General features: G+C 46.0%; 3 protein-coding genes across 9 annotated transcripts; 2 read left to right on the top strand and 1 right to left on the bottom strand.

The window, feature by feature from the left end:
- The first annotated feature begins 96,217 nt into the window (after nt 1-96,217).
- On the top strand, nt 96,218-104,651 carry LOC123156141 (putative 1-phosphatidylinositol-3-phosphate 5-kinase FAB1D). Of its 4 annotated transcripts, none has more exons than XM_044574317.1 (12): nt 96,218-96,482; nt 97,272-97,413; nt 97,933-98,640; nt 98,733-98,877; nt 98,975-99,322; nt 100,163-101,101; nt 101,230-101,552; nt 101,697-101,823; nt 101,907-102,071; nt 102,171-103,586; nt 103,671-103,931; nt 104,016-104,651. In XM_044574317.1, the coding sequence occupies exons 2-12, from the start codon at nt 97,388-97,390 to the stop codon at nt 104,370-104,372; spliced, it is 4,815 nt and encodes a 1,604-aa protein (XP_044430252.1). In that variant the 5' UTR covers nt 96,218-96,482; nt 97,272-97,387; the 3' UTR covers nt 104,373-104,651. The 4 variants fall into 4 exon arrangements, with proteins under 4 accessions (XP_044430252.1, XP_044430249.1, XP_044430250.1 ...); XM_044574314.1 differs by having other exon boundaries at nt 101,227-101,552; XM_044574315.1 differs by lacking the exon at nt 96,218-96,482 and adding an exon at nt 96,798-96,894 and having other exon boundaries at nt 101,227-101,552.
- A 340-nt stretch (nt 104,652-104,991) lies between these two features.
- LOC123156142 (uncharacterized) lies at nt 104,992-112,767 on the top strand. The gene is made up of 7 exons (XM_044574318.1): nt 104,992-107,362; nt 107,454-108,169; nt 108,981-110,575; nt 110,665-110,966; nt 111,049-111,760; nt 111,844-111,924; nt 112,013-112,767. The coding sequence occupies exons 2-7, from the start codon at nt 108,124-108,126 to the stop codon at nt 112,586-112,588; spliced, it is 3,312 nt and encodes a 1,103-aa protein (XP_044430253.1). The 5' UTR covers nt 104,992-107,362; nt 107,454-108,123; the 3' UTR covers nt 112,589-112,767.
- A 583-nt stretch (nt 112,768-113,350) lies between these two features.
- On the bottom strand, nt 113,351-116,758 carry LOC123160608 (uncharacterized). Of its 4 annotated transcripts, none has more exons than XM_044578419.1 (5): nt 116,098-116,758; nt 114,252-115,984; nt 114,050-114,157; nt 113,876-113,965; nt 113,351-113,770 (listed from the first exon to the last, which is right to left on the bottom strand). In XM_044578419.1, exons 1-2 carry the CDS (start codon nt 116,524-116,526, stop codon nt 115,385-115,387), a joined length of 1,029 nt encoding a protein of 342 aa, XP_044434354.1. In that variant the 5' UTR covers nt 116,527-116,758; the 3' UTR covers nt 113,351-113,770; nt 113,876-113,965; nt 114,050-114,157; nt 114,252-115,384. The 4 variants fall into 4 exon arrangements, with proteins under 4 accessions (XP_044434354.1, XP_044434355.1, XP_044434353.1 ...); XM_044578420.1 differs by having other exon boundaries at nt 113,876-113,959; XM_044578418.1 differs by having other exon boundaries at nt 113,876-113,951.
- Nucleotides 116,759-144,179: the final 27,421 nt, after the last annotated feature.

Raw genomic sequence — 144,179 nt, 5'->3', positions numbered from 1 at the left:
CGTTCTCATTAAAGGGTGATGCTAAGACTTGGTATAATTCTCTTGCTCCTGGTTGTGTGCGTAGTCCCCAGGATATGATTTATTACTTCTCTGCTAAATATTTCCCTGCTCATAAGAAACAAGCTGCCTTGCAGGGAATATATAATTTTGTGCAAATCAAAGAAGAGAGTCTCCCACAAGCTTGGGGGAGTCTTATCCGGTTACTCAATGCTTTCATGATCATCCTCTTAAGAAAAATGAAATACTTGATATCTTTTATAATGGACTAACCGATGCTTCCAAGGACTACTTGGATAGTTGTGCTGGTTGTGTTTTCAGGGAAAGAACAGTCGACGAAGCTGAAATATTATTGAATAATATGTTGACTAATGAAAATAATTGGACTCTTCCCGAGCCAGTTCCTGAAGTAATTCCTGAACCAATTGAGCCAACTCATGAGCCTATTCCTAAACCCACTCCAAAGAAGAGAGGTGTTTTATTTCTCAGTCCTGAAGATATGCAAGAGGCAAAGAAATCAATGAAAGAAAAAGGTATTAAAGTTGAAGATGTTAAGAATTTACCACCTATTGAAGAAATACATGGTCTTAATTTACTGCCTGAAGAACCACATTGTCTTGATAACCTGACACAGGTAGTAAAGGTAAATTCTCTCTATAGATATGATAAAGTTGAAATACCCTCTACTAAATTTCATAGCCCATGCTTAGACGAATTTGATGACTTTATGGATAGACAAGAAAGTTTTAATGCTTATGTTGGTAGACAGTTAAAGAATAATGCTTTCGAGATAGGACGTGTAGGTGATAATCTGGCTAGAGTTAAAGATGAACTTCACCGTGTTAGCAAATATGCTTCTATGGTTGCTACTCAAGCTGAGCAAGTACTCAAAGCTCAAAATGATCTGCTTGATGAATTGAATAATAAAAATGACTTTGCTGTTAGAGTGGCTACTAGAACTGGTAGAATGACTCAGGAACCTTTGTATCCTGAAGGCCACCCTAAGAGAATTGAGAAGGATTCTTAGAGAAATAATTTAGAAGCACCTAGTTCTTCTAAGAAGAAGAAAAAGACACTACAAAAAAAACACTTCCGTGATGATACGTGTTTGTCACAGTAGGTCGCGTTTTTTTCATGCATGTACATCCATGACAAATTTATGACAGAATCAAGATAGTCATACCTGTGCTGTCGTAGAAGTGTTCCATGACATTACCAAAATTATCATCACGGAAGTGTCCACTTCCATGACGATAAATCGCGCGTCACAGAAGTGCTTTCGTCAAGGGTGACCGACACGTGGCATCCACCGTAACGGAACGCCGTTAAGCTATCGGGTCGGGTTTTGGATCCGATAACCCGTTAACAGCCCCGACCAATGGGGATTTTCCACATGTAAAATCGTCATTGGCTGGAGGAAACACGTGTCGGCTCATTGTTGGGACAGATGTCATCCACTCATTGGACAGAAGGCGCCTATGATACGTCAACACGTGGCCCGGCCTAACAGAGGCCCATTCCTGTGAAAAGGCCGGCCCGTTTGACTTGGTCAAAAGGTGACGGGCCGGCCCATGGAAAGCCTGTTAACGGCCTGTTCGCATATAGCCCATTTATAGCCCGCTGACCCAAGGCCCGTTACGCCCTACCCAAATTAGGCCTAGTAGCGTCATCTGGACCATCCAATATGATTCCAGCCCGTTTTCACTTCTGGCCAATGTATGGCCCATGACGTCTTTCGGCCCATATGAGGCCCTATGTAACTCTTGGCCTATTAACGGCCCGTGGTGAAACTGGCCCGCAACTTACAGTGTATCACTTTACACCCATTAACGGCCCGTGGTGAAACTGGCCCGCAATGAATAGTGTATCACTTTAGACCCATTAACGGCCCGTGGTGAAACTGGCCCGTAATGAACAGTGTATCACTTTATACCCATTAATGGCCCGTTATTCAGTTGGGTCGTTTCCAGCCCATGTTATATTTCAGCCTTCTCAGAGCCCATTTATTCTTGGGCTCATTTCGAGCATTCGTTTACTTACGGCCCGTTACTGTAATTTTCTGCTTGTGGGCCAAATTCAGCCCGTGGTTACAGTTGGCCCATTTGTGGTCCGTTAATACATTGGGCCGTTTTCATAGCGTCATCAAATACAGCCTATCAACGATGGCCCATTATGGTCGGCCCATGAATGGACGATTCCAACTCTAGCCCGTTTACGGCCATAATGCGGCCTGTTAATGGCCCATGTTTGGCCAATCGATCATACGGCCCGTATAAGGCCCATTGATGATAGGGCCAGTAGAAGGCCCAATGTTTCTACGGTCCGTAGAAAGCCTACTGTTTCTACGGCCTGTAGAAGGCCCACTGTTTCTGTGGCCCGTAGGAGGCCCAGTGTCACTACAGTAAATATTAGCCCATGGTTATTGTGGCCTAGTTTTAAAAAATAGGTTATTGCAGCCACTAGCAAACCGCGGAAAAAGAACTGCATTGACTACAAGCAAACAAATAAACAAGACAACAAGGAAATAAATAAGCAAGCAACTTATGCTAGGATATCATGGCTATTACACATATTACATCCACTGGGCATCAAAGTTCACCACTAGTGTAAATATAGGGAACACAACAGCATATAAATGCCGCAGCAAAACAAGTCCAGAACTGAAACCACTTCAGAAGAGTTCAAGAAACAATATCCTGGGTACCCATAATGCTGGCAAGATGCTTAGCAAGCTTATTAACTTTCTCTTGTTTGGCGCTTAAATCCTGCAGCGCTTGCTGTTGCACAAGAAAGTACGCATCTGAATTCTACAAGGACTTCCTCAGTCCTTCGGCTTCTTGCCGCAGCACAGATGACTGATGCCTTTCAGCTTGTAGCTGATACTGAAGAAGCCGAAGTGATTCAGGCAGCGAGTTCGAAGAGCTTGTGCCAGCGGTACTGGCCAGTAACTCGAACACTACATCAACGCAGGACTGTGGGGTTTTCTCACTGTCTACAAGATCGTTTTATCACCTTTCTTGGAGACCAATAGGGTTGTCTCACTATCTTGAACCTTATCTGCATTACTTTCTCTACCATTGCATAGTGGGGTGCTCTTCTCCAATATTCTATTTGCATACTACAAGAGAAACAAGCAGACACATCACAGGTTTAGCTTGTAGTATACCAAACTCATTTTGGTAAACCGGTTCAGTAGTAAGGTGGACAGGATAACAGCATGAAACAAACATATATCTATGTACTATGGTCACTGTATTGTCCATATCATTCTAGTTTATGTTCCCTAATCAAGATAGAGACACAGTTCAACTCATATATTTTTAAGACACACAGCATAGACAGAATATAAGTGTGAGAAACTACACAACATTGGCAGCACTTGTAATGTGCATCACATGAGAACATAACTGTTTATACAACTTAAACTGAAATCAACATAGAGCAAGAAGTTAGAACAGCAATCCAGTTAAAGAAATAGGTTTAAAACATACCTGTTGCGCCATTGGAGTTTCAATTGGATCCTTCAAATTCGAAAGTAGTTGGTATGAGTAAATACAGTGATGCAACAGCAAAGGAGTATGGACCATAGCTACGGAATCTGACCTGAGAACAGTTGCTCTTCTGCTTTAAACGTGGAGTTTGGGTTAGCTGTGGTGGTCTTCGTGCTTTGGGCACTGCAGTAGCTTTACAAACTGCTCGTGTGGGGGTACTCTGTGGTGGACATGGTGCTTTGTCAACTATAAGTGGGTTACTATCCGCTGGGGTTGCGGTTAGATGGGTTGTAGCTGGTTCTCTGCCCAACGGTGTAAGTGTGCAATCTGGAAGAGTCTCGATTATGTGTGGTGGGGCTAGTTTGTGGGCCAGTACAACCATGGTTCTATCTGCATCGACGGGTAGCACTGTCTTTTGTGAAGAACGGGTTTTTGCTCCCTTAGATACTGCCATCACCCCCTCCAATTCAAATGGCTGATAAACAAGAAAAGAAATTGAACGTACAGACATTGTATGATAGACAGATGTGGTAATTCACATATATGTTGTCTAACCAAACAGGACAGCATGACACAATTTCACATATATGATGCCTAACTAAACAGGATAGCATGACACAGTTTCAGATATATGATGGATAACTTAACAGGATATAATGGCATAATTCAACATATGATGAGTACCTAAACAGGATGACATGACAAAACTATATGATGTCTTTCTAAAATAGGTTGGGATGAAATAATTCACATACATGTTGTCTAAGTATACAGGATGGCATGATATAATTGACATAATTGATTCATATACTAAGCAGCTGGCACTCGCATGTATGATCTCTAAACTAAGCAGATAGAATTCAATATTGTGCATATGATGTCTAAACTAAGCAATGCAAGACACCATATGCATCATATGAGAAATATAAACATTGCAACTTAGAGCATACACCTCAGGTGGGATATAGGACTGGTCATCTGTCTCTGAATCCTCCTCTGAGGAGCTCCCTGTAACCATCGAGATATATGCTTCAACAGGTACCATTGCCTGCTCTGAAGACCTTGTTTTCACTCCAGATTTTTCCATAACCGGCTCAAATGGCTGATACACATGAAGAGTAGTTCAATATACACAGATTGTCGACAAATGGAATACGTAATGAAAAAAAGATGGCATGAGATAATTCACATATATGATGCCTGGCTCCATGGCGGTGCATAATTCACATATATGATAACTGGCTGAAAAACATGGCATTGCATAATTCACATATCTGATATAGAAAGCAAACAGGAGGCATTCACACAAAGCATGTCTAATCTAAGCAGATGGCATGGCAATGCAAGACACCATATGCATGATATGAGCAATATAACCCAGCCAAGTTAGAGCATGCACCTCGGGGGGGGGGGGATACGACTGGTCATCTCTCTCTGAATCCTCCTCTGAGGAGCTATCTGTAACCAGCAAGAAATCTGCATCGACAGGTAGCACTGACTGCTCAGAAGACCTTGTTTTCACTCCAGATTTTCCCATGACCGACTCAAATGGCTGATGCACAGGAAGAGTAGATGAATGTATAAACATTGCTGACAAATGGAACACATTATGGAAAAAAATATGGCACGATACAATTCACATATACGATGACTGGCTAAACAGGATGGCATTGCATGATTCACGTATATGATGCCTGGCTAAAGAAGATGGCATTGCATAATTCCCATATACTCCCTCCGTTCCTAAATATTTGTCTTTTTAGAGATTTCAAATGGACTACCACATACGGATGTATATAGACATATTTTAGAGTGTAGATTCACTCATTTTGTTCCGTATGTAGTCACTTGTTGAAATCTCTAAAAAGACAAATATTTAGGAATGGTGGGAGTATGATATAGAAACCAAACAGGTGGCATTCACACAAAGCAAATCTAAACTAAGCTGATGACATATAAGATGTATAATGTAAGCAATGCAAGGCGCCATATGCATGATATGACCAACATCAGCATGCCAGGTTAGAGCAAACACCTCAGGTGGTAAACAGGCATGGTCGGCTCCTTCTGAATCTCCATCTGAACAGTTATCTTCCTCTGGAATACAATCTGGAAATGCAGGAGAGGGGGGGGCACTTCGCCCACCATGGAGCAGCGTCTGCATGACATTATATTCGCACGCAACGGTCTTCTCTTTTTCTCTACATGTTCAGTACGATTGTGTACAATATCTGACATGCATAATAAAAAAATAGTTAGATTTTGTAAGGCCTAAGGGGTGCATGCAAAAATCAAGACTGATGGTAGCAAACGAGTGGATGGATCCAAAACTAATGATAGCAGGTAGATTATAGCTTCAGTTTAAAAAGATAGACAATGGATCATCTATTGTTTGTTGCCCACCCAACATGAACCACATAGAAGACCCCAGATGAACCAGATAGTAGACAGATACTATTCGTTGCTGGCTCGATATGAGACCCATGGGCAATTCAAAACTCAAGATTGAACGATAAAGTAGCAGGTAATAATAACCGATGTATAACGTAAGCAAACACGAAAGACTGCGACCTCTCTTCCGGAACTGTCTAGTCCTCAGGTTCATCTGCTCAGTCGATGATGGTAATGCAGTTGGCGTGGCTGCCGGCAACGGGGAAGATGATCTGAGGCGGCGAAAGAAAGTCTGCAGGGGGGATCTCTGCTGCAGTGAACGCTTCTGTCGATGGTGCACCTCAGGTGGGGTGGATGACGGCACGGCAGGAGCAGGACATAACACACAGAGTTTTCTTTGACGCCAATCTGAAAATGAAGTAAATCTGTAAGGGCTCCTTAGAATTGGAGGATTCTATAAACGCAGGGACAGGAAAAACACAGGAATAGGATAGGAATGCACGTGCAAAACAGAGCATTTGGAAACATAGGATTTCAGTCAACCTGGGTGTTTGGCTCACATGAATTGGAAGAACAGAGGAATGGAGAAACAAAGTGATGCGACGAGTGTACAACCTCTTTGGCATAGCCTTGTGGACCTCAGCATCATTGGGTTGGACGTGGAGGATGGTGATGATGCTGGTGTGACTGTCGGAGGCGGGGAAGAAGATCCGAGGCCTCTGGAAACGGCGCCGAGGGTACTGCTCCGCTGTGATGGACGGTTCCGTCGTTGGAGCAGCTCCGCTAAGGTGTACGGCGACGAGGCTGAAGCATGACAAGACAGACAACTTTAATCTGAAGTGGGACCCTAATATCATCTGCAATAGATGATGTAAAATACATCACCAAAAAGTGCTATATGTAAAACGCATCAGCCGCGCCACGGCCGCTCCGACAGATGTTGTAAGTACTATTGACTCTGAACTTAACTGAAGAAAATGAAGTTCACAGTCGAAACTGAATTTTACTGTCGAAACTGATTGAACTAGTAATAGAGTATTGCAATAGATGATTAGGGCGTTCGAGCACTAGTAGCAGAGAAGAAGTGATCTAAATCAGCAAACGCTCGAGCAGGGAACGCACTAGCAGAGAGCAAGTCGTGCAGTAGCACCGCGAGCGAGTGCTAAAGCAGCAACTCATGTAGCTGCCGGAGATCGTGCAGCAGCAGCAGCAGCGCAAGCGAGAGCAAGAGCAGAGTAGCAGCACGAACGAAAGCAGGAGCAGAGCAGCAGCGCGACCGACAGCAAGAACAGAGTCGCAACGCGAGTGAGAGCCGGAGCAGCTGCAGCTAGTGCCGTTGTGGAAGTCACCACTGAGGAAGCAACGACATGGGGGAGAGACGACATGGATGATGTGGCCAGCGACGGCGCCGTCGATGGAGACGCCATGTCTGCTCCGTATCAAGCACCGACAGCCCCGTGAGATCGAATAAAAGATAAAATGCAGCGGTGAGTGCAGAACCTCCTTGGTGGTGCCAAGTTGGCCTCGGCTTCATCGGAGGAATTGGTGAGGGTGTTGCGGTTCCGGTGGGGCAGGTCAAGACGGTGCTGTGGGGATTGAGGTGGCGCGATAGACGAGGTGAACATCGGGGTAGCTCCTTGGAGGTGGAGGACGGGGCGGCTGATCCAGCGAGACGACAAGATCGACAACGGATCCTCATCCGGTGCAGTGGATGAGGGACGGCGAGCTGTTGCGGTGGACGACGTAGTCGGGGAAGAGTCTCCAGCTGGGCGGCGGTTGGGAGGCCGACGGAGGAGCATGGGGTTTCACAGGTTTTGGCGGCCTCAGTGTATGAATGGGGGGGCGAAGGGGGAGCGGGGAGCCAAGCTTAGGGACGCGCTTGTCCGAAATATAGGGTAAGTTACCAGTATACCCCCACCGGTTTTGACACCGCGACGTGGAGCTTCATTTCCGGCTGAGGGGTAGAAGGGGGATTTCACATGTCTGGGCTGCGGGAGCGATTTCGGATGAGGAGGGAGTTCTCGCGCGCGTACAAATTTTGGGATAACAAGGCGCGACGCAGGTTGAAGAAGCGGGAGTTTCAAAGCAGGTGAGACAAAAGATACTCGAGCTTGAAAATTTCGGGATAACAAGGTGCGGATTCCTTGTTCGGCAGAACAAACTTAACGTGTAAAAAAATCATACAAGACACAAGAGAGTCATGTCCCCTTTACTATATTGCTATAGATGCCATTGAAAAAACTACAAGAAAAATGTAAAAAAATCGGGAGAACATGATTACCCTGCACAGTACCAAATCGATTCGCACTTCCCTCAACAACAACAAAAAACAAATCAATTCCCACCAAAGAAAGAGTAATGTCCCTTTTTATATGATTACAGATGCCATGATCTCGAATTTCAATTTTTGAATCCACGTTATGTTGAATTCGAATATATCATTAGGTGACCTTGCGGTTTATAATTGATGTAGTCATACATTTTGATCTTCCATCATATATGAACATTTTACTCCACCATGTGAACATATATATTGTCGTCTACCATATGGACTAAATTTGAATCAATTTTCCTTATTTGAATACGATTGTTGTCAAGTTATACAATAATTTAAATATTATCTTGATAACAAAAAGACATGCATATAGCAGTAATCATATTTCACTATGAACTACATGTACCATACGCTCTCCAATTCAAATATCTGTATCCATTTTATGTTGAATTCAAATCATAGTACATTATTGGTCTAGGTAGCGAGATGTTCGGGATAATCTAAACCCTGTTTTCATACGTATAATTTTTGGCTGAATTGGGACAAGTTTTGGTATAAGCCTCTTGCAAAACCGGAGATTCTCTCAACAAGCCTCGTGGTTCCGAGAGGGAACGTGTCACCTTTGTGTGCGAAACGATATACGCTGCCTCCCCCTGATTTTATTTACAGAGGCAACATAGAACTATATGAGTGCCCTGTTAAATTTTGGAATTATTTCGGGTTCATTTGGCCTTTTTATACATTAATTGAGTTTCTGGACTTTTAATGTGCATAATCTAAATATGAATTGCATGCACATGCTCCGGTGCACCAAAGTGGGTTGAAAAATCACATGTGTGTCCTTGGTTGAATTTCTAGGTCCCATGGAAGAAATGAGAATGAAATTCAAACATCTGGGCGTCATGACTCTGCCGAGAACATCGAGAAACTTAGATTTTAAATTCATGTAATGAAACTTGGCATGGTGTCATGTCATGGCACTAACATGTTGTGGTAAAAAATTGGGCCGATTTGGAAGCTCGTGGTTCTAAGAGGGAACGTGCCCCCCCCCCCGCCCTTGAGTTTCTTAACAAAGGCAACATAGAACTACATTAGTGCCATGTTAAATTTTGGAATTATTCCGGGTTCGTTTGTCGTTTTTATACATTAATTGAGTTTCTGGTCATTTAATGTGCATAAGTCAAATTTGAACTACAAGCACATGCTCTCGTGCACCAAAGTTGGTTGAAAAATCACATTTGTGTCCTCGGGTGAATTTCTAGGTCCCATGCAAGAAATGAGAATAAAATTAAAACATCTGGGCATCGTGGCTCGGCCGAGAACATTGAGAAACTTGGTTTTAAAATTCTTGTAAATCCAAAACACGTCTGAAAATCATGAAACTTGGTATGGATGTCATGTCATGGTACTACCATGTTGTGGTAAAAAAATGGCCGAATAGGAACAGATTTTGGTATAAGCTTCTTGCAAACCGAAGCTTCTCTCAAGAAGGCTCGTGGTTCTGAGAGGGAACGTGTCACCTTTGAGTGCGAAACGATATACGTTGTCCCCCTTGAGTTTATTTACAAAGGCAACATAGAACTACATGAGTGCCCTGTTAAATTTTGGAATTATTCCGGCTTCGTTTGGCCTTATTTACACATTAATTGAGTTTTTGGTCATTTAATGTGCATAATTCAAATTTGAACTACAAGCACGTGCTCCCGTGCACCAAAGTTGGTTGAAAATCACATTTGTGTCCTCGGGTGAATTTCTACTCCCATGCAAAAAATGAGAATAAGATTCAAACATCTGGGCATCGTGGCTCGGTCAAGAACATTGAGAAACTTGGTTTTAAAATCATGAAACTTGGCATGGTGTCATGTCATGGTAGTACCATGCCGTGGTAAAAAAATTGGCCGAATAGGAACAAATTTTGGTATAAGCTTCTTGCAAATCGGAGCTTCTCTCAAGAAGGCTCGTGGTTCTGGGAGGGAACGTGTCACCTTTGTGTGCATAATTCAAATTTGAAATACAAGCACATGTTCCAGTGCACCAAAGTTGGTTGAAAAATCACATGTGTGTCCTCGGGTAAATTTCTAGGTTCCATGCAAGAAATGGGAATGAAATTCAAAATTCTGGGCGTCGTGGCTGGGTTGGAAACATTGAGAAACTTAGTTTTTTAATTCCTGTAAATCCAAAACACGCATGAAAATAATGAAACTTGGCTTGGTGCCATGACATGGCACCAACATGCTGTGGTAAATTTGCAGTCCGATTTGCGAAGGCGCACACATTAACAATCAACAAAGTCATTTTGGAACAAGTGCTGTCACGTTACAATCGGAAACACAAGTATTATTGAAACCGTGGGCGTTCTACTTACTATACCATTTACGTGCCGCCACGTGTCCCCATTTTTTATTAGCTAGGAGGCGCCGTGCTGGGTAGCTATTTGAGTATTAGAGGCGTGCGATCAGACCCCTGCGCGTGCTTATCGGGAGGAGAGCCCTTTGACCTCCATCTGCTGTCCACCTCTCTCCCAAGGTCTCCATTAATGGCGCCCGAGCCTCTGTTTAATGGCGTGGCTATGTCTCACTCGACTGAGATTTAAGAGAGAAAAAAGAAAATCTAATAGCACAGATCTTGATGTAAGATCCGACGGACCTATATAGCATCTACTACGACTTAGAGCAAGACTGATGAATATATAAGGATGATTTTTTTTTATCAAAGAAGGGCTTGCCCCTTCCGATTTTCATTACTGAAAACCACCACAATTCACAAGAAGTTCAGCACAACTCCAGCCTAACACGAAGGACTAAAAGCTATTCCCTCCGTCTCATAATGTAAGACGTTTTTTGACACTGACGCTTTTTGACACTAGTAACTGACGCTTTTTGACACTAGTAGAGTGTCAAAAAACGTCTTACATTATGAGACGGAGGGAGTACCAGATTTAAATCGTAACATCCCAAGAGGCCAACAAAGGCCAAACATCCGCGCTAGAACCCAACATTTCACAACCGACGACACAATCCACATCCTAAACCGATTATTACATCAAAATAAACCAGGAAACTGAAGGAAGCCCATCAGCAACTAGAAGAACAGCAACGCCAGGGTCGCCACAACAAGAGTTTTCTCCATTCCAGCCTTGCAACATTGATCTTCCACAGAAATATAAGGACGATTAAATGTCTTACATAATTAGAAAGATAATTAAAAAGCCACATGCGGCTATGCCTGAAATACACATGGGCAAAAGAAGAAGGAAGACAAGGATCTGGCTCACTGATCTCTACTTTCTTGATGCGTTGCTGCAGGTCGCGGGAACTAGTCTTTGCAGCGAGCGGCGATGAGCTCCTTCGTGTCCTCAAGACGCTGCTTGAGAACATCCACGGATTCCTCCACCAGCCTTTGGCGCTTGTTGCGGAGCATGTCATTCTCGTCGATAAGTTTCTTGACGATGACGCCGGTCCTCTTCAACAAGGCACTAGTCACCTCCTGCTGGTCTGCACTTCGGACGATCTTCTCCCTCAGCAGGTTGCGCTCGGCCCGGAGCCTCTCATTGCCCTCCCTTAGTTGTCGGATGACACCGGTAGCCTGTTCAAATGAGGCTTGCACGTTGTTCTGCAACCTCGCCAAGCCGGAGATCTGATCCATCTGGCTATGGACGATCGCATGCATGCGCCTGTAACAGTCGTCGCCTGCCCGCGAGAAATTTTCCCAGGCTGCCACGGCGCGGCAGGACATCTCTGCTGCATTCATGGCGCAGTGGGACATCTCTGCTGCTTCCGCAGCACGGCCGGACCAGTCTGCTGCATCAATGGCGCGGTGGGACCTCTATGCTGCTACTTCCGCGCGGCGGGACATGTCGGCTGCTCTCGCAGCGAGGCGGGATATCTCTCATGCTTCCGCTTCCATGCTCGCCTCTCCCTGGTGGCAATCTCTCGAACCAGAACTCACGCTAGCCATGGCAGACGCAAGGGAAGGATGTTGAATGACTTGTTTGTTTTTGTGGATGAGGAGTTGAGGAGGAATGTGCAGTCATCTTGGCATACTAGTATTTATAACCGAGTACTAATACACTCCTAAGTGGGAAACCGTTTAGGTTGTGATCGGTGTGAACAGGTTTGGAATTCAATATAGCGTGGTACTAATACGCTCCTAAGTGGGAAACCGTTTAGGTTGTGATCAGTTTGAACAGGTCTGCAATATAGTGTGGAGTAATTTGGAATGTGACGAGGCGCAAGCTCAAAATTTATAAATACCTGCGTGGCGAGCTCTAGGCTAGTCCTTTTTTCAGACGCATTAAACCTATCTCTCGGGACTTCTCGCACGCACCATCGTGCCACCCACAAAAACTTGTACTCTGAGTTTAGTAGTACGTTATACAGGAAGAGAAGAGGTGCACGCACGCACTCGTCCTCTCACACACGCGTCTGTTTTTTCTCGAAAAGGAGGATGATGACCCCCGGCCTCTGCATCTGGGAGTCACACACGTATCTGTAGCTACGAATTGTAGTGTTCTCAACCATCCGATTGGCTCTATCATGGATGTACCTAAATACTAAAACATGTCTAGATACATCTATATTTTGACAAATGGAAGGCATGTATTGTGGAACGGAGGGAGTGCTTGTCATCAAAATGGATAAAAAGGGACGTATCTAGAACTAAAATACGTCTACATACATCTCCTTTTATCCATTTTGATGACAAGTAGTACTTCTTACCCAAAGGAACTTTATATCCAACAGACACAAAATATCCGTTCGACTGTTGGAAATTACTGATTTGATGTCGAAGTAATTGCTGCATCGCCACCAAAACCCACCATTTCTTATGCTAAAGTAGACCAAGGTAATCCCTATATTAGCATATTACTAAGATAAACAGAAGGCATTGTCGAAACATTTAGGACGTGAGCTTGTCAATCTGAATGTGGAGGGACACAAGCTTAGCCCCGACCAGCAGCTTGGGTGGAACTGTCAAGAAGGTCAGCTCCTGCACGTCGATGTCGTCGGGATCCTTGTTGCTTGTCACCTCCATTTCCACCTCGACGGCGTCGGTCGTGCCTTTGGGCTCCCCCGGCGGGCCATTCACCCACAGCTTGGACCAGTAGTGCGGCAGTGGGGACGCCCCCGCTCTGATGCAGACGACCGACAAGGCGATAGGCGCGCCGATGTCGAGCACGCCGCCGACCAAGAAAAACGCGCGGCGGTCCTCCTCCGCGAATAGCAAGACCCGCGGCTCCAATAGTGGCACTTGCAGCTAGAGCACCTTGCCGTACTGGATCCTGTGCACGGGCATGGGATGCGCATTGCTGATGTGGTGGTAGAGCACCGGCGGCGGGCCTTCGTAGCCGCAGACGGGCATGGGGCATTTGCAGGGCATGAGCGGACACACGCTCTGGTGATCAGTGAGCTTGCGGTAAGTGACGTAGAGCCCACAGCCTTCGTGCGGGCACTCCACCCTCAGCAACGAAACGACGGCTTCCACCGCCATGTTCCGCACGTCGAAGCCACCGCCGCGCTCGCACTTCTGGCACTGCCACTGGTTCCCGGGGCGCTCGACGCGGCAGTCCACGCAGGCCAGGTGCCCTCCCTTGCACTGCAGAAATCAATCGAACAGCACATCAATCAAGAAACCTGCACCTTGCTCAATCAGCCGAATGGACGAGGTGTATTCGAACCTCATACACTGGAGGCATCAAGGGGCGGAGGCACAAGGGGCAGTGGAGCACGGTGAGGTCCATCGAGACCTTAGTGAGCTCCCTCGTCGGTTCCTGTTCCGTCTGCATGATCTCGCCCTCCTCGTGCACAACCATCTCTCGCTTGGGCCGGGGCATTACAAAGCTTTACCGTCACATATTTTATACTCTGCGCATAACTGTCCTCCTGCATACCAAGGAAGGCAGTAGTTTGAGTTTTCTGGACAAATTTGCCCCTGCGCATGAGTAAGCTGCATAAATATCGACAGTAAATGCGCATGCAATGGTTGGCTGGTCCTCCTTCCTTTTCGCTTGAGTTGGCTTCCCCAGGCGGTCAAGCCGCATCCGGCGCTGCACGCGTTTGCCTGTAGCCATTTTCTGCTTTGGAAACTGGCGCGATTAATGGGGGCAGAACTAAGACTAGCCACAATGGTGAGTAACATACACTAGTAACATACACATATCCCTAGACTATGTTACTACCTTCATAGTGGGTAGTAACATAAGTATGGTAACATGCAAAGCTTCATTTATTAGGTTATAGACTCATATTGCATTGGGACATGTGATGTTACAGTAACTAGCTAAGTTACTATAACTACCTCTCTCCTCATTAACTCACTGCCACATAAGCAAATTTGCTGAGTTGGACTCGATGTTACTGCTGAAGTTACTTCCACTGTGGCTAGTCTAATCGAGCGGGGGCACAGATGGAAACCAACGCGGACGCGTAGACTAATCTGAGAAAAACAAGAAAAAGTTATACGCAAAGTAAAAGGAATCGGAGGGAGTACTACTTCAAGGTGCATTAAATCAACACATGCAAGTATCAAAAGGAGAGTCACGGCATGCATGCATGCGTTGTAATTAATGCATCGGTAACCCTAAATTATTGAAATATATCGAGTGCAGTGCTTTGATGTGTCGCGTCAACTCGTACATCAACGAGAAGTTTGATTATCCTCTCCCTCGCGGACTTAACTGCACCTGCCTTTGGCTGTATGACAGGTTGGCCACACACCTGTCGGGCCCACCTGTCATACACGCAAAGACAGGAGCGTCCCTCCCTCGCCCATGAGCGTGGTGGCTGGCAAGACTAGGAGAAGCTTTCGCTACACGCTCTCCCTCCCGCACGCGGTGGACATGCAGCAGTTCAATCGGTGTCAGATGGCCAGAAGCGTACTGTAGTACTCCTCCAGTGCAGTAGTACACCATCATTGTTCGACTTCCCGAAGAGGCGAAGAGCCAAGCGCAGCCCGGACGCTCGCGTGGCAGTTTCATGTGTAGAGTAGTCTAGATAGCGTGTACCGTGCCTGTAAGCTTAAAATCGTTGGGGTCGGCTCCATGCTATGTGGCCGTCTCGAAGTTTTTTTTAAATTAAAATAGTCTTCTGGCCCTACCTGTCACCCTGGTGATTGTAGTTTGCACGCTCATCTGGTCAAGACAGGAATATATATATTTTAATTTGTTTTTTTTCGAAAAGGGGGGACTCCCCGGCCTCTGCATCAGAATGATGCATACGGCCACATATATTTTAATTTGTGGTGGGTAAATGTTAGAGGTTGCAGCAAATATATTGTACACTGCGGGTCTTTCAGCCAAGTTTAGAGGCAAGCATGTGGGGCCAGTGCTATGATGTGTCGCGTCAACTCGTAGAACGAGGAGAAGCTTGATTTTACTACACGCCTTCTCCCTCGCCCATGCGCGCTGTTGCTCGCAAATGAGGACAGGCTTTTGCTTAGTAGTACTTCTACAACAAGCTATCCGTCCCGCTCGCGGTGGACGGACATGCAGCAGTGGATTCGACACTGTAGAAGCAGTAGTAGTAACATCATTGTTCGTCTTCTCGAAGAGGCGAAGAGCCAAGCGCAAACCGAACGTTGCAGTTGCGAACATTGGAGCACGCATATAGCCAGGCTCTTGCATGAGACAAAATTGCTATGTGAGCCCACTATTGTATTAGTACGTACAACTACTTGCTAGTATAGCCCTGTAAACCAGAAAGGAGTATTTGCCCTTCTAGAGATTTCAACAAGTGACTAGACTACACCGAGACGGAGTACATATGGAGCAAAATGAGTGAATCTGCACCGTAAATAAATACGTACTAGTTCTATCGTTTTCCTCTCCGAGGTGCACAATATTGAGTATACTGACTAGTCTCTTTTTGACACGCATTTACGTTTTTTTGACACAGTACAGACGCAAGCGCTCATATACACGTGCATACACTCACCCCTATGAACGCACACACGCACGACACTAAGTATCATCTTGAAATTTACGAAGTCACCATAGGCACCTCGTCGTCGACGGGTCCATAGGTGCTAGAATGCCAAGGAGGAAGAGGGTAGCGGTTCCCGAGACGTTGAACGGTCAATGATGCATCCTCAATTACATGCAGAGGGAATTAATTGGAGAAGGAGACTAGAGCCAGCACGATGTGAATGCAATAGAGTTTGGACTCTCATATAATAAAGGCGCCCCACCACTCCAATCCATCTACTCCCAAGTATCTGCGCAACACTTCTCACTCCAATCCAAGACCAAGTGACCAGAAGCCACAAGCACCTTGGAGGCGATGGACGCGAGCGGCAGTCGGCTGTGCCAAATCATCCAAGGCGCCGGCCTGCGGCCCCGCACCGTGCAGCGTTTCCAGACGGTGCTGGCGACCGCAGGCATCGTAGCCCTCGCCGACGCCGGCTTCGCCTCTCGCATGGACGACATGATGGTCAACTCCATCCGCAAGTTCACCGTTGTCAAGAAGCGCGCGGACGACCTTGCCGTACTGCTCCAGCCCGCGCGCCCAGGCTCCTCATTGCCTGCCACCCTCATCGGCCTAGATGGTGACGAACTCTTTCAAGCCCTGGTGGCCCTGCAGGTGCCGGAGGTCGCGACGAAGAATGTGCACCTCGAGGCCGCGCTCGCCGCGCAGCGCCTCGCCATGCAAGAAACCGTCGACCTGCACATCCACGTCTACGAGGAAATCGTCTACATAGGCCACTACAAGGCAAGCGAGGACAGAAAGACGTTGGCCTTCTTCCAGCGGCTGGAATCTTTGGACGCCATTGTTCAGAAGCACGTCGACCTGGCCACGAAAGCCGCTGCTACTTAGGCGCCGTTCGGTGGGCCGGCGCCCTGAGTCGAGGAGGTGGACGTCGTCGATGGATGCATCTCTTCTTCTTGCCTCCTGTAACCAGCACTGCATCGCCTCGTGGCCTTAATGTTTTATTAGTATAGTACTCCCTCCGTTCCCAAATATAAGTCTTTCTAAAGATTCCAGCAAGTAAATAAATGCATGTCGACGAATTCTGGCTATATGTGCATATTTATATCTAGCTATTGTACTTGTTGGCTATAAACTTGACTATATGTGACATGGCAACATCATATAGCCAGCAGCTGGCTATATTATTAACCATGCTCTTAGAGAGTAGAAGAGAGAAACGAGGGAGGAGGGCTAGCTGTAGCACGGACGCTGTTGTCAGATGGGACTCGTGTTTATAGAATAGGAGTACTGAGCACTCGTGCCTCTTTTTTTTGAGGGAAAAATTAGTCGTATGTCTAGTACCACTAGTTGGGTGCGTGCGACCTATAGCTGTCATCACTTTAGGTCTACTTTTCGAACCGCGGCTACGCTTCACAGTACATATTTTTCACGCATTTATCCTCCTATATGTACTCCTAGGCTATTTCCACGTGCTCCCATTCGCCGACATGTGGGACATAGAGCATCTGGGTCGTAGTGCATGCACGACTCGGAGCATATGCCGGGGTACTTTACATTTCAGACCTCACGAATTACATGCAAACCCCCCGCAGAAGAATAAATAAATCAATGAATTACTACATGAAACCGGATTATTTTCGTGGAAACCGGAGCACGTTCATTAAATTTTGGACATAACACGTTTATAAAAAATGACCGGACCTAAACCAGTCTAAGGGCCTCTTTGATTTTTCCCGAAAAAAGGGCCTCTTTGATTCGCAGGATACTGAAAACACAGGAATGGGGAAAGTATGATGGCGATGAACCGAGACGAGGAGAACTCTAACTCAGTTAGAGGTTAGAGTTAGATTCTAACCCTGAACTAACTCTAAACCAAAGAGGTGTATGGATGGCAGGGTTAGATTGACAATAAATGCTCTATCTCAATCATTTGACTACTTTGGACCCTATTTTTAGTCAGACTAAAATAAGTCCCTTGGATCCAAGCACCCTCTTGGTGTGGCCGGCTCTTCTGTGGCCTCCTCCCGCTCACAATTGACATAAACGAACCATCTATACAATCAAGCATGCAAAACATGATAATTTTTACTTTGTCCATACAAATGAGATATCCCACTTAAACATACAAGTCGTCAATCAAGCTTCACAAAATAAAAAAACACTTCATGAAACAAAGAATGAGCTAACTCATCACGGAAGTTGTTCACGATAGGGAGGGAGCCCGGAGCCCCTCACGCACCGAGGGAGGAGCTCGCCATCGTCGCTCTGGAGGAAGGCTCTGTAGAGCCCAAGCCCCGGGAACCCCTCCGACGCCGGCCCTTGCGAGTTGAGGTCGACACCGGCATGGGTAGCAGGGCCGCTTGCCGCCGACTGGGAACTTAATCTTTGGGCCTCTATAAATAATGCAAGCCTGTAACTAAAATACCTAGAAAGGTGAACTGAATCTTTGGGCCTCTAGAAATAATGCAAGCCTGAAACTGAAATACCTAGAAAGGTGAACTGAATCTTTGGGCCTCTAGAAATAATGCAAGCCTGAAACTTAAATACCTAGAAAGGTGAACTGAATCTTTGGGCCTCTAGAAATAATGCAAGCCTGAAACTGAAATACCTAGAAAGGTGAACTGAATCTTTGGGCCTCTAGAAATAATGCAAGCCTGAAAATGAAATACCTAGAAAGGTGAACTGAATCTTTGGGCCTCTAGAAATAATGCAAGCCTGAAACTCAAATACCTAGAAAGGTGAACTGAATCTTTGGGCCTCTAGAAACAATGCAAGCCTGAAATTGAAATACCAAGAAAGGTGAACTGAATCTTTGGGCCTCTACAAATAATGCAAGCCTGAAATTGAAATACCTAGAAAGGTGACCTGAATCTTTGGGCCTCTAGAAAGATTTATTACCTCCTCAAGCAGCATCAAACAATTCCATGCGTGCACCACAAATCTATAGCAAGTTTGATCAGGATCTACTTTTCCAAATCAGAATTAGCGCTAGAGCAAGCAAGATCAATGATATGGCCGTGAGACAGAGAAGGAACGAACAAACTCACCCCTCTCGCGACCTCCCTGGTAGATGCGCCGCCGCCGCGCACGACAGAGGGAGAAAAACGACTGGTGAAGGGGGAGCGGGGCGACCTTCGAAGGTCGGAGGGAGAGGGCGGCCGGAGTAGGGCGGCGGAGGCCGGAAGGAGAGGGCGGCCGGAGGAGAGAGAGGGCGAGCGCGCTTGGGCGGGCGGCCCTATGGGGAACAGAGAGGAGTCGTGCGAGAGGGGGGGAGCGATCTGGTGCGGGCAGGTGAGATTTTTTTAGGGGAGCGATCTGGTGCGGGCAGGTGAGATTTTTTTAGTTCTCTTTTAGTGGGCCCAGGATAACTAACCCAATTAGAACCTCTCCACCGGGCTAGTTTTTTTAGCTGGGTTAGAGCAAACTAGCTCAAACTAACCCCTCTTGTTTCGATAATTTGAGGCTATTTCAACCCAAACTAGCTCTAACTCAGGGATCCAAACAAAGAGGAGTGTTACTGTACATGCTACAGTGTGGACCGTAGCACATTGTTTTTTATGGCCATATCACCACATTATTGTTTTCTACTGCTGGTTCACTGGGCTACCGTGGTTCGCACGGCTGGTTCACTGGGCTGCCGTGGTTCGCACTCCTCCGACCTGAGTAGTACTCCCTCCGTTCCTAAATATAAGTCTTCGTAGATATTTCACTGTGGACCACATACGGATGTATATAGATGCATTTTATGTGTAGATTCACTCATTTTTCTCCGTATGTGGTCCATAGTGAAATCTCTCCAAAGACTTATATTTAGGAACGGAGGGAGTAGTATAGTACTAGTATATACCGCATCATTCTTTGCTCCTTCTTACTACTCCGACATGTGGGAGAGCCAGCATCCGGGTCGACGTGTCATGCACCAGATTAGAGCGCGGAACGGAAGGGGGGCATCACCCCGGTCGGAGCGCCAGTAATTCATGACTATAGTGAGTGGTCATATCACAAGTCTTTCCAGCAGTAACGCGCCGTCAAATCGCACAGCCCCACTCGCTCACCCTCCTCGCCTCTCTGTCAAACCGCCTACCCGAAAACTGCCGCGCGTACTGCCCGGGAAAAGCCCCGCCCTCAACTTTTAACTACGCGAAAATAGTTCGAGCTTGTTCGTTCTATATAAATACAGTACTTACTGTATGTTTATTCACCCGTGGGGTTGTTCAATGAATGGAGGGGCGGGGAGCACAAGTGAACAATACTACCTCTGTCCGGGTTTATTGGTCCCCATTGTATTTCGTGCCAAATTTTGACCATAGATTAAACTAAGAAAATGTTCACGCATGTCACCAAACATTATATTTTTCAAAACTATGTTCAAATACGAATCCAATGAGATAATTTTTCTTGACATGCATTAACATTTTGTTAGTTAAATCTTTAGTCAAAATTTGGCACAAACTATAAAAGGGACCTATAAACCAGGACGGAGGTAGTACTGTAGTAGTAGTAAGTAGGAGTCGTAGAGTAGTCACCTTAAATAGAGAGTTTCTTTTCTTTAATGCCACGTACACAAATTGAAACGCTTGTTGTGGAGAGAAAAAAGATAATTACTCCACTATATATGGACGCAGGGGCCTGAGCGCTCGCTTTACTAGGGTTGCTCTCTTCATTCTCTCATCCTCTCCAGATATAAACAAGACAGCGGTAGCAACATTTTCTCTCTGCTCACCGCTGGTCATAGATCCGGCTGGATCCCTTCGGCCGGTGTGTGTAGAGGACTAAAAGTGCATCATTCACGCGGTCATCACCGCCGAGGGAGGAAACCCACAGCTGCCGGAGGGGCCCGATCCTCTGCCCATGCCGTTCTCTCTCACACAGCGCCGGCTCGGGAGGTCCTCCGACCCTTCTTCCTCCCTGCCGTATTGTCCGCATATCCGACCTGCCGCCGCCGACATCCTGGCGACCCTCAGGTATAAGTTCTTCGAAAGCGGCCTTGCTCTACTGCCCCAGCTCCCCACATGTCTGCATGTGCATCTTTTTCTACTCCCATCGGCTCTTCCAAAGCCACCTAAATTTTTAGGATTATTAGAGGTAAAGCTACTTCATGCATTTGAATCTAGGGCTTTGTTCAAACAACGAAGAAAGGGGGGAAAGTTGTAGCATGAATCTAGGACTTGATTCAAAGAGGAAATAATATGGTGAAAGTAGTAGAGACCGGATACCCAACCGGTCTCTTGGTTGAAAAGGGAAATAATGGGAAAACGCAGTACAAACTGGATAAGGAACAGATCTATTATTGGTTGAAAAAAGGATAGAAAGTGGCGGCTGGTGGACAAGTCAACAGAGTATGTCCAGGATTAGATTTGCTGCCATCACATAGTAAAAGGTCTCCAGGATTAGATTTGCTGCCCTCACATAGTAAAAGGTCTCAGGATTAGATTTGCTGCCCTCGCATAGTAAAAGGTCTCAGGATTAGATTTGCTGCCCTCACATAGTAAAAGGTCGCAGGATTAGATTTGCTGCCCTCACATAGTAAAAGGCCTCCAGGATTAGATTTGCTTCCCTCACCTAGTAAAAGGTCTCCAGGATTAGGTTTGCTGCCCTCACATAGCGTGAACAAGCTCGGCATCACCACTTTATGCCTCCTTGTAGGTACATTGTGCTGATGCGTCCACTGTCGCATGTCCTTATACCAACCTTTTGCTGTTTTTTTTGCGGGTAAACCAACCTTTTGTTGTAAGGGCGCATGTAAAATGAAGCGATCACACTGTTACCTTAGGGACATGTCTAACCAGTGTTATTGTTAATCTAATGTCTCCAGTGATAAGATGCAATTAAACTGTGTTACAAATGGCACTCATGCTGTTTTCCCCAGTATGATAAGTAAGTTGCTCCTTTACGCTGTTGAGTGTCCTGGTGTCCCCATGGTCCCATGCCCTTAAACCAACTCTTTAGCTGCTGTTGATTTACTGTGTCTGGTAAACAAGCAATGCCACCATTAAAGTAATCCCATATCTGAGGAATCTCATTGTTGATCGTAATGCTTCTGGTAACATGAAGCATTGCTGATGTTTTAAAATTTCTACTGTCCTTGCGTGATTGCCATGAACATAATTAAGATGCTTCTTTTCATTTTGTATATGTTTCGTATATTCTTATTGACCAGCAACTGTTTACTTTCTATCATTTTGTGCAGATAGGGATATCCATTTCACCTTGTTGCTATTGTGACCTTTTGGTGAACTGCACAAAACACTTTTTTTGGAATGAGTGTCTTGTGCAGTTCAACTAAAATGTCACGTGGGCGACATCTCTCAATTTTGGTGGAACTGCACAAAATGGTTAAACTAATGTGAAATCATGCTCTGTTGTCTCCTTGTTTGTGCTATGCAAACATGTTGTGCAAACAGGAATACTCTACTACAGATGTTGTGACGGTCAAGAGCAACATCTCTCAATTTTGGTGGAACTGCACAAAATGGTTGAACTAAAGTGAAATCATGCTCTCATGTCTCCTTGTTTGTGCTATGCAAACATGCTGTGCAAACAGGAATACTCTACTACAGATGTTGTGACGGTCAAGAGCATTCGCCAAGTTCTTCGATTGTATGACATGGCTAGCCAAGATGGATTTAATACCGATATTCACTTTATCAAAAGGCTCTAATGGGTTGGTTCTGAATCTTGCAAGCTGGGAATCAGTGAGATGTGTAGGCATCTTTGTTGTACTTATTATTTGAATCTTATTTGTTGGTTCTGAATCTTGCAAGCTGGGAATCAATGAGACGTGTAGGCATCTTTGTTGTACTTATTATTTGGATCTTATTTGTTGGTTCTGAATCTTGCAAGCTGGGAATCAATGAGATGTGTAGGCATCTTTGTTGTACTTATTATTTGGATCTTATTTGTTGGTTCTGAATCTTGCAAGCTGGGAAACACGGCATGATGATGCAGAGGACAGCAACCATAACAAACAATTCAAACTTGGTAGTATTATCTTTGTGAAAGTGCGACAAATGTGCTGATCGTGTGCGTCCTGAGAATAATAATTCTAATTGTTGTGCATGTTGATCCCGTGGCACTGATAGAATGAGCCAATGCATTGCTTGTTTTAAGTATAAATTTCTATTAAAGCTAATTAAATTTAAGTAAAGTGACCACTAACTCCTGTTATTACAGTAGCAATACAGACCCGCTCGTGAACCGACGTGTGGTCGGAGTAGGTTTCTTAATGGAGGCGTTTGAATGTGTCGGATTTCGGGTTCCGGTAGACCCTCTAGGTTCGAACTCTGGGGTGCACGCGGAGATCTAGCCTTCTACTGCCTGCTCCTCGCCGCCTCGCTAGGATCTAAGCAATCAAAGGAACAACACAAGAGACACAGAGTTTATACTGGTTCAGGCCACCATTGTGGTGTAATACCCTACTCCAGTGTGTGGTGTGGTGGATTGCATCTTGGGCTGATGATGAACAATACAAGGGAGAAAAGCCTCGCGAGGGTCTGTCCTTGGCTGGTGCGACGAACTGCTAGGGGGAGTTCAGTCGCTCTCTCTACTGGTTTCCTGGTGAGGATTCCCTTGTGCCTATCTTGTGGTGGCTAGTCCTTTTTATAGGCAAAGGCCCTGGGCCTCTTCCCAAATATTGAGCAGGAAGGGCGCCAACAACTGGCCATTTGAAGGGGAACATCTAGTACACTTATCCTGACTAAAGTTGGTCCTCGCCTGCCAAAGGCTCTGGTGGTGACGCCGGCTTGGGCTCCACGATGACCTCCATCCTGTCGTTCTGCTGGTCTTGGTCTTGTTGCACCAGAATGGATGCCTTTGCTTGATGCTCCCACCTGCGCTTGCTCCCTTTGCACCAAAGAGGAAAGAAGGACGCTACACGGGCCGGCACCCGCCTGGCGCCCTTGGTCGTCATGGGCACCTCGTGAGGTACCCCGCCTTGATCTCTCCGCCTCCTCGCGAGCCAGCCTGACGAGGCCGTGCCTGAGGAAGCCTCCTGTCATCCGCCCCGCGAGGCTTGGCCCCTCGCGAGGGTCTTGAGCTCGTGCTGATGAAGGTGGGCCATGCTGGGCTGCCCCTTGAGCCACGCCAAAGGCCGCAGGCAGGCAAGTCTGGGGACTCCCGTTCCCAGAACGCCGACAGTAGCCCCCAGGCCCAAGGCGCGCCCGGACTTGGCTGAGCAGAGAGGCGAAGGGGCAAGTGCAAAGCGCCGCGGGCCCTAACAGCCTGCGGCCTCGGGCTCCGCGTGGCGGTTGATTGGACATGGGTGGCCCTGCTTCCCCATGTCTCCTTATTTTGCGCCCAGCTAGGCGGGCCCGTGGTTGCACACAGTCTTTCCTCTTTTCGCCGCTCGACCGTCTCCTGCTCTTCCTTCCCTCGAGCTCCAGTATCTACTTCCAAACCAATCTCGAATCCCCCCTCTTCCCGTCGCCATGGCTCCAACGAAGAAGGGAAAAGGGAAGAAACCGGTGCCTCCGCCTCGCTCGCCGTCGCCGGTGGCCTACGCCATTGATCGATCGATCATACTCAACCGAGAAGGTTTGGGCAAGGTCAGCTCTGCTCTAGCCACCATCTTCAACGAGTGTGGGAGGACGACAGCATGGCCCGTATCCCGCTTCTCCATCGACAGGGTGGTCACCGAGGTCCGGTACTTTGCCGACGCCCTATGGGCGGGATTGGTTCCCCCCTTCTCCGATTTCTTCAACGCTGTGCTTTCCCATTACCAGATCCATATGATGCATTTGGGTCCTGAATCCATTACTCTTCTAGCCGTCTTCGCCTTTGTTTGTGAGGCGATGATGTGCATCCCTCCTTCGGTTGCCTTGCTGCGCCACTTCTTCTCTCTGCGCCTCGTCGATCCCACCCAATGCTCAGGGTGTGTGAGCTTCATTGCCACACCAGAAACAGTGGCTTCAGGGATTGATTTCAGCCTTCCTCCGTCCGTGCCCAAGTTCCGTGAGCGGTGGCTGTACGTGGATGTTGGGGTGCCCAGCCCCCTGCTCTCGGAGCCAAAGGCGCCCGCTGTCCCCAATTCAGGCTGGGGCCAGGAGACGCTCACGAGCCCCCGGCTCATCTTCGTCTGGCACCGCTTCGCGTTCTTGAGGGCGCTTGGTGTGACGGCGCCTAAGGTGGTGAAGGAGTTCCTGCTATGCCGCATTGCTCGTCTCCAGCGCCACTCCTGCCGGATGTGGTCCTTCAGCGGGCATGAAGATCGCATGAGGCTTCAGGAGGAGGACCCGACGCCCGAAGCACTGAGGAAGGTGCTCTTGGTCTTTACTGGGGACCCTTCCCCCGGCAGTGTCCGGCATGGGGGGCCTTTGTTGTACCTTTGCTCGAACAGGGGCGACTTCGTGAAGCAGATGCCCAGCTTTGACGAATGGGGGCTGCGCCCCGCCGGTCTCAGGGGTCCTCGCGAGAACCCAGTGATGGTGACTGCCCTCCCAGTTTCCCACGATGGTCCTTCCTCGAGTGGCAGAGCAGGGAGGCATGGGCCGCCGGAGGCTGAGGGGGCCCCCGCTGGAGTGACGACGCCAGGCGGCACTCCTGAGGGGGCAGCTCCTGAGGCCCGTACTACTGCGGCTGGAGGTGCTGAGCCGCTGCCCACAGTGCCTGTGGTTGAGGCCCCTGGGGCCCCAGCTTCCCTTCTTGGTGAGGCGACCAGCGGCATGCATCGGGACGATGCACCAGACGCTGGGAATCTTGACGCTTCTTCCTCGTCGCAGGCTGACCCCTGCGCTCAACTCCTGGGTCGCTTCTGTGTGGACTTCGAGGCTCTCCGGAGGAAAAGGGAGGCCTCGGGCGATGATTACCCTTACCGCTTGCTGAAGCGCCAGAAGTACTTTGCCATTGATGAGTAAGCCTTCCCCTTTCCCAGCTCCTGATCCTCTCATTGCTTTGGCTGATCCTTGCTCTGCAGGTCCCTTCCCGCCGAGCTTGCGGAGATGGCTGAGGAGCCATCCCCCCAGGCTCCGCCCTCTCCATCGCCTTCGAGTGCTCCGAGTTCCAGCAGAGCCCTCTCGGTGAGGCCGGTCGGAGAGGTGAGCCATCCTGTGGTGCATCGCGGCCCTGCGCGCCTCGTGACCTTCCTTCGCGAGCCTCCTCGGGGCATAGCCATCCTACCCTGGGCCTCGAGTCTGATCATGGATGACGATTGGCTGAGTCGGCCTTGCGCTCTTCACTTGGGGAGGGGCCGGCTCCTAAACGGGCTTCTAGCGAGGCGTGCCCGGCCATCACGAGGGTGCCAGCCCCCAGCCCCCTGCCTAGAGGGGGAGTGCTGATTCGTGGCCCCCGGCGCTTACTTGGGGCGGATGATAACGCTGAAGACGTGCTCGAGCGCGCCCGGAGGTGTCGAGTCCTTCGCCAAGGGTTTCTCCGGAGGGCGGCCGACGCGGTGCGCCAGCTTGGTGAAGAGCTTGACGATGAAGACGCGTGCCTTGAGGCTGAGGGCTTGCGCCTAGCTGAAGAGAGGCGCAAGATGGAGGCGGCCGACACCCTTGCACGCCACCAGCGTGACCTCGACAACGAGGAGGCCGAGGCGTTGCTGGCGGCCTCTCGGGAGGCCCGTTCCCGATCCGTCGAGGAGGCCCGAGAGGCTGACCGATGGCACGAGGCGTCGGAGGAGCGGGCACGGGAACTCATGGCCCGGTGCCACTCCCTGGAGCAGCAAGTGGAGCTGCAGGAGACGACCCTTGCATCAATGAAGGTGGCTTCAGTCGACCAGGCAGAGCTCCTGAGGCGTGAGGAGGCACTGATGCTGGAAGCTGCTGAGCGCGCACATGATCTTGAACGTCTGGAGACAAGAGAGCGCTTGGTGACACAGGAGGAGGATGACGTTGCTGCGCGCGTGGCCCGAGCCATAGCGGAGATTGATCGCGGGGTGGCGATGGCCCGCTTGGACCTTGAGCGCGAGTTTGAGGAGAGGCTGGGGTTGATCCAGGTCGAGGCTGAAGGCAGGACCGCCGCCCTGAGGGAGAAGCTGGAGGAAGCGGCGCGGCGGGTCGACGCTTCCCGGGCTGCCCTTGACGTAGCACAGGAGGAGCTGACTACCTCCCGTGCCGAGGCGCTTCTTCTCCGCCAACGGGTGGACGAGGCTGAGGCCGTTGCGCGGCAGAACGAGGACGAGATACTCCAGCGGCGGATTCTGGAGCACGAGCACGGCCCCATGCTCGCCGGGCTTCGGGAGAGAGCCAACACGGCCTTGGGTAACATCTGCGAGGTGGCTGTTGCCCAGCCCCACACAGTCAACTATGCTGGCAATCTTCAGTTCTTCACCAATGTGGTGACTCAGCTGGAGGTGCGCTCGGTCGGAGCCAACAGGCTGGTGGAGGAGAGGAGCCGCGCCCTGCTCGGGCGCGCCTTCTCTCGTGTCTTCAGCCACCTTCAGAACATGTTCCCCAACTTCGACTTTGACGCCGCCATCGCCCCAGTACCCCAGGCCGTCCGGGGCGACCTGGCGTGCTGGGTGGAAGACAATGTGGATGCCCTTGTGAGGGCCTTCGCTTCTGATAATGACAACGCGGTTGTGGCTGCTGATGAAGGTGATGTGGTGAACGGCCCTGGCGCCGCTGCCAGCGATGCGGAGGGCGATGGCGAGGCCAGCGACGCCAGCGACGATTCAGGAGGCGCCCCTGAGGATGCATTGTGGGATTTATCCGACTGACCGCATGTTGTCCCTGCTTCCTTACCCTGCGCAAACAGAGTTCGGGCCTTGCCCTGAAGGTTGTAAGAGCATTTTGGGAGGGGGTGCCCCTCATGTAAAAACCCATGTTCAGCATAACAGTATATGCAATATCACTCGTACGCCTCCGCCAAGCGGCTGATTTCGTGACGAGCTGGTTGGCTGGTTTACCTTTGACCCGCGTGGGCCTCAAGTCAACCTGCAAAGGGCTGTGGTGCCTCGAGCGTCTTCTGAACGAGCCCATAAAACCTGTAATGAAAACCTCCGGAGAGGGCGCAGCAGCGGCAGCCTGGGTTGCACGCAAGCTAGGCCTGGCCCGGCTTGCGATGGGCTCGTGAGGGGAGGCAGCTGAGGCGAAGTGGTAACCAAAACGCGAGAGATTGCTCGAACGAGACTAAACACCCCTTCCCCAAACACACGCAAATCCTTGAGCTCAAATTCAACTTAAATTCAATGGGGGAAAACGGCAACCAAGGGGGAAAAGCAACGAAAGCAGAAAAAAGGCCGCGCCCGGCACCTAGTTAGTCTTGGACGTCTTCTCACCAGCGCGGAGTTAAGTGTTGCCACTGGGCGTGGGAGGGAGCCCCAGGGCCTGAGGCCGGCACCCCTGAGACTCCGGGGCGTGTACAGCCCCACTCATTATTACATGAGAGTGTCATGAGGCGGCGAGCTTCACAGGCACTGGGCCTTCTTCATAGGTACCGGCCTTGCTTCATATCGCCAGACGAGGGCCCCGCCTTGTGCCACACTCTAGTGCCACCGACGACGACCGGAAACCAGGACGACGCCGATGGGGTAGAGTGGTCGCCAGCGGTTCCCCCGACGACCACAGGTCCTCTGCCGGGGGCAGGCTCTAGGGCACCTCCCCAGCAGAGGGCCTACCTCCTGAGGACGCCTTGCTCCGAATGCCGCGATGGTGATGTTGGATCTTGGCCCCTCTCCTGCAGCCCCCGACGCCCTCCTCCTGAGGAGTAGGAAGCTGCGGGAGTGGGGCAGCCGCCCGTTGTCGTGACCTGCACCTCCTGCGATCCATGGTTGGCGTATGCCTGCTCCTGAGGAATTAGTGGTACCTGATACTCGTTGTTTCCAGCGTAGCCAACGGGGCCTCCTCGGGGCTCCTGGAAGAGTTCGGCTTCTGGCATCTCGTCCCCCTAGCTTGGGCTGAGGAGCGAGCCTTGTTCGTCCTCATGTGTGCTCCCTTGGTCCATCATGTACTCTTCTGGGGTCGCCACCCCAAAGGCCGTGCCATAGCGCTCTGCGTGCCATGCAGTCCTGCTTGATGTGCCTGCCTGGGGGTGATAGCGCTGCGGCCCATCGGGGCCGCGGATTGTGGTGAGTCCTTCTTCGATGGCCGGGGGTAGAGGCAGCGCCGCTGCTAGCCCGGGGCTGACGGCCTAGCCGGCATTGGGGTGGTCTTGGAGTCCGCTCGGGGCCGCACGGGAGTGCATGGAGCCCCCGTGCGGTCCACCCTGTACTTGAGGTGGGAGTTGGGTGCAGAAGGGGGGAGCCCCCGAGGCAGCGAAGCCCAGGAGCTCTACCACCCGCTCTAGCAGCACGTCGCCACCGCCTTCCAGCAGCCTGCACTGCAGCAGCTCTTGGGCCACGGTGAGCGCGGCCCTCGAGTTTGCCTACTCCCGTCGGGTGTACGGTGTTGTCGCCATGGCGTGGTGGGAGGCCCTCGCCGCCGACCGTGCATGCCGCGTCGTGAGAGCTGTTGCTGCCTGTCTGCGCCGCTCGCGGCCTGCAGCACCCTGCGGACCGCGAGCTGCCCGGGGCGTGGGGTTGCCCGGAGCAAGCGGTTCTGCATGGGCGGGCCAGGCCGCCCAGGGATCGGGGTTGCCTGCCTGGTCGCCGGACATGACGATGACGATGCGACGGGACGCAAAACGGCAGAAGGTGGATTCCAGCGCACGCCTACCTGGCGCGCCAAATGTCGGATTTTGGGTTCTGGCAGACCCTCTAGGTTCGAACTCTGGGGTGCGCGCGGAGATCTAGCCTTCTACTGCCTCCTCCTCGCCGCCTCGCTAGGATCTAACCAATCAAAGGAACAACACAAGAGACACAGAGTTTATAATGGTTCAGGCCACCATTATGGTGTAATACCCTACTCCAGTGTGTGGTGTGGTGGATTGCCTCTTGGGCTGATGATGAACAATACAAGGGAGAACAGCCTCATGAGGGTCTGTCCTTGGCTGGTGCGACGAACTGCTGGGGGGAGTTCAGTTGCTCTCTCTACTGGTTTCCTGGTGAGGATTCCCTTGTGCCTATCTTGTGGTGGCTAGTCCTTTTTATAGGCAAAGGCCCTGGGCCTCTTCCCAAATATTGAGCGGGAAGGGCGCCAACAACTGGCCATTTTGAAGGGGAAGATCTAGTACACTTATCCTGACTAAAGTTGGTCCTCGCCTGCCAAAGGCTCTGGTGGTGACGTCGGCTTGGGCTCCACGATGACCTCCATCCTGCCGTTCTACTGGTCTTGGTCTTGTTGCACCAGAATGGATGCCTTTGCTTGATGCTCCCACCTGCGCTTGCTCCCTTTGCACCAAAGAGGAAAAAAGGACACTGCGTGGGCCGGCGCCCCGCCTGGCGCCCTTGGTCATCATGGCTTGCGTCATGGGCACCTCGTGAGGTACCCCGCCTTGATCTCTCCGCCTCCTCGCGAGCCATCCTGACGAGGCCGTGCCTGAGGAAGCCTCCTGTCATCCGCCCCGCGAGGCTTGGCCCCTCGCGAGGGTCTTGAGCTCATGCTGATGAAGGTGGGCCATGCTGGGCCGCCCCTTGAGCCACGCCGCAGGCCGTAGGTAGGCAAGTCTGGGGACCCCCGTTCCCAGAACACCGACAGAATACGCCGAGGGTGCATCTTCTGCCGGGCATGCAGTGGACGAGGAAGGGGTAGTAACTATTGTCGCCTGTACACACTCAGCTTAATGTTGAATCCAGTTCCCCAAGAGCTGGAAAATGAACTGCTGTCGCCGCCTACACACTCGTTCACTCGAAGAGACTCCAATGGCGATCCGAGGGGTGAGCCTGCTGGATATGGACTTCAGCAAGGAGTTAGTTCGCCATTCAGTCCTATGGCTGCACCAAGTTGAATGTGATGTACACCAACGATATGGACTCGGTGAAGCTCTGCCTCGCCTCAGTCCTATGGCTGCACCAGGTTCTAGAGCATTCGCCCGTTTCATCGGCAGCGCCGACTGCACCTTCACTACGGTGGAGAAAAGGAAGAACGCAACGATTCGGCCATCTGGTGCAACAAGCTTGTCGACATCCAGAAGCAATACAAGATTATCAGCAACGGGCAGGAGAAGGACTCCGTGGTTGACCTCGCTGAGACCATCATCGACCCCTGATACGCCAACATGAAAGAAGATGACCTGAACACGTGGGAGGTACCTCTGAATCTAGCGTACATAACCTACGCAGCCAAGGACGCATACGCATGCTACGACATGTATAGGCAGATCTTGGACATGACGGTGTGTCTGCTTCCCGTAACTGACGAGTACACGGACAGCCGTAGCGTCATGATCAAGCGTGCCAGGAAGGTCTAGATGTTGTACTTTATCTGTTTATAAGCACCTTTATCATCTGAGTGTTTCATGCATTAGCCTATGTGTCGTAATTATCTGTTTTGTCCGAAATATTTCTTTTAAGAACCCATTAACCTGATTGCTTTTTTAGTGGCTATTTGCTAATGTATGTAAACTAGTTCACTTGTCCGTAAAAAAAACTAGTTCACTCGGCTGCCGTGCTTTGAATCTCCTTCCTCCCAGTAGGTCTCTGAATTTTCTCCCACTTTCTTTTTCGATGTAAACTGAGTTTTCTCCCAGTACTTTCCCCTAGAACCAACTCAACTGTCCCACGTCTAGCCTAAAAAATAATAATACCCCACGTACTAGTAACTCATCAAATTAAAATGATATTTTATTTCATAAGTTGAAAGTTCTTACAAAATAATAATAATAATTGTTTATATATAGCTTGCCAAGTTAACTCCTAGTGATTGCGTATATAAAAAGCTTGCAAAGATTTTACTGACGTGCAATCATGTGTTTATGTTTTTATAACATTTCTCCGTCTAACCCAACATGATATTTTCACCCAGCCCAGCAAGTCCGCGGATTTCGAGAAAAATGCAAATGGGATTTAAATGGGCTGCATAGATGCTACATCATTATTTCACCCAGCCCACCAAATGGACTAAAAAACAAATGGACTGGCTGACATGTGGGCCAGTAGTTCGAAGCCTAAGAAGGCGTTGGATTTACATCCAACGGCCGACATTCTTCTTCAATCTCCCATCTTCTTCCCCCAGCGCTACCGGAACCGCCTGCTCCAGCCTTCGGCATCCAGCGGTGTTGTTTTGTGCTCCTCAGCGAAACGCTACCCCGCCGACGGCCAGGCCATCCCTCCACTCCGCACCTCCTGTTATTCTCTGCCGAGTGTAGGCCCACCCCGCACCCGGACCAGTCAAGTTTCCCACTCCTCTCCGTCTGCGACTCCACTGCCGCGTCTTCCCCATCTCCGGGTCGTTCCAGTCTGGGGCCTTGCCGTCGTCCACCGCCTCGGTGCGCTCGGCGCGGCGTGGTCAACATACGAGAGTGATCGGAAGAGGACTGTACATGGAGAACCTGATGGTTGGGACCCACGAGGTCCATGGTCGCACGCAAGGAAAGTTCCTCCTTATTACGCACTGTACATGCACTATACGTGGGAAGGGCTTCTGTATTTCACGAAAAAAAAACGTCCCCCGCTGACAGGTCGGACCCACCAGCTATATCTTCACACGCAAGGAAGTGTCTCCTTATTACGCACCAAAAAATGAATACCCCCTGCTAGCTGGGACCCACCATAGTGGGTGGCTGACTTGTGGGCCTACTAAGTTGACGAGGATGGAGGGTGAAAGCACAAGTGCTCCCTAGGTGGTTTTGGTAACTAATGTCAACATATCTCTTGTTGGACTAACACTTGTATCTAGTATGTTTCAGATAAGTTCAACATTGGAGTGGCATGGACTAAAGGATGTGGGAACTCCTTCAAGATGCTAAGGATGAAGGATTGGCTAAAGCTTCAAGCTCAAGACTCTTCATTTTACATTTTAGTGATCCAAGATCACATTGAGTCTATAGGAAAAGCCAATACTATCAAGAAGGGATGCGGTGTTGCTTAATGAGTTTCTTGCTCCACGGTGCTTAGTGATATGCTCCAAAACCCTCAACTACTTTCCCACTTCCACACATATGTCCTACACCTAAAGTCAAACTCGGCCATACTGATTCTTTCTATCCGGCGCCACTGAGTTCAGATGACATAGCCACTGCCACAAACCCTAGGCAAATCGGTCTCACCGATAGGGATCTCGGTCTCACCGAGATGGGATTGTAATCTCTCTGTGTATGTCCATTATCAAATCGATCTCACCAAGTTTGAGCAATCGGTACTACCGAGATTGCAATGCAAACTTCCTGGTTGACTCATTACCAAAATAGGTCCCATCGAGTTTGAGTAATCGGTCCAACCGAGTTTGCCTGACCAACTCTCTGGTTAGCTAATTACCAAAATCGGTCTCACCAAGTTTGTGTAATCGGTCTCATCGAGATTACATTATGCCCTAACCCTAATCATATCGGTCCTACTGAGTTGCATTTCGGTCCCACCGAAAATCCTAACGGTCACTAAATTTGCTGAATCGGTCCGACCGAGTTTTTCAATTCGGTCCCACCAAGATTGGTAAATTGTGTGTAACGGTTAGACTTTGTGTGGAGGATATATATACCCCTCCACCTCCTCTTCATTCGTGGAGAGAGCCATCAGAACAAACCTACACTTCCAACATCCTATTTCTGAGAGAGAACTACCTACTCATGTGTTGAGGCCAAGATATTCCATTCCTACCATATGAAACTTGATCTCTAACCTTCCCCAAGTTGCTTTCCACTCAAATCTTCTTTCCACCGGATCCAAATCCTATGAGAGAGAGTTGAGTGTTGGGGAGACTATCATTTGAAGCACAAGAGCAAGGAGTTCATCATCAATGCACCATTTGTTACTTCTTGGAGAGTGGTGTCTCCTAGATTGGCTAGGTGTCACTTGGGAGCCTCCGACAAGATTGTGGAGTTGAACCAAGGAGTTTGTAAGGGCAAGGAGATCGCCTACTTCGTGAAGATCTACCGCTAGTGAGGCAAGTCCTTCGTGGGCGACGGCCATGGTGGGATAGACAAGGTTGCTTCTTCGTGGACCCTTCGTGGGTGGAGCCCTCCGTGGACTCGCGCAACCGTTACCCTTCGTGGGTTGAAGTCTCCATCAACGTGGATGTACGATAGCACCACCTATCGGAACCACGCCAAAAACATCCGTGTCTCCAATTGCGTTTGAATCCTCCAAAACCCTTCCCTTTACATTCTTGCAAGTTGCATGCTTTACTTTCCGCTGCTCATATACTCTTTGCATGCTTGCTTGCTATATGTTGTGAATGTTAAACTTGTGCCTAAACTCCACTTAAACTTAAAGAAGTTAAAAACTGCAACTTTGGTACTTAGTGTCTAATCACCCCCCCTCTAGACACCTCTTCTCAAGGTCCTACAAGTGGTATCAGAGCATTGGTCTCCATTGCCTTGGTTTAATCACCATTGGAGGAAGATGGATGAGTCTACTTTGGGGAGTCTTAGACATAGAGTGCCTATTCTTGATGGAGAGTATTTTCATGAGTGGAAAAATGAGATGCTTGTAATTTTCAATCAATATCATTTGAACAAGTATATTGTTAGCCCTTGTGCACCTCATGTTGATCCTATGCATCCTACTCTTGATGGGTCAATTGACATGGTTAGGAATCTTAGAACTGCCGAACTTATTATTAGAGGATTGCCTAGAAACTTGATTGGATGTTTGCGTACTCTTGAGTGTGCCTACACTATATGGAAATTTCTTGAGGAACGATTTCCAAATTATTCCTTGAAAAATCTAGATGAAATTCTCCATAAGTCTATTGCCTTGAGTAAGATGAATACTAGTGATCCTATGTTTGGTGATCGTCTATTTGAACTTACAAACCTTATGCGTGCCAAAGGAGATGTTGGAATTATTAGTCATATTATTTTTGAAGCTATAAGAATTCATAAGCAAGACCATTGTCAAGCTCACTCTAACGAATCACCCACTCTAGGATTTGATCCACCACATGATGATGTTGAACATGGATACTATGATGAGGATGATGATAGTGACTTCGATCTTGATGATGCAATGAGACATTTTGGTCTTATGGCAAATCTTCGGGGATATATGTCAGGAGGAAAGGAATGGGTTCTTGATAGTGGATGTACCGATCACATGACCGGAGACAAAGACATGTTTCGTGAGCTTGCTGAAAATGATGGTCCTCAAAAGTATGTCACTTTCGGTGACAACTCAAAGGGTAAGGTGGTTGGCCTCGGTAAGGTGGCCATATCACATGATAGCTCCATACAAAATGTTATGCTCGTTGAATCTCTTGGATACAACTTACTTTCAGTATCTAGACTTGCTGATTTCGGTTTCAATGTCCTATTTACTGAAGTAGATTGCCAAGTGTTTCGTCGAGACAATCATAAAATGGTCTTTACCGGTATACGTAGAGGTGATCTATACATTGTTGATTTCACTAAAAAGGCTCAACCTAAAACTTGCTTCATTGCTAAATCCTCAAAAGGTTGGTTATGGCATAGACGACTAGGTCATGTTGGCATGAGAAACCTTGACAAGCTTATTAAAGGGAATCATATCCTTGGTGTTAACGATGTCATATTTGATAAGGATAGACTTTGCAGTGCTTGTCAAGCAGGTAAACAGGTTGGAGGAAGGCATCCCGTGAAGAACATCATGACCACAAGGAGGCCACTCGAGCTACTTCACATGGATCTCTTTGGTCCCAACTCTTACAAGAGTCTCGGTGGAAATTCTTTTGGTCTAGTTATAGTTGATGATTTTTCAAGATTTACGTGGGTGTTCTTTCTCGATGATAAATCGCAGGTCCAAAAGATCTTCAAAAACTTCGCTAGGAAGGCCCAAAATCAATTTGAAGTGAAGATCAAGAAGGTTCGCAGCGACAACGGAACGGAGTTCAAGAACGCAAATGTGGACACCTTTCTTGACGAAGAAGGGATTTCACACGAGTTCTCGGCTACGTACACACCTCAACAAAATGGAGTTGTTGAGAGGAAGAACCGGACGCTCATCGAAATGGCGAGAACGATGCTTGATGAGTACAAGACGCCGAAGCACTTTTGGGCAGAAGCGGTTGAGACAGCTTGTCATGCAACAAATCGCTTGTATCTTCACAAGCTACTCGGCAAGACGGCATACGAGCTCCTCACCGGTAACAAACCCCAAGTTGGATACTTTCGAGTATTCGGCTCAAAGTGCTACATTCTTGATAAGCATCGTCGTTCTAAATTTGCTCCTAAGTCTCATGAAGGTTTCCTACTAGGTTATGGCTCAAACTCTCACACTTACCGTGTCTACAACAATTTCACCCGAAAGGTTGAAGAGACGGTAGATGTGAAGTTTGATGAATCTAACGGCTCGCAAGTAGAGCAATTGCCAATTGATGTAGGAGACAAAGATCCTTCGGAAGCAATCCAAGACTTGTCTATTGGCAAGGTCCGTCCAACGGAGGTGAAGGAGAGTACCTCGTCCGTCCAAGTGGAAGCTTCTACTTCACGACAAGGTGAACCAAGAGTTGATACGGAAGCATCCACAAGTGGGACACACCAAGATGAAGAAAACGAGGAAGTGCATCAAGATGAACGTCAACAACCTCCTTCTCCACCACGACAAGAGAACGACAACGCCAACAATGAAGAAGGCCAAGAAGAAGAACAAGATGAAGAAGAAGTTCAACCAAGATCCAAGCAAAAGCTTTCACGAGTTCGAGCAAGAATTGCTAAAGACCATCCCGTCGAGCAAATCTACAATGATATTCAAACCGGGAGAATCACTCGCTCTAAAACTCGTTTAGCTAACTTTTGTGAAAACTATTCTTTCATCTCTAGCATTGAACCTATGAAGGTCGAAGAAGCATTGGAAGATCCGGATTGGATAAATGCTATGCATGAAGAGCTACACAACTTTGAGAGGAACCAAGTTTGGACATTGGTTGAGAAGCCCGACAACAACCACAACATCATCGGTACCAAATGGGTGTTTCGCAACAAGCAAGATGAAGATGGACAAGTAGTTCGCAACAAAGCACGTCTCGTCGCCCAAGGCTACACACAAGTCGAAGGTATGGACTATGGTGAGACTTATGCTCCCGTTGCTAGACTTGAGTCCATTCGCATCTTACTTGCCTATGCTAATCACCATGATATCACCTTGTACCAAATGGACATTAAAAGTGCTTTTCTAAATGGTGAAATAGAGGAGGAAGTTTATGTTAAGCAACCTCCCGGCTTTGTCAATCCTAAGAAACCCAATCATGTTTACAAACTTCACAAAGCTCTTTATGGTCTTAAACAAGCTCCTAGAGCGTGGTATAAATGCTTGACCAAGTTCCTTATTGAAAAAGGCTTTGAAATTGGGAAAATTGATTCTACTCTTTTTACTAAAAGGGTTAATGGAGAACTATTTGTGTGCCAAATTTATGTTGATGATATTATATTTGGTTCAACTAACCCTCATTTTAGTGAAAAGTTTGGGAAGCTAATGTCGGAGAAGTTTGAGATGTCTATGATGAGTGAACTCAAATTCTTTCTTGGGTTGCAAATCAAGCAAACTAAGGAAGGTACTTTTGTTTCTCAAACGAAGTACACCAAGGACTTATTCAAGAAGTTCAATATGCAAGAATGCAAAGGTATGACTACACCCATGCCTACTAGTGGACATCTTGACTTAACCAAAGATGGTGAACCGGTTGATCAAAAGGTTTATCGCTCTATGATTGGTTCATTGTTATATCTATGTGCTTCACGTCCCGATATTATGCTAAGTGTGTGCATGTGTGCACGATATCAAGCTGCTCCTAAAGAATGTCATCTTAAGGCCGTGAAAAGGATAGTGAGATACTTAATCCATACACCAAATTTTGGCATTTGGTATCCTAAGAGGGCCTCTTTCGATCTTGTTGGCTACTCCGACTCGGACTATGCCGGAGACAAGGTTGATAGAAAGTCCACTTCGGGTACTTGTCAATTTCTTGGTAGATCTCTTGTGTCTTGGTCCTCCAAGAAACAAAACTCGGTATCCTTATCCACCGCCGAAGCGGAATACATTGCCGCTGGTTCATGTTGTGCTCAATTACTTTGGATGACCCAAACTCTTAAAGATTATGGGATATATGTGAAACATGTTCCATTGCTTTGTGACAATGAAAGTGCTATCAAAATTGGTCATAATCCTGTGCAACATTCTCGAACTAAGCATATTGAAGTTCGTCATCATTTCATTCGAGATCATGTTGCTAAGGGTGACATTGATCTTAAGCATGTTCGCACCGAAAAGCAATTAGCGGATATATTCACTAAACCTCTTGATGAGAAAGTGTTTTGCAGGTTAAGAGGAGAATTGAACATCATTGATGCTTCAAACTTGGAGTAGAAACTCCATTGGATACATGCAAGACATGAGCTTATGACTAATCCTTGATATCTCTCTTATGATGAAAATCTTATGTCTTGGATATATTTGTATCTTGCATGTTATCTAACCCATGTAGGTACTTGGATGAATCTAATTCCATGAGGTTGTAACCTACTCATATCTTGAGCAATCTCTACATCACCAAGTCTCTACACAAAGGTGGTTGAAGCCAAGGAAGCACGAAACCATTCAAACATATCCTTTGACAAATTCTATGTTGAGCTTCATGATTGTCATTTTTGGATACACAAGTGCTCTTCCTTGCAAGAACTAACCCATGTAGGTAGATGGACTCAAATTCCAAGTGGTGCTCCCAACTCTTGATGAGCTACATCAACCTTGAGCAAGCCACACAAGTTCAACTACATGGACATCACCACCAACCAAGGTATGTTATTCCATCTTAGAGAAGCTTTACTCCAAGTCATGAGCTAAAGCAACTCGACAAGATGTGAATACATCAAGATGCTTAAACGAAAAATGGCAACCCCATTTTGAGCTTAAACGATGAGTATGACCTATGATCAAGTGATCTCACTTGACTCCTAAGTCAATATACTCTAACATAGGTGACTTTGTCGCCGACCATCTCTAGATGAAGTTCTCTTGTGTTCTTTTCTGTGTTTTTGCATTTGTCTCATGCATATTTGTTTCCCCTTTCAAAAAAAACTTCATCTAGATTTCTTTCTGTTTGCTCTGCATTTTCTGCATCCAATTCATTGCATATCTTTCAGTAAATTCCTTGCAAATCTTTGTGAGATCTTATTAGTCTAGTGAGCTGAGGTGACAAGTGTTTTCTCTGCGATGAACTCGGTTACACCGATTTGTTATTTTCGGTCCAACCGAACCCTTTCGGTACAACCGAAGCATACCACTCGGTGCCACCGATTTCACAAACAGGAAAAACAGCTTGCCACTTATTCTGTGTTTCTTCTGATCCAGCTCCACTCAATGAATCTTGTCCTCTACAAGCATCACATTTTTATCATTGCCTTGTGCTGTGACTCAAGGACCAAACCCATTCGACAGATTCCAGAAAACCCTTCTTGGAAATTGATGTCAAAGGGGGAGAGAGAGAGATCACATCAAAGCTCATCATTTAGAGAGAGATCACATCAGAAAGAGTATATCACCTCCTCAGGGGGAGAGAGAGATCTCCAGGGGGAGAGAATACTCAAGTAGAAAGTATTTCTCAAGGATCCCAGATGCTTGGTGTTCAAGAGGAGAGATGCCACATGTCTTCTTGAGGGGAAAGACATGTTCATATGTGTTTATTTGCATTAGATTGCATTAGCTCTGTTCATTTATATCTTTCAGCTCTAATTTTCTGTTCCCTATCTTCTCCCAATATCCCATGCTAGATTCAGGGGGAGCAAGACATCTAAGGGAAGAAATCATTTAAATTCATTGCATATCTTTACTCTTGGGGACATGTCTAATCAAATGTGGTACTTAGTACTCACTCTCTACATGTCATCCCAGTCTTGGTATTCTTGTGGTTTCTTCTGTTTTCTCTGGCTAGTAGATGTATTTGTGTTATCTAACCTTGTTCACACAGGTTCATTCCAAAGATTTACAAGACTACAAGGTAAGTATATGCATCACAATCATGTGTATGAGGAATTCTTGCTGATGTACATACTGTTTGCAAGAAGGACTCATGGGCATGAAGGTATTTCCTTTAATACTTTTTGCTCTGATGCATATGGCCAAGATACATGTAACACATTGCCTGCTCTATCATGGTTATGCTCTCACATGCTTCTATATTCCATATTCACATGATTGCATACATGTAGGGGGAGCCTATGCTTGTTACATGTCTTTCCAAAGCTTTACTTGCTATTCTTTATATCTTTATCTAAAGCTTTGATGTATGTTGTCATCAATTACCAAAAAGGGGGAGATTGAAAGCACAAGTGCTCCCTAGGTGGTTTTGGTAATTAATGTCAACATATCTCTTGTTGGACTAACACTTTTATCTAGTATGTTTCAGATAAGTTCAACATTGGAGTGGCATGGACTAAAGGATGTGGGAACTCCTTCAAGATGCTAAGGACAAAGGATTGGCTCAAGCTTCAAGCTCAAGACTCTTCATTTTACATTTTAGTGATCCAAGATCACATTGAGTCTATAGGAAAAGCCAATACTATCAAGGAGGGATGAGGTGTTGCTTAATGAGTTCTTGCTCCACAGTGCTTAGTGATATGCTCCAAAACCCTCAACTACTTTCCCACTTCCACACATATGTCCTAAACCTAAAGTCAAACTCGGCCCACTGATTCTTTCTATCCGGCGCCACCGAGTTCAGATGTCTTAGCCACTGCCACAAACCCTAGGCAAATCGGTCTCACCGATAGGGATCTCGGTCTCACCGAGATGGGATTGTAATCTCTCTGTGTATGTCCATTATCAAAATCGGTCTCACCGAGTTTGAGCAATCGGTACTACCGAGATTACAATGCAAACTTCCTGGTTGACTCATTACCAAAATCGGTCCCACCGAGTTTGAGTAATCGGTCCAACCGAGTTTGCCTGACCAACTCTCTGGTTAGCTAATTACCAAAATCGGTCTCACCGAGTTTGTGTAATCGGTCTCACCGAGATTACGTTATGCCCTAACCCTAACCATATCGGTCCTACCGAGTTGCATTTCGGTCCCACCGAAAATCCTAACGGTCACTAATTTGCTAAATCGGTCCGACCGAGTTTTTCAATTCGGTCCCACCGAGTTTGGTAAATTGTGTGTAACGGTTAGATTTTGTGTGGAGGCTATATATACCCCTCCACCTCCTCTTCATTCATGGAGAGAGCCATCAGAACAAACCTACACTTCCAGCATCCTATTTCTGAGAGAGAACTACCTACTCATGTGTTGAGGCCAAGATATTCCATTCCTACCATATGAATCTTGATCTCTAGCCTTCCCCAAGTTGCTTTCCACTCAAATCTTCTTTCCACCAGATCCAAATCCTATGAGAGAGAGTTGAGTGTTGGGGAGACTATCATTTGAAGCACAAGAGCAAGGAGTTCATCATCAACGCACCATTTGTTACTTCTTGGAGAGTGGTGTCTCCTAGATTGGCTAGGTGTCACTTGGGAGCCTCCGACAAGATTGTGGAGTTGAACCAAGGAGTTTGTAAGGGCAAGGAGATCGCCTACTTCTTGAAGATCTACCGCTAGTGAGGCAAGTCCTTCGTGGGCGACAGCCATGGTGGGATAGACAAGGTTGCTTCTTCGTGGACCCTTCGTGGGTGGAGCCCTCCGTGGACTCGCGCAACCGTTACCCTTCGTGGGTTGAAGTCTCCATCAACGTGGATGTACGATAGCACCACCTATCGGAACCACGCCAAAAACATCCGTGTCTCCAATTGCGTTTGAATCTTCCAAAACCCTTCCCTTTACATTCTTGCAAGTTGCATGCTTTACTTTCCACTGCTCATATACTCTTTGCATGCTTGCTTGCTATATGTTGTGAATGTTAAACTTGTGCCTAAACTCCACTTAAACTTAAAAAGGTTAAAAACTGCTACTTTGGTACTTAGTGTCTAATCACTCCCCCCCTCTAGACACCTCTTCTCAAGATCCTACAGAGGGCTTTGTCAACTTAGTCAATATGAACGATTCTAGCTCCAGTGACCGTACGATGTCCATCCAACGGCCATAGTGCTTCTTCAACCTATGGTCTTCTTGCTCCAGCCGCCCAAAGCAGCGCCAGTCATGCCGCGTGCTCCTGCCTCTCGTGGCCGGCTGTGATGCCGCGGAGGCCTCACCGCCCCCTACTACTCCCACCGCTGGCCCAGGGTATCCCTCTACTCACCCACACCCCCTGTTATTCTGCGGCAACAGCAGCCTCACGCCGCAGCCGAACCAATGAACCCTGGTACTCCTCTCCACATGGGCATCCACTGCCGTGTCTTCCCCGGCTCCTCGTCATCCCCTTCCTAGGCCTCGTCGTCGTCCACCGCCTTGGTGCTCTCGGCGCAGCATGGTCAATGTGGTCAACGACCGACTTCCATCGGAAGAGTACTGTACGTGGAGAGGCTGACAGCTGCGTCCAAGGCCACAGCCCAGTTTTTTTGTGATTTTCCAAGTAAGTCGCTTTGTCAGGCCTGTTGGGCTGCAAATCTTTCAAGACGAGGAGAGCTTCATTCGGCTGGCCAAGAAAATGGCCTATCAGTAATGAGAAATGGGTTGTGCATTTTTAAAACACATCAAACCGGCAATTAGTTTCAAATATCTTTTTTTTATTTTGATATTTTAAATTACATTAATTTTTATGCGTGGAGAATTTGTTGGGTTTTGTATTGATATACATTTATTTTTAAAATCAGTTTGAATGTGAGTCGAAATTTCGGGATTAAAAACAGTTCAGACCGCACCGAAATATGCAAAATTTCGTATAATTTTTTAACCGTGGCCACAATATGGGCTCTAATGCTAACAAAAAGAATATGGGCTCCAAAAAAAACCTTAAGAATTAGCAAATGGGCTGTAAATTATTAGAAATAATGGCAGATGGGTTGTATGCTGTTTTCCATAGATTTGAGGCTTTCCTAAAAAAATGGTTGACGCACAAGCAGTGACTGTTGGATGGCCATCCAACGGCCGTCGTGCTTCTTCAATCTCTGCTCTTCCTGCTCCAGCCGCTCAAAGAAGCGCCGGCAGGACTGCCTGCTCCCTCCTCCCCGCGGCCGGCTGTGCTGCCGCGCAGGCCTCACTGCCCCACCATACTCCCATCGCTGGCCTAGCCATCCCTCTACTCACCCACACTTGCTGTTATTCTCCGGCAACGACAGACGAACCAGTAAACCCTCGTTCAGTCGTACTCCCCTCCGCGTGGGAAACAACTACGGAGTCTTCCCTGCCTCCATGTCGTTCCCTTCCTAGGCCTCGCCGTCGTCCACCGCCCTGGTGCTCTCGGCGCGGCCTGGTCAACGTGGTCAACGACCGACATGCATCTGAAGTGGACTGTACATGGAGAGGCCGACAGCTGGGTCCACAGCCGCACGCAAGGAAATGCCTCCTTATTACGCGCAAAATAATGATTCCTCCACCTGACATAGGGGACCCACCGAAAGGGCCTCAGTATTTCGCGAAAAAAACGTTACCGCCGCTGACAGCTCGGACCCACCAGCTATATCTTCGCACACAAGGAAGTGCCTCCTTGTTACGCCCAAAAAAATGAATACTTCCCCTGTTAGTTGGGACCCAGTATAGTGGCAGGCTGACTTGTGGGCCTACTAAGTTGACGGGGATGGAGGGCTTTGTCAACTTAGTCAATATGCACGATTCTAGCTCCAGTGACCGTACGATGTCCATCCAACGGCCGTAGTGCTTCTTCAATCTCTGGTCTTCTTGCTCCAGCCGCCCAAACTAGCGCCGGTCATGCCTCGTGATCCTGCCTCCCGTGGACGGCTGCGATGCGGCGGAGGCCTCACCGCCCCCTACTACTCCCACCGCTGGCCAGGCCATCCCTCTACTCACCCACACTCCCTGTTATTCTGCGGCGATGGTAGCCTCACACCGTAGAGAACCAGTGAACCCTCGTACTCCTCTACGCGTGGGCATCCACTGACGCGTCTTCCCCGACTCCACGTCGTCCCCTTCCTAGGCCTCGCCATCATCCACGGCCCTGGTGCTCTCGACGCGGCATGGTCAACGTGGTCAAGGAACGGCTTCCATCGGACGTGGACTGTATGTGGAGAGGCTGACAGCTAGGTGCACAACCGTAGCAAGGAAGTGCCTCCTTATTACGCGCAAAATAATTATTCCTCCACCTGACAGCGGGGACCCACCAGACGGGCCACCATATTTTGCGAAAAAAACGTTTCCCCCCTGACTGCTGGGACCCACCATCTATACCTTCACACGCAAGGAAGTGCGTCCGGGCAAAAAAACACAATTCGCCCCCCTGACTGCTGGGACCCACCAGCTACATCTTCGCACGCAAGGAAGTGCCTGACAGTCCGGACCCACCTGGTCGAAGCGTATGTAGCATTGTCATTCTGGTCGCGAACGTGTACGTACATACTGGTCGATGTAGAGGCACGCACGTGTCGTAGATGTAGAGGCGCGCACGTGTCATAGTAGAGGCACATGTAGCATGTACACATACGTACATCGACGAGGGTGCAAGAAAGAAAATACGGCCACGTATGTACATACGGGCAGGATCTCGAATGCCTACTCGCGCATACGTACATGGCTGGGTCGGAACGGAGAAACAGCATCGTCGTCGTGTTCATGGGGAGCCAACCGGCTGGGTCGGAACGAAATGCGTGGTCGTGTTAATCGGGAGGGCTTGGATGGAACAGGCAATGGAAACGAGGCCTGGCGTACCGCACAACGGAGGAAACGGCCATGTGTTCGACCGGGCACGTTCGAAACGGGGTCCTGTTGATCGGGAGGGGCCTGGCGTACCGCAAAACGGAGGAAACAGACCTCCTACGGTCGAAACGGGGGTCCTGTTGATCGCGAGGGGTGTGGCGTACCGCAAAACGAACAAAACGGACTTGTGTTGGAGCGCTACGGTCGAAACAGGGGTCCTGTTGATCGGGAGGGGTGTGGCGTACCGCAAAACGGACGAAACGGACTTGTGTTGGAGCGCTACAGTCGAAATGGGGGTCCTGTACATCGGGAGGGGTGCGGTGTACCACAAAACGGACGAAACGGACTTGTGTTGGAGCGCTACGGTCGAAACGGGGGGGAGGGGTGTGGCGTACCGCAAAACGGGACTCCACGGGATACTGTTCATCTCCATCGTCGACCTCCTCCAGCCTCCACGGGCTACCGTCGACCTCCTCTAGCCTCCACGGGCTCCTGTTCATCCAGCCTCCACCGCGCGCTACTCCACCGGCTACTGTTCAACCACCCCTCCACGGGCACCTCTCCACCGTCTACAGTTCATCCAGCCCTCCACACCACGGGGTCCTATTCAGCCACCCCTCCACGGCCACCCCTCCACCGTCTACTGTTCATCCAGCCCTCCACACAACGGGTTCCTGTTCATCCAGAGGCAACGCCACCGCTCACTATTCATCCAACCCCCCCCCCCCCCGCAACGGTCACTGTTCATCCCAGAAGCAGCATCGATCGGCTTCAGTTAGCAACAGTAGCAAAGGAATCGCTCCATCGGGTTCACTTAACAGCCATCGATCGATCGCTCGGGTTCAGTAACGTGTAGCCTGCAGTGCAATCGCTCGGGTTCAGTTAGAGCCCAACGCCTCGCTCGGCTTCAGTTAGAGCCAACGCCTCGCACACACGAGCGAACGTATGAGAAAAACGTGCATCGCTCCGCCCCTGACCTCCCACCGTAACCAGCAACTCCCCAAAATTTTCCTCTCCCTCGCTTCTACCACGGTTTTTTCCATCATGGACGGCACAAAGAATGTCATGCAGCTGCATCTCCGGCCCGCCCAGGACGAAAAGCCCATTTTCTGTCATGATTTTTTGTCATAGAAGTAGGAGCCCACCACATCTATGATGATACCGGGTTTTGTCACAATTATCGTCATAGAAGTGTCATATGTATGACAGAAAAAAATTTCGTTCGGCCCAAAATGTCACGGATGTGTCTTTTTTGTAGTGAGAAAGACGATAGAACCTTACATGCTTCTAGTGAACCTACTGTAGACACACCTGAGAATCCCAATGATATGTCTATTTCTGATGATGAAACACAATCAGGTGATGAACATGAACCTAGTGATAATGTTAATGATAATGTTCATGTTGATACTCAACCTAGCAAAAACAATGATGTAGAGATTGAACCTGCTGTTGATCTTCATAACCCACAAGCAAAGAATCCACGTTATGATAAGAAAGATTTTGTTGCTAGGAAGCATGGTAAAGAAAGAGAACCATGGGTTCAGAAACCCATGCCCTTTCCTCCTAAACCATCCAAGTCAAAGGATGATAAGGATTTTGAGCGCTTTGCTGAAATGATTAGTCCTATTTTCTTACGTATGCGCTTAACCGATATGCTTAAAGTAAATCCTTATGCTAAGTATATGAAGGATATCATCACAAATAAAAGAAAGATACCGAAAGCTGAAATTTCCACCATGCTTGCTAATTACACTTTTAAGGGTGGAATACCAAAGAAACTTGGAGATCCGGGTGTCCCAACTATACCATGCTCCATTAAAAGAAATTATGGTAGAATTGCTTTATGTGATCTTGGAGCCGGTGTTAGTGTTATGCCTCTCTCTTTATATCATAGACCTGAATTGAATAAGTTGACACCTACTAAAATAACTTTGCAAATGGCTGATAAATCAACTGCTATACCTCGGTATTTGTGAGGATGTGCCTGTTGTGGTTGCAAATGTCACTATCTTAATGGACTTTGTTATTCTTGATATTCCCGAGGACGATATTATGTCTATTATCCTTGGTAGACCTTTTGTTAATACTGCAGGGGCTGTTATTGATTGCAACAAAGGCAATGTCACTTTTCATGTTAATGGTAATGAGCATACGGTACACTTTCCGAGGAAACAATCTCAAGTTCATAGCATCAATTCTATTGAAAAAGTTCCAACTATCATTTTTTGAGGTTTTGAATTTCCTCTCCCTACTGTCAAGAAAAAGTATGATATTCTTATTGTTGGGGATTTTCATATCCCCATTGAGGTAACTTAGTGTTATTCGAAATTTCTTCGGTTCCGTGTTATTCGGAATGAGCTGTTAACAAGACTTGATCAACCTTGTTAGCGGGTTCATTTTGATGATCACGAGATGGATGAAACTAGAAGACACAACCTTCTGTACCCTCCTTTTACTTTCTGTTATTTAGAATAAATAAAACAAAAATAGTATTATCCGTCTGTTTCCTGAATTGTCCGTGCAATAAAAAATAGTCCGAAAATAGAAGTGCTCCAAATGCCCTGCAAATTTAGTATGATTTTTTCTGGAATATTTGAGGATTTTAGGCACTGAAAACACTTCAGGAGGGGCAAGCACCAGGACACGAGAGAGGAGGGCGCCCCACCCCCTGTTGGGCGCGCCCCTTGTCTCGTGGGCCCCTGGTGGCTCCCCTCCACTTATGCCAGCACCCACACACTCCATCTTCTACCCAAAAAAATCCCCATCCAGCTCAAGCACGAGTTCTAGCTCGTTTTGTTGCGATTTTCGATCTCTTAGCTCAAAGCTCAATTCACAAAACTGCTTTGGGAGATTGTTGCTTGGTATGTGACTCCTCCATTGGTCCAATTAGTTTTTGTTCTAGTGCTTTATTCATTGCAAATTTTTGCTGCTTAGGTGACCATGTTCTTGAGTTTGCATGTTAAATTTTTGAGGTCCCAAGCAATTCCAATGCATGATATAGGCTCTAGGCACTTGTAGGAGTAGTTGCTATCAATCTTGTTTAGTTTTATTCACTTTTATTTTGAAGTTACTAAAATTTCAGAAATTTTCAGAAAAAGAAATATGCTTAGAAGAATGTACCAAGGAGGTTCCTCAGCAAAGAAAGGGCCAAGAATTGCTATACGTGAACAAGATGTTAATTTGCCAAGGGACGCAAATGTACGGGCTTGTGAGTGGCCATCTGATGATTTTATGGTCGAAGCAGGCTTCAAGGAAGAATTTGACGCGTATGTGCGTAATGCCGAGCTGGAGGACTTCTTACAAGATAAGTGTCCTCAATATTATCAATTGACCGATTCCTTTGTGCGGAGGTTCGAATATATTTCTGCGCGTAATTCTCCTAGTGTCATGTTTGATATTTATGATACATCTTATACCATGGATTTTGAGGATTTCACAACTGCTTGAAAACTCCCTCAGTGGGGTAATGTCAATGATCCTCGCAAATCTGAATTTAAAGATTTTCTTGCTAGTATTACTGTGGGAGAATCTAGGGACGTAGCATAAGTTACCATAGGGAGCATTCATTTTCCTGCTATACATTACTTTGCTCTCTTTATTGGTAGATGCATTAACAGTAAGGACGAGGTATGTCACATGTGTGCCCCTGATCTTTGTGTCCTCAAGAGTTCTGTGTCAGGTTATAAAGGCTATAACTTGGGGGCAATAGTTGCACGTAGGTTGCATAATAATAGTAAAAGGGGAGATTTCTTTGGAGGAATTTATGCAACCCTTGTGGCTAATTTTCTTAATATAGCTCCACGAGAGGGGGATATGATTGTACCACCTGTTTATTTGGATAGAGAAGCTATGATTGATCATCATTTTCTTGAGAGGAATGAACAATTCCTCCATTATCGACTAATCTATGACAGACGCAATGTCGTCCCTGTTACTCTTCCTGCTCCCTACCTTTTTGATTATCAGGCAAAAGGAAGATATGTTGTCACTAGAGAAGAAGCAGCTGAATACGAGAGGGGAATGGAGGCAGCTCGCCAACACGCTGCTGCTCAGGAGGCGGTTGCCTCTGCATCTTAGTACTACCCAAGTTTCACTTATGGATATCAGCCAGGCGGTCATTGGTATTAAACCAACTTAGGCCAAAAGCCTAAGCTTGGGGGAGTACGTATTTCTCACCGACTTTACATTCATGTTCACACACTAGTCGTCGGTGCTCATACTCCTTCATTGTATTATCCATGCTAGTTTAAATTTCTTTTTCTAGTTTTCTCCTTGTGTGTTTGATAAACCTTGAGAAAAACCAAAAAAAATAGTTAGTTTAATTTCCTTGCCTATAGTAAAATTAAAATGAAAACCCAAAAAGATTTCTAGTTCTTCTTTTACTTGGTGGGAGCTTTCCCGTGTAAATAGTTTTATTTTATTTTCTTTCCTTTGGGGGTCGAGAAGACCATATTGAAAATGCTTAGTGGCTCTTATATGCTTGATTGTTTATTTAACTTACAGCCCATATTACTTGTCTTCTCTCTTGAGTTGAATGCTTGCAGATTCCAGCTTAGTCCAATGCATGTGCACTATTATTATTATACACATCGTTCGGTCGTGCAAGTGAAAGGCAATAATGACGATATATGATGGACTTATTACGATGAGAAAAGCTGGTATGAACTCGACCTCTCTTGTTTTTGTAAATATGATGAGTTCATCGTTCCTGAGTCAGCTATTATGAAGTAAACATATTTGCAATGACATTTAGAGATTATAGTTGCTTGTGCCATGCTTGATTAGCTATGAGTTATAATGGTTTACCTTGCGTGCCAACATGCTATTAGAATGATTATGATGTGGTATGATGGGATGGTATCCTCCTTTGAATGAATTGAGTGACTCGACTTGGCACATGTTCACGCATGTAGTTGAATCAAATCAACATAGCCTTTATGATATTTATGTTCATGGTGGATTATATCCTACTCATGCTTGTACTCAGTGTGAATTAATTTTAATGCATGTTTACGACTGTTGTCGCTCTCTCAGTTGGTCGCTTCCCAGTCTTTTGCTAGCCTTCACCTGTACTAAGCGGGAATACTGCTTGTACATCCAAACTCCTTAAACCCCAAAGTTGTTCCATATGAGTCCACTATACCTTCCTATATGCGGTATCTACCTGCCGTTCCAAGTAAATTTGTATGTGCCAAACTCCAAACCTTCAAATGAAATTCTATTTTGTATGCTCGAGCAGCTCATGTTACAACTAGGGCTGCCTATATCTTCCATGCTAGGTGGGTTATTCTCACGAGGAGTGGACTCCGCTCCTCCCAGTCCCATGATCCAAAAAGATCAAAGCAAATCAAAATAATTAAACAAAACTCCCCCAGGGCTGTTGTATGTTGGAGGCACTCGTTGTTTCAAGCAAGCCATGGATTGATGCTTGTTGGTGGTTGGGGGAGTATAAACCTTTATTGGGAACTACCTATAATGCATGTAGTATGGAAGATACAGCCATCTCATAGTTGTTGCATTGACAGTGAAAGTATGCCACTCAAAATGTTATTCAATCTCTATTTTAAAATCGAGCTCTGGCACCTCTACAAATCCCTGCTTCCCTCTGCGAAGGGCCTATCTATTTACTTTTATGTTGAGTCATCATCCTTCTTATTAAAAGCACCCGCTAGAGAGCATACTATCATTTGCATTCATTACTATTGGTTTATATTGGGTATGACTTGACTGGATCTCTTTTACCATGAATTACAATGTTTAGTCAGTCCTTGATCTTTAAAGGTGCTCTGCATTTATGTTTTGCGGTCTCAGAAAGGGCTGGCGAGATACCCTTTTGTTATATCATGTTATAATTACTTTGAGAAAGTGTTGTCATCCGAGTTTTATTATTATGGCTCGCTAGCTGATTATGCTATTGATATGAGTAATTGTGAGAGCTATGTGTCATTGTGAGTACGGTTAGTTCATAATATTTGCTGAAACTTGAATGCTGGCTTTTCATGTTTACGACAACAAGAGCAAACAGAGTTTGTAAAAGTTTTTCTTTATCACTTTCAGTTTATCAACTGAATTGCTTGAGGACAAGCAAAGGTTTAAGCTTGGGGGAGTTGATACGTCTCCAACGTATCTACTTTTCCAAACACTTTTGCCCTTGTTTTGGACTCTAACTTGCATGATTTGAATGAAACTAACCCAGACTGACGCTGTTTTCAGCAGAACTACCATGATGTTGTTTTATGTGTAGAAAAGAAAAGTTCTCGGAATGTCCTGGAAATCCACGGAGGCACTTTTTGGAATTAATAAGAATTTTTGGCAAAAGAATCAATGCCAGGGGGCCCACAGGCTGTCCACGAGACAGGGGGCGCCCCCCCTAGGGCGCGGCCTCCTATCTTGTGGGCCCCCTGGACCTCCACCGGCCTCAACTCCAACTCCATATATTCCGTCTCGGGGAGAAAAAAATCAGAGAGAAAGTTTCATTGCGTTTTACGGAGCCGCCGCCAAGCCCTAATCTCTCTCGGGAGGGCTGATCTGGAGTCCGTTCGGGGCTCTGGAGAGGGGGATTCGTCGCCGTCGTCATCATCAACCATCCTCCATCACCAATTTCATGATGCTCACCACCGTGCATGAGTAATTCCATCATAGGCTTGCTGGACGGTGATGGGTTGGATGAGATTTACCATGTAATCAAGTTAGTTTTGTTAGGGTTTGATCCCTAGTATCCACTATGTTCCGAGATTGATGTTGCTATGACTTTGCTATGCTTAATGCTTGTCACTAGGGCCCGAGTGCCATGATTTTAGATCTGAACCTATTATGTTTTCATGGATATATGTGTGTTCTTGATCCTATCTTGCAAGTCTATAGTCACCTATTATGTGTTATGATCCGACAACCCCGAAGTGACAATAACCGGGATACTTCTTGGTGATGACCGTAGTTTGAGGAGTTCATGTATTCACCATGTGTTAATGCTTTGGTCCGATTCTCTATTAAAAGGAGGCCTTAATATCCCTTAGTTTCGGCTAGGACCCTGCTGCCACAGGAGGGTAGGACAAAAGATATCATGCAAGTTATTTTCCATAAGCATGTATGACTATTTACGGAATACATGCCTACATTACATTGATGAATTGGAGCTAGTTCTATATCACCCTATGTTATAACTATTGCATGAGGAATCGCATCCGGCATAATCATCCATCACTGATCCATTGCCTACGAGCTTTTCACATATTGTTCTTCGCTTATTTACTTTTCCGTTGCTACTGTTACAACTACTACAAAAAAACCAAAAACATTTATCTTTACTATTGCTACTGTTACCATTATTATCATACCACTTTTGCTACTAAATACTTTGCTGCAGATACTAAGTTATCCAGGTGTGGTTGAATTGACAACTCAACTGCTAATACTCAAGAATATTCTTTGGCTCCCCTTGTGTCGAATCAATAAATTTGGGTTGTACTTCACCCTCGAAAGTTGTTGCGATCCCCTACACTTGTGGGTTATCAAAACGTCATGGAGGAGCATATGAGATGTTCCAAGAGCTGAAATTGGTATTTCAGACTCATGCCCGTGTCAAGAGGTATGAGACCTCTGACAAATACTTTGCCTAAAAGATGGAGGAGAATTGCTCAACTAGTGAGCATGTGTTCAGAATGTCTGGATACTACAATCACTTGAATCAAGTGGGAGTTAATCTTCCAGATAAGATAGTGATTGACAGAGTTCTCTAGTCACCACCACCAAGTTACTGGATCTTCGTGATGAACTATAGTATGCAAGGTATGATGAAAAACGATTCCCGAGCTCTTCGTGATGCTAAAATCGACGAAGGTAGAAAGCAAGAAAGAGCATCAAGTGTTGATGATTAAACAAGACCACTAGTTTGAAGAAAAGGGCAAAGGGAAGAAAGGGAACTTCAAGAAGAATGGCAAGCAAGTTGTCACTCCCATGAAGAAGCCCAAAGCTGTACCTAAGCCTGAAACTAAGTGCTTCTATTGCCAAGGAAATGGTTACTGGAAGTGGAACTGCCCCAAATATTTGGCGGATAAGAAGGATGGCAAAGTGAACAAAGGTACATTTTATATACATATTATTGATGTGTACCTTACTAGTGCTCGTAGTAATCCTTGTGAATTTTATACTTGTTCGGTTGCTAAGATTAGTAACTCGAAACAGGAGTTGCAGAATAAATAGAGACTAGTTGAGGATGAAGTGACGATGTGTGTTGAGAGTGGTTCCAAGATTGATATGATTGTCGGTGTCAAAACCGACGGATCTCGGGTAGGGGGTCCCGAACTGTGCGTCTAAGGCGGATGGTAACAGGAGGCGGGGGACATGATGTTTTACCCAGGTTCGGGCCCTCTTGATGGAGGTAATACCCTACTTCCTGCTTGATTGATCTTGATGATATGAGTATTTCAAGAGTTGATCTAGCACGAGATCATAGAGGCTAAACCCTAGAAGCTAGCCTATGGTATGATTGTTGTTCTACGGACTAAACCCTCCGGTTTATATAGACACCGGAGACGGCTAGGGTTACACAGACTTGGTTACAGAGAAGGAGATATATCATACGAACCGCCAAGCTTGCCTTCCACGCAAAGGAGAGTCCCATCCGGACATGGGACGAAGTCTTCAATCTTATATCTTCATAGTCTAATAGTCCGACCAAAGTATATAGTCCGGCTGTCCGGATACCCCCTTATCCAGGACTCCCTCAGTAGCCCCTGAACCAGGCTTCAATGACGATGAGTCTGGCACGCAGATTGTCTTCGGCATTGCAAGGCGGGTTCCATCTCCGAATACTTCAAGATAAATTCCGAACACAAGGATCGTGTCCGGCTATGCAAGACAAATTTCACATACCGCTGTAGAGAGATAAATATTTCACAAATCAAATCTGCTGACATCGTGACATCACATCATGGCCGAGTCATCATTTGAGCCATTTTCTCACAGCCGGCCATCGCACATATTGCGAGGCGATTTCCTCGGCACGTCTTGTCGAAGCAGAGATCGTGTCCCCTTGTCACGGGATTCTCATTAATAAGGGTATGGGTAACCCAACCGTGTTATTTAATGTGGCACTTGGAAAATAAGCGATTTTAACAGGAAAGTGGGGAGGCGCTCAGTTTTTACTGCCTCTATAAAGGGACAAGGATCCCCCATTCTTACCCACACCTTCTTCCTCCTTTGCTCATCCATTCTCGCACTCTCGAGCCCCAGCGCCCAAGTTCTCACCTTCTCCGTAGGACCATTCGCAGCATGTCCGGAGCGGGAGGCAAGTGGATGGCCTCCTCCGTCACGGAGGAGGACATTACCAAGCTTCAGGCGGCCGGATACCTGGCTGCAAACATCGCGCACAGGCTACCAGCGGAGGGACAGATCACCCCCACTCCAAAGTCTCGGCAGAGAGTAGTGTTCCTCTCTCATTTCGTCCGCGGACTAGGATTTCCACTTCACCCGTTCGTCCGTGGGCTAACTTTTTACTATGGGCTAGATTTCCATGATCTAGCCCCAAATTTCATCCTCAACATCTCGGCGTTTATCGTCGTGTGTGAGGCCTTCCTCCGCATCAGGCCCCACTTCGGCCTGTGGCTGCAAATCTTCTGTGTGAAGCCAAAGATCGTGAGCGGCCAGCAGGCGGAGTGCGGAGGCGCCATGGTGGGCAGAATGCCCAACATTACATGGCTTGACGGCTCCTTCGGGGAGACCGTGAAAGGGTGGCAATCGGGGTGGTTCTACATCACCGAGCCACGTGACGCCAATTGGGTGGCGGCCCCCAAATTTCGATCCGGAATCCCCATGCGGCTCACCTCTTGGGAAAAGAAGGGCCTGGCCTAGGGCGAACATGTGGAGCTGACCGGACTCAAGACATGCATCACAAGTATGAGGGACAAGAAGATCAAGCTTGTCAATGTGGTCCAGGTCAGGCTCGTCCACTGGATCCTCCCGTGTTAAAGACGAGCATTCAATATGAGGGAGTTCGGTTCGGCCGAACACCAGACGCTGCATGAGCTCTTCGACACGACGCATAAGGATGTCTGGAAGGTGCTGTTCAAGACCGGCAAAGCTCCTCCCCCCACTTCTGAGGACCGCAGACTCAGCGCAAAGCGCCTTGCCAATTCGGTAAGTCCTCTGAGTATCGCAAGATGTATTTTTTCCAACGTATTCGTGAGAGGACTTTAAGTCATCATACTGACAAAACAGGATTACATGGAGATGGCGGAGCGGATCGACTGTCCGGCTCCGCTGCCTGAAGATCCAGCGACCGCACTCCTGACGGAGATGCTGACTCCGGCGCCTTATAAGGTGCTAGAGAAGAAGGCCGAAAAGAAGGCCACGGGGACCAGGAAGGGTCTCCGGCGCGAGGTTGCATGGGACGCCTCACCCGAAGACGATGAGGCGCACTCCTCCCACGAAGGGGAGGAGAAGAAGAGGAAGGCCGCCCCAACCGGGGAGGCCGAAAGGTCCAAGAAAGCGGTCGCGGGGACTAGGAAAGGTCTCCGGCACAGGGCCGTGATAGACTCGTCGTCCGAGGACGCCGAGGCAGTTTCCTCCCATGGAGACGGGGGGAAACATGAAGAAATGCCCCCTCCCCGCACTTGAGGGGAGAAGAAAAGGAAAGCCAAGGCTAGGACACCGAAGAAGGAAAAGGCATCCCTTCCGGATCACTCCACCATGGTTGCCTACAGCGAGGAGGAGTGGCTGCCCAGGGGCAAGCCCCGGGCGAGGTCGTAAGTATCTGCACTCTATAGTACCTTTCATGTGACTTTAACTTCATAATTTGTAATAACGCCGAACACGCGTATGCAGTCCGGCCGGGTCTAATCTCGGGGCATCCTCTTCGGATGGGTCCTTGAGTGAGTAGGAGATGGATTCACTCCCGACGGCCACCTCCCCACGACCTGCGGAAGACACCGAGGTGTTGTCCCAAAGGATACCAGAGTGAGGAGCGACGGTTCTGGAGACGCCCCAAGGCAAAATCCCAGACGCCAGGCATATGGGGGGTAAGATCCCCATGGATTATGCGGACGGGGGCCACAACAAGTTTGGCTCCCTGCCGGTTACTGTACCAGAGCCTCCATAGGTTCCGGATTCAAGTGGGCAGCCCCTCACTAAGGAGGGCGAGCCGGCCGTGCCGATGACCTCTGCCCATCCGGAGGAATGGGATAATTTGCTGGAAGCGCTTCGCGGTGCTTCCATTGACGAAGAGCACGGTACTCTTATGAGTACGGTGATTGAGAAGGCCCGGTCCGCCAAAAGCGGATTGACCGAAGCCTGCACTAGCCTCCTAACAGGCTTTGAGGTAAGTAATGAAAAGTGTGAGAAAATATCACCCGATAGACAGTAGCCCCTGATACTCTGTTTGGTGTTCGGAAAGAAAAGCCAAATGGAGGGTCAATTATTAATCCGTAGGAGTCTGACAGTACTTGTCTATGAATAAGCAGGCGTTACTGCTGACCGCCGCTACATGCACAGCTGAGGTCGCCGGACTCAGGCAGGACCTGGGGTGGGCCGAAGAAGAGCTCAGCCTCGTGAAGAGGCAGCTCGAGGAGAACAAAGGTAAGTGATACCCCGTCCGTGTGTCATGTAGAGGAGAAAAATTGATGATGCTAAAAAAAGCATCATGATTTTTAATAGGGGCTACAACCGAAGTGGCCGCCCTAAAGAAAGCGTTGTCCGAGGCCGAAGCCAAGGCGGCCACAGAGCGCACCGAGCATGAAAAGCAAGATGCTCGGGTGGGGGAGGTACAACAAGAGCTCTAGGAGTTCGGCAAGAAGTTCGAGTCCTTGGAGCATGACTTCAAGACGCAAGCATTCGAGCTTGCCAAAGCCCTCGAGAGCGCGAAAGATGCCAAGGCCGAAGCCCAAAAGGCTCTCCAGGAAATCCAGGCGGCCAAGAAGATAGCGGCGGGTAAGGCATTCATTATGCAGAGCAAGCATGTGGAGGAGACCTTTCTTTTACTTAACTGAATTCAGAGCTCTCCAGGGGCATTCACAGATCTGCCATGCAGCATATCAGATGCCACGGAGTTCTACCGCGCCGAAGAAGGGAGCTCAACGGAGAAGTTGTTTTGGTCCCAGTATGCCGGAGCCGAACACCCGATGCCATTGAGTGACCAACTGAAGCAATTGGTCGAACTCCACAAGGCGGCCGAACTGGCCATGAAGGGCTTGATAGTCCGGATGTGTCCTAGTGAGCCTCTTCCCGACAGCTACTTTGGCCTTATAAAGCGGATGGTAAATGCCTGTCCACGGTTTGATGTTATCAAGCGATCCGTCTGTATTGAGGGTGCCCGCCGGGCCTTTGCCCGCACGAAGATGCATTGGGCCAAACTGGATGCTGAGAAGCTGGTGAAGGATGGACCCATGGAGGGTAAGGAGCATCGTTACCCCGAAAAATATTGATGATGGCGTTATGAAAGGCGCTCGCCTTGTGGCCGATGAATGCACCAAGAACATGATTTTTGAGTGAATGTACTCAGGTCGTCTTTGTAATATGAGAACGAGTTTGTTTGCGCTATATAACGCTTTGTTGATTTAAAATATTACCTTCTGTGTGGCCGTTTATAAAATTTTGAAAGTAGGCCAGTCGTCGGCTTCCGCCCCCGTGTAGCTAGTACTAGGGTGTTCGTGGAAATCCCAAACACTCTTTATCCAAGTTTTTGGTCCTTTAAGGAGGTGTTTGGCACAACGAACAAGGCAATCGAACTATGCGGCTTTATAACTCTCACTTGGCCATAGAAGTCTATAATTTTAAATTTCGGCGAAGCCCCTAGTATTCGGAAGGCCGAACTAGGGTGCTATACACGCCTAAATCGAACAAGGCCGATTCCTCGCCTTAAGCAGGAAAAATCTTTAAGGATTTAGTACCTCTCGAACAGCGACCAGCTCTCGCCGCATCATGACAGTCAGTTTTTGGCTTTCTCTACTGAGGTGCTCGTCCGGAAGAACCGGGACACAATCGCAGTAGTTCTCCCTGTGCTACCTTAGCCGATATAACGGAACGTCAGGTAGCAAAACAAGGGAGCCGGGCTAACCCAACTATTACCCAAGACATGATTCGGAGCTGATGCATATAATGCTATAAGTTCGGGGTGTCGCACTGCCGAAAGTGTTCGGACTTTTCTTGCCATGTTATGGGGCTCAATAAAAAGCCCCTGGCAAACTCATCGTACCAAGGTGTACGGATGCAATATTAGATAAATACGAAAGGGAAATATGAAGATAGTAATAAGAAGCTAACGTTGTATACTATTTCCCGTTGTTATTTGTATAATACGGCAAGGCGTATGTGTACAATTTAATGCGTTAAGCAGAAACAAATAGGACTATTTGACATGTCCTGTCCAAGGGCAGGCTGCATGCGGGTATGTAAAACAGGTATAACGATCATTGACAGAGACCACCTGGGTATTCCCTTGTGTGCAAAGCCTCTTTCCTCCTTGGTTTTCCTTCCTGTGATGAGTCTGATGGTCTGGTTCTCTGAAGGGGCTACCCAAAAGTAGGGTCCTGAAAAAAAGAAAGAAAAAAGGGTATGCAGGCCTCGTGGCGGCTGAACCGCACTGTGGGCTGCATCGTCGACTCGCCTCCACCTATGCCCATGGTATCTTGAGTGCGTAGTTGTGTACGCGTGGCACAAATGCCGCCTGAATGGGGCTGGGGCGGAGGCCGGATTGCTAATCGAGCTCTTGGCGTGCCTGACAATCCTGTTGCAAGGTGCTCCGGACTCACTTGATGGTGTTCGGGGTTGTCATTGCCGAATGGACTGTCTGTCGGAGAAGGCTGCTTTGTACTTCTGTTGCAAGGGCCACAATGTGCTCTTCCATATGGAGGGAGCGGTCTGTGTCTCCATTAATTGTTATAACCCCGCGAGGTCCTGGCATCTTGAGCTTAAGGTATGCATAGTGAGGTACCGCATTGAATCGAGCGAACGCGGTTCGTCCAAGTAGTGCATGATAGCCACTACGGAAAGGGATGACATCGAAGATTAATTCCTCGCTTCGGAAGTTATCCGGACATCCGAAGACCACTTCCAGTGTTATTGAGCCCGTACAGCGGGCCTCTACCCCTGGAATTACACCTTTAAAGGTGGTTTTGGTGGGTTTGATCCGTGAGGGATCGATGCCCATTTTGCACACCGTGTCCTGATAAAGCAGGTTCAGGCTACTGCCACCATCCATAAGGACTCGCGTGAGATGGAATCCGTCGATGATTGGGTCAAGGACCAATGTGGCTGAGCCGCCGTGACGGATGCTAGTAGGATGGTCCCTACGATCAAAGGTGATCGGACAGGATGACCATGGGTTGAACTTTGGGGCGACTGGCTCCATCGCATAGACGTCCCTAAGTGCACGGTCTCGTTCCCGTTTGGGAATGTGGGTGGCATAGATCATGTTTACCATTTTCACCTGGGGGGAAATTTCTTTTGTCCCCTAGGGTTCGGACGCCGGGGCTCCTTGTCATCATCGTTGTGCAGCCCCTTGTCCTTGTTTGGCATTCAACTTGCCGGCCTATTTGAACACCCAGCAATCTCTGTTAGTGTGATTGGCTGGTTTGTCGGGGGTGCCGTGAATCTGGCACGAGCAGTCGAGTATGCAGTCCAGACTGGACGATCCTGGATTGTTTCTTTTGAACGGCTTTTTCCGCTGACCAGATTTTGAGTTGCCGAATCCGGCATTGACTGCGGTATCTTCGGTGTTGTCACCATTATTCCAACGCTTATGTCTATTGCGTCGTGGCTTTTCGTTACTGTCACGGACATCTGAAGTGCCGGAGTTTCTTGGCGTGGTGCTACTACGAGCCAGCCGGCTGTCCTCGCCCACGCAAAAGTGGGTCATGAGTGTTGTGAGGGCCGCCATGGACTTCGGTTTTTCTTGGCCGAGGTGTCGGGCGAGCCACTCATCACAGATATTATGCTTGAAGGCCGCCAGGGCCTCGGCGTCCGGACAGTCGACAATTTGGTTCTTTTTAGTTAGGAACCGAGTCTAGAATTTCCTGGATGACTCTCCGGGCTGTTGGGTAATGTGACTTAAGTCATCAGCATCCGGTGGTCACTCATAAGTGCCTTTGAAGTTGTCGAGGAATGCGTCTTCAAGATTTTCCCAACTGCCGATGGAGTTCGCCGACAGGCTATTCAACCAATGTCTGGCTGGTCCTTTAAGCTTAAGGGGGAGATACTTGATGGCATGTAGATCATCACCGCGAGCCATGTAAATGTGGAGAAGGAAATCTTCGATCCATACCGCGGGAGTCTGTTGTGCCATCGTATGATTCGATGTTGATGGGTTTAAACCCTTCTGGGAATTCATGATCCATTACTTCATCGGTGAAGCAGAGGGGGTGTGCGGCGCCTCTGTGCCGGGCTATGTCATGACGCAGTCTGAATAAGTCTGGTTGGTTATGTTCGGCCTGGCCAGACTTATTATTGGTGTATCCGGCATGTTGGTCATCGTCATGTGCTATGGCACGCCCCCGTGATCCGTAGATCGATCTTGGTTGTCCTGTGTTGTTTTCCAATATGTCTCGCAGGTCCTGCGTATTGCCCCGGGCCGTGGTGAACTGGCGTGGGGGTGCGGGCTGGTATTTGGTCTTATATGTCGTTTTATCCCGGCCACGAGGTGGCCGGTTAGCCTCGTCTTGTGCTAGTAGTGTAGGCTCTACAGCCTCCTCCTCTAGTTGAGGTAGCAACTTGTGCTTTGGGTAACCCTTGGTGGGGGGCTCGAGTCCGTATTCCTCGGCTGCCAGGACCTCGGTCCATCTGTCTGCGAGCAGATCTTGATCAGCTTGGAGCTGCTGCTGCTTCTTTTTCAAGCTTCTTGCAGTGGCTATAAGCCGGCGCTTAAAGTGCTCCTGCTCTATTGGATCTTCGGGTACACCGAATTCATCGTCGCCGAGGCTCACCTCGTCTTCGGAGGGAGGCATATAGTTGTCATCCTCCACGTATTCGTCCGTCGCCTGTTCCTCTGGGCTGACCTGCTCGTGTGCCTGTTTGTCCTGTTCAAAGGTAGGCTAATCAGGATTGTATTCCTCTTCGGCACCATCTGGGTTGTTTTCTTGTCCTATGCTGGTATTGCTATGGCGGGGCTTAGAGCGGTGCCGATGACGCCCATGCTTTGGTTTCTTCCCTAAGGGGTTATCTTCAGTTGCCTCATCGCCATTGTTTTCTTTGGGGGTGTCCACCATGTATATATCATACAAAGAGGTGGCTGTCCAGCGCCCTGTGGGTGGTGGTTCATGTTCTTCTCCCGCATCGTCGTCTATACCGTCGATGTCTTCGGAGTCGAAGTCAAGCACGACGGTCAAATCATCTATCGTGGCTATTAAGTGGGTGGTGGGTGGGTAACGAACTTCTTCGTCGCCTGCTTCCCACTCGAGCCAGACATAGTTCGGCCAGGAATCTCCTGTCAGAGAGAGAGACCTTAATGAATTTAGCACATCGCCAAAAGGGGAGTGTTGAAAGATATCCGCGGCGGTGAACTCCATTACTGGAGCCCGATCGGACTCGATGGGCCCGGGCATGCGCGGTATGGAACCCACATCCGGACACAGGTCCGGGGGTCCGTCGATGCTGATTCCCTTAACAGAGGAGTCTGCGTTCGGCTCTACCGCCGAAGAGTATGCGGCCTCCATGGCGGGGTCCATCCACCCGTCCTCGGACGATGCGATCTGCCCCGGATTTAGGTCCGGAGCGGCTCCAGGGGCGATATCCCGAATACTGTCCGGCAGCAGATTTAAGTGGTGCTCGTTGTGACTGTCCGGCGCGCCTGATATGGGCCCGAATCCGTCGAAGATCAAGTCTCCGGGGATATCGGTCGTATAATTCAAGTTGCCGAACCTGACCTGATGGCCAGGGGCGTAGCTGTCGATCTGCTCCAGATGGCCAAGCAAGTTGGCCCGCAGTGCGAAGCTGCCGAACACGAAGATCTGTCCGGGGAGAAAAGTCTCGCCCTGGACTGTGTTGTTGAAGGTTGAGGGAGCCATCGAGCCTTACAGCGACGACACAAAGGAACTCTCAATGAAAGCACCAATGTCGGTGTCAAAACCGGCAGATCTTGGATAGGGGGTCCCGAACTGTACATCTAAGGCGGATGGTAACAGGAGGCGGGGGACATGATGTTTTACCCAGGTCCGGGCCCTCTCGATGGAGGTAATACCCTACTTCCTGCTTGATTGATCTTGATGATATGAGTATTACAAGAGTTGATCTACCACGTGATCATAGAGGCTAAACCCTAGAAGCTAGCCTATGGTATGATTGTTGTTCTACAGACTAAACCCTCCGGTTTATATAGACACCGGAGGGGGCTAGGGTTACACAGAGTCGGTTACAGAGAAGGAGATCTATCATCCGAATCTCCAAGCTTGCCTTCCATGCAAAGGAGAGTCCCATCCGGACACGGGACGAAGTCTTCAACCTTGTAGCTTCATAGTTCAACAGTCCGGCCAAAGTATATAGTCCGGTTGTCCGGATACCCCCTTATCCAGGACTCCCTCAATGATCATCATCGAGCACTCCTTATACTTTCGGGATTAGTGTTGAACCTAAATAAATGTCATTTGGTGTTTGCGTTGAGCATGAATATGATTAGATCATGTTAATTGCAATACAGTTATTCATTTAAGATAGAGAATAATTGTTATTTTATTTACATGAATAAAACCTTCTATGGTCATACACCCAATGTTGATGGTTTATTGAATCTCAATTGTGGTAATACACATATTCATAGTATTGATGCCAAAAGATGCAAAGTTGATAATGATAGTGCAACTTATTTGTGGCACTGTCGTTGGGGTCATATCGGTGTAAAGCACTTGAGGAAACTCCATGCTGATGGACATTTTGATTATGAATCATTTGATGCTTGCGAACCGTGCCTTATGGGCAAGATGACTAAAACTCCGTTCTCCAGAACAATGAACGAGCTAGTGACTTATTGGAAATAATACATATCAATGTATGCGGTCCAATGAGTGTTGATGCTCGTGGCGGGTATCGTTATTTTCTGACCTTCACAGATGATTTGAGCAGATATGGGTATATCTACTTAATGAAACACAAGTCTGAAACATTTGAAAAGTTCGAAGAATTTCAAAGTGAAGTGGAGAATCATCGTAACAAGAAAATAAAGTTTCTACGATATGATCGTGGAGGAGAATATTTGAGTTACGAGTTTGGCCTTCATTTAAAACAATGTGGAATAATTTCACAGCTCACGCCACCTGGAATACCACAGCGTAATGGTGTGTTTGAACGTTGTAACCGCACTTTATTGGATATGGTGCGATCTATGATGTCTCTTACCGATTTACCACTATCATTTTGGGGTTATGCATTAGAGACAGTTGCATTCACTTTAAACATGGCACCATCAAAAACCCGTTGAGATGACACCTTATGAACTGTGGTTTGGCAAGAAACCAAAGTTGTTGTTTCTTAAAGTTTGGGGCTGTAATGCTTATGTGAAAAAGCTTCAACCTGATAAGCTTGAACCCAAATCAGAGAAGTGTATCTTCATAGGATACCCAAAGGAAGCTGTTGGCTACACCTTCTATCACAGATCCGAAGGCAAGATATTCGTTGCTAAGAATGGATCCTTCCTAGACAAGGAGTTTCTCTCGAAAGAAGTGAGTGGGAGGAAATTAGAGCTTGATGAGGTAATTGTACCTTCTCCTGAGTTGGAAAGTAGTTCATCACAGAAATTAGTTCCAGTGATTCCTACACCAATTAGTGAGGAAGCTAATGATGATGATCATGAAACTTCAGATCAAGTTACTACAGAACCTCATAGGTCTTCCAGAGTATAGTCCGCACTAGAGTGGTATGATAATTCTATTCTGGAAGTCATGTTACTAGATCATGATGAACCTACAAACTATGAGGAAGCGATGATGAGCCCGGATTCCGCGAAATGGCTTGAGGCCATGAAATTTGAGATGGGATCCATGTATGAGAACAAAGTGTGGACTTTGGTGTACTTGCCCGATGGTCGGCAAGCCATATTAAATAAATGGATCTTCAAGAGGAAGACAGTCACTGATAGTAGTGTTACTATCTACAAAGCTCAACTTGTTGCAAAAAGGTTTTCGACAAGTTCAAGGTGTTGACTACAATGAGATTTCCTCAACTGTAGTGATGCTTAAATCCGTCCGAATCATGTTAGCAGTCGCCATATTTTATGAAATCTAGCAAATGGATGTCAAAACTACATTCCTTAAATGGATATTTCTTAAAGAAGAGTTGTATATGATGCAACCATAAGGTTTGGTCAATCCTAAAGGTACTAACAAGGTGTGCAAGCTCCAGCGATCCATCTATGGACTGGTGCAAGCATCTCGGAGTTGGAATATACGATTTGATGAGTTGATCAAAGCATATAGTTTTATACAGAATTGCGGTGAAGCCTGTATTTACAAGAAAGTGAGTGGGAGCACTACAGCCTTTCTGGTAAGTATATGTGAATATGTGAATGACATATTGTTGATCGGAAATGATGTAGAATTTTCTGGAAAGCATAAAGGAGAGTTTGAAAGGAGTTTTTCAAAGAAAGACCTCGGCGAAGTTGCTTATATATTGGGCATCAAGATTTATAGAGATAGATCAAGATGCTTAATAAGATTTTTCAATGAATACATACCTTGACAAGTTTTTTGAAAGAGTTCAAAATGGATCAGTCAAAGAAGAAGTTCTTGCCTGTATTGCAAGGTGTAAAGTTGAGTAAGACTCAAAGCCCGACCACGGCAGCAGATAGAAAGAGAATGAAAGTCATTCCATATGCCACAGTAATAGGTTATATAAAGTATGTTGTCCTGTGTACCAGACCTATTGTGCACCTTGTCATGAGTTTGGCAAGAGGGTACAATAGTGATCTAATAGTAGATCACTGGACAACGGTCAAAATTATCCTTAGTGAGGACTAAGGAAATATTTCCCGGTTATGGAGGTGATAAAGAGTTCGACGTAAAGAGTTACGTCGATGCAAGCTTTTACACCGATCTAGATGACTCTAAGTCTCAATCTGGATACATATTGAAAGTGGGAGCAGTTAGTTAGATAGCTCCATACAGAGCATTGCAGACATAGAATATTTGCAAAATACATACGGCTCTAAATGTGACTGGCCTGTTGACTAAACTTCTCTCATAAGCAAAACATGATCACACCTTATTAATCTTTGGGTGTTAATCACATAGCAATGTGAACTAGATTATTGACTCTAGTAAACCCTTTGGTTGTTGGTCACATGGCGATGTGAACTATGGGTGTTAATCACATACACATGTGAACTATTGATGTTAAATCACATGGCGATGTGAACTAGATTATTGACTCTAGTGAAAGTGGGAGACTGAAGGAAATATACCCTAGAGGCAATAATAAAGTTATTATTTATTTCATTATTTCATGATAAATATTTATTATTCATGCGAGAATTGTATTAACCGGAAACTTAGTACATGTGTGAATACATAGACAAAACATAGTGTCCCTAGTATGCCTCTACTTGACTAGCTCATTAATGAAAGATGGTTATGTTTCCTAACAATAGACATGTGTTGTCATTTGATGAATGGGATCACATCATTAGGAGAATGATGTGATGGACATGACCCATCCATTAGCTTAGCATTATGATCATTACAGTTTCATTGCTACTGCTCTCTTCAGGACTTATACATGTTCCTCAGACTATGAGATTATGCAACTCCCGAATACCGGAGGAACACTTTGCGTGCTACCAAACGTCACAACATAAATGGGTCATTATAAAGGTCCTCTACAGGTGTCTCCGAAGGTGTTTATTGGGTTGGCATAGATCGAGATTAGGATTTGTCACTCCGTGTTTCGAAGAGGTATCTCTGGGCCCTCTCGGTAATACTCATCACTATAAGCCTTGCAAGCATTGTGACTAATGAGTTAGTTGCAGGATGAAGTATTACGAAACGAGTAAAGAGACTTGTCGGTAACGAGATTGAACTAGGTCTGATGATACCGACGATTGAATCGCGGGCAAGTAACATACCGATGACAAAGGGAACAACGTATGTTGTTATGCGGTTTGACAGATAAAGTTCTTCATAGAATATGTAGGAGCCAATATGAGCATCCATGTTCCACTATTGGTTATTGACCGGAGATGTGTCTCGGTCATGTCTACATAGTTCTCGAATCCGTAGGGTCCGCACGCTTAACGTTCGATGATGATATGTATTATGAGTTTATGTGATTTGATGTACCGAAGGTTGGTCGGAGTCCCGGATGAGATCACGGACATGACGAGGAGTCTCGAAATGGTCGAGACATAAAGATTGATATATTGGACGGCTATATTCAGACACCGAAAGTGTTCCGAAGAAGTTTCGGATAAAACCGGAGTACCGGTGTAACGCCCCGAATACAACTTTCCATATTCGTAACTCCAACTTTTGCCTTTTCTGGAGATGTGATATGATATTTCCTTCGTGGTTGGGTTTTGTCTTTTGTTTTGCATTGTGTTCATGTCATGCATTTCATCATCGCATCATCCACATTGCATCCGCATGTTTTCATAAAACCTCGTAGCCGTTCGTAGTTACCGCTTCTCTCTTTATCTTTGTTGACGTGTTGTCAGACCGCTTGTCCTTGTTGACCTTCTCTCAGACAAATTGGATCCCCTCTCTTCTCTCTTTCTCTGAGACCAACAAAACCCCCTTGTCCCCGTGGCCTTTTGTCAGACCCCATTGTCTTTGTTTTCCCCTCTCGTCTAAATGCCCATCCTCTCTGCACAGCCGCCGATCCCCCCTCGTGCGCATCCGAAACCTGCCGGGAACCCGACCCGCTCAGTCATCACCGTTGGATCCGGATCATCCCCAAACATTCGTAAATTATCTCCGTTTTCTTATTTGGACTCCCTAGCCTATTTATTCTCGACCGTCCGATTACAATCGGAGGGACGATATACCCCTAAGTTAAACCCACCTACTATATATATTTAGACAAACCACCTAATTTCTAGGGATCCTACCCTAGCGCCGCGGCCACTCTCTCTCTCACGGGATCCCCCCAGATCCGATCCACCCAATCCCACCAACCAGCGCAACCATCACCCTCCTCGAGCACTTCTCCCGCCGGCAACCGAAGCAACCGACCAGGATCCTGTCGTCCTCCGGCAGCAACCAGGAGCTCAAGCTCTCTCTCTCTCGATCCATGGCGCCCTCGCCCCGAGCACGCAGGACCGCGCCCTTCCTCCCTGCTCTTCCTTCCCTTTCTCTATTTCTTCTCTTTTCCCCTGCTCATCTCTCTCTGTTGCCTCCACAGGACACCATGGCCAGCCTTTTCCTTTGATCCTTCACCGCGCCTTCGTCTCCTTCAAGCAGCAGCGCCGTCATGCCGATCGTGGCCTCATCGGCTCCGTAGTTGGCGACCAGAACCAGTAGGACAGCCGCGTCCCTCCTCTGTTTCCTTCTCGTCCTTCTCCTTTCCCTGTTCCCTCTCTGAATCTCTCTCTCCCTCCTTTCTTCAGGTAACAACAGTTGCCACTGCCCTCGTGGAGCTCCCACGCAGGACGTCGCCATCGTTCCACGCCAGATCCGGTCGGGGACCGCTGGATCTCGCCGCCTCCGCCATGAACCCGTCCATCCCCGACCTCCTCCGTTCCCTGCATCGCCTGAAGCCGCCGCGGTCTCTGCATCCTCTGCATCGAGCAGGTGCTCGCCTGCGCACCCGCTCGCCCGCTCGTTGACTGTGTCGCGCCTGGGCCAGCAGCCTCCAGGCCCAGCGCGCCCCTCCTGCAGCCTCCCCTCCAATCGAGCCAAGGCCCATGGTGAGGCCACCCCAGCGCCCCTCCTTTATTTATTTTCTCCTGTTGGGCTAGCCTGCAGTTTCGGCCCAATAGTTTTTTTCCTGACCTGCGAATTTGTATAATTATTCCAGAAAACTGCATGTTTATAGATTACCCCTCCATGTTCATGCATTTAATATCTCACAAACCGTGCATCGGATTAAAATGCTTTAAATATGTAAGATGCTTAGAATTTTGTGTAGATTAATATTTGCCACTTTCATCCATGTTAAATATGTTTAAATATGTTGTTTGATTAAATTTGCTCAAATGCCATGTTAAAATGGTTTATTTCATAACTAAATAACCGTAGCTCGGTTTTAAATGTTTTTTATATGTAAATGGGGTGGAAAAATGCCTAGTTTAACATGGTGGACTTTATTTTCCTGTTTAACAACATTAAAATATGTTTTAGGGCAGAACAGTACCAAAACTAAAATATGGACATGAGGATTTTCCGGAATTGTTGTTTGTTGTTCCGGCCTCATTTAAACTTGCCTAAATAGTTAGTTTTCATATGCCTCACCTCTTGCCATGTTAATCAACATTTAATATTGATGGGTACATAACCAAGAGAGAACTAAATAACTGATGTGGTGTTTCGTCAATATGCAACTCGTTGCATATTGAGCTTCACTTAACTTGTAGTGTTGTTTGTGCACTTTGCCATGCCATGCCTCATTAAACCGGACATGCATCACACTTGATTGTGCATCATGCCATGTTTATGCTTGTGCATTTACCATGTTGTTTGTTTCTTTTCGGTGTTGCTTCTTCTTGATAGTTCCTATTTCGTTGCGATCGTGAGGATTTGTTCGACTACTCCCGTTCGTCTTTTTCATGGACTCGTTCTTCTTCCTTGCGGGATTTCAGGCAAGATGACCGTCACCTTGGATCTCATTACTATCATTGCTATGCTAGTTGCTTCGTTCTATCGCTTTGCTGCGCTACCTATCACTTTTTCTTCAAGCCTCCCAATTTGCCATGTCAGCCTCTAACCTTTTTCACCCTTCCTAGCAAACCGTTGCTTGGCTATGTTACCGCTTTGCTCAGCCCCTCTTATAGCGTTGTTAGTTGCAGGTGAAGTTGAAGATTGCTCCATGGTGGACAGTTTTATGTTGGGATATCACAATATCTCTTATATTATTAATGCATCTATATACTTGGTAAAGGGTGGAAGACTTGGCCTTATGCCTGGTGTTTTGTTCCACTCTTGCCGCCCTAGTTTCCGTCATACCGGTGTTATGTTCCCGGATTTTGCGTTCCTTACGCGGTTGGGTGATTTATGGGACCCCCTTGACAATTTGCTTTGAATAAAACTCCTCCAGCAAGGCCCAACTTTGGTTTTACCATTTGCCTCACCTAGCCCTTTTTCCCTTGGGTTTTCGGAGCCCGAGGGTCATCTTTATTTTAACCCCCCCCCCAGGCCAGTGCTCCTTCGAGTGTTGGTCCGAAATGGGCAGACTGCGGGGCCACCTCGGGGCAACTCGAGGGTTGGTTTTACTCGTAGGCTGACCTATCCGGTGTGCCCTGAGAACGAGATATGTGCAGCTCCTATCGGGATTTGTCGGCACATCGGGCGGCTTTGCTAGTCTTGTTTTACCATTGTCGAAATGTCTTGTAAACCGGGATTCCGAGACTGATCGGGTCTTCCTGGGAGAAGTAATATCCTTCGTTGATCGCGAGAGCTTATCATGGGCTAAGTTGGGACACCCCTGCAGGGTATTATATTTCGAAAGCCGTGCCCGCAGTTATGTGGCAGATGGGAATTTGTTAATGTCTAGTTGTAGACAACTTGACACCAGATACGAATTAAAATGCATCAACCGCGTGTTTAGCCGTGATGGTCTCTTCTCGGCGGAGTCCGGGAAGTGAACACGGTTTCTGGGTTATGTTTGACGTAAGTAGGTGTTCAGGATCACCTCTTGATCATTGCTAGTTGACGACCATTCCGCTTGTTCTCTTCTCGCTCTTATTTGCATATGTTAGCCACCTTATCATGCTTAGTCGCTGATGCAACCTCACCACTTTACCCCTTCCTTTCCCATTAAGCTTTGCTAGTCTTGATACCCATGGTAATGGGATTGCTGAGTCCTCGTGGCTCACAGATTACTACAACTACAGTTGCAGGTACAGGTTATGCGATGATCATGACGCGAGAGGGATGCTTGCTTGCGTTGAGTTCTTCTTCTGCTTCTTCTTCGATCAGGGGATAGGTTCCAGGTCGGCAGCCTGGGCTAGTAGGGTGGATGTCGTTTGAGCTTCTTTTTGTGTTTCATCCGTAGCCGGATGCTGCTCTTGTAAGATGATGTTGTATTCTTGTGGCATGTATGCCTCTTGTATGTATCCCCATCTATTATGTAATGTTGATGTAATGATATCCACCTTGCAATAGCGTTTCAATATGCGGTTCTATCCTTGGTGGGACCTTCGAGTCTCTTTAGGATAGTATCGCATATTGGGCGTGACAAGTTGGTATCAGAGCCTCGACCGACCATAGGAGCCCCCTTGATTGTTGGCCGTTGTTGAGTCTAGAAGAAAACTATTTTGAGTCTTAGGATTATATATATCGGAGAGTAGGATTCTTTTTACTCCTCAGCCCCCTTCGTCGCTCTGGTGAGGACTCCTGACGTAGATGTTTTGTCTTTCCTCTCCTCAAATTTCACTATTTTTTTAGGATCATGCGGGTATCTTGGAATCGTTCCGATGGTTTTGTGACGAGAACATTGTTCTTGGTGCCTCCTATCTTTTATGTGGCAGTGACCCGGGGAGTTGAGCTCCGAGGTGTTGTCGTCACAATTTTATCGTAGCAGTTCTAGAATACCTGAGTTTTGCCGACATCGAAAATCTCTTTTATGCAGTTGTTGGTGAGATAACCTCGACGCCACCCAGTACTGGGGAGTTCGGGGGTATTGCCATAGCTCGTATAACGGATGCTTTTCGAAGGTTGAGGTACACAATTTCCGAAGGTTTCTTGGTTATGTGTTGACGGATGGATACAGCTTGGATGTAGGTATTGTTAGTTTGGGTGAGATATTTATTGCTTCCCCTGTATCCCCAACACCAGATTGCATAACCAGAAAGTTTCGGGAGTTTTATAGGTGGGAATTCAAGTAGCTCCTAGAATATCTTTCCGACAGATGCATGATATGAGATTAGGGTTCGACATCTAGTCGTCCGCCTTTCCACGGTCGTTTTTACAGTGGTCTCGTTGTGTCTTAAAGAACCCTTGGCTATGCTGGTTCGGGGACACTTCGTATGTCATGTGCACTGCCTTGTACATGATGGTGTTGTACGATCGAGCCCATGTGGGCCCCACCACGAAAACTTCGGACGAAATCTCTATCATATGTTTGTTTCTGGCTTATTCTGCAAGCCAAATCCTTTGTTTTGTTTTATTTGTTGTATTCGAGTTGCTTCGATGTCAAATGTTGAATCCATACCTTCCCTAAATGGTGTTCTCATATTTCTATGGGAGTGCTAATCCTTCTTGATCATTGAGGTTGTCATGTTAATTCTTTTTCAACCGGTGTGCTTCTCTTCAAGTGGATCCGATCATTTCAACATCCGCAAGATCAATTCTAAGTTTTCTTAACGGTATCCATTCCATTTGCCCCAAGTTGTCTTTGTTTTTCCCCACCCTCCCACCCTTTTTCTTCAAGGACTCATTTGTTTTAATCGAGTATCCATTTATTCATGTGAAGTCACTTCACTCTTTCAATCAATGTTCTGATCCGGTGATCCCTCGTGAAGATACTAACGGAGCTTCAAGTTCATTATTCTTCGTCTCTTTTCTTCTCCGGTGGATTTAATTTCAAGCTTTCGGTGTTGATCTTATCCCTTTTCCTCTTTTCACAATGCTTTCTCATTCCGTTGCACCAATTAATCATTCACCTCTTGCTATTCATTTATTTTGGAGTACTGAAGATATCTCAGAAGATTTGTGTTTTCATTCTTAATCCGTTCAAGCTATTTGGAGATTGTTATCTCATTCAAGCCATTTAATTCAACCGGTGCAATTTCTCTTTAAAATCATTTCCAACGGTGTTTTCTTTCGAGTGCGCCCTAACCCACAGGTTTTTTCCCAGGATCTTACCCGACTCTTCTAATTTTCCCGGAGCCATTCCCAAATTCTTTTCGAAGTTTGATGTAAGAATGAATTATCATCAGTCAAATGTCTTTCTGCAAGATCTTTCAAATTCTTTCGTCATTGGGTCAACCTTTCTAATTTTCATTCTAGAGTGTCTCAATAATTCATGCTGGTGTTTATCGTCGTCATTCTTGGATTTTGAAGACAGAAGAAGAGTTCCTCTTAAATCCTTACCCGCTTTTCCAAAGATGCGTTGTTCAAGTTTGATGCCATCCTCTCTGAATTGTTTTTGATTGTGACAATTCTTTTCTTACCATCCAGAGCATTTCATGAGTTGTTTCCATTTCTTTCCTCCGAAGGCCATCATGTCATAATTCTTCATTCTCAGCGTGTAGCTATCATTCTCCAAATCTTACTGGTGCATCGTTCAAATACCCTCTAATCAGTTCATGATCTCTTTGTTCTCATGTATCTAAATCCCCTCAAGTATCTTCATTCATTTTCCAATTCTTCCCGGTGAATTGTGCCTTTGCTACTTTCATTTTCAATTCTTATGGTGGTTCGTTCAAGATTTCACTTCCTTCTTATCATATCATATATTCGTTGTTTCCAAATCCCACCGATGGTTCCATCAATACCTTCTCAAGTTTACGCTATATCCCTCTTAATCCTTTCTACGAGAATAAGTAGTATGCTAAATCTGTTGCTTGTCATCAATTTATATTGGTGAAGGATATGCATAACGTAATTCTTATTTTTGTTTCATCCAAGTGATTCATCTTTCTTTCCGGAGTTGGTCATCATATCACATTCTCGGTTTGAGATGCTTCATCTTTCTTTTCCGGAGTTCCAAGTTTTTGCATTATCTCGTCGCGAAGCTCCTTCTAAATCATCGCAAGGCTTCACCTTGTATTTGCAACTTCTCTTTCTTTCTATCATCCTTTTATTACCGGAGTTCTTCATGGAGGCTCAACATGGTGGTTCATCAAGGATTCTTTTCATTCTTCAATTGTACTTCAAGATTTCTCTCGAAGTTATGATATGCCGAGCTTTACTCTAAAATAAACATGGTGTTCAGCACATGTTTTTTTGTGAGGAGTTCAAGTATTCTTCTTCTTGCATTTTGAGGTGCAATTCTTTCTACCTTATCTTTTCAAGTGGTGTTATATCATTCTTGACAATTTCCGTTCATGTTTCGCGATTCACATGTTCTCAAGAATGAGACATTTTAAAAACCATCATTTTTCTCTTCGATCATGAGATCTTTTCAACGCAGCAATTTCTTTGTTGGAGTATCTTGGGTTATATTTCACTTAAAGCCTTCCCTAAGGAATGTTGTTAATTGTGGTGTCTATCGATAATCCAGGTTTCCACCTATTCTCGTGGTGAAAGAAGTTTTTCATCTCTTTGGTGCTCTCAATCAAATCAATGGTTTCCATTAGTGGCCGGTTGTCACCTCATAGTTTTGAGATGTTTTCCATAAGCCCACTACAAGCTTATTCATTTTGTTGTTGGTTTTTCCCAACAACCCCATTGTAACCTTCTTGGAAGGGTGCTTTCCAAGCTCATTTGTGGCAGAAGTTGGCATTTTCTTCTTCATTCTGTTATTCCAATGATCTATCTTATATTCTTTCTTCTGGAGGCATTGTGATGTTGCTCTTTTCACTCATCATCTCGAATTGTGAGGATCATGTTCTTTTCTTGCTTATCCATTTAACCGGAGTGTTGTGTTCTCATTCAAGTTCTTTCATCTTATCAAATTTTGCCTCTCTTTTCAACCTGAGTGCTGTCTGAAATCCTTCTTACCCATTGTGCCATTCTTTCAATAGTTCCGGAGGCAGTGTGTTGTTGATTTCATCAAGTATCATCCCATTTTCTCATGTTCATGTTCTATTCCTTCCATGTTCAACCGGAGTGCTCTCCAAATTTGATCTTCCTTGTTCCTTGTTTATCTCATTTCAACTAGAGCTGTTTCAATTCCTTCTTGTCCATTCTACTCGTCATTCATAGCCTTGCAACCTCCAAGGTTCACATGGTGTTCCTTGTTGCTATTTTCTACCACAGTGCTCTCAATTGTGTTCAACTCTGTTGTGTTCTTTCTTTCAACTTTTAAACCTCTCAAGGTTCGTGGTTTCACTCGTTCGTCAAAGAAGCAACTTAGTTTTACCTCTTCTCTTCCTCTTCCGTTTCTCTCCGGTGCCATGCTAGATCTCGGGACGAGATCCTCTCGTAGTGGTGGAGTGTTGTAACGCCCCGGATACAACTTTCCATATTCGTAACTCCAACTTTTTCCTTTTCTGGAGATGCGATATGATATTTCCTTCGTGGTTGGGTTTTGTCTTTTGTTTTGCATTGTGTTCATGTCATGCATTTCATCATCGCATCATCCGCATTGCATCCGTATGTTTTCATAAAACCTCGTAGCTGTTCGTAGTTACCGCTTCTCTCTTTATCTTCGTTGACCTGTTGTCAGACCGCTTGTCCTTGTTGACCTTCTCTCAGACCAATTGGACCCCCTCTCTTCTCTCTTTCTCCGAGACCAACAAAACCCCCTTGTCCCCGTGGCCTTTTGTCAGACCCCATTGTCTTTGTTTTCCCCTCTCGTCTAAATGCCCACCCTCTCTGCACAGCCGCCAATCCCCCCTCGCGCGCGTTTGAAACCTGCCCGGAACCCGACCCGCTCAGTCATCACCGTTGGATCCGGATCATCCCCAAACATCCGTAAATTATCTCCGTTTTCTTATTTGGACTCCCTAGACTATTTATTCTCGACCGTCCGATTACGATCAGAGGGACGATATACCCCTAAGTTAAACCCACCTACTATATATATTTAGACAAACCACCTAATTTCTAGGGATCCTACCCTAGCGCCGCCGCCACTCTCTCTCTCGGGATCCCCCCCAGATCCGATCCACCCAATCCCACCAACCAGCGCAACCATCACCCTCCTCGAGCACTTCTCCCGCCGGCAACCGAAGCAACCGACCAGGATCCCGTCGTCCTCCGGCAGCAACCAGGAGCTCAAGCTCTCTCTCTCTCGATCCATGGTGCCCTCGCCCCGAGCACGCAGGACCGCGCCCTTCCTCCCTGCTCTTCCTTCCCTTTCTCTATTTCTTCTATTTTCCCCCGCTCATCTCTCTCTGTTGCCTCCACAGGACACCATGGCCAGCCTTTTCCTTTGATCCGTCGCCACGCCTTCGTCTCCTTCAAGCAGCAGCATCGCCCTCATGCCGATCGCGGCCTCATCGGCTCCGTAGTCGGCGACCAGAACCAGTAGGACAGCCGCGTCCCTCCTCTGTTTCCTTCTCGTCCTTCTCCTTTCCCTGTTCCCTCTCTGAATCTCTCTCTCCCTCCTTTCTTCAGGTAACAACAGTTTCCACTGCCCTCGTGGAGCTCCCACGCAGGACCTCGCCATCGTTCCGCGCTAGATCCGGTCGGGGACCGCTGGATCTCGCCGCCTCCGCCATGAACCCGTCCATCCCCGACCTCCTCCGTTCCCTGCATCGCCTGAAGCCGCCGCAGTCTCTGCATCCTCTGCACCGAGCAGGTGCTCGCCTGCGCGCCCGCTCGCCCGCTCGTTGACTGCATCGCACCTGGGCCAGTAGCCTCCAGGCCCAGCGCGCCCCTCCTGCAGCCTCCCCTCCAATCGGGCCAAGGCCCATGGTGAGGCCACCCCAGCGCCCCTCCTTTATTTTTTTTCTCCTGTTGGGCCAGCCTGCAGTTTCGGCCCGATAGTTTTTTTTCCTGACCTGCGAATTTGTATAATTATTCCAGAAAACTGCATGTTTACAGATTACCCCTCCATGTTCATGCATTTAATATCTCACAAACCGTGCATCCGATTAAAATGCTTTAAATATGTAAGATGCTTAGAATTTTGTGTAGATTAATATTTGCCACTTTCATCCATGTTAAATATGTTTAAATATGTTGTTTGATTAAATTTGCTCAAATGCCATGTTAAAATGGTTTATTTCATAACTAAATAACCATAGCTCGGTTCTAAATGTTTTTTATATGTAAATGGGGTGGAAAATGCCTAGTTTAACATGGTGGACTTTGTTTTCCTGTTTAACAACATTAAAATATGTTTTAGGGCAGAACAGTACCAAAACTAAAATATGGACATGAGGATTTTCCGGAATTGTTGTTTGTTGTTTCGGCCTCATTTAAACTTGCCTAAATAGTTAGTTTTCATATGCTTCACCTCTTGCCATGTTAATCAACATTTAATATTGATGGGTACATAACCAAGAGAGAACTAAATAACTGATGTGGTGTTTCATCAATATGCAACTCGTTGCATATTGAGCTTCACTTAACTTGTAGTGTTGTTTGTGCACTTTGCCATGCCATGCCTCATTAAACCGGACATGCTTCACACTTGATTGTGCATCATGCCATGTTTATGCTTGTGCATTTACCATGTTGTTTGTTTCTTTTCGGTGTTGCTTCTTCTTGATAGTTCCTATTTCGTTGCGATCGTGAGGATTTGTTCGACTACTCCCGTTCGTCTTCTTCATGGACTCGTTCTTCTTCCTTGCGGGATTTCAGGCAAGATGACCGTCACCTTGGATCTCATTACTATCATTGCTATGCTAGTTGCTTCGTTCTATCGCTTTGCTGCGCTACCTATCACTTTTTCTTCAAGCCTCCCAATTTGCCATGTCAGCCTCTAACCTTTTTCACCCTTCCTAGCAAACCGTTGCTTGGCTATGTTACCGCTTTGCTCAGCCCCTCTTATAGCGTTGTTAGTTGCAGGTGAAGTTGAAGATTGCTCCATGGTGGACAGGTTTATGTTGGGATATCACAATATGTCTTATATTATTAATGCATATATATACTTGGTAAAGGGTGGAAGACTCGGCCTTATGCCTGGTGTTTTGTTCCACTCTTGCCGCCCTAGTTTCCGTCATACCGGTGTTATGTTCTCGAATTTTGCGTTCCTTACGCGGTTGGGTGATTTATGGGACCCCCTTGACAGTTTGCTTTGAATAAAACTCCTCCAGCAAGGCCCAACTTTGGTTTTACCATTTGCCTCACCTAGCCCTTTTTCCCTTGGGTTTCCGGAGCCCGAGGGTCATCTTTATTTTAACCCCCCCCCCCCGGGCCACTGCTCCTTCGAGTGTTGGTCCGAAACGGGCAGACTGCGGGGCTACCTCGGGGCAACTCGAGGGTTGGTTTTACTCATAGGCTGACCTATCCGGTGTGCCCTGAGAACGAGATATGTGCAGCTCCTATCGGGATTTGTCGGCACATCGTGCGGCTTTGCTGGTCTTGTTTTACCATTGTCGAAATGTCTTGTAAACCGGGATTCCGAGACTGATCGGGTCTTCCTGGGAGAAGGAATATCCTTCGTTGATCGCAACAGCTTATCATGGGCTAAGTTGGGACACCCCTGCAGGGTATTATCTTTCGAAAGCCGTGCCCGCGGTTATGTGGTAGATGGGAATTTGTTAATGTCCGGTTGTAGACAACTTGACACCAGATACGAATTAAAATGCATCAACCGCGTGTGTAGCCGTGATGTCTCTTCTCGGCGGAGTCCGGGAAGTGAACACGGTTTCTGGGTTATGTTTGACGTAAGTAGGTGTTCAGGATCACCTCTTGATCATTGCTAGTTGACGACAGTTCTGCTTGTTCTCTTCTTGCTCTTATTTGCGTATGTTAGCCACCATATCATGCTTAGTCGCTGCTGCAACCTCACCACTTTACCCCTTCCTTTCCCATTAAGCTTTGCTAGTCTTGATACCCATGGTAATGGGATTGCTGAGCCCTCGTGGCTCACAGATTACTACAACAACAGTTGTAGGTACAGGTTATGCGATGATCGTGATGCGAGAGCGATGCTTGCTTGCGTTGAGTTCTTCTTCTGCTTCTTCTTTGATCAGGGGATAGGTTCCAGGTCGGCAGCCTGGACTAGCAGGGTGGATGTCGTTTGAGCTTCTGTTTGTGTTTCATCCGTAGCCGGATGCTGCTCTTGTAAGATGATGTTGTATTCTTGTGGCATGTATGCCTCTTGTATGTATCCCCATCTATTATGTAATGTTGATGTAATGATATCCACCTTGCAATAGCGTTTCAATATGCGGTTCTATCCTTGGTGGGACCTTCGAGTCTCTTTAGGATAGTATCGCATATTGGGCGTGACAACCGGAGGGTTACCAGAACCCCCCGGGGGGTTAATGGGCCTCATGGGCCAAGTGGTGGAAGAAAGGAGGCAGACCAACGTGTGGCGCGCGCCCTCCTAGCCCAAACCGAGTTGGACTAGGGGGGCCAGCCCTCCTTTCCATCTCTCCTCCCCCTTCCTTCTCCTCCTAGTTGGACTAGGAATGGGGGGGAACCTATCCTACTTGGAGTACGACTCCCCCCCTTGGGCGCGCCCCTTGATGCCGGCCGGCCCCCTCCTCTCCTCCTTTATATATGGGGAGGGGCAACCCATAGACACACAAGTTGATCAAGTCGATCTTTTAGCCGTATGCGGTGCCCCCCTCCACAGATTTCCACCTCGGCCATATCATCGTAGTGCTTAGGCGAAGCCCTGCGCCGGTAACTTCATCACCGTAACCACGCCGTCGTGCTAACGGAACTCTCCCTCGACCTCAGCTGGATCTACAGTTCGAGGGACGTCACCGAGCTGAACGCGTGCAGATCGCAGAGGTGTCGTGCGTTTGGTACTTGATCGGTTTGATCGCGAAGACGTTCGACTACATCAACCGCGTTACTTAACGCTTCCGCTTTCGGTCTACGAGGGTACGTGGACACACTCCCCTTGTTGCTATGCATCACCTAGATAGATCTTGCGTGATCGTAGGAATTTTTTTGAAATTACCGCGTTCCCCAACAGTAAACTCTTTGGGTGTTAGTCACATGGCGATGTGAACTATGAGTGTTAATCACATGGCGATGTGAACTAGATTATTGACTCTAGTGCAAGTGGGAGGCTATTGGAAATATGCCCTAGAGGCAATAATAAATTGGTTATTATCATATTTCCTTGTTCATGATAATCGTTTATTATTCATGCTAGAATTGTATTGATCGGAAACTCAGATACATGTGTGGATACATAGACAACAACATATCCCTGGTAAGCTTCTACCATACTAGCTCGTTGATCAAAGATGGCTATGGTTTCCTAGCCATGGACATGAGTTGTCATTTGATAACAGGATCACATCATTAGGAGAATGATGTGATGGACAAGACCGAAACTATAAATGTAGCATATGATCGTATCAAGTTTATTGCTATCATTTTCTGCATGTCAAGTATATATGTTCCTATGACCATGAGATCATGCAACTCACTGACACCGAAGGAATACCTTATGTGTACCAAACGTCGCAACATAACTGGGTGACTATAAAGGTGCTCTACAGGTATCTCCGAGGGTGTATGTTGAGTTGGCATGGATCAAGGCTGGGATTTGTCACTCCGTATGACAGAGAGGTATCTTTGGGCCCTCTCAGTAATACAACATCACAAGAAGCTTGCAAGCAATGTAACTGATGGGTTAGCCATGAGATCTTGTATTACAGAACGAGTAAATAGACTTGCAGGTAACGAGATTGAACTAGGTATGGAGATACCGACGATCGAATCTCAGGCAAGTAACATACCGATGACAAAGGGAACAACGTATGTTATTATGCGGTTAGACCGATAAAGTTCTTCATAGAATATGTTGGAGCCAATATGAGCATCCATGTTCCACTATTGGTTATTGACCGGAGATGTGTCTCGGTCATGTCTACATAGTTCTCGAATCCGTAGGGTCCGCACGCCTAACGTTCGATGATGATATGTATTATGAGTTTATGTGATTTGATGTACCGAAGGTTATTCGGAGTCCCGGATGAGATCACGGACATGATGAGGAGTCTCCAAATGGCCGAGACATAAAGGTTGATATATTAGATGGCTATATTCAGACACCGAAAGTGTTCCAAAGAAGTTTCGGATAAAACCGGAGTACCGGAGGGTTACCAGAACCCCTCGGGGGGTTAATGGGCCTCATGGGCCAAGTGGTGGAAGAAAGGAGGCAGGCCAAGGTGTGGCGCACGCCCCCTAGCCCAAACCGAGTTGGACTAGGGGGGCCGGCCCCCCTTTCCTTCTCTCCTCCCCCTTCCTTCTCCTCCTAGTTGGAATAGGAATGGGGGGAACCTACTCCTACTTGGAGTACAACTCCCCCCTTGGGCGCGCCCCTTGAGGCCGGCCGGCCCCCTCCTCTCCTCCTTTATATACGGGGGAGGGGCAACCCATAGACACACAAGTTGATCAAGTTGATCTTTTAGCCATGTGTGATGCCCTCCTCCACAGATTTCCACCTCGGTCATATCATCATAGTGCTTAGGCGAAGCCCTGCGCCACTTCATCACCGTCACCACGCCGTCATGCTAATGGAATTCTCCCTCGACCGCAGCTGGATCTAGAGTTCGAGGGACGTCACCGAGCTGAACGTGTGTAGATCGTGGAGGTGCCGTGCGTTCGGTACTTGATCGGTTTGATCGCGAAGACGTTCAACTACATCAACCGTGTTACTTAACGCTTCCGCTTTCGGTCTATGAGGGTACATGGACACACTCCCCTTGTTGCTATGCATCACCTAGATAGATCTTGCGTGATCGTAGGATTTTTTTTGAAATTACCGCGTTCCCCAACAGTAAACTCTTTGGGTGTTAGTCACATGGCGATGTGAACTATGAGTGTTAATCACATGGCGATGTGAACTACATTATTGACTCTAGTGCAAGTGGGAGGCTATTGGAAATATGCCCTAGAGGCAATAATAAACTGGTTATTATCATATTTCCTTGTTCATGATAATCGTTTATTATTCATGCTAGAATTGTATTGATCGGAAACTCAGATACATGTGTGGATACATAGACAACAACATGTCCCTGGTAAGCTTCTACCATACTAGCTCGTTGATCAAAGATGGCTATGGTTTCCTAGCCATGGAGATGAGTTGTCATTTGATAACGGGATCACATCATTAGGAGAATGATGTGATGGACAAGACCGAAACTATAAATGTAGCATATGATCGTATCAAGTTTATTGCTATCATTTTCTGCATGTCAAGTATATATGTTCCTATGACCATGAGATCATGCAACTCACTAACACCGGAGGAATACCTTATGTGTACCAAATGTCGCAACATAACTGGGTGACTATAAAGGTGCTCTACATGTATCTCCGAGGGTGTCTGTTGAGTTGGCATGGATCAAGACTGGGATTTGTCACTCCGTATGACATAGAGGTATCTCTGGGCCCTCTCAGTAATATAACATCACAAGAAGCTTGCAAGCAATGTGACTAATGGGTTAGCCACGAGATCTTGTATTACAGAATGAGTAAAGAGACTTGCCGGTAACGAGATTGAACTAGGTATGGAGATACCGACGATCGAATCTCGGGCAAGTAACATAGCGACAGACAAAGGGAACTACATACAGGATTAGCAGAATCCTTGACATCGTGGTTCGACCGATAAGATCTTCGTAGAATATGTGGGAACCAATATGGGCATCCAGGTCCCGCTATTGGTTATTGACCATAGAGGTGTCTCGGTCATTTCTGCATAGTTCTCGAACCCGCAGGGTCGACACACTTAACATTTGGTGACGATATAAGTATAGGTGAGTCATTATGGTGATTACCGAAGGTTGTTCGGAGTCTCGGATGAGATCCCAGAGATGACGAGGAACTTTGGAATGGTCTGGAGGTGAATATCAATGTATTGGATGAAGGGTATTGGAGTCCGGAATTGTTCCGGGGGTACGGGGTGATGACCAGCACCGAAAGGGGTTTCGGGGGGCCCCAGCAAGTGTTGGGCGGCCCATGGGCCAAGGGGAGGGGCAAACCAGCCCACTAAGGGGTTGAGCGCCCCCTTCACCCCATCTCACGTAACCAAGAGGGTTGGGGGCACCCCTCTAGGGTTCCCTCCACCTAGCTTGGGGGGCAAGTCACCCTAGGGGAGATCCCATCTGCCTTGGCCGCCGCCCCCTAGGGGAAACCCTAGGGGCGCCACCCCCTCCTTCCTTCTCCTATATATAGAGTGGTAGAGAGAGGGCAGCCGCAACCTTGAGCACATCTCTACGCCACAGTGTTGCCTCTCCTCTCCCTTGCATCCCTCTTCCTCTCCGTAGTGCTTCGCAAAGCGCTGATGAGATTCCACCACCGCCACCATGCCGTCATGCTACCCGAGGACTCGAGCTACTACGTCATCATTGCTTGCTGGATCGAGGAGGTGAAGGCGTCATCAAGCCATACGTGTGTTGAACGCGGAGGTGCCGTGTATTCGGCACTTGGATCAGAGTTCGTGGGACAGATCGTGATTGGATCGCGAAGACGTTCGACTACATCAACCTCGTTTCTTAATGCTTCCGCTTAGAGATCTACAAGGGTATGTAGATCCAATCTCTCCTCTCATAGATGGTCATCTCCTAGATTGGATCTTGGTGAGCGTAGGAATTTTTTTGTTTCCCATGCAACGTTCACCAACAGTCCGTTGTTCTTCTCCAAGACTAGCGGTCTATCAGCATGCCGCTTATCAGGGAGGGGGAAATCTAGTTGCGTGTCTATCAGATGCGCCCCCCCCCCCTTCCCGAGGCTCAAGATTTGGTAGGGGTTGGGGTGGTTTGTGCGGGGCGATTTGGCTGGTGGCACTGCAATTTACGATGCCAACGCATTTCTGGTCAGAGGCATTCTTTCGTGGGGCGCTATCGGTGGAGGGCTTCCCTTCCTGGCAAAGTCGTGTGCAGGAGTTGTTATTTGAGGAGCTCCATTGCTACCAGTAACCGGCTCCAACAACTAGCCGACCAGGTACATTCTTCCCTAGTCAGTGAATTTGTGTTCTTTCTATGGGGTCGCATTGTTGTGGTGGTGCTCAGCTGTCTATGCCGTTCGATTGGAGGCAGTTGAGTCATAACTACAACATGTAAACCCATGTGAACCATTAATGCTAGGAGGAGCTAAATCATTCTCTCAACCGAATTGTCTGGGTACCTCTCTTGGGTCCGTAGTTCACGTTGTCGCCTCGCATTTATCTCTAAGGATGGACTTGAGTTCTTCTCTGAGGAGTGTGAAAACCAATAAGCAACTACACAGAAACTTGAACTCCCCTAGCTCGCTTGAATCTTCTGTTGCAAATTTTGTTGAGATCCTTAGTTTAGCAAACAATTAAATTGATCCACTTCTGATTGATCTGAATACTTTTTTCGTAGGTCTATGAAGACAAAACATGAGTATACTATGTTACACTGATGAGAAGGGTGACCTGGTGTGTGAGGGCTTGGATGAAGGCTCGAGAATAATGCGTCAATATACGAAAAAACTAACCCAGGAGAGGTAAGCTATATTTATTTATCGCTTTCTACTCTTTGTTGTATTTTTGTTTTAACATCTGAGTGATGCTATATATAAATGACCAGTGTGTTTTCTGAGATGAAGAACACAGAATATTGGTTGGAGAGGACACTGCACATCGCGTGTGGGATCGACTGGAGCAGCCTTCATTCTGCTACTAGCATGGGGAATAAGTGAAAATGGAAGCTGACAAGCTTAGTTATGTAGATTAGCCCCATGCTGATGTTTCTGTTGTGTGTAGGAAGGGTTGGACAAGAGTAGATACTGACTTAACTAATCAAATCCTACTCTTGGTCTGTGGTGAATAAGAAATGATTTATCGTACTGCAGATTCACGCTGATCCGGCTCTATTTCTCCTTTACCATGTTGTGTCGAGAAAAGAAATTACTCAAAGGACTCCTTTGATTCAATTTGCAACTGACCCTAATTTTAAACTTATCATCTAGCTATTGAAATTGATCTAGCTATGTGTAGGATGGATATGTCTAGAACCTGTTGTTCTTATTGATCCGGCACAATATGTTTATTTGGTTGGCACATGGAATCGCTAGATGTTGCTTAAAGAGTTAATCTTCGTGCACTTATGTCTGTGTTCAAGAGTATTTTATCTCAGCGACACTATTGTTAATCTGAAAGCTTGCATGCTTGATGCTCGAGTACCATGAATTTGGTACATGATATATGCTTGTGGCCGAACAAATTTCAATCTGAAAGCCTACATGCTTGATGCTTGAGTACCATGAATATAGCTTGTCACATATAATGGACTAAAAAATTTCAATCTGAAAGCTTGTATGATTGATGCTTCGTAATGAATTTGGTGTGTGACATGCTTGCGAACTAACAATCTTCGACGCTTTAAGCCATGCCATCTCTAAGCCCAAGAGTGTTCATCTTTCTTTTTTGATAGCAAAAAGAAATGTTCATTTGAAGCTAGAGCGTGACTACATAGCTAAAGTGAGAAGTATGTGTTGGAAATATGCCCTAGAGGCAATAATAAATTAGTTATTATTATATTTCCTTGTTCATGATAATCGTTTATTATCCATGCTATAATTGTATCGACAGGAAACTCAGATACATGTGTGGGTACATAGACAACACCATGTCCCTAGTAAGCCTCTAGTTGACTAGCTTGTTGATCAATAGATGGTTACGGTTTCCTGACCATGGACATTGGATGTCGTTGATAACGGGATCACATCATTACGAGAATGATGTGATGGACAAGACCCAATCCTAAGCCTAGCACAGAGATCGTGTAGTTCGTATGCTAAAGCTTTTCTAATGTCAAGTATCTTTTTCTTAGACCATGAGATTGTGCAACTCCCAGATACCGTAGGAATGCTTTGGGTGTACCAAACGTCACAACGTAACTGGGTGGCTATAAAGGTGCACTACAGGTATCTCCGAAAGTGTCTGTTGGGTTGGCACGAATCGAGACTGGGATTTGTCACTCCGTGTGACGGAGAGGTATCTCTGGGCCCACTCGGTAGGACATCATCATAATGTGCACAATGTGATCAAAGAGTTGATCGCGGGATGATGTGTTACGGAACGAGTAAAGAGACTTGCCAGTAACGAGATTGAACAAGGTATCGGCATACCGATGATCGAATCTCGGGCAAGTACAATACCATTAGATAAAGGGAATTGTATACGGGATCGATTAAGTCCTTGACATCATGGTTCATCCGATGAGATCATCATGGAACATGTGGGAGCCAACATGGGTATCCAGATCCCGCTGTTGGTTATTGACCGTAGAACGTCTCGGTCATGTCTACATGGTTCCCGAACCCGTAGGGTCTACACACTTAAGGTTCAATGATGCTAGGGTTATAAAGGAAGTTTGTATGTGGTTGCCGAATGTTGTTCGGAGTCTCGGATGAGATCCCGGACGTCACGAGGAGTTCCGGAATGGTCCGGAGGTAAAGATTTATATATGGGAAGTCCTATTTTGGCCACCGGAAAATGTTCGGGAATTTTTGGTATTGTACCAGGAAGGTTCTAGAAGGTTCCGGAGTGGGGCCCACATGCATGGGGGGACCCACATGAAAGTGGGTAGTTGCGGCAAGGCCCCACACCCCTGGTCAAGGCGCACCAAGATTCCCTCTTAGAAGGAATAAGATCATATCCCGAAGGGATAAGATCAAGATCCCTAAAAAGGGGGGATAACAATCGGTGGGGAAGGAAATGATGGGATTTCTTTCCCCCCCACCTTTGCCAACGCCCCAATGGACTTGGAGGGCAAGGAACCAGCCCCCTCCACCCCTATATATAGTGGGGAGGCGCATGGGAGCTTTACCAAAGTTCTGGCGCAGCCCTCCCCCTCTCCCAAGTCCTCCTCCTCTCCCGCGGTGCTTGGCGAAGCCCTGCAGGATTGCCATGCTCCTCCACCACCACCACGCCGTCGTGCTGCTGCTGGATGGAGTCTTGCTCAACCTCTCCCTCTCTCCTTGCTGGATCAAGGCATGGGAGACGTCACCGGGCTGTACATGTGTTGAACGCGGAGGTGTCGTCCGTTCGGCACTAGGATCTCCGGTGATTTGGATCACAACGAGTACGACTCCTTCAACCCCATTCTCTTGAACGCTTCCGCTTAGCGATCTACAAGGGTATGTAGATGCACTCTCCTTCCCCTCGTTGCTAGTCTCTCCATAGATAGATCTTGGTGACACGTAGGAAATTTTTGAATTTTTGCTACGTTCCCCAACAGTGGCATCATGAGCTAGGTCTATGCGTAGTTTATATGCACGAGTAGAACACAAGTTGTTGTGGGTGTTGATTTTTTTCAATATGCTTACCGTTACTAGTACAATCTTGTTTCGACGGTATTGTGGGATGAAGCGGACCGGACCGACCTTACACGTACACTTACGTGAGACATGTTCCACCGACTGACATGCACTTGGTGCATAAGGTGGCTAGCGGGTGCCAGTCTCTCCCACTTTAGTCGGAACGGATTCGATGAAAAGGGTCCTTATGAAGGGTAAATAGCAATTGGCATATCACGTTGTGGTTTTGCGTAGGTAAGAAACGTTCTTGCTAGAAACCCATAGCAGCCACGTAAAACATGCAAACAACAATTAGAGGACGTCTAACTTGTTTTTGCAGGGTATGCTATGTGATGTGATATGGCCATGAAGAATGTGATGAATGATATGTGATGTATGAGATTGATCATGTTCTTGTAATAGGAATCATGACTTGCATGTCTATGAGTATGACAACCGGCAGGAGCCATAGGAGTTGTCTTTATTTATTGTATGACCTGCGTGTCATTGAACAACGCCATGTAATTACTTTACTTTATTGCTAACCGGTAGCCATAGTAGTAGAAGTAATAAGTTGGCGAGACAACTTCACGGAGACACGATGATGGAGATCATGATGATGGAGATCATGGTGTCATGCCGGTGACGACGATGATCATGGAGCCCCGAAGATGGAGATCAAAAGGAGCAAAATGATATTGGCCATATCATGTCACTATTTGATTGCATGTGATGTTTATCATGTTTATGCATCTTATTTGCTTAGGACGACGGTAGTAAATAAGATGATCCCTCATTAAAATTTCAAGAAAGTGTTCCCCCTAACTGTGCACCGTTGCGAAAGTTCATCATTTTGAAGCACCACGTGATGATCGGATGTGATAGATTCTTACGTTCACATACAACGGGTGTAAGCCAGATTTACACACGCGAAACACTTAGGTTAACTTGACGAGCCTAGCATGTACAGACATGGCCTCGGAACACAAGAGACCGAAAGGTCGAGCATGAGTCGTATAGTAGATACGATCAACATGAAGATGTTCACCGATGATGGCTAGTTTGTCTCACGTGATGATCGGACACGGCCTAGTTGACTCGGATCATGTAATCACTTAGATGACTAGAGGGATGTCTATCTGAGTGGGAGTTCATAAGATGAACTTAATTATCCTGAACATAGTCAAAAGATCTTTGCAAATTATGTCGTAAGCTCGCGCTTTACTTCCATTGTTTAGATATGTTCCTAGAGAAAATATAGTTGAAAGTTGATAGTAGCGATTATGCGATCAGTAGAAAGCTTATGTCCTTAATGCACCGCTCAGTGTGCAGAACCCCAAACGTCGTCTGTGGATGTTGCGAACATCGGACATACACGTTTTGATAACTACGTGATAGTTCAGTTAAATGGTTTAGAGTAGAGGCACCAAAGACGTTTTCGAAACGTCGCGGAACATATGAGATGTTTCGAGGGCTGAAATTGGGATTTCAGGCTCGTGCCCACATCAAGAGGTATGAGACCTCCGACGATTTTCTTAGCCTGCAAACTAAGGGAGAAAGCTCAATCGATGATCTTGTGCTCAGATTGTCTGAGTGCAACAATCACTTGAATCGAGTGGGAGTTGATCTTCCAGATGAGATAGTGATGTTTCTCCAAAGTCATTGCCACCAAGCTGCTAGAGCTTCATGATGAACTATAACATATCAGGGATACATATGATGATCCTTGAGGTATTCACGATGTTTGACACCGCGAAAGTAGAAATCAAGAAGGAGCATCAATTGTTGATGGTTGGTGAAACCACTAGTTTCAAGAAGGGCAAGGGCAAGAAGGGATACTTCATGAAACGGCAAATCAGCTGCTGCTCTAGTGAAGAAACCCAAGGTTGAACCCAAACCCGAGACTAAGTGCTTCTGTAATAAGGGGAACAGCCACTGGAGCAGCATTACCCTAGATACTTGGTAGATGAGAAGGCTGGCAAGGTCGATAGAAGTATATTGGATATACATTATGTTAAGGTGTACTTTACTAGTACTCCCAGTAGCACCAGGGTATTAAGATACCGGTTCGGTTGCTAAGTGTTAGTAACTCGAAATAAAAGAGCTACGGAATAAATGAAGACTAGCTAAAGGAGAGCTGACGATATGTGTTGGAAGTGTTTCCAATTTTGATGTGATCAAACATCGCACGCTCCCTCTACCATCAAGATTAGTATTAAACCTGAATAATTGTCATTTGGTGTTTGCGTTGAGCATAGACATGATTGGATTATGTCTATCGCAATATGGTTATTCATTTAAGGAGAATAATGGTTACTCTATTTATTTGAATAATACCTTCAATGGTATTGCACCTAATAGGAATGGTTTATTGAATCTCGATCGTAGTGATACATATTTTCATGCCAAAAGATATAAGATAGTAATGATAGTACCACTTACTTGTGGCACTGCCATGTAAGTCATATTGGTGTAAAACGCATGAAGAAGCTCCATGTTGATGGATCTTTGGACTCACTCGTTTTTGAAAAGTTTGAGACATGTGAACCATGTCTATTGGTGTATACGCATGAACAAACTCCATGCAGATGGATCGTTTGGACTCACTTGATTTTGAATCACTTGAGATATGCAAATCATACCACATGGGCAAGATGACTGAAAAGCCTCGTTTTCAGTAAGATGGAACAAGATAGCAACTTGTTGGAAGTAATACATTTTGATGTGTGCAGTCCAATAAGTGCTAAGGCACGCAGTGGATATCGTTATGTTCTTACTTCACAGATGATTTGAGTAGATACTAAGTATATTTACTTGATGAAACACAAGTCTGAATTATTGAATGGTTCAAGTAATTTCAGAGTGAAGTTGAAGATCATCGTGACAAGAGGATAAAATGTCTATGATATGATCATAGAGATGAGTATCTGAGTTACGAGCTTTGGCACGCAATTAAGACATTGTGGAAATTGTTTCACAATCAATACCGCCTGGAACACCATAGTGTGATGGTGTGTCCGAACTTCATAGTTGCACCCTATTGGATATGGTGCGTACCATGATGTCTCTTATCGAATTACCACTATCGTTCATGGGTTAGGCATTAGAGACAACCACATTCACTTTAAAATAGGGCACCACGTAATTCCGTTGAGACGACACCGTTTGAACTATGGTTTGGAGAAACCTAAGTTGTCGTTTCTTAAAAGTTTGGGGCTGCGACGCTTATGTGAAAAAGTTTCAGGTTGATAAGCTTGAACCAAAGCGGATAAAATGCATCTTCATAGGACACCCAAAACAGTTGGGTATACCTCCTAATTCAGATCCGAAAGCAATAGGGATTGTTTCTTGAATCGGATCCTTTCTCGAGGAAAGGTTTGTCTCAAAAATTGAGTGGGAGGATGGTGGAGACTTGATGAGGTTATTGAACCGTCACTTCAACAAGTATGTAGCAGGGCACAGGAAGTTGTTCCTGTGGCGCCTACACCAATTGAAGTAGAAGCTTATGATAGTGATCATGAAGTTTTTGGATCAAGTCACTACCGTACCTCGTAGGGTGACAAGGATGCGTACTACTTTAGATTGGTATAGTAATCCTGTCTTGAAGGTCATGTTGCTAGACAACAATGAACCTACGAGCTATGGAGAAGCGATGGTGGGCCCAAATTCCGACAAATGGTTAGAAGCCATGAAATCCGAGATAGGATCCATGTATCAGAACAAAGCATGGACTTTGGTGGACTTGCCCGATGATCGGCAAGCCATTGAGATAAATGGATCTTTAAGAAGAAGACGGACGTGGATGGTAATGTCACCATCTATGAAGCTCGACTTGTGGCGAAGAGTTTTTCACAAGTTCAAGGAGTTGACTACGATGAGATTTTCTCATCCGTAGCGATGCTTAAGTCCGTCGGAATCATGTTAGCATTAGCTGCATTTATGAAATCTGGCAGATGGATGTCAAGACGAGTTTCCTTACCAGTTTTCGTAAGGAAAGGTTGTATGTGATACAATCATAAAAGTTTTGTCGATCCTAAGGATGCTAAAAGGTATGCTGGCTCCAGCGATCCTTCTAAGGACTGGAGTAAGCATCTCGGAGTTGGAATGTGCACTTTGATGAGAAACTTGTATTTCCAAAGAAGTGAGTGGGAGCACTATAGAATTTCTGATGAGTATATGTTGTTGACGTATTGTTGATCAGAAATGATGTAGAATTTCTGGAAAGCATATAGGGTCATTTGAAAGGTGTTTTTCAACAGAAAACCTGGATTAAGCTACTTGAACATTGAGCATCAAGATCTATGAGGATAGATCAAAAAAATGCTAAATGGTACTTTCAAATGAGCACATACCTTGACATGATCTTGAAGGTGTTCAAGATGGATCAGTCAAAGAAGGAGTTCTTGCTTGAGATGTGAGGTACGAAGTTAAGACTTAAAGCTCGACCACGGCAGAATAGAGAGAAAGGACGAAGGTCGTCCCCTATGCTTTAGACGTAGGCTCTACAGTATGCTATGTTGTGTACCGCACCTGATGTGTGCCTTGCTACATATCTGGCAAGAGGGTACAAAGGTGATCAAGGAGTGGATCACCAGATAGCGGTCAAAATTATCCTTAGAGGAATAAGGATATGTTTCTCGATTGTGGAGGTGATAAAGAGTTCGACGTAAAGGGTTACGTCGATGCAAGCTTTAACACCTATTCGAATGACTTTGAGTAGAAAACCGGATACGTATAGTGGAGCAACCATTTGGAATAGCTCCAAGTGGAGCGTGGAAGCAACATTTACAATATGACCTAGAGATTTGCGAAGTACATACGAATCTGAATGTTGCAGACCCGTTGACTAAAACCTCTCTCACAAGCAAAACATGATCAAACCCCAGAACTCATTGAGTCTTAATCACATGGTGATGTGAACTAGTTTAGTGACACTAGTAAACTCTTTGGATGTTGGTCACATGGAAATGTGACCTGTGAGTGTTAATCACATGGCGATGTGAACTAGATTATTGACTCTAGTGCAAGTGGGAGACTGTTGGAAATATGCCCTAGAGGCAATAATAAATTAGTTATTATTATATTTCCTTGTTCATGATAATTGTTTATTATCCATGCTATAATTGTATTGACAGGAAACTCAGATACATGTGTGGGTACATAGACAACACCATGTCCCTAGTAAGCCTCTAGTTGACTAGCTCGTTGATCAATAGATGGTTACGGTTTCCTGACCATGGACATTGGACGTCGTTGATAACGGGATCACATCATTAGGAGAATGATGTGATGGACAAGACCCAATCCTAAGCCTAGCACAGAGATCGTGTAGTTCGTATGCTAAAGCTTTTCTAATGTCAAGTATCTTTTCCTTAGACCATGAGATTGTGCAACTCCCAGATACCGTAGGAATGCTTTGGGTGTACCAAACATCACAACGTAACTGGGTGGCTATAAAGGTGCACTATAGGTATCTCCGAAAGTGTCTGTTGGGTTGGCACGAATCGAGACCGGGATTTGTCACTCCGTGTGACGGAGAGGTATCTCTGGGCCCACTCGGTAGGACATCATCATAATGTGCACAATGTGATCAAAGAGTTGATCGCGGGATGATGTGTTACGGAACGAGTAAAGAGACTTGCCGGTAACGAGATTGAACAAGGTATCGGTATACCGACGATCGAATCTCGGGCAAGTACAATACCGTTAGACAAAGGGAATTGTATACGAGATCGATTGAGTCCTTGACATCGTGGTTCATCCGATGAGATCATCGTGGAACATGTGGGAGCCAACATGGGTATCCAGATCCCGCTGTTGGTTATTGACCGTAGAATGTCTCGGTCATGTCTGCATGGTTCCCGAACCCGTAGGGTCTATACACTTAAGGTTCGATGATGCTAGGGTTATAAAGGAAGTTTGTATGTGGTTGCCGAATGTTGTTCGGAGTCTCGGATGAGATCCCGGACGTCACGAGGAGTTCCGGAATGGTCCGGAGGTAAAGATTTATATATGGGAAGTCCTATTTTGGCCACCGGAAAATGTTCGGGAATTTTCGGTATTGTACCGGGAAGGTTCTAGAAGGTTCCGGAGTGGGGCCCACCTGCATGGGGGGACCCACATGAAAGTGGGTAGTGGGGGCAAGGCCCCACACCCCTGGTCAAGGCGCACCAAGATTCCCTCTTAGAAGGAATAAGATCATATCCCGAAGGGATAAGATCAAGATCCCTAAAAAGGGGGGATAACAATCGGTGGGGAAGGAAATGATGGGATTTCTTTCCTCCCACCTTTGCCAACGCCCCAATGGACTTGGAGGGCAAGGAACCAGCCCCCTCCACCCCTATATATAGTAGGGAGGCGCACGGGAGCTTTACCAAAGTTCTGGCGCAGCCCTCCCCCTCTCCCAAGTCCTCCTCCTCTCCCGCGGTGCTTGGCGAAGCCCTGCAGGATTGCCATGCTCCTCCACCACCACCACGCCGTTGTGCTGCTGCTGGATGGAGTCTTCCTCAACCTCTCCCTCTCTCCTTGCTGGATCAAGGCATGGGAGACGTCACCGGGCTGTACGCGTGTTGAATGCGGAGGTGCCGTCCGTTCGGCACTAGGATCTCCGGTGATTTGGATCACGACGAGTACGACTCCTTCAACCCCGTTCTCTTGAACGCTTCCGCTTAGCGATCTACAAGGGTATGTAGATGCACTCTCCTTCCCCTCGTTGCTAGTCTCTCCATAGATAGATCTTGGTGACATGTAAGAAAATTTTGAATTTTTGCTACGTTCCCCAACAGTATGCAATCACATTGGCATGATTTTCATCAGGTTCACGGTGTGAAAGCCATCATTTTCCATGTGCTGCCGTTGATTCCTACCTAACCGGCTCTTCCTTTTTGTTCTAAACTTATGTTTAGGATGGTTAGGCTGATGTAACTAAATTCAGATTTCAAAGCTTAGAGAGGTACTTGTACTTAGAATTATAAATAAGCAATGAAAATGCAACCTCTTGGCATGATTAATTTTGTGCATATGTTTGATTCATGCTTGCTTCATGTTATTCGATTATAACTGTTAATAATTATTTGTTCTTTCTTGTTGTAATTGAATTCATGTTCTGTTACTTAGTGCACTTGACCCGCGGTTCTTCAATGGATCATGCAATGCAAGTTCTCTGCACACTTGCATATGCATGGTTCATGCTTAAACTACATTCATTAGTTTATGTTCCAGCAGTAGACCGAACTTCTCTGTTGCTTTCCGTCTCTTGACTGACATTGTGCTAATCTTTCTTCTTTGGCATCTCATATGACCCTAGCTACGGATTCAAGGGAGTCTTCCTTTTTAGTGGCTGATAAGGATTTTGGTTGTAGCATACCATGTTTCTTTTATTTAGTTTGAGCTTGTGCACATTTTGTTTGGCTTTGAAAATGACGACGAAAGGTAAGGATCTCAACTTTGGGGTGAAGTATAAGTAAGCAAAAATCTTTAAACGAATTATAGGGCAACCAACAAAGAAGCAGCGTAGCAAAGCGTGCTTTCTTCTAGTTTTGTATGAAACTTGTATGACATTACCAATCAATCAAACCATCGTACAAGTTTCACACACTTCACGTTGTACATGAAGTAGTTTCGGCTGGTGAAGTTGCTTTACACAAGAGAAAATAATCTCCGAGAGACCCAAACTATGCATCATTCATGCGTGTCGCGTTGTTTTAAGCATGTAACTCCCAATACGCCAATGCTGGATGCAAATGCAAGGGAGTTTCATGCATTGAATCTCGATAGAGAAATCAACCACTAGCAATGGTTGTCCTTCTACACTTACTACCTAAAGCTTAATCAAACTAATCGCTGAAAATATATAACGTCAAACAAGACATCAGTGGAGAATGCCTTCAAGAACATAGTAATAGTCATATATCAATGTTGTCAAAACCATCTAGTGAAGACCAAACACGAGTTTTCACCCTAGAGTATACCTTGGTTCTTCCTTACATAAACCAACCAGTGATTGGTTGATCACCAGTGGCTTAAAAATATATTCAAAGACTATAGGAAGGTGATGGTGCACAACGGTTATTGTTGTTACTTATATTTTATTGTTGTTTGTTGAATCCATGGCGGTCGAAACACACACCACAACTACTTGCCTAGTTGGTGCCACTTCACTGACTCTTGATCATTATCTAAATTAGTGATGTGCGACACACGATGTATACCATTCTCATCATGGAGCATCGGAAAACAAGTGTGCCCACTAGTGCTAGTCTTCTCTCGTCAAAGATCAGTACTCCACCCCACGCAAAGTTACCCTAAAATTGGGCATTCAAGACGATCCATGCATGTTTCATGGAGGACATAGTGGGTAAAAGAAAAAAAAAGGCACCATGTCAACGTATGTCATGAAAGACATGGGAAAAGACATAGATGTATAGTTGGCATAGCCACGACAACTCACGGGGGAAGCCCTATTTTTCTCTGCTAGATAAGACAAGCGAATGCATGACTTAACCTGTTACAAACACATAAATCACTAAACATACCCATTTCAACTTGACCCTATGGACTTTATGATAATACCATGACTTGGCACAAATGGATATCTGTTAACGGAATAACACACAAAGCTCTTGCTTGCTCTTGTGGGAAAGAAAATGAATGTTTGAATTCTTCTACGAAGGAGAGAGCTCATGGTGAATGCATGTTTCAGTGACCATTACAACATTGCTGTTTAAAAATGTAAAGTTAGTAGGATGAACCAAATGGAATGGTTTTGCAACCATGCCAAAGACGCACATGCACAATCTCCGAAGACACCGAGGCCGAAAAAGGGACATAAATCCTAAGAGAATGCAATGTATCGCCTTTCAACACAGAAATCCACCACTAGCAAGGGATGGCCTTCTATATTTACAACCTACCAGTTAATCCAACTAAATCCCGACAATATATAACAGAGATAACATTAAACAAGACACCATAGGACAATGGTCTTCAAGAACATGGTAATAGTCATACGTCAACGTTATCGAAACATCCAGTGAAGGCCAAACAAGGGTTTTTCACCCCTAGAGCGCACCTTGGTTCCCCCTGACATGCATGAACCAACAACGAATGGCTTGTCACCAAAGGCTTAAAAATATAATCAGAGGCAAGATTTTTCAGGAAGGCGATGATGCACGGGTGTTGTTGTCGTTGTTCGCCAAAGCCACGACGATAGGATCACATGCCACCTACTTACTTAGTCGGTGCCACCGCACCGACTCTTGATCATTATCCGAACTAGTGATGTGTTGCACGCAACATGTACTACCCCTCGCCTTGGAGCACACCGAAAAGCAGGTGAGCCCGCTAGTGCGAGATTGCTCCAGTCCAAGACCAATATTCATCCCTACACAAAGTTATCCCAACATCGGGCTTCACGATGTTGCTAGGTAGACCGAAAAATATATCACGTCAAGGTACGTCGTGAAAGACATGCCACCACGACCACCATAACAAGATGCAGTGAGGAGCACCACACGGTTGCGTGCTACCCGAGCAGCTGCCAGTAATAGCGGCGTGGGAGGAGAGAGTGGAGGACGAGGCTGGTGGTGAAGTCACATAAATCCTATAGATGTCATGGCCACGCATCCCACTAGGGACGCCTTATTTTTATCACTTGACAAGACATGTGAATTCATGACTTACCTGTTACCAACACATATGATTACTAAACTAAACGTACCCGCCTCAACTTGAGGCTGAGTTATACGATAATATACCATGACTTGGCACAATGAACATTTGTCAACGGAATAACACACAAAGCTCTTGCTTGTTCTCGATGGGAAAGAAAAAACACCAGTGGATATTTGAATTCTTCTACAAAGGAAAGGGCCCATGGTGAATGCCAACGTTGATGTTTATAAAAATGAAAAGTTAGTAGGATCAGACGAATGGCATAGTTTTGCAGCCATATGCCAAAGATATACACGTCAATCTCACTGAATGGGTGTTTACGAGATGCGGAAGACCAATCTGAACAAGCCATTATTCCTTGCAAAATTAATTAAAAAACATTTTTTTGGCAAATAAGAAAAATAAAATATTAGCTGCTGAATTTGCGTGTGAAGGCGGTTCCGTTTGTTGCCCAGGTCGTCGTCAGGTCGTGGCCGCTAGCGACCAAGGACCAACCAACCCAAAACCGTGTCGGCGCTATCTGTTGCGTTGCGTGCCACAAAAGATTAAACAGCAACAAAAAATAATAATTCCGCAAATCGAAAATTATTAACAATAATTCTGCAAATAAAAAATACTAGTACTAATATAATTTTAATTCTGAACTAAAAATGCCAGTGAGATCCATTTTTTTCTACACATCTCATCTCGCAGTTCTGCCGCCGAACGAACGGGAAGAAGAAGTCCAGAGACAACACGGGTCGTGCAGGTAGCGTGGGGTCCAGCGCGAGGTGGAGGACAAGTATTTCTTTCGTGCGCTGCGGCCGTTCCCTCCCTCTGTCCTCTTCTCCCCCTCTACTTTTCTCTTCTCCCCTTTCCCGTGTCGTCGCCTTCCCTGCCTCGTTCGCCCGCCGTTCGCGACTCTTCTTCCACGCGCACGCGCGCAGGCTACCAGGCCAACTCCTGCTCGTCAATCCATCCGTCGGCCCGCGAGACCGCCCGACTCCAACCAAGTGAACATCGCCGCGGAGCTCCGCCGCGCGCGCGGTAAGACAGAGATCTCCCCTCCCCTCTCCCCTTCTCTTGCGATTTTCTGGTGGTTTTTTCTCGGTGTTGATACTTACTTCGTTGCTCATGGGGGTCGGATGAACTTGGAAGAACATACGTACCACATACGTACGTGCGTGCGTACGTAGCAAGTAGGTAGGTCATGGGTACAGGAGGAGGAGGAAGGAAGGAACGGGTTTCAAACTTTGAATTGGGGATTGGGATGTTTCTGTCGCGGCGCCTGACCCGGGCCGTTGCTGACCTGGACCCACGCGCTTGGATATTTCCTTCTTCAATATCTTCCTTTTTTTTGTGTGCGGGGGTTTGTTGTTCCAGTAGCGCCATCATAGGGGGACGGACAGCCTGGCCTTTGGATTGATCGCCGCAATTGCTTCGATTTCAACTACCTCGAGTACTATCCTATACTATCCTCCTCCTCCTCCTTCTCCCTTTTCTTCTTTTGATTTGATAGTAGTAGTAGTAGTAGTAGTAGTATAAGATTCAGCTTCAGTTTCCACACCCCCTTCGGTGTGGACCGCGCGATCCGATTGGCATTTCGCCCGATCCGAATCAAGCGCCGCTGGATTTTGGTGTCGCCGGTGTTGGATTCCGGCCTCCTCGTGAGCACCGATCGATGGATGCATTTCGTTTTTGGACCTGACTCCTTCCCTTGGGATTGCTTTTAATTTCTGTCTCCCTGTCGGTTGGTGGGTTTTGAATTGACCGAGTAGTAGTGATTTTTCTCTTTAATTATTAATGGTGTGCTTGCTTGCTTGCTGAACTGGTCAGGTCGAGGCCATACACAACCAGCGCCAAGAGATCTGAGGCCGCCGCCTGCGTCAGGAGGAGCAAGAGGAGGAGGAGGAGGAGCCAGGGCATGTGACGGCCCCCCCTCGTCGGTGGCCATGTGCCCGGACATGAATCCGCGAAGGTACTACTATTTCAATCCCAGGACTCGCCGATGCCATTGTTCTGAATAGTATCGAATTCATAGTATGCACATGTTCAGATGCTCAGCTGGGGCTCTGTCTGAACACGGCCAACTGTGTAACCGCAGGTACACTTGCTTAGCCCTGTTTTAGATCATGGAAGAGAATTCTCGCCCCATCTGAACATGCACGTGGCCCAACCTTGCTTAGCCTTTAATTCACCAGAGTCTTTTGTTCAGCATCAAGCCGCTTTAATTTTTCTGTTTCTCGTTTTGCACGCCTGAAATCTTGGTCAATTTGTCGACACTAACCTGACATGTGTTTGGGGTCATGCTCAAGGAAGATATTTTTGTTCATTTCTCCAGCCAGCTAAGCTCGTAGATATTTAATTTTGATAACCTAGTTTGGTAGAGTAATGCCCTTGAGGCAAGGGAACTATCTCGCCAGGTATTTTATGTGTCTGCATCTGCACGCTTTTTAAATTCCGTTCTGAATCAGTCTTCTTCTTTTGGTAATGGCAGGGAGGTTGTATCAGAGGTTTTAGATGATAATCTTACCTCTCACAGCCTGCATAATGCTGATCATCTGGGACAGAATGGGACCAGGAATCCTTCCAAGTCTAGTAGCAATAATCTGTCCACAGACGACAATTTCTTCTCTGACACTTCATTGCACAAACATGAAGATGTGAGCAGTGATCCATCTGCCTCCTCTGTTGATGACCGCTCGGTTAGGTCTGGTGATGATTCTGATGGGGCTGAAAGTACCAATGGTAAAATCAACAATACAGACCTACCAGGTTTTGAAAATGATAGCATCTGGATACCGCCTGAAGCAGCAGATAAGGGAGATGAGACTGATAGTGTTGCCAGAAACATTGCTTATGACGACGATGATGATGATTATGGTGATGGAATAAAGTGGGGCCAGTCAAGTTTCCCAGCCCCTGGCGAGGAACACGAGGACAGCCCCAATCCTAGGGACGAACGAGAAAATGCAATGCTGGGAGCTATGAATGGGCAGCTCAAGATACTTGTCAGTCGGTTTCTGGCCTCTGCTGGTATCCCCTTCGGAAAAGGAGAGAGTACTGAGAGTTGGCTTGATATTGTGACCTCCCTGTCATGGGAAGCTGCACTTCTTATTAAACCTGATGCAAAAATCGGAAATGAAATGGACCCTGGATCTTACATCAAGGTCAAATGTGTAGCATCTGGTACTCGTTGGCAAAGGTGAAACATTTGTCAGCTATTTTTTTAAAAGATTATCTAATTTCTATTTGTGTGCTAGATTATAAACCTTCACCTTTAAACTCCGATTGCAGTGAGGTGATAAAGGGGTTAGTCTTCAAAAAGAACACTGCTCATAAGCACATGCCAACCAATTGTCACAATCCTAGGTTGCTTCTACTGAAAGGAGTACTTGGCCATTCTGATGTTGGTTTATCGTCGTTTAATTCAATGGATCAGGTTGGATATTACATATATATGCCTGTTGACAGTAAATTCAGTTCGCCTTTTTTTGGTAGAAGATTATGACCTTCTATTTTATGCCTTCAACAATTAGGAAAAAGGCCAACTGGAGAGGACTATAAGTAAAGTGATGGAAATATGCAGTCCCAATGTTATAATGGTTGAGAAAACAGTTTCACGAGACATACAGGAGCTTCTACTAAAAGAAGGTTGTACACTGATTCTTGATATGAAGCTCAGCCGGTTGCAAAGAATTGCACGCTGCACAGGTTCTCCCATAATATCATTTCCAGAAGTTTTGGATCAACCGAAGCTGAAGCAGTGTGACTACTTCCATACTGAAAAATTCATTGAAGAGCATAACATTGCTAGTGAAGGTGGGAAGAGACTATCTAAAACATTAATGTTCTTGGAAGGTTTTCCCAGGCCATTGGGTTGCACGGTATGTCTACTTAGCTATTATTACCTGTATGGTGCGTTTATTCAATCTTTTCAGTTTCATTCTTCTTTATCCCCTAAGATTTATGTTACATTATTTCTTTTGTCCAAAAGCAAAATGAATAAATTATGCTAGTTTTCCTTATGTCTATTCTTCCTGAAAGCTTCCTGATCAAGACATCCTTTTGTATGAACGTGGAACCGAAAAGCAAACGTTATTCTAGCTTACGATCGATGTGTCTATTATGTTGACTAGTTATTAACTCTTAATAGTTGGCATGTATACTATGTAGTAACATGATCTCTATATCTTTTCAATTATGAGGGAGAGAATAGCAGTGTTGGTATTTGTAGTATCTTAAAACATGAGAAATGAGCTGCTCCTTGCTTATATTTCGGTAGGGCATCCCAAACATAGCGATAAAATGTTTGGTTATGTGCTTTTGGTATTGTATTGCTTGCTACTTTCTTGTCCCTTTTGATTTTTTTTATTAGGGCTGCTAATTTTTTTTACATAGTTTTTGTTCCTGTTGCGTTTTCGGTTTTGTACTTCGCGTCATCTTGACTCACTCCCCAATAGAAAACAAAATGTGTGTTTGACAAAAAAAAACATAGCAGATAAAACTTGGCAGGAGGTAATGCTTTACAATACCAATATGGGTTTTGTTTGTGATTATCTCCATAGCAGTGTCATGTGTTTTTATCAATTATGAAGAGTAAATGTCAATTTATTGCATTCCATGCATACTAATCACAATCCACTGAATATATAGTAAGTGACAGTCCGATTAGTGTTTCATACACCGCTGAATGATCTGAGCGACAAAGAGTTGTTTTCATCCAGATATTGCTACGGGGAGCAAACACCGAAGAATTGAAGAAAGTCAAGCAGGTCATGCACTACACGGTCTTTGCAGCATACCACTTGATCCTTGAAACGTCTTTCTTTGAAGATCAGCGGGTATTCTTAAATGATAAAAATACTTCACAAGATACTATGATGGGTCCACCAGCAATTGATTATGATACTTCTGTTCTGGGTGGTGCTATCCCTCCTTCACATGATGATTCTCCAGCACTTCGATTATACCACGCCACTTGTAATATCTATGCTGATGGGAAGAAAGCTCTCAGTTATACAGATGTAGATGACCCAATTTTAGTCACAGACAGCTCTTTGGATGAACTGAGAGAAGGTGCAAATATCCCGTATAGCTCAACACCGCTCCTTCATACCGGACGGTTACCATCACCAGTTTCAGGACCATTACCAGAATTTACTGGCAAGTTATTGCAAGAGACAGCTGATAATCAAATAGAAGGCAGAGTTGAATCCAGGAACGAAATCGTTAGTAATGGATTTCATGTTGGGTCAAAGGTGGAAGAGTCTGCTGTTTCCAGTGAAAATTTGGATCACACAGAAGATATCTTGAGACAAGAAAAGACTCAGGATGTAACCGAAGCAAGTTCTCATATGTGTGACAAACATGAGGAATCGCCCATCGTGGCAGAAGATGGGGAACATCACGGCGCCACTATTATTAGTAAAGAGAGCATTTCTAACAAAGATCAAGCCGATGATGCACTTGATTCTCATAGTATACTGGTTTTGACGTCTAGCCAATGCATCAAAAAGCAGGTTATATCTGATGACCAGAGTAGCCTGTCCCGTATGAACTACTATGGGAACTCTGATGACCAGAGCCGCCTGTCCCGTATAAACTACTACGGGAACTCTGATGTGTCCTTAGGACGATACTTGCAAGACATTTTGCAGAATAAGGTACCAGCTTGTAACTTATAATTTTGTTCAGTGTGTTCTTATTTACATTGAATATCATATTTTTGTGTTAGTAATTGTAACTAATTTGGCTCAGATGATACTTGGCTCATAATGTTTATTTGTAGCAGAAACCAAGTTGTTCCTCTTGTGAGGCTCACGTATACTCTTATACTCATCAAAATGGAAATTTGACTGTTCGAACGAAGCATCTAGTGTCTCAACATAGTTTACCTGGTGAATCAGAAGGAAAAATCTGGATGTGGACCAGATGCCTGAGGTGTGAACATGAACTCGGGGTATCTAAATCGACCCCAAGAGTGGTAATATCATCTGAAGCGCGGAATCTCTCTTTTGGGAAATTTCTGGAACTCAGTTTTTCAAGCCACTCTGCAGCGAGAAGGTTATCCATATGTGGTCATTTGGTGAACAGGGACTGCCTGCGCTTTTTTGGGTATGCTAGATGTATTTTTCACGTCAAATATGTAATTTAAGTAGAGATATTCCTTGGCTGCCATTAGCATAGCAATGCATAAGTGCATGTAACTATCTCTTGCCTATTTTGTTAATGGCAATTTCTATTTTTTACTGACTTCAGATTGGGCTCCACTGTTGCAATGTTCCGTTACTCATCGGTTCAAATTTACACTACCTGCAAACCACAACCCACCCTCCACTTCGAAAACCCCAGCAGACAGAACTGGTTTGAAGAAGAAAGGAGACATGTATGTCTTATCCTCCACCATTACCATTTGGTAGTCGTGTTCAGTGCATGCATAGTACTGATGTTTATGTTGCATCTTTGAAGGTTTTTGCTAGAGGTATGGCGCTTTTCTCCGAGGTAGCAAGCTTGCTTCAACACTTGAAGAATCAATATCATGGCATGACTACAGCCAACTTTTGCACATTTCTACCTGTAACGGACTTTTCTGAACTCGAAGATTTGTTAATGAAAGACAAGGCCGATTTTGAGGTAAGCGTCCATGTCTTCATTCCTGTTAGCCTACGAATTTGTTATGTAAACAATTTTGTTCTGTTTAATTATAATGGCTTTCATTGTATTGTCATGCAGGATTCACTTGCAAAGACTACCAATCAAAATGGGAGATCATCCTCATCTGTACATGAACTTCTTAATATAAATTGGTCTTATCAGGATATACTACTTGAACTTTATGCATGGGACCGTCGGCTCCATGAACTTATTAAGTGTTTATCTGCTGGACAAGGAAATGTTGCTAACGGCAAGGATCCTATAAACACTGTTGATAAGATCAATGAGACCAGCTATGAGATTGACAAGCAAATCAGCGGATTGACGTGTGATAGAACTATGAAAGCTGGTGGGGCAGCTGGTACCACTGAGTGCAAAAGTAACAAAATTTGCGTTGACCATTATGAATCAAGTGAGAATGCAGCACCCATGCTCGATGATAGTCAGGGAGTTGGGAACTCTGAAAACTCTGAACTTTCTTGTAATGGAGGTAGTAAAGATGAAGGATCTCTCATTGGCACTAGTCAAGTAGAGGTAGACAGCATGACACAAATCCAAAAAATGCCTTCTTCTGACGTTTCAAGGGATATAAAGCCACAGGGTAATGGGATGCTGGTGCATCCAGTTTCCATGGAGCAGGAGCAGCATTCAAGCACTCTCCGGAAGTTCAGAAGTTCTGATTGGGATGAGAGAGAAAGATGGATTTGGAGTTCATTTCATGAGTCTCAACTGGCTTACAGGAAGAACATTCAAATAGGAAGTTTGGACAAATTTGAACTTGTTAACCGTTATTCTCCATCTCATCTATCTCCCCTGTTTGAAAAACATGAAGAGGTAGACTCTCCTCATTTCACAGTTGGCCCGGGTGGTAATATTCTGTGTGTATTGGAGCATGAGGTTTCTAGCATAATAGCTTGTGCTCTTGCCATATCTGAGGAGCGTCGGCAGGATACCACAGTCGTGAATGAGGCGGAGGATGCCAGGAGGGAGCATACTAAAACAATGGAGAAATCTTATAGCTTTCTATCTGAAAGTTCTATTGGCTCATCACCATGGTCATCTATAGATTCTGAAGCAAGCATTTCATCTTCTATTTTGTCATATTCATCTGGCGACCTTTCTGGTTATGATACATCGCCTTTATTATCCTTGGTGCATCCAGAAATCCCTGTGAACGGAAAAGTATCTCTCAGAGGCAAATATTCAGTTACTAGTATATATGCTAATCAATTCTACATCCTTCGAAGAAAGTGCTGCCCATCTGAGCTTGCATATATTACTTCATTAAGCCGATGTAAGAAGTGGGATGCTCAAGGTGGAAAGAGTAAAGCTTTATTTGCGAAGACATTGGATGACAGGTTCATTATAAAGCAAATCAAGAAGACAGAATTTGAATCCTTCATAAAATTTGCCCCTGATTACTTCAAGCATGTTTACCATTCCTTAGACACTGGAAGCCAAACTTGCCTTGCCAAAATATTAGGAATCTATCAGGTAGTTTACTTCAACAACTAGAGTTCCATTTCAATTTATTTCCTTCCATTTATTACTATTTTTTCTAAAACTCTGCTGTTTCAGGTTAAGCAGATAAGGCATGGCAAAGAGATAAAGATGGATCTGATGGTGATGGAAAATCTTATGTTTGGGCACAACGTTTCACGGATTTATGATCTTAAAGGTGCTATGTTTTCACGACACATCACCAACTCAAATGACCCTGACACTGTTTACTTGGATCAGAACTTTGTGGAGGACATGAATGTATCTCCAATCTATATTGGTGGAAGAACAAAACATCTCTTGCAGCGCGCAATCTGGAATGACACATCTTTTCTGACTGTATGTATAATGCAAATCTTGCAATTTAAGGTAATCATCATACTTTCATATTAATATGTCTTAACAAAATTATTGTACTTGCAGTCGGTTAACGTTATGGACTATTCTCTGCTCGTTGGAGTGGACAAACAAAAGAATGAACTTGTGTTTGGCATTATTGATTATTTGAGGCAATATACTTGGGACAAGCAACTGGAGACATGGGCGAAGTCTTCTTTGGTACCGAAGAATGTTTTACCAACTGTAATTTCTCCCAAGGATTACAAGAAAAGGTTTAGAAAGTTCATGGGCAAGTACTTTCTAGCAGTTCCAGATACTTGGAGTCCTGAGAATTCTTCTGGGCCATACAAATCCTTTGGTCACAGCAATAACAAGTTGGCAGAAGCCCACAATGGCGATAACCTGCTTCAGCATCCAACTGAGGCTGATGCAAGAATCTAGTTCTGTTCAGCTGAGGCATGTGCCTAATTCTGTCCAGACTCCTCTGACAGTTCTTTGAAGCCTATCCGTTTGTTGTTGTTGTTATTGGCTAAGTTTCCCTTTGTAAAATGGTGTGCATATGAAGGTCTCACTATTGATCTTTCCAGAAGTTTGCAATTTTTAGGCAGATTGCTGGGGCAAGTGAAGTCCACAGTACATGTACCTATACAAATGAAAATTGTGAATTTCACAATTATTATAGTGAAATTTACAAAATTGATATGATTATTTTTGGACCTATGAGACTGAAGCATTTTCTTCTTGCTAAATTAGTTCTTTTAAAATTTCATAAGGACCTCAGATATGTTAGCTAAATTAGTTCTTAGCGTCCGACGCAGCTCACTGTCTGAGGACTTTCAGCCTCTTTTAAAATTTCATAAGTTTGATTAGTATTTTTCCTTCATTTCTCCACTATAATTGCTAACATGGAAAGCAAAGGAGCAAGTTAAGTGCCTCCTGATCTCATTGCACATCCTGAAGTGCAAATTTGGTTGTTAATGGACATTGTCTATTTGTAGATTATTGCCAATCACTTTTTATTGCTTCACAACTTTGCAGATCTACTGGGTTGATGCATATTGCTATCTATCTCTCACAAGTCAGTTTTGAGTCATTAGAAGGGGTGAGATCATCCCTCACTTGTTTGTTCTGTATAGTCTGTTTCTGGAATTTTGTCGTAATTTCTATTTATGCCCAAGTCTCTTTTATGTGATAGCAAAGAGACAGTGCAATTGTCTTTCATTTGTTTTCAGGAAGTAGCTCACAGGAGAAGAAGCCAGTTGTCATTTGTTCTGGATCATGAGTAGCTACCTAGTGATGTACCTAATTTTGGTGGTTGTTTTATGTGCTAAACTTTTCTTATTTGTGAAAAGAAAATATTTAATGTTATAAAGCAGTTCACTGCTCCTAAAATTAACCTGCTAGTTCACCCCTTTTAGACATTACAAACTGCGCTGATCAGGGCTGTACTAATGTAATGCTACATTTTGTTTTCTAGAATCAAATTCTGTTATTTTAATAGGTCAAGTAGGGAGAATTATCATGTTGGAGTATAATTATACTGTTATTTTCCTTGCTCGGATAACTGAACAACTGATCGCAAGAGCTTTGCGTGTGATGGCTAAAATTTAACAGCTAGTGTCTGCTATTCATAGGTCTGAACACTGAACGTCGGCACGAGGAGATTCCTGTAATGAACATGCGAGACTTTGGTGAGTTGATTCATATTAACCTTCCTGATTTGTTTCTTTTGCGTAACTCTGCCTACTAGCACACATACTGTAATCTGGCAGTGGCTATTTTTGAAATGATTTGTTTTGCGGGGATTGTAGTGATTCATTGATGATTCATGTCAAGTGCATTCTTATCTTTCGTTGCATCAAGTCTGCTTACTAATACACATATCATATACAGCATTTGGAGTGGTGGTTTATGTAGTTTGATTGGTAATGGCCAAGAATTGCCATGCTCTTTTAGAGTTAATATATTTTCAATTATTTTGTACCGGTTGTTTGATTCTTAATTAGATAAAAATTCTATGCATCCTTGGTTGCGCAGCTGACTTTGCAGCCATGCTGAAGTTTGAAGGTACTCGCCCCTGGCAATTTTTTAAGCTCACCTTTCTTGAAAGTTTTGAAGTTGTTGGTTGTGCTTTTCTATATAATTCTTCGTCATTTAGATGTTTTCCTTGCTGTTAAAATAGTCCATATTATGATGGTCCATATATTCTGGCGAAACTTATGGCCCATGTCTTACTGTTAAGCAATCGTGTGTTGTAGAGTGTGCCTAAGAGTCATGCTTAGACATTTTCTTTTCATGACAAAAGATTGCATTGCGTTATGACTTCTGGAGTCAACGCATGGGCAAAGCTCGAAAATAAGCCTCAATTCCTTTTCCAGCAGAGGTTACTTGTTGCAGAATCTATGAGCTGTATCGATTTAAGTATACCATAGCACATTTCTCCAGAAGTTAGTGCGCCACTTGAAACTGGCTGCAATTTCCCTTCAGCTGTAATCTGCAGTAGGCCAAAATTTTCACTCAGTTAACTTAAACACAACATACAAAGCTATTGACACTTGCCGCCCTTAAGAACAGAGTAGCAAAAGGCAATTGTTTGTCATTCCATCATCAGTCAAGGAAGCTATAATCCACACCCACACGACTTAGGCTGGCATGTGCCCCTTTTCTACTTTTTCCTTTTGCAGGAGGGCATGCAAACACTAGCAGTAAGAGTATGACCAGAGGAGGACTTTTAGAACATTTCAGAGTGGCTCATCATGATTGCATGTATGCAAGTCCTGTCATCGGGGAGCATAGGAAGTTGCAAAACGATTGTATGGACAAGGTCCTAATGTGTGTAATGATGTTCATCCTAGCATCACTGATCCGTAGTTTCACTGATTTTTCTGATTTCACCATATTTTCAAATCTGAACTTAGGAGTGTAATAAGGACCGAGTTTGGTATCATACATGTTTCGATTTGTTATATCTGATACCATGCTTCAGTTCTGTGTTCTGCGATACTGTTTGTGTTCAGAACAATGTCTGCAATTGCTACTCTTAGCCTCTGTGAAGTTCCCATTAGGTGTTGATTTTCTGTAACCAGTACCTATTCATCATAGGTGTGAGTGTGATTGCTCTGCTCTGCAAACTCTGCTTTCAACTCTTTTCTGGAGTCATGAAACTCTTCCAGTAGCTGGAAAGCTAAATAGGAAGGTTGCATTAGATTTTTCGTTAGACACTTGCCTTTTTTAGAGAACGTTAACACATACATTTGTTTATCAGTTGATGGTGAATTGATAATTTTTTTTAAGATAGATATAACTGTGACATGGCACTGATGTTTTCTTGGTTCTTTGCCGCAGATCCTACTTTAGCGAAAAGTGACTGGTGCCACCATTTCGGTATAAGTGATTCGTTTTGGTTGATTCATGGTCAGCTTTGCCCCAAAGTATGGAACATGGTTTACGCTGCTGCTTATCATCATTTCTCTACTGTATAACCCTGCAAAGCAGCTCAAATCCATCAATTTTGCATTGCAGCTGCTGCTCCTTTTCCTCGAACCTATGTCTCTTAAGTTCGGGGGATCATCATGTTCGGATTCCAGAAGGTCACCCCATCATTGTGCAACCAAAACGATGGGCGCTGTTGGAGATCATATTGCCAATTGCCGCGGCAGCTAGTGGAGTGATCAATGATAAGGAAGGTGATTAGCCTAGCGCCAAAGAACAAAAAGAAGTTGTAAAAGATGACAAGCACAAGGGCTCATTCTAACACACCTTATAGAAGAGTCAATTACACCATAGGTGTCTAAACTTGGCAAGAAAAATCAGTTTGGTGCTGAAACTTGCGGCATACAGATATGTGGTGACAAAACTTGGCTTCGTAGTGCAGATACGGTGAAATTCACGTTTGGATACGAGATGGGTGCTGACGAGGCCCGCCAGCGTGGCGCCGGACCCACTGTCAGTGGCTGGACCGTGTGGGCGAGGGCGTGTGGCCAGGGTTTTCGCGAAAGCCCCCGAAATTTGTTTATTTCTCACAAAAAAGCCCCTGCAGAGGCGGGAGAGGCGTGGCAGGTAAGTTATATGCATATGGCTGGATTAGTGTACCCAAAACCCTGCCTCGCCTCGAGTTGTCCTCTCGATCGTTCGCAGCCGACGGCGGCGTAGATTGGGACGACGGCATTGATCGGCGGCGGCGGCGGCGACGATGGAGCCCCGCCGGCGAGATCCTGGGGAGCCAGCCCCTGTATATGGTGAGCATGCCCTTGATGTTTCTCTCCGCAACGTCTCTCTCCCCTGTTTATTTTAGGGTTTTTGTCAGTTGCTCGAAGCGGTGCCTTGTCTTGGTTAGGTCTTGATTTCGTTGGTGGATGGCTGTTAAATGCCGAGATGTAAGAAACCCCCTTTTCATTCATCTGTAGTGGTGGCTGTGTACATGGTGTCTAGCGGGTTTGAAAGGGCTCTGTTCTTTTGAACTAAAATATTCAGATATCACAAAAAGTAACCACCCGGTGTACTAGATTGTCAGAACATGTTTGCTCCTGTTAAAACATTGGTTGTGGGTAAGAAGTTTGTAATTTTCATGAAACTGTACCAAACTGAAATTTTTGATAGTAGCTAACTGTATTTTTGGACAGTTAGTAACTGAATTTTTCGACAGTGTGTGTGTACAATAGTTGATTTATGAAAGTTAGGAAATTTAAGTAGTTTGCTTGCTGCTATTGTGGGAGTAGGAAGTGTTAATTGAAGAGCCGGCAATTAGATTCGTCATTTGTGACTGGACATGGCAGAATATTAATGGAAATGTACAACAGTTTTAAATGAAGTTGTGCATTGTAAACTGAATTTATTTGTGACTGGACATGGCAGAATATTAATGGAAATGTACAACAGTTTTAAATGAAGTTGTGCATTGTAAACTGAATTTATTTTGGCTGTGTAAATTATAGATCTCTGCTATTTTTGGCAGTTTGGTACTGTAGATGCATGCTGTTTTTGGCACTTTGAAGTGAACATCTTATCTGTTTTAAGCACTGTTAACTGAAGATTTTCTCTGAATTGTAGGTGATTTTGATGGCCAATTCACAGTAGAGATTCATCACAAAGGATTCTTCTCTGGAACTGACAACAATAGGAGCTACATTGACTATGAAGTTGATTGGTTCGATCATTGTGATTGTGACACTTGGTCTATACTGTGGATTGAAGACTTTGTGAAGCAGCTGGGCTATGATCGAGAGACATGGCAGCATGATGTATACTGGTGTCTACCTGGAAAGACAATTAATGAAGGAATGAGAGAGATGAAGTGTGATGCTGATAGCCTTGCAATGATAGCAGCTAGCACAGTACACAAGAATTTGTTGCTGCTCGTAGACCATGGAGAGACAGTGAACAACCTTCTTACAGATGATGTTACAGTTGATGCACTGCCTGAGTTGCCAAAGGTCATAACCCCAAAAAAAGATGGCAAGGGCAAAGAACAAGCTAGCTCAACTGAAGTGAGAAGTAGAGCAAGGAGATTGTTTACTGAAGCAACATCTTCAGGATATGCTGATGAAGAAATGGAGGAAGAAGGTGAAAAGGGTGCGGCGGATTCAGAAACAGATGAGGAATTCTATGACAGTGACTATGATATTATGGATGGGGATGATGATTTGTATGAGGAACATGTTGACAAAGAGGTGGACGATCATAGAGAAAAAGTTTATACATGTGACTATGAAACAGAGCTAGCAGAAGATGCTCTAGATGATCCTACCATAATGTTATCCAAAGAAGAGAGGGACAAGCTCAAGTACAACTTCAAGGGTTTCAACCCAGAAACTGATTTGAATGCCCCTGTATTCAGATTAGGTATGGTGTTTGGTACTGTTGAGGAGCTGAGGCGTGCTATTACCTCTTATAGCATCAGAAACAGAGTTGCAATTAAAAAGACCAGAAACACATCAACTACAGTAGAAGCAGAATGCATTGATGATTGCCCATGGTACTTGAAAGCAGGGATGGACAACAGGAAAAATAGCTTTGTGATCAAGAAATACTGTGATCAGCACACGTGTCCTAAGACATGGAAGCTGAAGGGTCTAACTGCTCCATTTTTAACCAAAAAATTCAGAGATGAGTTCAGGGGCAATGAAAAGATGCCATTGCAGAAATTCGAGGAGAAGGTTCAGCAGGAGTACAATCTAATTCCAAGTAGGAGCAAATTGGGAAGGGCTAGAAGAGCATCAGTAAAGCAGATCAGAGGTGAGGATGATGACCAGTATAAGATGTTATGGGATTATGGAGAGGAATTGAGGCAAACAAACCCTGGCAGCAAGTTCTACCTTTGCACAAAGGAGATTTTTGATGAAAAGACCAAGGAGACAAAGGAACATTTTTCAACTTTGTACTGGTCATTGGATGCATGCAAGAGAGGCTGGTTGATGGGGTGTAGGCCAATAATATTTGTAGATGGATGTCACATTAAGACCAGGTACAAAGGGAATTTACTGACAGCTGTGGGTATTGACCCCAATGATTGTATTTTCCCCATAGCATTTGGGATTGTGGAAGTGGAGTCCACTAGCAGCTGGGAGTGGTTTTTGGCTAGCCTAAAGGATGATCTCAATATATGCAACACCTCTCCATACACAATCATGAGTGATAAGCAGAAGGTATGTCATCTTATGGTTTTCACCTTATTGCTTGCTATAGTATAATGTAGTTTTGATGTGATGGGTTCTTGCATTGTTTATGTGTGCAGGGTCTTATAGCTGCAGTTGCAAAGGTGTGGCCAGACGCTGAACACAGGTTTTGTGTCAGGCATATGTATCAAAATTTCCACAAGCTTCACAAGGGGGAACAACTAAAGAACAATATGTGGGCCATTGCAAGGGCTACAGACACTCCAACATACAACAAAGCAATGGAGAAGATGAAGGCAGACAGTGTGCCTGCATACGAATGGGTTGAGAAATGGCCACCAAGAACATGGATTAAAGCTTTTTTTAATCCTTTTCCAAAGTGTGACATCCTGCTAAATAACATGTCTGAAGTATTTAACAGGTAAGCATGTATTGCACTTGAAATTAAGCATTTGTGGGTTGTGGTTTTCTGAACTAACATGTCTTAACATTTCAAATGACAGTTGGATTTTGCCAGCCAGAGAACTTCCTATTTACTCGATGGTTGAAAACATAAACAGCAAGATCACAGCAAGGATATACAGCAAGCAGATGGAAGTTGCAGAAGATAGGAAATGGAGTATGAGATTGTGCCCAAAAATTCAGAAAAAATTGGACAAGTACACTGATTGGGCTGCAAACTGCATGGTCTTTGGAGCTGGTCAGAAGGTTTTCAAGGTTGTGTCAATGAACCACTCCTACATAGTGGACTTGGAAATGGAAACCTGTAACTGCAAGAGATGGGACTTGTCTGGCATTCCATGTCACCATGCTATTGCTTGTGCTAGAAATGAGAGAATTGACCCTGCAAGCCTAGTGCATGATTGTTATTCAGTAGGGACATACAAAAGGGCTTATGCTTTTAATGTAAAACCAGTGAGGGACCAGGAACATTGGACTAAGATGCATGGCATTGCTGTATATCCACCAGTGTACACTAAGGTAATGGGGAGACCAAGGAGGAATAGAAAGAAAGATCCAGAGGAGAAGTTGATGAAAGAAGGAGGGAAAAAGTTGACAAAGCATGGTGTAACCATGCACTGCTCCCTTTGTGGAAGTGCAGACCACAACAAGAAAGGACACAAGAAGTGGGAGGAGACCACAAGAGATGCTCCTCAACCTGCAAATGTTGCAGATGATGAAGAAGAAGAGTATGATGATCCTACAATCATTTCTGTAAGATGAAACATAATCACACAATGTACTGATATATTTTACATGTGCCAACATACACTAACATGTTGTTTATGCTTTGTTAGAACATACTGCCACACACAGTCCATCCACACATGGATCCAAGTCAAACCCCAGGGTCCATGGTTTTCCTCATGCAGCAAATGGTAACCTTGTCTTGATATTTGTTTCGGTTACTGAATTTTCTCTGTTTCTGAAATTATGTCTGAATCTTGTGCATTTTTCTCCACTTAGGAGAGGAGAGCGTACCAACCAAGTATGGATCATGGACCTCTTCCAGAATCAACATTTGTTGCACAAGCAAGAAATGACATACCCCCTCCTAGGGTTACGACTGCTATGTCAAGAGGTAGGGTTAGAAGAAGAGGAGTCACTGAAGACATTCCAGAAGATGTACCACAGTCAAGCAACCAAGCTGGAATTTCAAGAGGAAGAAAGAGAAGATCCACTGGAGCTGGTGGAGCAGCAGCTGGCAGGGGAGGCAGAGGATCTAGAGAAGCAACTGGTAGGGGAGGAAGAGGTTTTGGAGCTAGTGGAGCATCTAGCAGGGGAGGCAGGGGAGCTAGGGGAGCGGCTGGCAGGAGAGGTAGAGGATCTGTACAGCAGACAAGCAACCAAGCAGCTGGAAGAGGAGCAGGGGAAGCATATACTGGACCAGGTGCTGAGGAAGCATATACTGGACCAGGTGCTGGGTTCTGGAACCTTATGTTTGGACCAAATTCAGAGAGTTCCTATGTGCAAGCAGAAGAGGAGCCAGTGACCCAAAATGCACCAAATGAAGAGTGGATTGATGATTTCCAAACCTTGTAGATCCCAATGCCAACCGAATTAGTTCATGAGTGAACTGAACTAGATGGAAGTGCAAGTTCATATATGAACTTTTGTTCATCAGACAAGTCATAAGACTAATTTCCCATTTGTTTATGCTGTAATGTGAGAATCTGAACATGTGTTATGCTGCTATTTAAGTGCACCTGTATGCACTGATCCGAGGTTGCTATGCTCATAAAATGCAGTTTTCATGTTGTTCCATCTCATGCTTTTCTATGAATTTATGCTCGCAAATATTACCCTCATTCCTGTCATGCTTTTCTATGAATTTATGCCAGCAAAAACTGCTCTTATTCCTGTCATTTTTTCTCTGAATTTTATGCTGGCAAAAATTACCCATTCCTGTCATATGCTTTTCTCTGAATTTATGCCGGCAAAAACTGCTCTTATTCCTGTACTGCTTTTCTTTGAATTTATGCCGGCAAAAACTGCTCTTATTCCTGTCATGCTTTTCTCTAAATTTAAGAAAAGCATCGGCTTCGTCCATCAGTTTGCAGATTTCTTCAGTTCGCGTGTATGCAGTTTAGTTATCAGTCTACAGTTTGTGTGTACGTGGTTTGCATTTCCGTCAATATGCATGCATGTTCTTAGCTACTGAATGTGTGTGCTTCACTAATGTGTGCTCTCAGCTACTAAAGTGGACACTGTATGATCAAATGGTTGTTGTTATCTATCTGAAAAATGAAGTTTCAATTTGTTCTCCATCCAATCAATTGTTGCTGTCTAAACATGCATAGTCTGTTTCAATTCTAAAGCAGTAAAATATTGACAAAAAAAATCTTTACCAAAAGGTACATTCTTTGTAATTCACCAAAGATTATTCAGCAAAATACAAATTTTCAGCAACATACATGACCTTCTAGACTGGACAATGACAACATTACTTCTTGTCAACCACATCAAACATGATTACGACTAACCCAAAGTACATGAACACAACAAACATAATCGTCCTATCTCTAGATTGTAACTGATCTTTGTGCATCCTTTCAATCTTCTTCTTCTCAAGTCCGTGCTTCTCCTTAGTTTCTATCTGACCATCTTTCTGCATTAGCTTCTTCTCTAGCACCTCTTTGTTGTTAGCAACTTCACCAATGACAGTTCTTTACCTCCCCTCCCATGGCTTGGCTTGTCAATCCATTTGACATAACCACACGTCTCCTGTTCAGGCAAAATTGCAGACTATTACATACATACTGACATTACCAACCGATGACAAAACGCCGATTGTAAAGTAAAGAGGCCTAATGGTAGCAAGCAATTTACCTCATATTGGCATGACAAAAATCTCCTTCCAGTGTCCACTCCTTTGCATACCCGCATAGCTGCTGACTCAAAGTGCCTGCACATCTTACCCTTGTCCAGCTCATCTTCCTGAGTTCAACTCCAATTGAACCTAACATCCTACAAATTTTTCTGAGAAAAGGGAAGATGATTTACCTGATGCTTTCTGAAGTACACAACGGAGGTAATTTTGGCCCACGGTTCGTCCTCCTCCTCCACCTTCGCCCCTCCATCCACCATCCTAGGTATGTCGGACCCTCCCATCTAGAAACAGGGGAACAGAAGGCGCGCGAGATCTGAGAGTAATACTACGAGAGATGTGAGAGAGAGGTGAGAGAGAAGGAATGCGTGCGCTAACCAGAAGTCAGGGATCCCTTCTGCCAGAGCTGCCGCCGCCGCCGTCATGCGCAGCCGAGGGGAGCGCCGCCGCCGCCGTCGTGCGCAGCCGAGGGGAGCGCCACCGCCGCCTTCGCGCACAGTCGAGGGGAGCGACGCCGCCGCCTTCGCGCGCAGCCGAGGGGAGCGCCGCCGCCGCCTTCGCGCGCAGCCGAGGGGAACACCGGCGCTGCCGCCATCATGCTGAACCGAGGGGAGTGCCGCCGTCGCCGTCGTGCGGAACTAAGCCGTCGCCCTGTTCTTGAATTGGGGATCGCGGGCGAGGATTTTTTTTTTTTGATGCATCGCGGGCGAGGATTTACGGGATCGAGGGGCTCGCGTTATGTGCGACGGCCGGGGCTTTTTTGTGAGAAGTAAACAAATTCCGGGGGGGTTTCGCGAAAACCCGGGCCACACGCCCTCGCCCGCACTGTGCAGCCACTGACAGTGGGTCCGGCGCCACGCTGGCGGGCCTCATCGGCACCCATCTCGTATCCAAACGTGAATTTCACCGTATCTGCACTACGAAGCCAAGTTTTGTTACCACATATCTGTATGTCACAAGTTTCAGCACCAAACTGATTTTTCTTGCCAAGTTCAGACACCTGTGGTGTAATTGACTCCTTATAGAACTCTCTTTTTGTCTCTGGCCAACAAGCTGCCCACATCTCCACAGAACTTTTCCAGTTGGAGAAAAGGGCAAAGAGCTGCTTTCCTTTTCCGATGCAGATTCTTCCTTTCACCATCAACTATTATATCATCAATTCATCCTCTAAGATCGATGCCCTAAAAATTACTTGGACATATATTCTGATTCTAATTCTGACAAATAGATAGGCCTAAGCACCAACTGCCTGCCACTACCACTGCTGCCCTGCTCTGCTTAGGAAGAATACAGGCATGATGATATTCCAGTGCAGGACATATGTATAGACACACTAGCTGCTATGATAGCTAGACTAGAGAGAGCAGCTAGATTAGATTACCCAACCACAAGAGAGAAGAACACCCACATTTTTTTCTTCTAATTTGTTAGCCTTGTTGTACTATCTACCATGCCCTGTTTGTTTCAGGCTTTCAGCTAGCTGCTGCAGAAGTAGAGATTGTGAGCTTGGATCAGCGATGGCTGCACAGGTCCGACAGCATCTTCCTGCCTTCCACAATCTCATCGAAGAAGTCGTCCAGCTCGCCGACGACGCCCTCGGCTCCTGACCTCAGCATCCCGACCCATCCTTTGATGATCTCCACCCTCTCGGCGATCTCGCCAGGGTCGCCGTACCCCATGGCGACGACCCTGTCGAACTCTGCCTTGAGGCTCTCAATGCCGGCCCTAGCCTGCCGGAACTCGTACATCATGATGCCGGAGCCGGAGTGCTCGCCGGCCACCGCCTCCATCTCCTCGGCGACACGCTGGCGCAGGCGGCCCATGGAGGAGACGTAGCCGGCGCCCGAGGTGCGGAATGGGTGCGCGCAGCATGCGAGGTCCGGGAGGCAGGAGACGGTCCCTGAGACGAGGAGCATGAGGAGGAAGGAGCTGGCGTTGCGCAGCGCGTAGAGCAGCCCCCGGAAGCCGTTGAAGGCGTTGAGCTTGAACTCCACGGGTGAACGGTCGTCGAGCAGCAGCGACGCCGGGTCGATCCTGGTCTCCGCGAGCGCCCGGTTCTCCTGCTCCAGCCCCACGGCCTGCCGCCGCGGCGCGTTGATCGCACGCATCACCTGCACGCATTTGGTGTGATCAATGGAGGCCAACAAGGCAATGGGCGATGAGCCGATGGGTGTGAACAAGTGAGCATGCACGCATAGGGAGGCAGGAGAGGAGAGGAGCGTACCTGGCGGGCGGTGTGGGGGTTGGGGTTGCAGAGCCAGTCGTCGAGCGCGGCGTCGATACGGGCGGCGGAGGCGCAGTAGGTGTCAAGGGCGGAGGCGCCGGCCTTGACGACCTGGCAGGCCTCCCAGAGGCGGGAGGTCTCGTCCATGTACTCGTCGAGCCAGCTCTCCCCTGGCGGCAGGTGGAGACGCTGCACGAGGTGGACGAGCTGCGAGTGCAGCGACCGGAGCAGCGCGGCAGCCTGCTGGAGGAAGGGCGCCGACATGAAGGCGGCGTCCGGCGACGAGGCCAGCGTGCCGTGGAGCGCGTCGAGGCCGTGGGCGATGGACGAGTAGAAGCCGTTCATGGCTGGTTCTGCCGCCGACTCAAGTGTTGTGTGTGTGTGTGTTTGCCGGAACGGTGAGAGCAGAGTGTGGTGATGGTGGTGCATGGGAGATGGAGGCTGAGCTGGAGCAGAGGATGAGCCTATATATAGAGGACGGAGAGGAGCGGAGAGGAGGCGAGTGTGGTGGTGTATGAGGAAGCAATGATGGGGTGTCCGGCGGTCAGGGGGAAGGATGATTGGGGACTGGGCAGAGGGCCATTGCCATTGCCAAGACTGCTCTGCTCGCTCGCTTCTCTCTCGATGACCACCACTCTGCCTTGGCCTCGCCACGAGAGAGGAGGAGTACTAGTAGTAGCGTAGCATGCATGGGAAAACGTACTCAGTCAGCTAGCCTATCAGCTAGCCAGCCAAGCCAGTTTTCCCATGAATCTCTTCTCACTCCACTCCGCTCCGTCCCTGTCTTGAGTTGTACGTACTCCTTCCAGATTCAAGGGGGACCATTGCCATTTGCCCCAGGCGATTAATTACTTGTTGGTGCTAATCAAGGAAAAAAAATGCGCCAGCAGCAGTACTCGGCACTTGGAGGTGGCAGCTGGCATTGCTGCCTTTTTTTTCCATATTCTGCAGCAGCCCAGCCATTGAATCCGGGTGGGGGGCCTGTGTGCCGGCCTCGGATGGGCGCACCATCAAGCAGCAGGGAAGCAAAGAGAAACACACGCTGCCCCTCCCCTGTCTGCCCCTCTTCGTTTTTCTGGAAACCCACGTTATGTTAGGTGCCCACATTACACTTTCATATCACTACGTACATAGTGCATCACTCGCCATTGCACCCAGCCACCAAATTAATGTAACATATACTATATGGCAGTTGCAGCCAAATGTATTACTACTAGTATCGGTAATTGCCTTGTATTTTCTTTTCTTTTCTTTTGTCTGTGTAGTGTGACTGGGTGGGTAGGAGTTGAAGGGCGGGAGCTGCTGCTTCTTCTAGACATAGTACGCCTGGCATGCACCGCACCAATGTGTGTCACGCAGAGAAGCAGCAGAGGGGGAGGAGGAGGAGGAGGACAAAGTTTCAAAGGCAGGCATGGAATCCGAGAGATTTGTCGAAAAGCCTTGCTAGTAGGATGTGCTGTGCTGTACTTGCCCGTGGATCAATGGTTGCTGGCTCGCTGGAAATGGGATGCCAATGGAATGGAATGATGGGTTTCCTTGTACCCGTACAAATCTCCCTCTGTCCTCGCTACAAGAACCCCATTTCCATGGCGTGGCCGCCTTTTGAGGCGCCTCCCTCTCACCCGGGCCTCCAACCCGGCCAGCAATCATGCCCAATATATGCCCGTGCCCTGCCTCCCCTCCCCTCTCCTCTCCTCTCCTCTCCCCGTTTCTCTAGGGCACATGTTGGGTCCTACGTGCCAGCATATACTCCCTGTAGGAAAAAGTTCATTTCAAACCCTGAACTCGTAGAGTTCGGCAGAATGAACCCTCAAATCGAAATCCCGGTCGATTGCAACCTGAACTATGCAATCCCGGTCTAAATCAAACCATGGCATCGTTTGAACTGGGATTCGTATGATGGGCCGGCCCGCTGGAGTATTTTTTCGTTCAAGAACAAAAATTCCGAATGGCGCGCATCCAGCTCCCCGCTGAACCAGCCCGCTTTAGTTTTTTTTTCGTTTAAAAAAATGAGCGCGTGGTGGGGCGCGTACCCAGCTCCCCGCTAAACCAGCCCGCTTTAGTTTTTTTTTCGTTAAAAAAATGACCGCGTGGTGGTGGCTCGAACCGAAGATCATTTGTTGTTGATCGAAGCAACAAACCACAAGGACACCACTTGCGTTGTGTTAACTTGCTCTCTTTTTCCTCCTTTTAGCCTTTCTTTTTCTTTCTCTTTTCATTTTATTTTTCATTTTCTGTTTTTTCTTAAATTCGTGAACCGGCCCATTTGGAGCTATTGAATAGTAGGCGCGCAAAAAAAAATTCTGGAAAAGTTCTACGGGAGCGACTCGAACTCGCGACCTCAATCTTGTTATTTGCTGGAATTTGCCAACCAAACTAGTGAGTTCAACTGATAGATTCACGACACGAAACATTATGCTCCAAACTTCTTTTGAACATTTGAGAATATTATGCACCGAACATTTTCGAAACACTATAAATAAATGTGTTGAACAATTTTTGAATATGCATTGAACATTTGTATTATGTGATAAACATTTTTTAAAACAAATATGAATATATGCAACGATTGGTTTTTGAAAATACGCATTGAACATTTTTGTAATATATGTTGAACTATTTTCGAATAAACATTGAACATTCATGGACGTTTGTGATAAACATCTTTTTTCATGGAAGTTTTCAAATCCATGAACATTTTGTTCAAAATTCGTAAAAAAAATCTTTTTAAATTCTGGTTCACAAGGTTCTTTTTTTCGTTTGCTATTTCCTAGTAAAACGGATTTTATATAGTTTTAAAAACTCGAGCTTTTAAAAAATTAGAAATTTATGGCATTAAAAAATAATATGCAAATTTGGAAAAAGGTTCGTCAATTTCAAAAGAAATCATGATTTTTTTAAAAAGGAAACTAAAAAATAAAATAAAAACAAAGACAAAACGAAACGAAAGAAAAAGGAAACAAAAGAAAGAAGAAAAAGGGAGTAAGTTAACACAACGTATGTAGTGTCCCTGGTTAGTAGCGTCGTTCCAACCACCAGCATCGGTCTCGATTACGAGCGTGCGCTTCTTTTTGTTTTCTAACAAAAAAACAAAAGCGGTCCGGGCTAGCAGGCTGTAGTCCCCTTTGCATTTTTTTATTTCTAAAAAAAATTAAAGTGGGCCGGCCCAGCGGGAGCAGGGGTGAGCATAGCAGCGGCCTCAGCGAATTCCCACCGATCCCGGTCATCCAAAGGACCCGAAGGTTCAATTTAGACCGGGATTGCATAGTTTAGGGTGCAATCGACCGGGATTTCGACTTGAGAGTTTGTTTCGCCGAACGTCTACAAGTTCAGGGTTTAAAATGGACTTTTTCCCTCCCTGTATCTACTCCTTGAAAAGTTGACGTTTGTTGGACAACCACCATCTACAACTTTGACCCAACACAACAACAAATTCTAATAGCAACATTATCAAAAATACTTTTCAACAAAAATCCACGAATGCATATCGACCTCGAACATCAAATTGAAAATTTATAAATCTGTAAATAATAATCATACATACTCAACCCCTATGGTGACCCGAGAACCGCAAGAAACCCTAGCCGCTACCGCTAAGGCCATAACCCAGCAATGGGCCTCATTCCTGGAGAGGGTCGAGGTGGGGTCCTCTCCCCCCACACCCCCTCGCGCGGTGGAGTCTGGACCCCTCGGATGAGCGACCCTAGTATTGACTATGGTGCCCCTAGCTAGGACATTATATACAAATTGTAACACCACCAAAAAAAATTTCGAATACAAATCTCATGTATGTTCCTCAAGTATCCAATAAACATTATAAATATAAAGATAATCAAAACACATGAACATGTCTAAAATGTATGCTTTTCGAGAAGCAATTATACAACTTTGGATCCATGTCAAGGTTGGCGATTTGTCACCACCCTCCTCTCTTACAAGGTTAAGATTACGATTGTATTGGAGTTTAGTAGAGTTAGACTTAGGTTTATTTTCATAACTCTGACTTATGTTTTTGGTGGCCAGCGACGAAGGCATACGTTGCATGTTGTAAAAAGTAAATTCAACGGTGGGTCGACGGAGTGGGGGTCACCATATGGTGGTAGGTTTTGTCAACATCAATGGTGAGCCGTCAGAAACGGTGGACGAGTTCACTGGCCATAGATTCAAGAGAGATGCAAACCATGCGCGGTTGTGTTGGGAAGGAGAGGGAAACTGTAGACGGGTGTGACCACGCGTCGAGCATCGGCCATACGGTGGGTGTTTAATCCAGTGGCCCAAATATAGCTAGGAGGTTTATGTAATTATAATATTTCTTCATGTGCCTATGAGTACCTTAGCTTGTTGACCAAACTTTCGGCCCCTAACTAAACGCTAATGCTCGTACTAGTATTTTGGTCCAGTTCCATTCAAACCTCAACTTTATTGGTACGTGCAGTGGGCGAGAAATGTGTAGAAAATGGAGGGGAGGGGACGCTCGTGGGGTTTTGGGAGAAGGCGAGGGGGATGTGGATTTGGTTGGGGAAATCAAAGGGGATGTATGTTGTTTGCCCTAACCAAGACCAAAAGGTATTGTTGTTAACTAGGATCCATGTACGAGACGATCCATAAGCTTTGCCGTACGTTGAACGCTCCATGGCCTGCCTAGTGTATAGGAATTAGGACATGCATGCATGATACTCGTAGTTGGCATGTTATTATTTTATATGCTTGATGGGTGTCCGTGGTTGACCGGTGGGCTCCACGCCACTCATGGCTGACCCGTGAATATTCTTCTTGTCCTCTATGTTATGCTCATCTGCTCTCTCCAGTAATGAGTAATCATGGCACACAAGCCAGCCCTACGTGTATAATCACCATCATGTTCTTCAGTTCATCACCTGAGTGCAACACAAATTAAGCATAACAAAAAAACAATCATAGAGTATGTAGAAGGAGGGACGTGCAGTGAATCATACCACTTGATTCTGGGACCCTATGCATGCTACAAACAAATGAACCAAACGCTTTTCCTTTTTTATTTTCATTGGTAGGATGCATGCATTTATGCTACTCTACCTACGGTGATTTGTCTTCTTCCATACTTGTTGGCAACCTTACCGGCTGGACGTAACTTCTCCACAATGTAAGGATGGAGTCGTCAGTGATGGCACGTATGCATGTCTAGTCCAAATTAGCATCCATGTGGGCCGGTGGCAACATGAGAAGCAACGCTATTAATTTCGCGCCTATGCATGTCCAGTCCAAATTAGCATGCATGTACGTACGTGGCGACGAACACAATTTTTCTCTTATTGTTTGGTAGATAGATGGATTCAATTCAAACATAGCTAGCAGTACTAGCTACCACATCAGCAGTAGTACATCTCATGATCAAAGTTGTTGAGGAGTACGTTTTGTAGCTGGCTAGGTTATACTACACTACTAGGGGCGCTGTAGCTGCACGTACCAGTAGTGTAGCGCCTACTTGACCAAAACTTTGAAAAACAAAAATGCATGCATGCATGCTTGGACAGCAGCAGTCTACGTACAGTAGACAGCAAAGATGTTCTTCTGCAGCAGCAGCAGCCATGCATAAGGCTGACAGATGGCATTATGGATTAGCTAGCTCTCGAGTCGAGTAATGATCCATGGATGGATCGTTTACTACAGGCCCGGCCGGCAGGGCTCCCTTTTCCCTCCTGGGTTTGCGGACAAGTCGCCATGAGTAGCAGCAGCGGCAATCAAGATCGGTATATGCATGGCATGGCACTAGCAGCATCAAATTACATGCTACGCGTGCACTAATTGATTCAGACAGACCGGCTGTATGCATGTCGTCGATCCATCCATCCGTCGATCGATCGTGACTCTGTGCAGGAGGAAGGGATCGATGGAGCGAGAGAGTGCATGTGATTTGACAAACAAATGATGCATCCAAACTCATGAGAAGCCTGGCCCTGCTTTGTTCCCCCTTTCCTGAGAAAGGAAATGCTTTTGCTTTCTTGGTAGATGGACGTTGGAGAAAATTTCTCGAAAAAAACACACATAGAAAAGTGGGTGAAATTAAGTTCATTTTACTCAAAAAAAAAGAGAGAGAGAGAGACCAAAACAAGCCCTTGACTCCCCTCCTCCTCTCCCCACCCATGGCGATCGAGGGCTCGGCTGCTGCCACTGCCTTCGATCTCTCCATCACCCCCGGATTGTCGGTGCTCCCCCATGTGATCTAGGGCTCGGCAACCGTCGCCTCCGATCTCACCGCCGCCGCCGGACTGTCGTTGGGCAAAGCCCGTGGTGGCTCTGGGGCGCGGTTGTGGCGGATCTCCGTGTGTGTGTGTCATTTTGTCAACGGCGCAACGAGGTGATCTCCCAGTCGTCAACTATCCACCCCAACGGTGTGGCAGGCTGCTGCTTCCTGGTAGTGGTTCGGTCACTCCCGTGGGCGCGTGGCATTGGAGGTGGAGGAGGATACGGCAGCCCGACCAGTGTCGGGTGCAAATCGGCTAGCAAGGGCTTGTTTTGACCTTGGCCGGAACCATCAACAGCGGCACCCGTGGTTACCTTGTTGGAGGCATCGTGGTTCTGTCTTTGTCCCCTGTCTGCTTCGAGGGAAACCCTGATTAGGTCTTCCCAAATCGAATGATGGTGGCGTGCTTGTGTCGTTTCTCCCCTTGGGGCATCATCTTTGGAGTCGTACAATGGCCGGAGGGACCACTGGATGGCTTCCATGGAGGGTGCTGAGTGCTCTCACGTGGTGGCCAAGGTGGAGCAGCGTGGCTTTTACCACATCGACAACGGCGAGTGTCGGCAGCGTGGCGCGGCGGGGTCTCGATAGCGGTTGCGGGTTGATGAACGCGCACAAGATGGTTGCGCTGTCTGGCATCGTGGTGGTGTCGACGACAGATTCTACAACGTGTGCATGCGGTGTGCTGAGAATATGCTAGACCGGTTGGTGCTCTTGGCCCACCACGGATAACTTGGTGAGGCCGCCGGATTAAATGGTGTGTGTTGATGCGTGGTTAGGGCACACCATCAAACTTGTAGGTGTAGCGTCAAAGATCACAAAAAATGATAGCTTTGGGTTTATTCAAATATTTGTCTTTTCAAACTCTGTTGAATAATTTTAATAAAGATTATTGCATGCATCGCTTGATGCAGATGCCGGGTAATCCTTCTTTCAGGGCCTGTTTGGTTCCAAATAAGTCACCAACTTATAAGTTGAAAAGTGAAAAAATGACTTATTTTACCAAATAGGCCCAACTTCTAAGTCACCCCAACTTATAAGTCATAAGTTGCTCTACACCAACTTAAAACTTATAAGTCACCCCTTTTGCATGGGTCCCATCACATGCATGATGTGGATTGATGTGAGAAGGTGTGTCAAGTGACTTATAAGTTAGATGACAACCAAACATGCGTGACTTATAAGTCACTGGTTTTAAGTCACCTGATTTATAAGTTGATGACTTAGGGCCTGTTTGGTTCCAAATAAGTCACCAACTTATAAGTTGAAAAGTGAAAAAGGTGACTTATTTTGCCAAACAGACCCGACTTATAAGTCACCCCAACTTATAAGTTATAAGTTGCTCCACCCCAACTTAAAACTTATAAGTCACCCTCTTTTGCGTGGGTCCCATCACATGCATGATGTGGATTAGTGTGGGGAGGTGTGTCAGGTGATTTATAAGTCAGGTGACAACCTAACATGCGTGATTTATAAGTCACTGGTTTTAAATCAGGTGACTTATAAATCAGGTGACTTATTGAAACTAAACAGGCCCCCAATAAAATCTCACAAAAGAGAGAGAGAAATGAATCAGAAGCACACAGCTGCCTAGAACATCATAGCTAGGGGAGGGGGAGGGGGGGGGGGGGGGGGAAGGACAAACTACATAGCACTCTGAATCGCGATGAGATGCTGCTCATATCCGAAGTCATAATGTTGCACCGAATCTGAGGTAAAAAGAAAGGCTGAAAAGAGATGGATGCATGGCAAATAATGTGCGTGTGTGTGTGTGTGTGTTGGAGCTGCGATGGCGGCTAGCTAGGAGTAATCCATGCATGCATGATCGATCGAGTAGTAGCAGGTAGGCCTAGCTAGCTATAGCTAGTACTAGCTAGTAGTAGTAGATAGCTAGTCAAGTGTGGTTGCTTCAGTTCGCCTCCTGTGCTGAATCGGAGCGGGCAGGCAGGGGTCGGGGTTGTGGCCCTAGACCTCAACAAAGCGTCTCCTCTTCTCTCTCACTTTTTTCACCGCCAAGTTGTAAAGGAGCTAGACATGCATGGAAACTGCAAAGTTGCCTCGCTTTTACAAACCCAAACTTTTGGCAGGATCTCGTTTACTTTCTTCCCTTTCTCTCCTACTCCCTCCTTTCCGGTTTATAGGGCTTATCTCAAAATTTTAGTTTTTCCATTTCATAAGGCTCAATTTGATTGTTTTCCATCACATGTTCAGATTCCAAGGTGCATTAAATCATTGCATGCAAGTACTAAGAGAAAATTGACCAATGCATGTAATTTATGCATGCATGCATTGCAATTAATGCATTGGTAAACATACTTTTTTGAGGAAAACAAAAGCATTAATTGGGTGCTTTTGTAAACTACAAAAAATATTCCACCACTCACCATCTATCTTGGTTGGTGAGAATTTTGAATTGAGCTTTATAAACCGAAAAGGAGGGAGTAGTAGCTAGCGCTTCTCTTGTTGCTTGTAGCTCCACGGCTACGTTGGTTTCTTTCCGCAGACAAACAAGGAATACGCTTTATGTTGCCCAAAGGGGGAAACGCAAATCAATCGCCACGGTTTTCTCCCTCTCTTTTCTCGTTGTTTCAGCTAGTAGTTTCTGACCGCATTTTTCCCGCCAAGTTTTTCTATGCATGCACAGCTGTGGTTCCCTTTTTTTTTATCGTCTGCGCCACGGATACAAGCAAGGAATCGTCTCTCCATGTTCACAGTGGAAAATGAAGAGGAATTAACTTTGGGGCAGCTCCAAGAAGAGAAAGAGGGAGGCCCCGGGCCCTGACATGGAATTGATGGTGTTTGTTTGATTCAATTGATCATGGCCTATTTGGGGTGATTTCCCTTTTACGTCTGCCAAACTCCTCAGTGCTAACTTTCAATGTAGATGTCCAGTCACTTGAAAGGAACGGGGAAATAAGGGCATTGATCGGATGCTAGTATTACAAGCAGTGATGTGCTTAGCCCAACTCCACCGCGCGACCCCAAACGAACATTCGGTTTGGCCGGATTTTGTCCCTTTGGAGCGCCGATGGGTTCGCCCATGTCCGCGTTTGTCCGATGGGTCGTGGGTGCGTCCAACGCGCGGCCGCACCCCAAAACCTGTCCGGGGTGGACGTGAATAAAAAAAGTTAAAAAACTAAATGAAATGACTAAAAAAGTAAATAAACTTAATTAAAAAAACATAAAACATATATATAGGGGTTACGGCCACAAAACGGCCCAGTTTATCAGTCCACTTAAACGGCCCAGTTCGTAATTAACATAAAACAAAAAAGAAAAACGCCTCCCGCGCGCTCCTGCTCCTGCCGCGCCCGTCGATGCCGTGGCCGACGCCGCTCACTGGCTGTCGGTGTCATCGTCGTCGCTGACCAGGTCGACGTAGGCCGGCGGCGTCCAGAGGTGGGCCGGCGGTGCGTGGTAGACGGGGGCGGGCTGGACGGCGGGAGATGCCTGCACCACCTCCTCCCGCGGCGATGCCTCCCGCTCCGGTGACCTCGGCGGCGTGGGGCGCCAGTTCACGCCCACGGCGTCGGCCATCTCTTCTGCCGTGCACGACCAGCCCCACCCCTGGCCAACCAGGGCCGGGTGGAACGCGACCACCGGCGGCTCCTTCGCCACCATCTCGAGCTCGGGGATGGCGACCTCGCCGGCGGCGGAGCGGGCCATCATCTCCTCGAGGCCCTCCCACTGGCGCTCGTTGTGCGTGCGCATGGAGTCCTCCATGACGCGCGCAACGAGACGGACCTCCTCCTCCGTCATGCGAGGAGGTGGTGGTGGCGAAGGCGACGGCGTGGGCGTGACGCCGCGCACCCGCCTACGCCCGCGCTCCTGGGGAGCAGACGCTGCGCGCTCCTGTCGTGGCCGCCGCGTCCCCGTCGAGGTGCTGGCGAAGAACGACGCGCGCCTGGTGTCGTGCTCGTCACGAAACCAGGTGTCCCAGAGCCCGGAGTCGGGGGCGTACCTGGCGTCATAGAAGAGGTCGTCGGGGAGGAGGAGGCGGCGGCGCTCGATCTCCTCGTCGCGCGCACGGCCGCTCGTCGGGACCGACGGGATGGGGACCCGGTTGGCGGAGAGATGCCAGTTACTGGGAAGATGGACGTCGCTCCAGGGGAGCGGCGTCCTCGTCTCCCAATAACGGCGGCACACCGACGCACGGATGTAATGCGGTCGCGCTCGCCGGCGGACGTGGGCGCGATGGAGAAGGCGGGCGGCGCAGGGGCCCGGCGTGGTGGCGATGGCGACGTGGGCTCCTCTTTCTTCACCGAGCCGCGGCGGCGCCCCGACGAGGAAGGCGCGCGTCCGTTTTGTGTCCGCCGCGACCCAAACCCGGCGCAAGTTTGCGCTTGAAATGGGTCGGCCCGGACACAAAACGGACAGGATGGATCCGGACCGTCGCGCGCTGGGCCACCTCGTTTGTCCCTTTTGCCCCAAACAGACAGGACCGGACAGGATAGGATCGCGCGGTGGAGTTGGCCTTACAAGAAAAATTGATGATGTGCCCCCAAATTGGTCGACAATATCTCTCACCTTGAGACTGACTCGTGTTTCGAAATATGAATACATGATGGCTATATTTTTCTCAAACGAGGTGAAAGACAGTCGTTTTATTCATCAAGAAGAGAGTGAGAACGGCCCATCTAATTACAGAAAAAACTGGGCGAACCAAGTTAAACACCACTAATATATACCGATCATCATGGAACATGATGGGCATCGTTGGAGAGATGCGCACGGCTAGAGTTGAGCTCGTCCATCATATGCTGGCCATCCTTCGCTTGTCATCATCGCCATGTGGACCGTGACACAGCAGCTCCAACTCCACAACAAACAGGACACATAGTACAACTCCTCAAACACGGTGGAGAGCCTACTAGGCTACTACGAACCCTTGTTGCGACCCAATTGACACTCGCCGTCATTGTTGTTTTCAAACAAGACCTTGCATCATAGTGCCGGGGAGGCCCGTGGTTTTTAAAGAAAAGGCACAAAGTCCCGACTTCGAATTAATGAAGCCCTGGCAGGGGAGATGGCTGTCCAAGGCGGCCCAGACTATTCTCATCAACTCCTCCCTATCCAGCCTCCTCTTGTTTTTCATGAGCTTCTACAGTCTCCACGAGACCCTTCACCAGGAGATCGCCAAGGTCCAGTCCCGCTTTTACTAGACGGGCGACAATGACAAGCAGAAGTACCATATGGTCAGCTGGCCTGACATCTGCAAGCCCAGGGAGCAAGGTGGCCTGGGCATCATGTGCTCTAAACGAATGAATATCGCCCTTCTCTCCCGCTGGCTTTGGCGCATCTCGCAAGGTCACGGTGGCCTCTGGCTTGATATCATCCGGACCAAATACTTGCGCGGACAGCCCCTCGCCTTCTGCCAGAAGTCTGGCGGATCTCAGTTCTGGCAGTCGATTGTCCAGCTTCTCCCGGTCCTCCGTATCGGGACCTTCATTTCGGTTGGATCTGGAGTATCGACGCTGTTCTGGTTTGATCGCTGGGCCGGGGACACTCCCTTTGCGGCTCGCTTTCCCGGCCTCTTCTCTATCTCCGTCGATCCCGTGATTTCTGTTGATAGGGCCCTTCTTGACTTAGGGCGCCTTGCTTTTCGACGACCTTTTGGTCCCTTGGAATCCGCCGCCTGGCGTGAGTTGCTTGACTATGTTGCTCTCCACGAGCCAATGGTGGATGGTGGCCCTAACCTGGTGCGCTGGCGCCTTGAGCCTTCGGGTCAATTCTCCATCAAGTGGCTATACCTGGCCATCGCCCCATCTTCCGCCCCCTACCCCTATCGATGGTGTGGTCCATCCGCCTGCCCCTGAAGATCCGTATCTTCATGTGGCAATGGATTCACGGTCGGGTCCCGTCTGGGGTGGAGGTGCGCAAGCGAAATAGCCCGGGTACTGGCATCTGCCCGCTCTGTGGGGTCCCCGAAGACTCGAACCACATTTTCTTCTCCTACGTGTCCGCCCAGTTCCTCTGGAGCTGTTTTCGCGAAGCGGTCGATGGAAATTGGTGCCACACCAACTTTCCGGACTTATTTGCCGAACTCCAGATGTCCCCCGTGACTTCTCGCCACATTAGGTGGCTTGAGATTGGGGTCCTCGCCTGGACCCTCTAGACTGTCCGCAATAAGCTTGTGATTCAGCGCACTCCTCTTCGACGGGCTACTGACGCTTTTTTCAAACTCTCGGGTTTCTTGCAGCTCTGGCGGTCGCTTAGCCGCCCCCTGGACTGCGACGCCATCTCAGCCTTCATCGCCGACCTCCGCTCGATGGCCATCCGCTTGTCGCCGCCGCCCCCGCCGCCACCGCCGGAACCATACTAGGCGCTATCTTCGTCCTGCATGTTCTGTTTTTTTTCTGGGCTTGTTGAGCTGTGCCCTCAGCAGACCTATGTACTTTGTTGTGAGACTTGGGCGTGCGTGTGTGGACTTGACTCTGTATGTGTGCTCTTTGGCCGTTTGCTTTATTTATAAAGCGGGGGGAAAGCCTTTTTCGGTAATTAATGAAGCCATCGGGTCAGTGTCCGGCTGACATTAAAGATCTTTCCCTACCTCCTCCCATGACGCTCCCGCGAGCGTCCGGGAGGCTAACCCCAGCACTGCCGCCTCCTCCCCCTCCCTCGCCGCTGCCAAGGGCGCGAGTGAGCAAAGCCCGGTCATCGTCGGCGGGGCGGGGTGTGTAGCTGGGCCGGATCTCACGTGCCGGGACGCGGTGCTCGATGCCGTGCGTCGCGGTGCAGCGGTGCTCTGACGTGGGCCAACGATGGTGGCGTGGCGGCGGCGCGACGAACGGCATGGTGGTGGTGCAGGCCGGCGGGCGGTGACGGCGGTGGCTACTTCACGGCAGCACCTCGACGCCCTTTTCAGCATTGCGGGTCGCGAGCGACCAGGTCACGGGCGGCCTCTCAAGCCGCGGCTCTCTGGTGGGGAGGGGCAGTAGTGGAGGTGGGTGGCGCCATCCAGTCGGGTCGTTGCGGCTGGATGGCGGCACTCGATGTGGGAGGACCTCCCTAGTGGTCTCCCATGGACGCGGTGGCGGCGACAACGCTGCCATCTCTCCTCTTCGACATTGGGCGGCAGTCGGTGCTCTCCGGCTAGTCTGGACCTTTGGCTTCGAGCGCGGAACAGGTGGTTTCGAGGCAGGGGGGAGGCTGGTAGGAGGACGGGTGCGCTGTGGTGCACCCATTGCCGACGCAGGGGGTGCCAGTCATGGCCATGTGCCGCTCCTCCTTTTCCCCCAGCCGGTGTCGGTCATGGTTCTTCTCAAGGTCGGGTGACCGTCGACGGTCCCGGAGGCAACTGAGGGTGTGGATCTGGTCAAACTAGTGTCCTTTGGTGGCTCTCGAGGTGGTCTGGTGGTATGGCGGCAGTCTTGGTGGTGGGAGGCACGTTGGTCATGGGCGGACTACGCGGCTCGGATGCGGGCAGACAACCATGGCTGCTCGGGCGGCATGGCTGCGGGTGGTGGAGCGGGGTTGCAATGGTGGGGTGCTACTTGGGAGTTGTGTTGGGATTTCCCCGAAGTGGATAAGATGATGCAGTACAGTAGATATAAGTATTTTCCTCAGTTAAGAACCAAGATTATCAATCTAGTAGGAGAACCACACAAAATCTCGTAAACAACACGTAAAGAACACCTGCACACACAAAAGCAAATACTTGAACTCAACGTGAACAAGGGGGTTGTCAATCCCCTCAGCGGTTACTTGCAAGGATTAAATCTTGTAGTGGTAGATAATAAAGTAAACTACAAGAAAAATAAAAGAAATAAAATTGCAACAAGGTATTTTTGTGTTTTTATCTATGATAAAAGTAGATCCGGGAGCCATAGTTTTCACTAGAGACTTCTCTCTCGAGCACATAGCATATGGTGGGTGAACAAATTACTGTTGGGCAACTGACAGAAAAGCGCATAGTTATGACGATATTCAAAGCAACGATCATGTATATAGGCATCACGTCCAAGAAAAGTAGAGCGGCTCCTGCCTGCATCTACTACTATTACTCCACCATCCGACCACTATCTAGCATGCATCTATTGTATTAAGTATAAAACAGAGTAACTCCTTAAATAAGATGACATGTTATAGACAAAGTAAACCCAATTAATATGAATAAATCCCATCGTTTTGTCCTTAATGTCAACAATACAAATATGTGTCTTGTCCATTTTTGTCACTGGGATATAGAGCACCGCAAGATAGAACCCATCATAAAACACCTCTCCTATTGCAAGATAAATCAATCTAGTTGGCCAAACCAAACAGATAGATCATAAAGAAATACAAAACTATAACAATCATGCATAACAAAGTTTAGAGAAGACTCAATTAATATTCATGAATAAACTGGTCATAAATCCACAATTTATTGGATCACAACAAACACACTGCAAAAGAAGATTACATCGGATAGAAGTCTAGGAACATCGAGGAGAACATTGTATTGAAGATCAAAGAGAGAGAGAGAGAGAGAGAGAGAGAGAGAGAGAGAGAGAGAGAAGAAGCCATCTAACTACTAGCTATGGACTCATAGGTCTGTGGTGAACTACGCACACATCATCAGAAGGCAGCAATGATGATTAAGCCCTCTGCGATCGATTCCCCCTCTGGCAGAGTATTGGAGAAGGCCTCTAGATGGGATCGCAGAAGAACAGAAACTTGCGGCAGCGGAAAAAGTGTTTTGGGTGGCTCTCTGTTGATTTACCGAATTTAGAGAATTTATAGAGGTGGAATTAGGACAGACGGAGCCCCATGGGGCCCACAAGGTACAAGGTGTGCCTACCTCCCTAGGCGCACCCTGTTGCCTTGTCGTCTGGTCTCCTCCCAAAACTTCTAGGGTCTCTCTTGTTCAGGAAAAACCATCAAAAAGTTTCGTAGTGTTTGGACTCCATTTGGTACCGATTTCCTGAAAACCAAAACCAAGCAAAAAATCAGCAACTGGCACTAGGCACTGGGTTAATAAGTTAGTCCAAGAAAATGATATAAAATAGCATATAATTGCATATAAAACATCCAAGATTGATACTATAATAGCATGGAACAATAAAGAATTATAAATACATTGGAGACGTATCAAGCATCCCCAAACTTAATTCCTGTTTGTCCTCAAGTAGGTAAATGATAAAAACAAATTCTTTTGATGTGGAATGCTACCTAACATGTCTAGCATTTAATCATTCTTTTTATGGTATGAATATTTTCATCCAAATGATTCAAAGTAATAGTCTATAATTTGACATAAAGACATCAATACTCAGGTATACCAACAAACAATCATGCCTTTCGAAATAAAAATGCTAAAGAACGTCATCCCTACAAAATCATATAGACTTGTCATGCTCCATCTTCTTAACACAAAGTATTTATCATGCACAACCCCGATGACAAGCCGAGCAATTGGTTCTTAATTTTTAACGCGCTTCAGCTTTTTCAACCCCCACACAATACATGAGCGCAAGCCATGGACATAGTACTATGGGTGGAATAGAATGAGGTGGTAGAGATTAATAAGGGGAAGTCAGAAAAACAAAAATAGGCTCACATCGACATGGCTAATCAACGAGCTATGGAGACGCCCATCAATTGATGCCAATGAGAAGAGTAGGGATTGTCATGCAATGGATGCACTAAGAGCTATAAGTGTATGAAAGCTCAAACTAAAAACTAAGTGGGTGTGCATCCAACTTGCCTGCTCATGAAGACCTCGTGCATTTGAGAAAGCCCATCAAGGGAATATACAAGCCAAGTTCTACAATGAAAAATTTCCACTAGTATATGAAAGTGATAACATAGGAAACTCTCTATATGAAAACATGGTGCTACTTTGAAGCACAAGTGTGGAAAAAGATAGTAACATTGCCCCTTCTCTCTTTTTCTCTCATTTATATTTTTTGTTGGACTCTTTTTGGCCTCTTTTCCCTCTTTTTTAATTTCCTCACTAGGACAATGCTCTAATAATGATGATCATCACACTTCTATTTACCTACAACTCAATATTACAACTCGATAAAACTAAAACATATGACTCTATATGAATGCCTCTAGCAGTGTAGCAGGATCTGCAATGATCTAGCATAACATGTATAAAAACTGATGAACGGTGGTTGAGCCACAAATACTATGTCAACTATATGATCATGCAAAGCAATATGACAATGATGATGTGTGTCATATAAACAGAACAGTGGAAGTTGCATGGCAACATATCTCGGGATGACTATGGAAATGCCATAATAGGCATGGTGGCTATTTCGAGGAAGATATAAGGAGGCTTATGTGTGATAGAGCGTATCATATCACGGGGTTTGGACGGACCGACGAAGTTTGCATCGACTCTTGAGGTGAGAAAGGGCAATGCACAGTACTGAAGAGGCTAGCCAATTGCGAAAAGGTGAGAGTGCATATAATCCATGGACTCACATTAGGCATAAAGAACTCACAAACTTTGTGAAAGTTTATTAGCCCTCGAAGCAAAGTACTACTATGCATGCCCTAGGGGATATATTGGTAGGAAAATACCATCGCACGTCCTCAACCGCCACTCATAAGGAAGACAATCAATAATAAATCATACTCCAACTTCTTAGCATAACTAAAGACTATACATGCATGCTTCGGGAATCACAAACCTTAACACCAATATTCTTACTAAACCACAATCATTAACTAGTACCTCCCATATATTACCATCTTAATATCGCAAAACTATTGCAAGGAATCAAACTTATCATGTTCAGTGATCTACATGAAAGTTTTTATTATATCCTTCTTGAATACCTATCATATTAGGACCAATTTCATAACCCGTGCATATTGTCATTACTATTTATTAGACTCTAAAAAATATATAAGTGAAGCATGAGATATAAGTGAAGCACTAGAGCAACTACCTAGCTCAAAAGATATAAGTGAAGCGCATAGAGTATTCTAACAAATCACGAATAAATGTGTGTCCCTCTCAAAAGGTGTGTCCTGCAAAAGATGATTGTGATAAACTAAAAGGCAAAAAAAAAGAAAAGACCACTATAATACACGATGCTCCAAGCAAACCTCATCTCATGTGATGAATAAAAATAAGCTCCAAGTAATTTACCGATGGTTTGTAGACGAAAGAGGGGATGCCATCCGGGCATCCCCAAGTTTAGACACTTGGGTCTCCTTGAATATTACCTTGGGTTGCCTTGGGCAGCACCAAACTTAGGGTCTTGCCGTTCCTTATTCCTTCATCCATCGTGATCCCACTCAGAACTTGAAAACTTCAGCACACAAAACTCAACACAAGCCTTGTGAGATCCGTTAGTATAACAAGCAAATCATAAACTTTAGGTACTGTTTTAAACCCATTCATATTTTATTATTGAATAATATCTAGTATTGTATTCTAACTTCTCCATGACTTATACCCCCCGATATAATCCATAGCATCATTAAAACAAGCAAACTATGCAATGAAAACAGAATCTGTCGAAAACAAAACAATCTGAAATGATCTGAACAAACACAATACTTCTATAACTGCAAAAACTCTTAAAAATTAGGACAAAGTGGGCAATTTGTATATAAATAATGTGTATTTTTTTGAATTGTACCACGTTCTAGTGAATTTTAAAAATTCCAGTACTTGGCGCAAAAGTTTCTATTTTTCACAGAATCAAGTCAACTATCAACTAAAACATCACAAAGACTCTACTTGGTACAAACACTAATCAAAACATAAAAACACAATCATAACAGTAGCATAATTGTGTGGACACAAAAAACAGAAAAGAAAACAAGAAAAATAAGATAAATATTAAGTTGCCTCCCAACAAGCGCTATTGTTTTATGCACCTAGCTAGGCGTAATGCATAGTTTCAAGTATTGTCATCCTTAGTTTTTTGCATCTTGAGGCATGTGTTTATCAGGAGTATTTCAAAAGTAATGGGGAACACATCATTTATCAAAAAATTAGCATTTGTAAGGCAACTTTCTTCAAACCCTTGTTGATTCCCATTTACGATCCAAGAATTTGCTGATTAATACCATTGAAAACTTGTTGGATAATATGTAAAGGGGGAACTTCCTTCTTAGCATTTTCATCAAAAGTATGGTAATCACAAAATATATACCTCCTCAAAAGAACTTCATTAAATTTTTTTTTTTCAATTATACGACATTCATGATTCACGTTGTTAAATTCAAAATTTTCTCCAGCTTCTCGCACGATATAATCAAATTCATTCATGATAATAAGAGTAGCCATATTTTTAACCTTAGGGTCGCTTCTGACAGGTAGTTCATAGAACAATCTTTGCAAAGTGGGGTGAGTACGCAAAAAATCTTCTTTCAAGTTTAAGAACAAGTGCATAAATAGTTTCAGCATAATTAACTATTGGTTCTCTTAAGAATAGGGATATGATTGCAAACCATGGTTCCCGTACAAGTAAAGAATTCCTGAGTAATGCTTTTTCCTATGATACTACTACCCGTCACAAAAAATTTAGTATCCAAATTTACGGGAATTTCTTCTTTAGGGGTCTTACCATCATCACTCTTAGCAATACAAAATTCAGACATGATAGCAACTTCAAACAAAGCAAGCGAACAAGCAAACGAATATATTTTTTGTGTTTTTGTAAAAAAAATAGAAGTGGGGGATATGAAAACGAGAGGCAAAGGCAAATAAAAATAAGAGCAAGTAGATGATAGTTTGTGCAAAGGTACTTCATAGGTTTTGGTGATGTCTCCCCGGCAACGGCGCGAGAATTTTTTCCTGCTACTTGTGAGCTGCATTGGGATTTCCCTGAAGAGGAAAGGATGATGCAATACAGTGGAGATAAGTATTTCCCTCAGTTAAGAATCAAGGTTATTAATCCAGTAGGAGAACCACATAGAACCTCATGAACAGCACATGCACACACAAAAGCAAATACTTGCACCCAACATGAACAAGGGGGCTGTACGGCAGTTACTTGCAAGGATTAAATCTTGTAGTGGTACATATTAAATTAAATTTAAAAACAATGTAAAATAAATAAAATTGCAGCAAGGTATTTTTATGTTTTTATATATGATAAAAGTAGACTCGTGGCCATAGTTTTCACTAGAGGCTTCTCTCTCGAGTACATAGCATACGCTGGGTGAACAAATTACTGTTGCATAACTGATAGAAAAGTGCATAGTTATGACGATATTCAAGGCAACAATCATGTATATAGGCATCACGTCCGCGACATTTAGAGCGAGTCCTGCCTGCATCTACTACTATTACTCCACCAACCGACGACTATCTAGCATGCATCTATGGTATTAAGTATAAAACAGAGTAACGCCTTAAGTAAGATGACATGATGTATTTGCTACTTCTTGATCTTGCGTTGATTTTTCCCTTGAAGAGGAATGGGTGATGCAGCAAGTAGAGATAAGTATTTCCCTCAGTTAAGAACCAAGGTATCAACACTGGTACGCGTGGGTGCTATATAAACGGTTTTAAACCCCTTTCCGTGATGGCATTTGGAACCGTCGCCAAGTGAGTGTGGTCGATAGGGGGGGGGGTCCTTCCCACATGACCTAGAAACCGTCGGGGATAGGCCCTCCTGGCACACAAGCTAGCTCGTGTGCGATCGGGCGAGGCATGGAAACCCAATTGTTTCCGTTTGTATGTACATCCCACACGGTGAATCCCAGAAAAACATTTCCGTTCGTATGTATATCACACACAGTCAATCCAAGGAGTACATTTCCATTCTTATGTACATCTCAAACGATTAGGCCGCTATAGTCGTGTGAAAAAGGTGGACATCAACATTTAATCTGCCGATATGTTTGTGATAGGTACGTTATCACACACGGTTCAAGAATGTAAAATGTGTGCGGTGCCTCTACTAACGCCATCGTGTACATTTTTGTAACGGTGTGCGATTGGTATTCCTATCACACACGCACACTGGTTTGAAACTTTTGCCGTATTACAATGAATCGCACACCCATATGAGACGAAACCGTGTGTGTGTCTGAAGGGCATCGCAAACGTTTCACGTCAAAGAACCATATGTTTTCTTTTTTCATCGCACACGCTGTTTTCTTTCTAACCATGTGCATATTATTTTATTCGCTCCTGTAGAATTTTTTTGACTGTAATTTATTATTCGAATTGGAATGTTTGAAATATGAAACGTGCAATTCAAATTCTTTGCACAATGGTTCAACAACGAATCCATAAATAAAATTGTCAGTACAATATGTTCAGTAATTACAGGATTGGACAATACTTAACTATGATGAACCACAATATTTACAGGCGGTAAAGGTGAAAAGACAAGTGTAAATCATTTTGACTGCCAATGTTGTTGAAGAAGTGGAATGCCCATAATGTGCCTTCCTGCATGCCTTAGGCACGAACAACTTTTGTCCAACCCCTTGTGACGATCGCCCGCTCATCCTTCACCTCCTTCAGTAAGACTTCTAGAGCATTATCATGGTAGCATGAATTATATACTTCAACCTTAGTTGCCTCCACTCCATTTATGTAGTTTGCAAGGTAATCATCAGTAAATAGCTTCGGAAACCACTGAAAGAGAAAAATATCAGATCATGAGGTCTAATAGAGTAACCAGTAAATGTTAGAAGCAATCACTAAATGTTAGAAGCTAAATGAGATTGCCCAAATGATGTAAAAACAGCTACCTACATTCTAAGTACAAGTATTTTTAGAAATTTCAATATGAACTACATACAGATGTATATAGAATTATAGATATAGTTTAGATTAGAATCTAGATTCACTCATTTTGCTCCTTATGTAGCCTATATTGGAATCTCTAAAAATACTTAATTTAGGAATAGATGGTGTATAAGACATGGGATATAGCTAACCTCGACGGCAAACAACATCATCCCCCATTGTAGCCCTATGTAAGTACATGGAAAGCCAATATTAACTACAATAGGGTTAACATCCACCAAAAGTAGCAAATGGTAATAAAACGGCAGCATCTGTAGTGAAATCTTCATTACGAAAGAGTAGCACGGTAGCAAAGGGACGGATTAAAAAATGGATACAACTGTTAATTGCAACAGGATTAACAACATACTCATGTTTTGTAAGTTTGTAGCCATTGAAATACAACTGTTTAAGGATATACAACTGTTAATTGCAACAGGCTTAATGGCCATTGAAACCGGTACTGATAAAAATGCAATTGGTAGAGTTAAACATCACAACGCAGGTGCTGCCAGAGCAGATAATGGCCCAGTTGTCAGGGCCGGCCCTAGGGTGGGGGGGGGGGGGACGGGGCGACCGCCCCGCCCCCCCAAAAGTCAGGGGGCCCCTCCCCAGGTATGCGTACGTACAGGTATACTTCGAGCGAAAAAATGAAGCGAAAGTCCCAAAGTCAGTGACGCCTCAGCCTAGGAAAGAAAGAAAGATGTGGGCCTTGCCCATGTTTCAACCACGTACAGGCACAGTACATGCACAGGAAAGGAATCGCAGGATTCACAGTGTCCTTTTCCTTTGAATGACCGGATCGGTCGTTCTTCCGTTGACTGCTGTTCATGTAATCGCCTTCTTGAACTCTGCGGCCTCCGACGAACGAGGAACGACGGAACGAAACACCGACTACCGCCGCCCGCTGACGCCGACTGCAGCAGGCAGCAGGTACGCCTCTCCTCACGCCCTCTGTGGCTCTGCCATCTGCCCTCGCCTGTTCTAGTGTTCTTGTTCTAGTTTTTTAATCATGATTCCTGAATCAACATGTCAATAGGGAATTGTGGGCTGGGCGATCAAATCTTTGAGGATTGAACACATTTAGCCACATTAGATTACATAGAGAAGGTACTATATTGTGCCCTACCAGATTTTTCATGATATTAGATGAAGACCATCTGCAATAATTTAATATTTTAATTAGCTTTCTGCTAATTGTTCCTTTCAATTTCAGCAAGGTCATGCTTAAAAGAAAAAATAAGGAGGCAGATGAGGAGAAAGAGGCATTTAAAGGATCTCTTTTTAAGGCACTTCAAGAAATCTAGAGGAGTTGGCGATAGTTCTCGCGGATGATCAAACTAATGCCAATCGGGAAGATGATGGTCATACCCCTACAGAAGACGATATTGACATCAACATGAATGATACCAATGTGAGTGATCATGAGCCCATATTTAATTCATCTGCGGCAGAATCTGCTATTGTTGATGAGGAACTGGTTATTACTGTGGATATTTATGATCCAAGAAATTGGTGTAGTCTTGATAACAAAGCAAGGGACATATTAGTGGAAAACGTGCCTAAAAGGGAAGAAGAAAACACTAAATATCCTTCGCATGAAACTTTAAGAATTTTTTCATATAGCCATTACTCAAGAAAAATGAGCAATGGAGAGGTGCATGATAGGAGATGGTTAGTTTTTTCTTTTATGAAACTTTAAGACATTTTGCATGTCAGAATGTTAGAAGGAATTTTTCTAAGGTAATATGTAATACATTATGTGATACGCACACTGAGTTTGGATTTACTTAATTGTTTTCTTTGACAAAATTATATCTACATATGATGATTACTGGTTAGACATCTAAGGCCCCCCCAAGGGCCCGGGATTGTAGTTTCACCCCGGCCCCCTGAAATTTCAGGACCGACCCTGCCAGTTGTCTATAAAAAGGTAGGGGAACTAGCTAAAACATGTTAGGCATGTTTACTACAAGATGCTTAAGACATCGACCGTACAAAACATAGCCATTAATTGCAACTGGTATTGGTAAGATTGAACTGGTGAGTTCATACTTGGTAAGTCCCGAGAGGTACTTGCTGGGGCACTTCGTCTTGGCTAGAGCCCGCTCAAAGTCAGCGGCGGCGGAGGCAAGCTCTTCCTACGGGTCGAAGCGTGGATCAGTGCCCCCGACATGGGTACCTACAAGAAGCAAGTAAATGTTAGAAGCCAAACTGCAATTGCACAAATGAAGTAAAATACTGTAAGACATGGGATGCAGCTAACCTCAACGGCAAACAACAACATCGCCCGTTATGGCCCTGCGTAAGTACATGGATAGGCATGTTAAGTACAACAGGGTTAGCATCCAACAAAAATAGCAAATGGGCAGCGTCTCTAGTATATCTTCATTGCGGAGAGTAGCATGGTAGCAAAGTTTGTTGCTGGTATTGGTGAAATTGAACTGAACACTTAATACTTGAACATCACACAATGTGCAGTACTAAAATAAACAAGGCACAAACATGCTTAATACATCAACCGTACAAAACATAGCCATTACAAGTGGTATTGGTAAGATTTAGCTGGTCAGATCATACCTGTTAAGTCCTGGGGGGTAGTCGCCGAGGCACTTCTTCTGGGCCAGAGCCTGCACCATGTCGGCAGCGATGGGGGCGAGGTGTTCCTCCGGGTCAACACGCACAGCGGCCATCGCGCCATGGAACGCCATCAGCTCCTCGACCTCCACGTGATATGTGGTTGGGCTTGCGCGGTGATGCTCTGGAGGTAGGGAAGAGGGGATTTGGAGGCATGAGGATGTTTCGCAGGCGCCATTTAAGCAATCAGGCCGGGGCCATGATAGAGATCGGTGGGTTACCTGAGTGGATCCGAGCAGAACGTAGATGTGGTTGAAGCTATGGTTGCGGTGGTGGCGGTTTGAGCTACCAGTAGGGGGAGGCGCGGGGGCGTGGGGGGGGGGGGAGGGGGAGGTGGGGGGAGATACTGAGGAAATTTGATGGGTGGGGATGTGGTTGGAGGAATAAATTCTGAAATCGCGCGCCTAATGAAAATTTCGCTGTGAAACTTGAAACTTGGGTGGGGGAAACACACAACACAATCGAAGTGCGTAAAATACTTGTGTGCGAGAAAATAGAAAATTGGCAGTTCCCGTCTTCAAAAAAATGTACACGTGTAGTCGATTTTTTCCGGTCAAGCAAAAAACGCACACGAGTACGACATAGAAACCGTGTGTTTTGTGATCTTCTAATGATTAATACAAAAAGTGCACACGGTCACACATGCTAATCAACGCTCAAATCCCTCAAAGGATGCTCATTGTACGTTAATACTACAAACTTAAAGTACTACTAGTAATTTGCTCTAATACTACAAACTTAGACTACTTCTCACATGCTGCCATCGGGGCATGCTGGCCAGACGACGGCGTTCTCCTTCCTGGCCTTGTACGCGGAAGCCAACCGTGCTTCGATATCTGCCAAGCTCTCGTCATCACGGCGTGCGGCCTCTTCTTTCTTGCAGCGGCAGGACTCTCTTTTCTTGACTGCTTTCTGCCTTTTCCGATCCTCCTGTGCGGCTTTGGCCACCTCTAGATCCACCGTCCATTCGGCCATGGCAGCCTCAAAGTCCGCCCACATAACTGTGTGGCCGGCGGCGGCGATGAACTCAGCGCGGCGAGATGCCATCGCTTCCTTACCATGTGTGCGGCCGCGGGCGGCGCGGAACGTGGCGCAGTGGGATGCCATTGCTTACTTACCGGTTACTGTGCACCGTGGTGCCATGAACGACGCTTGGAGAGAGCTCTGGGATGGAGGGCCGGGCAGCCATACAATGCAGTGGTTTTTAAGAGCTCAACGACAAACAACAAAGCAAATTTGGCTTCTCTTACAATTTTGCTCATTCATTATCGCACACGGTTCATCTCGGTCGCTTCCGGAAACAGTGTGCGATGAGGCTATTGCATGTTGTGCGTTATGATTGGCCAGAACCCCAGCCATGCGAATCGCGCGTGTGCACTGTAGGATGCGCCGCGATCGAACGGCAATCCACGTCCCTCACATCACATCCGTGCAGCTGTAGCTGGATTGGATTTATATGCGCCAAATGCCTAGAAAATGCACATAAGCCCTTAAGTATGGTAAATGAGCCTGAAAAAAATGCCAAATTTGAACATGGTGATTTGCAAGGTGTATGTTCTTCGTAGAAAAAAGACTCTAGGGCAAAAAACAAAGAAAATTTGGATTCCCCTTCAATCTTGGTGATTTCCCTCTCGAAAGCATGGAACTTCCCCGGTGATGGTTCGATTATTTGAAGGGCGTGCATGATGACATAAGACAAACCTTCTCAAATTTTCACCAGGGCATGGTGAGGGCATACTATGGCACCATGCCAGGCGTCATGTTTTTGAATCATTTATTTCATTTTTTCTATAGTTGAAAACCCAATAAACAAACGTTTGTGGTTGACTATTGCCACACATTTCATCAAAATATCTGTTCATTCCTTGGAAAAGGCATGAGAATTTACTAAATGGCACGAGCATCATTTTCCAAACCGTTCTTGTTCACCCTTTCATGCACCGATTGTTTGAACTTGAATTATGTGCATTAATGCCTACAAAATGCACATAATCCCCTAAATATGGTAAATGAGCCCGGAAAAGTGACAAATTTGAACGTGGTGATTTGCAGGATGTATGTACATCTTAGAAAAAAATTTCATGGACAAACGACAAAGGAAATTTGGACCCCCCTTCAATCTTGGTGATTTCCCTCTCGAAACCATGAAACTTCCTCGGTGATGGTTCGATTTATGAAAGGCGTGCATGATGACATAAGGAGAACATTCTCAAATTTTTACGAGGGCATGGTGAGGCCATACCATGGCACCACGCCGGGCGTCATGTTTTTCAAGCATTTATTTCATTTTTTGTATACCCAGTAAACGACATGTTTATGGTTGACTATATATTGCCACACATTTCCTCGAAATATCTGTCCATTCCTTGTAAAAGGCATGAGAATTTACTAAATGGCAGGAGGATGGTTTTGCAGACCGTTCTTGTGCACCTTTTCATGCACCGATTGTTCAAATTTGAATTATGTGCATTAATGGCTAGAGAATGCAAATAATCCCCTAAATATGGTAAATGAACACGGGAAAGTGTTAAATTTGAACGTGGTGATTTGCAGGGTGTATGTTTATCATAGAAAAAAACTCATGGATAAGGGACAATGGAAATTTGGATCCGCCTTCAATCTTGGTGATTTCCCCCTCGAAGCCATGGAATTTCCTCGGTGATGGTTCGATTTATGAAAGGTGTGCATGATGATATAAGGAAAACATTCTCAAATTTTTTATCAGGGCACGGTGAGGCCAAACCATGGCACCACGCCAGGCGTCATGTTTTCCAAGCATGTATTTCATTTTTGTATACATTAATTCTGGGTTCGTTTGGCCTTTTTTATACATTATTTGAATTTCTGGGCATTTAATGTGCATAACTCAAATTTGAACTACAAGTACATGTTCCACTGCATCAAAGTTGGTTGAAAAATCACATGTGTGTCCTTGGGTGAATTTCTAGGTCCCATGCAAGAAATGGGAATGAAATTCAAACATCTGGGCATCGTGGCTCGGCCAGAAAGATTGAGAAACTTGGTTTTTTAATTCATGTAAATCCAAAGCACGCGTGAAAATCATGAAACTTGGCATGGTGGTATGACATGGCACCAACATGTTGCGGTAATTTTTTTGGCTGAATTAGGACAAGCTTTGGTATAAGCTCCTTGCAAACTGGAGCTTCTCTCAAGAAGGCTCGTGGTTCCGAGAGGGAACGTGTCACCTCCGTGTGTGAAACGACATACGTACGCGTACTGCCTTCTCCCGCCTTAATTTGTTTACACATGTAGAGTAGACCAAATAGAAGTATTGTGCTAAAATTTGGTATTATTCCGGTTTCGTTTGGCCGTTTTTGTACATTAACTGAATTTTCGGGCATTTGATGTGCATAATTCAAATTTGAACTAGAAGCACATGCTCCAGTGCACCAAAGTTGGTTGAAAAATCACATGTGTGTCCTTGGGTGAATTTCTAGGTCCCATGCAAGAAATGAGAATGAAATTCAAACATCTGGGTGTCGTGGCTTGGCCGAAAAGATTGAGAAACTCCATTTTTTAATTCCTGTAAATCCAAAAAACGCCTGAAAATCATGAAACTTGGCATGGTGTCATGACATTGGCACCAACATGCTATGGTAATTTTTCTGTCCGATTTGTGAAGGCGCACACATTAAAAATCAACAAAGTCATTTTGGAACAGGTGTTGTCAGGTTACAAATCGGAAACACAACTATTATTGAAACCGTGGGCGTTCTACTTACCAATTACGTGCCGCCACGCGTCCCTTTTTTATTGGCTAGGAGGTGCCGTGCGGGGTAGCTATTTGAGTATGGGAGGCGTGCGATCAGACCCCTGCGCGTGCTCATCGGGAGGAGAGCCCTTTAACCTCTATCCGCCACGCACCTCCCTCCCAACGTCTCCATTAATGGCGCCCAAGCCCCTGTTCATGGCGTGGCTATGTCTCATTGGACTGAGATTTAAGAGAGAAAAGTGAAAATCTGAAAAGATAGTTTTCCAGGATCTTACATCAAGATCCGACGGACCTATATAGCATTGACTGTGACTTATAGCAAGCATGATGAATATAAGGACGATGACAGTGGATAATAATTGTCTTACATATCTAGGAAGATAACTAAAAAAGCAACATGCGGCTACGCCCGAAATACACAAGGGCAAAAGAAGAAGGAAGACGCATACAACGATCTGGCTCACTGATCTCTACTTTCTTAATGCGCTGCAGGTCGCGGAGACTGGTTCTTGCCGCGAGCGGTGATACGTCTCCAACGTATCTATAATTTATGAAGCATTCATGCTATTATATTATCTGTTTTGGATGTTTATGGGCTTTACTATACACTTTTATATCATTTTTGGGACTAACCTACTAACCGGAGGCCCAGCCCAAATTGTTGTTTTCTTGCCTATTTCAGTGTTTCGAAGAAAAGGAATATCAAACGGAGTCCAAACGGAATGAAACCTTCAAGAGAGTTATTTTTGGAACGGAAGCAATCAAGGAGACTTGGAGTGCACGTAAGGGAA

This window comes from Triticum aestivum, chromosome 7B (assembly GCF_018294505.1).
Source record: "Triticum aestivum cultivar Chinese Spring chromosome 7B, IWGSC CS RefSeq v2.1, whole genome shotgun sequence".
Taxonomy (NCBI): Eukaryota; Viridiplantae; Streptophyta; class Magnoliopsida; order Poales; family Poaceae; genus Triticum; species Triticum aestivum.
This window is presented reverse-complemented; position numbering and strand designations above follow the sequence as displayed.

Excerpts from the sequence above, each read along its gene's own strand:
- LOC123156141 (XM_044574314.1), top strand. The coding sequence starts at position 97,388 with ATGTGCCCGGACATGAATCCGCGAAG. Across the intron at positions 98,878-98,974 it reads CGTTTAATTCAATGGATCAG|GAAAAAGGCCAACTGGAGAG; the intron begins GTTGGATATTAC and ends TTCAACAATTAG. Across the intron at positions 103,932-104,015 it reads ATGACACATCTTTTCTGACT|TCGGTTAACGTTATGGACTA; the intron begins GTATGTATAATG and ends TTGTACTTGCAG.
- LOC123156142 (XM_044574318.1), top strand. The coding sequence starts at position 108,124 with ATGGAGCCCCGCCGGCGAGATCCTGGGGAGCCAGCCCCTGTATATG. Across the intron at positions 110,576-110,664 it reads TCATGAGTGATAAGCAGAAG|GGTCTTATAGCTGCAGTTGC; the intron begins GTATGTCATCTT and ends TTATGTGTGCAG. Across the intron at positions 111,761-111,843 it reads ATGATCCTACAATCATTTCT|AACATACTGCCACACACAGT; the intron begins GTAAGATGAAAC and ends ATGCTTTGTTAG.
- LOC123160608 (XM_044578417.1), bottom strand. The coding sequence starts at position 116,526 with ATGCACCACCATCACCACACTCTGCTCTCACCGTTCCGGCAAACACAC. Across the intron at positions 115,985-116,097 it reads ACCCCCACACCGCCCGCCAG|GTGATGCGTGCGATCAACGC; the intron begins GTACGCTCCTCT and ends AAATGCGTGCAG.